The 132746-nt window shown below is 43.2% G+C and overlaps 1 protein-coding gene across 1 annotated transcript; it reads left to right on the forward strand.

Annotated features, from left to right (window-relative positions):
* The first annotated feature begins 2610 nt into the window (after positions 1-2610).
* Positions 2611-82182, forward strand: LOC126267367 (odorant receptor Or2-like). The gene is made up of 8 exons (XM_049972540.1): positions 2611-2698; positions 21484-21824; positions 38092-38325; positions 55922-56172; positions 56831-56933; positions 72798-72899; positions 75715-75870; positions 82023-82182. Exons 2-8 carry the CDS (start codon positions 21675-21677, stop codon positions 82077-82079), a joined length of 1053 nt encoding a protein of 350 aa, XP_049828497.1. The 5' UTR covers positions 2611-2698; positions 21484-21674; the 3' UTR covers positions 82080-82182.
* The last annotated feature ends 50564 nt before the right edge of the window (positions 82183-132746 follow it).

The raw sequence follows: 132746 nt of genomic DNA on the forward strand, positions 1-132746 counted from the left end.
CAGTCTCTTTAACAGACCTGCTGCGTCTTCCAGTAATCTGCCAGCAAAACGTATTCTTCGGCTTCCCTTGTCGACAATATTATCTATGTCATTGTTCCTAATTAGGTTGAACGTCATTTCACTGACAGCATTTAAATTTGAGCGATTTATTGTTTACTCGAAATTTAACGGATTCGTTTTAGTAATCATGTTGATTACCTCACACTTTTTATTATTGTTCAAGTGTTACTTTTCGCACCAGATAGCTTGTCTAAATCATTTTGCAATTGATTTTGATCCTCTGATGACTTTACTAGACGTTAAAAGACAGAATCATCTACAATAAAATCATAGAGGGCTGCAGAGAAAGAGATTTCTTCACTGGAGAACGGTTGTCGCCATGTTTGTTAGGCGCACCTATGCGACACGTTACAAAGTAAATCATTTAGGTTTCTACATAGACTAGGAACAACAGCGGGCCCATAACAATTCATTGGTGAACGCCAGATACCACATCCGCTTTACTCTATGACTCTCTATCACTAAAATAAACTAAATAGTGATTTACTCTACATACTCGATGAGCCGCACATAAAAGTATGGGCGCCACATAAAAGTATTTGGTGTACTGGCATCATGAATGGGTGCAGGAGCAAAGAGGAAGAGATTTCTTCACTGGAGAATGGTTCCCGCCATATGCTTGTTAGGCGCACCCATGGGACACGTTACAACCTTGTCACTGGTGTGCAGAGCGTCTTTTCAATCTTTTCAACGCACACACAAAGGTTGACTGCATACATTACAGACAATTTACAAATAAAAATTCCGTTTTTAAAATGTTTTCTTTGATCTAAAGTTCAGAAGTTAATTAACGTCAAAGTTTTTTATAGAATCGAATTTCAAACAGTGCACGTGGTCTTAACAGAGAGCAACACGGATATATCGCAGCAAGGAGTCATGGGAGAAACTTGTTGACAGATGGCGGTTACGTACAACGAGAAGTTTTGCCACGTTGTGTCGAAGACACTCGTAGAGGGAGACCAAGAGATGAATACACTGAGCAGATTCAGAAGGATGTACGTTGCAGTAGGTACTGGGAGATGAAAAAGCTTGCACGAGGTAGAGTAGCATGGAGAGCTGCATCAAACCAGTCTCTGGACTGAAGACAACAACAACGACAACAACAATGTTAGTTTTACGTTATTTTAATCGTTTGAGATATACATAAAAGTAACGAAAGATTTGTAAACATTGATTTGAGTAAAAAATTGCTGAAAATTTTTGGATTCCTTCCCGTGTTGTATATAGATCTGATAATTCAACCAAACCAACGGGTCACCTTGTTCAGAGTAATACGGCGGCACCATTGTTCTCTTCTCGGGTGGCGTGTATGCCGTTGTGTACATTTCGTAACTGTACAATGGCTTCTACAGAACTGTCCGTAACTGGCAGTTCACCACAGCCATTGGAGCTTTGCTGATGACTTCTTTTCTTTTTGTCTTTCTTAGGCTATTTCCTGTTACGTCCCCATGTTCGGTGACTGTGTTGTCTGTAGAAGTTGTGTAACCAACAATGTTTTCCAGTTGGTCGATAATTCGTTACCATTTTGGGCGTTACAGTTTCATTCATTCATATGTGATGATCTTTCGTAAGTCTTTACTCACGTTTTTATTTAGCGTTACACATATGGTCCCATTAGTATAATTCAGTCTTCCAATTCTTTTTCGTTTGTGAAGTGGATGGTACAATGAAGAAAAGTTCATTCGATCTTTCTATTTCTCTCTCGATTTCTACCATTTTGATCTTCAAACGACATTTTCCCGATCGAGACTGTGAAATTAATACCGCAATATTTAATTTATAAATTGCATTTTGGAGGGTGTTCTCGCTCTCAGCTATAAGAAGTTGGTTGTCAGAAACGGGTGTTGTCATCAGTTTCGCTGGTTAAAGTTACGGATGTAAAACAAATCATTTCAACAATTGCTTAGCACTTTGTCTCTTATAATTCTCTCTCTCTCTCTCTCTCTCTCTCTCTCTCTCTCTCTCTATATATATATATATATATATATATATATATATAATTCTCTCTCTCTCTCTCTCTCTCTCTCTCTCTATATATATATATATATATATATATATATATATATATATATATATATATAAGAGAAAGTGCAAACTTGTTGTTAGGATCAACTTTTAGTTATTTTATTGTCTTATCCGACAATGGAAGTTTTGGAGTTTTGGTTCGTTTGTTGCATTACTTTTACTAAGAGGTGTGGTATGCCATTTCTCTCTAATACTTCCCACAATGTTCTTCAACAAACTGAGATGTTGCTACCCACTCCCTGAGCGAAAGTCATGAGTCTTTCTCAAAAGTAATAAGAAGTAGTGAGAGGCCGCCATAGCCGTAAAGTATTGCATTACCAGCCACAGGCAGGCAGTCACAGAGTGGCGACATATGAATCAGAATAACATACACGTAAGGCTATTGCGAGAGGAGGCTAGCCACGCTCAACCGAAAACCGCAGTGCACAGCGGTAAAGAACGTAGGTGGATGTCATCAGACCGAGGCAAGTCTGTTGTTATAGGTGCCGTGTCTAGGTGATGTGTTTTTGTGAAACAAAAGCGGCCCAGATGCACGTGTATAAGCCTGTATCTTGAGGCAGCTGGAGTCCAGCAGCATTACCACAACACCAGGGCTACGCTGGACAGCGAGACGGTAGGGCACTGCCAGCAGAACCATAGCTTCGCGACTGGTCTGTGCAACCGCCGTCAGCACTAATTTCTTCATCTGACTCGGTGTCACAACACTGCTGAACTGCCGTCCATGCCTGTTGCCACCAACACTGACTTCTTAGTCGTAGTCCAACCCCTGCCAGGATGTAGCGAGTCAAACCCTGCACAGCCGTTTCCATGCATCGCCACGGAAGTTGCTCGAGCTGTTGAGGGGCCGCCGAGGAAGTAGGATACCACTAAAGTCAACAATGCTGGTCCCAGAAGCTGCCGGACTATCACCGGCCTGCTGCCGACAGTGTTCCTCCAGCCCGTCACCACCATCATCCATTGGGTGACCCCATCCCCACCTCCCACCGCCCTGGACACGAGACTATAGCTGTACTCTTCATTTGACAATGTATTAAAATGTGTCCACGTGTCCGGCAGAGCCGATCACTTGGACACCATCTGAAGAGTGCAGGCTTTCATGTAGTCAGTAAATAACGTGTTACTCAATTAGATACTGCATGCTATTCAGTTACACTGACGGAACAAAAGAAGGCAACGACAAAAGGAATTGTGCAACATAAACTGAAGTTGGTAGGCGTGTTACCATATCTGAAGAATATGTCTATTCATGTTTCGCGCCAATCGCATAAGAAGGGCACTAGAAGCTCCACTATGAGGATACAAATCAACTTTGGTTTAAATATTAGCTGCAGCGTTCGTGAGTGTTAGTTACCTTTGAGACTGGACGTGGTGAGTCGATGTTAGTCAAGAATGGCTTTAACGTGAAAAAGACACCATCATCAACAAGATGTCGCGTAATAGTGCTACGAGAAACTGTAACTGCAGAAAACTTGTCAGGAATGCAGCCACTGTGCACGAATGCTGGCAACGTTGGTCACTAGAATGTATGGTCGCCAGAAGGTTGGGCTCCGGGACGCCATGTGGCCCTGCCTAGAGGAAAGACTGAAAGACGCAAGGGACCTACACCTAGAGCTATGGTCTGGGCTGAGAATTAGTATGACAGCAGGGACACTCTCGTGGTTACCCCATGCACCCTGAATGAAAATTTCTACGTCAGCCTGGACATTCGATCTATTGTGCTACCATTTATGAACAGCATTTCAGGAAAGTGTTTTCCAACAGATTGACACTCTCCCACAAACCGCTGTTGTAACCCAGCACTGTGTGCAGAGTGTCGACTCTTGCTCCGGCCTGTTCGATCACCAGATTTGTCTCCAGTCGAGCACATGTGGGACGTCACCCACAAAAAGCCATAACCGGCCCTGCATTGAGCGACCAAATGCAACAGGCATGGAACTCCACAAACTGAAACCCGACACCTGGGCAACACAATGCACGCACATTTGCATGCTTGCATTCAACATTCTGGCCGTTACTCCGGTTATTAATATACCAGTATTTCCCAGTTGCAATGGCTTATCTGGCGCTTGCATTAACCTGTGATCAAAAGATGTTAATCATTTCAACATGTTACCTAGGCAAATGTATTCCCGAAATTTCATTACTCTACATTAATTTTTTCCCATCACTGTATCTGTCTGTTGACAATGCGCCTTCTGAACAGGACCCACCCTTTCTGAATCCTGTTTGCTCCTCCAAAAATAGTTTTTCTAAAATTACTTCCAGTATTTGCGTTATTATCTTCGAAAGTTTTCTATGTCCAGTGTTGACTAACGAAACACACCCCTAGCTGTCATAGTGTTTCCTATCTCTTTTCTTAAATATAGGTGATACTATTTGTAAAAAGAGCATCCCACGACAAGAGAAGTCTGCTAGTATAAAACAAAGATCATAATTTGGAGGAATAAATTTCTGAGAATTTAGCTGTGTAGTACAGAATTGTATGGTTATGAGACATGGATTATGAGAAAACCGGAGCAGAAGAGAATCGAAGCATTCCAGGTGTGGTTTTGTAGAAGAACGTTGAAAATTTTGTAGGCTGATATGGTAAGGGATGAGGAACTTCTCCAAAGCTTCGGTGTGGAAAGGAACATGTGGAAAACACTGACAAGAAGGAGGACAGAATGATATGACACCTGTTAACACATCAGGGAATAACTTCCATGGTACTAGTGGGAACTTTGGAGGGGAAAAACTGTAAAGGAACACATCGATTTGGATCCGGCCAGCAACCAATTAATAATGTACGTTAAAGTGCTTCTCTGAGATGAAAATGTTGGCTCAGGAAAGAAATTTGTTGCAGCCCCCATCAAACCAGTCAGAAGAATGATGATAAAAAAGACGAAGAGAATCACTCTGGATTTCACAAGACAAGACTATTGTATCAAGTATGGTTCTGTTTTTCAGTTTTCGTCTTGTTTCTTCTACATGGATTTTAATTCCTGCTCCAAATTTTTGTTTTGTTTCCTTTACTGCTTCCTCAATATAGATATTGAATAACTTTGGGGATAGGCTACAACACTGTCTCACAATCTTCCCAACCACTGCGTCCCTTTCATGCCCCTGGGCCCTTATAACTGCCGTCTGGTATCTGTACAAATTGCAAATAGCCTTTCGCTCCCTGTATTTGATCTCTGCTACATTCAGAATTTGAAAGAGAGTATTCCAGTTAAAACCTTTGTCTAAGTCTACAAATGCTAGAAACCTAGGTTTGCGTTTCCTTAATCTACCTTCTAAGATAAGTCGTAGGGTCAATATTTCTACGGAATCCAAATTGATCTTCCCCAAGGTCGGCTTCTACCAGTTTTTCCATTCGTTTGTAAGGAATTCGTGTTAGTACTTTGCAGTCATTATTTATTAAACTAATATTTCGGTTATTTTCACGCCTGTCAACGCCTGCTTTGTTTGGGGTTGGAATTATTATATTCTTCTTGAAGTCTGAGGGTATTTCGCCTGTCTCATACACGTTGCTCACCAGATGGAAGAGTTTTGTCATGGCTGGCTCTCCCAAAGCTATCAGTAGGTCTAATGGAATGTTGTCTACTCCCGGGGCTTTGTTTCGGCTTAGGTCTTTCAGTGCTCTGTCAAACTCTTCAGCAGTATCGTATCTCCCATTTCATTTTCGTTTACGTCCTCTTCCATTTCCATAATACTGCCCTCAAGTGCACCGCTTTTGTATAGACCCTTTATGTACTCCTCTATGTACATCCTCAAATTTTGCCAGTTATATTTTGTCCACTCCTACTTCTTTCTTTTCATCAGGTGTTACAGCATGTTCATCTGAGTTTGCATCATAGTCTTTTGTCCAAAGCTTCTTATAGTAATGTAACCATTCATACTTACTTATCACTTCGATGTACATATCATCTTTGCTCTGTTATTCAAATACTACATTATTTTACATGCGAATTCTTGCCTTCCATGAATATCGCTTTCTGCTTATGAAATGAACCTGTCACGGATCTCCTGTTTAAGCGACCCACGGAGTGGCTTCGTGCATTTGCTTAGTCTCCTGTATTCATTTTTCTCTCTGTTGTTTTTTGCCATTTAATGTATGCAACTTTTCTGTCTGTGCCCCTTGCTCTCTCTATATCATTATTGCAGTATTTTAATTTGCTTGATTTCTTTCTTTGACTTCTATATCAAGTAGCTTCTGAGGTGGAATTTTCTGTTATGGTTATGATGTTTTCCGCTTCTTGTTGGAAATATTTTCCCTACTCTATTTCGTCATTATACTGACTCAGTGGCTCCTGGTATAGCTTTCTGATAGGATTTTCTTGAGTTGGTGTCTATTTCAGTGCTGTTTTTGACTACTTTTATCAGGCCTATTTTAACGAATTTGGCTTTAATGTTCACAGTTTCCATTAGCACAACTGATCTGTGTTTATTTCTGCGTCTCTGTATACTCTTACATTTGTAAATGTCAAGGCTGTTTTCAAATTAGAAAGTAATCTATTGCTGAATGTCGTCCTGTTTATGCCCAGGTTACTTTGTGTGCCTCTTTAAACCTGAAATATGTAATTATAATTCGGAAGTTATTAAGGTATGCAAAATCACTCAGAAGTATACCATTGCTACTTATTTCTCCATTATTTTCCATAATGTTATCTGTTGGGAAATTTCCTACTCATCCATTCTTGTCATCACAGATGATGATATCATCGTTTTAGTTTATAGCGTTTTGTGTTTCTTGCAGCATATCATAAAAAAATTCTTTATCTTTTCCCTTCTTTATTACTTGTGTCAGGTGCATATCACCCTTCGATATCCTCTTCCCATTTTAAATCTTGTGGATAATTCATTCACCCATGTGTTAAACTGCATCATACTTTTCAAATTTATCAAGAATACGTACTCTTCTGAGAATGTAACTTCTCGTGGGACACCACTGTATAAGACCGAATATTCTTTTCCGTCGTTAGATTACTTCAGTTTCTTTTTTGTCTCTGTCATTAATATAAAATCGTCCTCTTATTTAGTATTCTCAGTGAATTTCAGTCTTGTTTGTCATAGTTCTTAGATTCCACGTCACAATGTTAAGTCGATATTTTATATTAATACTCTTGTCTTTCTTCTGTTTCCGGTAGTCATCGTTTTCACGGTCCTGTATTCCGAGGTTTCAGTGCGAGGACTGCCAGTGGGTGAAACATTCCGTGGCAGCGTTACGGTCTCTGCGCGATTAAGCTCCGTGGTGCGGCCGCCGTCTCTATGGCATCAGGCTGGCCTGATTTTTCTGTCACGATTTATTCCGGTAGCCTTTGAAGATCCCTGTTCTCGGCAAGGCAGGGCTTAGGACGACCCTCTGTCAAGTCTACTGTTCCACGGTTGATCGTTGTTGCTGTCGTCGAGGTCTTCACCAGAAGCCCTTAACCGCAGTCCTTTGTTTTCGTGTTATTGTATCACGTGTCTCGATGCGGAAAGGGCACGTTTTAATGTGCATGATGCTGTCGTGCCTCATGTTGTTTGGTGGTACTCGGAACGTTTCTTAACTGACGGACGAGACTGTATCTCATTGATGTAGCCAGCGAGGTTGTACAGCTATAAAATGACTGTGTTGTTATTTGAAAAGGCGGCACAACTAATCCCAACTATCTTTCTTAAAATTAGTCAAATCTAAAATAAGTCTGGGTCTCCAGAGGAGCCAAGGTGGAAATCTGCTCCAACCGCGACGGAAAACATGAAGACCAGCCACATCCATCGCAGAGAGGCAATCCTGTGCTCGAATCCCATAGGGCCGCGTCGCTCGTTGCCGATTATGATAGTGTACCAGATTTTACATTCCAATCTCTGTTTTTTAACATTTTAGATGTGCATCGCGGTTTTACCGTCGTTTACATTGACGGCTTCCTACAAGAGAATTTCCTTGGCTGTACTGTAGTGTACCCTGATCATGTTACCCGGATTCGCCTCCATCATGAATATAGAATATACCGTTTTCGCAGCGGAGCTCCACGCGATCCTGAAGGCACTGGAGAGGATGAATCGTGTTCGGGGCAATCGATTTCTCCTCTGCTCCGATTCTCTTAGAGCCTTACAATCATACCAGAATCTGTACCCATCTTGGCCCAGCTGATATATGACCAACTGTACTTGCTCCAACGGCGGGTAAGGAGGTGTCCTTCTGCTGGGTGCCTGTTCGTGTAGGAAGATGGGCCAATGAACAGGCCGATGGGCTGCCAAGGAGGCCTGCAGAAAGCAGGATGTGGTCCAGTGTCCTATTCCCTTGCAGTCAGTCATCTCTGCACTCCATAAGAAGTGCGTGGAGTTATGGGAGGAAGAATGGCTGGCGGTGACGGCCAATAAACTGCGGCTGGTGTAGTCAACAACTCGGCCGTGGCGTTCCTCCTGCCGGTTGCTCAGGCGGGAAGAAGTGACCCACACTCGTCTTCGGATTGGGCACTGTCCTCTCACTCATAGCTTTCTACTAAGGCGGGAGGATCCCCCGTTTTGTGATGCTTGTGATGTGCACATTTTTGTCCGGCACATTTTAACAGACCGCATTTTATACCATGATGCAATGGCAGAAGCACAAGTTGATGGGGATCTGCCCTGTGTTTTAGCTAATGATGAGACGTGGGTGTCTAGGGTTTTAAAGTTTTGTGATGTGTCTGGACTCTGGCGTAAACTTTTAGGCTGGAGGTTTTAGTGCATTGCATAGTGGCTAGCTCCTCCCTCTTTTCCTTGCGGTCAGCCGACCACTTCAATCTGCTATATTGTTTTACGTCCCTATACCACTTTCTTCCTGTGTTGTCCGTGTATTACTTCTGACGGCATGCTTCGTCCCACACTTCGGTGTTGGTAGGCACATATTTTTCCTACCTTGTTACTTGTGTTTTACGTTCTGTTTTATCTTACTGTTCTTACTATTTTCTTGACACCCGTCTCAATCTGTTACTGAGCGGGAGCTGAAGACCTTGCCGTCGTGCGCCCATACAACCCTCTCCAGCACCACCACCACTAATACCAACAACTGCGTTGTCTGTTGCTTCCCCAAACTAACCTAAGTAAAATCTTGAGACGAAGATCGCCTGTTACAATTTTACAAACGCTCCTTGCTGGCACCATTACGAGGTGACGATACGATTGGTTTAAAATTTCTCACTTGTCATTGTTAAAACAAAGGTAGCTCTTCTATCACAATTCAGGGTATTGACTTACACGCTTTGCAGCCATGATTTTGGTCCTATATCCTTTTCTTTTTGTGAATGCGAGGAACATTCTGATCAACCGCATTCCAAGTTACAAAATGTGAACAGACTAAAATCGTATTAAAATTATGTACGAGATCTAATTTTCTTTCCAGTTGGCGTTGGTTTCAACAACGGCGTCAAGCTTTCAGCGGAATGGCATGTCAGACAAAACATTTCTGGAAAAGAGGCTATCTGCTAGGTGCAATGTAGTTTATTAAAAACAAGGAGAGATCATTCCTTACTCTCAAATCCTCACATTAAATGTGACCGAGCGAGTTGGCGCAGTGGTTAGCACACTGGACTCGTTTTCGGGACGACAACGGTTCAAACCTGTCTCGGGCCATCCTCATTTTGGTTTTCCAGGCATTTCCCTAAATCATTTCAGGCAAATGCCGGGATGGTTCCTTTGAAAGGGCACGGCCGATTTCCTTCCCAGTCCTTCCCTAATCCGAGTTTGTGCTCTGTCTGTAATGACCTCGTTGCCGACGGGAAGTTAAACACTAATCTCCTCCTCCATTAAGTGTGTTTCGATGAACATTTAAAGGTATAGCATCGTTTCTCATGCTTTAAATACGTACTTGAGCATCAGCGAAAGTAGTATAACGTCGTCTGCCACCAGCAGATTCAAAAAATGGTTCAAAGGGTCGGAGCACTATGGGACTTAACTGCTCAGGTCATAAGTTCCCGTAGAACTTAGTTAACTATTTAAACCTAACTAACCTAAGGACATCACATACATCCATGCCCGAGGGAGGATTCGACCTGCGATCGTAGCGGTCGCGCCGTTCCAGACAACCAGATGATGAAAGTAGTACGTTCTCTTATTATCGGTTAATTAAATAGTATCTTTCAACCAGTCTATGTTTATTTACTGACACAATATAAGCCAATGAATTCTTTGTGTCTGAAATGCGAGGAATTGTTCTATCATCACTTCCAATAAGAAAAAGCAGTGAGTAGAATTTCCTTTCCGGGGTAAACCAGCGGGAGCAGTTTCCTGAAAGTTACCAACCTACAAATCCTAATTAGTCTCCCGAGACTTAAAAAATTAAAAACATCTCTTCTTACTCTCGTATTTTCCGTCAAAGTGAATGCGAAGTAGGGAAAGGAAAGGCGATCTTCACGGCGAGGTACAGATTATTTACATGGTGGATTTCGTGCACACAGGTGTCAATTTCTTATCCGTGCCAGGACAAAACAATCTGGCTGAGGTTAACGGCGTCTCAATTTTTATGATTCTATTGACAGTTCGGCAGAATACAGAGAGGCAAAGAGACTCATATATTTCCGGAGTTGAGTGGATTTTTCTTAAATGTCCCGCAGTACATCCTCTGTCGTCTTTCTGCTCTGAGAGTTTCTGTCCAATATGGTCAAGTATTCAGTCAGAGGTGAGGTAGCAAGTATGTTGAGTGAGCATGTATTGCGTTCATACATTGAATTAGTGAGAATTACCTGTATACTATAATTTTACACTTGTGCCATGCATACACTGAAATGCATATATTCTGGAGGCATAGCTGTTATTCAGATGATAGAATTCTTGGTAACCCCGTAGCAAAATGAGATGTGATGATAAAAATGTAACAGATAAACGAAAAAGAAATGTGTTGATGACGAGTAAAGTTGAGAGTAAAGTAGACAGTTCTGCAAGAATATCATCTACGGTATATCCTCTTAGAGACTTGTCTATAAACTGTTTTTAAATTCCACGCACTCGTGATTATCCGAACGTATTTCCGTACATTGCCTACCCATCGTCATGTATATGGGGTTCCTCTTATTATGTGAAATCCCGCAAGGAAGTTATCTGCTTTATTTCATGTTGAATGAGACGACCGTATTGTCAGCCTACTTCAGTTCCAATTTCACAGCAGTCACTGTGACGTTTTCTTTTCCCTTTCTCATTAATTTGTTCTCTAGTCCACTCTCGATGTCCGTACCACGATTTTTCTTTTAGTGCCCATTTTACAGCTCTCATTTTATCAATGTATGCGAATGTAAGGTCCGTATATCGCTGTCGTAAGGTAGGACTGGAAGCATACAATGGTTATAGACTTCTCAGCTCTGATAATTAGCTTCTACTATGGCATTTATGTTCTCAAATTAATTTCAGTATTTATTAGAACTAAACCAGTGTGCATACATTTATTTTTTCCAGTTTTTCAGAGCATACAAATTTGTCTGTTAAGTCAATAGAGTTATTGCATGTCTTCACTGTTTGGTTCTTGCATCATTTTGGACATTTCGTGTTTGGTTTTCAGGGCAACTACCATACTTGCTACGCTGAATCTGCCCAGTGAAATATTCTTTTATAGTCGAAATAAAATTATCTTCAATCAGAAGCTGCTTCAGCTAATATTTGTACTCTGTCATCTCTTCTTCTCTAGAGACTGAAGAGGTGGACATACGGTAAATTCCAGCGCCGCAGAATGTTTTCGACGAAATGGAGTTGCGTTAGCTACATCCTTAGCCATTTATGGATATTACATTCTCTTGAAGTAACGTAACTCAGTTTAAAGCAGATAAAATAAACTATTCTTTCAGATGACCAATTATGACTACTCAGGACAAATCTTTGCGAGCGTAAGTCTTCGAGCATTTCATGGTAATCATCAGTCTCTCGAATCAACTTATTTACATTATCTCTGTCATATATTTTTTGCTGCGGGTAAGCATGTAACCTATAACTTGCAGCATAAGCTGTCTCTGATCCTAGCGTATCCTTCACAAATAATTTGTTTCTTTGCTGCGCCCTAAAGCACCTTGTTCTTTCTTTGTGTCCTAGTTTTAGCATTCTGCTTTAAAGGCATTTTTCAACTTATATCAACAGAAGAGAGGAAAATTCGGTTTAATGTTCTGTCGACAACGAAGTCAAGAGAGAAGCACTGCAAACTTAAATTTAACACGGAGAATAGTGGACAAGAAAATTGGCCGTTCCCCTCTTCTAAGGCCGATATCGTTATTCAACGTATACGATTTAGGAAAATAATGAAAAACTAAATTTAGGTTTTGTTGCTAGGATTTGAACCCCATTTTCCTGAACGCATATCAAGTTTCTTAATTTTGAGCCATCTTCCTCTGTTGTGTTATTCATGTTCTTCTCTTATTCTAAAGTTTATGATTCACGTTATGCATTCAGAATTGTGCATTGGCATTGTTTATGAGTTCCATATGTTTGACTTGAAAGGACTGTAGCACGATATGAATCGAAGCTTGTAATGAACATTAATACATTTATTTTAGTGCCTAGACGGAAAATACGTTTCGGTAGCCTAGAAACACGCTATATCTTTTTCGTACATCATTTGCTTAAAAATAATAATTTTGTAGAACTTTCTTATCCGTAACTAGACATATTTATCTAAATCTATATGATTATTTTGCAGTTCACATTAAGGGCCTGGCCGAAGCATTATCGAGCCACGTTCAAGCTATTTCTCTGCCGTTCCACTCTCGAACGACACGCGGGTAAAACGAGCATTTAAATCTTTCCAGGCGAGGACTGATTTCTCCTATTTTATAATGATGATAGTTTCTTCTTATGTATTTACGCTATCGGAGGAGAAATTTGGTGACCGAAATTTCATGACAAGATCCTGCCGCAACGAAAATCTCCTTTGTTTTAGTGATTGATACCCTAATCCATTTACCGTGGCCATGGTACTCTCTATCCTATTTCGGTTTAGTACAAAACTAGCTGCCCGTCTTTGAACTTTTTCGATGTTCTGCGTCAGTCCCATCCGATGCGGATCCCACACCGCACAGAAATACTCCGGAAGAGGGCGGTAACCAGTCTCTTTAGTAAAGACGTTGGACTTTCTGAAAGTTCTACCAATAAACCGCAGTCATTGGTTTGCTTTCCCCACAACATTATCTATGTGATAGTTGCAGTTTAAGTAATTGTAATCGCTAAGTATTCAGTTGAATATACAGCCTTTAGATTTGTGTGGTTAATCATGTAGCCGAAATTTAGTAGATTTCTTTTAGTACTCATGTGGATGATCTCACACTTTTCATTTTTTAGAAACAATTGCCGCTTTTCGCACCATGCACACATCTTGTCTAAATCATTTTGCTAATGGTTTTCATCATCTGATGACTTTAAGAGACGGTGAATGGCAGCTTTATATGCAAAAAATCTAATAGGACTTCTCATATCGTCTCCTTTGTCGTTTATGTAGGTCAGGAAGAGCAGAGGGCCTGTAACACTTTCTTGGGAAACGTGAGATATTACTTCTATTTTACTCGATGACTTAACGTCAGTTACTGCGAACTGTTGTCTTTCTGATATCAATTCCAAATCCAGTCACACAACTGAGGCAACACTCCAGGGAAACGCAATATGATTAGAAGTGATTCGTGAGAAACGGTGTCAAAAGTCTTCTGGAAATCTGAAAATATGGAGTTAATTTGAAATATGGAGTGAATTTGAGATACGGTGATGTTAGTACTCATTACTTCGTGTGAATAAAGAGCTAATTGTGTTCCAAAAGAACGAAATTTTTGAATATGTGGTGACTATTTGTCAATAAATCATTTTTTCAGGTAATTCATGATGTTCGGACACAGTATATGTTTCAAAATCTTGCTGCAAATCGACGTGGGTCTGTAACTCAGCGGATTACTCCCATTATCTTTCTTGGGTGTTGGAGTATCATGTGCTAATTTCTAGTCTTTACTTATGGATATTTCGACGAGCGAGCGCTTGTGTATGGTTACTACGTATGCAGCTATTATATCAGCACACTCTGAAAGAAGCCTGAGAGGTATAAAACCTGCGCCGGAGCCCTTGCCTTTATTCAGTGATTTAAGTTACTTCGCTACACCGAGGATTTCTACGTCCAAGTTCCTCATGTTGGCTGTTGTTCTTGATTCGAATTCTAGAATATGTATTTCGTCGTCTTAGGCGAATAGTTCCGGAACGTCACGTTTAGTAACTCTGCTTTGTGGCACTACCATCAGTGACATCTGCATTGTTATTGTGTAGAGAAGGGTATTGATTGAGTCATGCCGCTGATGTACTTTACGTATGGTTAGAATCTCTTTGTTTTTTTCTGTCAGATTTCGAGACGGAGTTTCGTGGTGTGGAACCTGCTAAAAGCATCTCGCATTGACGTTTGTACTCAGTTTCGAGCTTCTGTAAAATTTCTCCAATTTTGGGGGTTTTGATTCGTTAGAGGTACTTATGTCTCTGACCGTTTGTTCTCAATCTCAAGTCTTCCACACTTCGGCCATCATATATCGTATTGCTCTTTATATGAAATAATTAATTTGCATCTTCTGATATGTGTTCTCCACGTTGACGCTGAGTCCTCCAAATAAGTGGAAGGAAAGCTTGGCTGGCCACTTTGAAAGTCAAGTTTGATTCTTTCCACTTTTTCTTTTACTCCAGCAACTAATCTTCTCCTACGTTCGCCTGTGACAAAATGTTGAAATGAAATCTTCCTTTCCTGCCTCATTTACAAATTCTATGTTAAGCACCTAGTTAAGTTGTATGTATTCAACTATGATTGAAACCTTACGTATTGCACCTCTTCCCTCCCACATTTATTCTAATCCTGCAAAGGTTCATCTTCTTGTCGCAACTTAATTCACGTCTTCTACTTTCCCTCTTAATAAATTAAGATTATTCAGCCAATAATATTTTAATTTTTGATCCAAAAGTGCCTGAAAATCCTCGAGATGGTGTGTCACACGCATGAATTTATTGAAGCCGTATTGACACAATGTAACGAGACATGTACGTATCAATTGATTGTGGTATGTTCACTAACAATTGTACTAATAAGAATTGGCCTACAAAAACTTGTAAAGTAAGAGATTTATATTTTCAGAGATCAGCATGCCTTATGAAACGAGTTGTATTATTAGCTTTGAGAGTTAGCTTAAATAAGTTTTAAAACTAGTTTCAAATATGCTCTACGTACTTTCCTGCAAATTATCGCTAAGAAGCGACACGTTTCTCCTTAAATACAGTCCGATGTTTATGACAGGCAGAACATTAGTTGGAAAACATTGCTTTACATACCAGAGTAACTCTCATCGGTACTTGCGGACCATACTCTCCCCATGTCACCGACAATGAAGTCAACGTTCGACCACCGCACTAGATAACGACACTTCAGTACACATGATCTTCCTTTCATTGGCCCAGGTCTAATTCGGACCTTTAGTGGACAGTGGACACGCTTTTGTGATAAACTGCTTTGCTCCAGACGTAACAGGGATTTCTTTTTTTTTTTTTTTTTTTTTTTTTTAGTTTTCTTAAACACCTGGTGCAATGATGAGGGTGTGGTTGCAATTGCATATTGGATAAGACATGAAATGAAGCAAAAGAATACAAATTGATATCACAAATGTCTCGGAACCTGAATCGTTGGCGTATAAGCTCCTAAGTACCTCCTAAGCACCCAAGTGGTGATTGGTTGTACACCTGACGGCGCTAGATACCCACGTGACAGAAACTGCACACAAGGTAAGTAGTACTGTGCTGAGTAGTGTTCGAAACCGAAAGCCACGCCCACAACTTCCAAATTTCATTGGACACCGTAGTACGAGGGCAACATTCGCAGTGTCCACATTTGTAACGTAAAGATTTACAGCATATCATCTCCTCAGTGCTGCAGCTTAGCACCAACCGTAATCCATAGGCAGTCGCACTTCCTCAATTTGTTTAAAACGGTCAAAACATGTCCACTTAAACAGTATGGATAGCGTGACAAGAATGACACAGTTGTGAAGCTGAAATAGTTTTCAAGTTAATGTCCTCGCGGGAGATAGCAGGAAGGGAAGGAGTTATTTATTTCAAGTTTCTGCTACCAGTCACTTTTTATTTTATGCTTAATCTAACATAATGCAACGCGTTTCGAACATGTTCTGTTCATCTACAGGCGTTTATACATACATACATACTGGGTGATCAAAAAGTCAGTATAAATTATAAAACTGAATAAATCACGGAATAATGTAGATAGAGAGGTACAAATTGACACACATACTTGGAATGACAAAAGTTCAAAAAATGTCCTACAGATAGCGCTTAACAAAGTAAGACAAAGCAAAGATGATGTTCTTTACATATGCTCAATATGTCCACAATCATTCCTCAACAACAGCTGTAGTCGAGGAATAATGTTGTGAACAGCACTGTAAAGCATGTCCGGAGTTATGGTGAGGCACTGGCATCGGCTGTTGTCTTTCAGCATCTCTGGAGATGTCGGTCCATTAAGATATACTTGAGACTTCAGATAACCCCAAAGCCAATAATCGCACGGACTGAGGTCTCGGGACCTGGGAGGCCAAGCATGACGAAAGTGGTGGCTGAGCACACGATCATAACCAAACGACGCGCGCAGGAGATCTTTAACGCGTCTAGCAATATGGGGTGGTTCTAATAAAACCCCATGTCATTCCAAGCATGTGTATCAATTTTTACCTCTATATCTACATTTTTCCGTGCTTTATTAATTTTTCAAATTTATACTGACTTTTTGATCACCTGGTACATACATACATACATACATACATAGAGAAATGTTACTTAAAAAAACAGTCTTAAACTAGATTAATCTAGAACACTTTGTCCATTTTTTTTACTGTTGCTGCTGGTGTGGCATTTGGCGGGAAGGAGGGGGACCGTGTATGCCCCCCCCTCTTTCCCCAAAATGCCACACCAGGCCCCCCTCCTACCCCCTAAATGCCACACCAGCAGCTACAGTAAAAAACAATGGACAAAGTGTTCTAGATTAATCTATTTTAACACTGTTTATTTTTAAGTAACATTTTTCTATGTATGTATGTATGTATGTATAAACGGCTGAAGATGAACAGAACATGTTCGAAACGCGTTGCATTATGTTCGATTAAGCATAAAATAAGAAGTGACTGGTAGCTGAAACTTGAAATAAATAATTATCCCACACAGTCACGGTTCACAAACATAGCCATTATGGATGAAAATAATTAGGGAAGGAGTTCCCTGACATCAGAGTGACTAATATTTTCTGACGAAACATCAGTTCCATTAAATAGGATTTTTTGTTGGTAGAAAATAAAAGAAGTAATGTGCTCACTTTGATAAAAACGAAGAAAAATAATGGGCACATATTCCATAAGAGCTTTATGAGACCTGGTGGTCACGTTCTGCACTTATAATAGAACTCTCGACCTGGCCACAAAATACTTATTTGTTCCTTATGCGTTTTGGCATTTCGTCATTTTCAAAGCAAAAGACAGTTTGCACTTATTCTTAGAAAGAGTAAGTGAAATGTGACACTCTGCATCATTAGTGTTCTGTTTCTTTGACAATTGCGAAATTCCGAAGCGGGTAAGGATTAAATAAAATAAATGTTTTGTCTGCAAGGTGAATGTTTCGTTATAAAATGTAAAAAAGTGTTCACTGTTAACACCAGGAGTACAACTTTTGGGGATTTTGTAGTGCAGCACAGATATCTTGTTCGTTTTGTCGAAACTTTGCCTATGATTGTTCCGTCTCTACTTCGCCTTGTTTTTATCTTAGTTTAGGGTTTCTCTGGTAGATCAATTACTCAGGACAATCTATCACTCTCACTGAAAAATCATCCTGTATTCCTATTCACGAAAAGTCCAAGTGCGCTTCTGCTTCTCGGAAGCGTCTGTGCAAACATTCTGGGCTCTCTGAAGAAGCTCGGGATATTCTCTGGTGATATCCAACTTTGTTGCTCTGGCATAGCATTCGAGCTTCTCAACAAATTATGTCGAATTACCGCACCTTCTGAAGGGTATTTCACGTTTGTTAAATAATTATGAATATCTTTTTCTCTAATTCTCTAAATTTTGCGGCTCGATTCTCAGAAGTTCCCTCCAGGAAAGTTCAGCTAAACGCTCAAATCGTGCAGTGTGCGCCAATGTCTCTTTCAATCAGTCGCCTTCTTACGCACATACTCTTCATACTAGCGAAATTTCAATTAGTACAGTGCAGCTTCCTCTTCTTTATTTTATTTTCTTTATTTTACTGAAAGTGTCGTCTCCTTCAGACGAAACACAGAAAACGTCGACATTTTATGTGATATGTGTATTTCTCCAGAGTCCAGCCACCTTTTTCTGAGAATTAAGTCACTCTCGCCAGTCTTTCCTATTTTTATTTTATCAAGTACTTGAAGGTGAACCGACTGTAACTTCTGATTGTAAAGAAATTGTATTTTCTAAATTCAGCTTCCAAGATGGCGTTCTTCTTGTAAAAGGATTTATGTCGAAAGAGCACGTACTTTCCATTTCAGTGATCCGCAAGTATAAAATTTCACAATCTCCGTTTCAGGTTGATGTCTGCCTCTCCGTTTGCTTATTATGTTTTTTATTTTATTTATTTATTTATTTATTTATTTTTGCCGCTTGAGGCATAGTTAAAGTGGCGCTGGAGTAAGCACTACGGAGAAACTAGTATGTACAAGGGAGCTCACTCTGGGTGTTGGGTGTAGTGGGGGAGGAAGAAAGGGAAAGATATAGGGCAGCATAAAAACATGCGAAAGAATGCGGACCTAACCCAATGAATCGAATGTCTTGTAGATCGATGAGAAGATATGAAGTAAACACTTCACACACACACACACACACACACACACACACACACACACACAAGACTGGTGTAACAACGCATACGTCTCAGTTTTACAAGGCTTCGTATGTTGCAGCACTGGATAACTGTTGATTAAGTTTGAAGCCAGAATTGTAAGCACACAGATAAAAGTAATTACCCGCAGGAGACATCACACTAAATCGTAACACTCCCCCTCCAACCTTTATAATAGCCTCAATCAGTTATTAATAAAGTGTCTGTAGGCACGTCACACCTTACTGAGTTACCAGTTTGCATGGCAGTTTTGTGTTACGTTGCCCCCGCTATTTCACACATTCCCACATGTCTTCTGTGGGACTGAGATCGGATGGTTTAACGGGGAGGTAAAGGAGTGATACGTAGCGTGGGAATGTGTAGCTCTGTCAACACGGCTGTTCTTATCTTGCAAAACGGGAATATCACAGTAACTCATCACGAAGAAGTGAACGAGGAACACTTCGTTAACGGTCGTTTTGGATAAATTTCCTGATTTCATGTTTTACCTCCAGTCTGAACTTCAGCTTCCACAGACTGAGTGATGAACGCCGAATCTACAATAGGCCGTCGCTGCACCCGACATTTTGCATCGTTTGAAAAGAGGTAAACCTGCGACTCCATCAAGCTAACTGCAGGCATCTGTTCTCCAGTTTCCCCGCGGTTTGCCCCGTTAAAGACGTGGAGCTTCTTGTGGCACCGTGAGGATTGGCATTTTGTGCGATACCCGCTTCCAGTTGCCCATTGCATGCAGCCCTTTTTGCGATGTCCACTCGAAAACTGGTTGGCAGCGATTCCTGTCGACGTAGAAACCAATCGTCATTGACTATGTCTGAAACTGGTCTCGGTCCCCGTGGGTTAGTTGATGTTAACTATCACTGTTATTATACCGTTTCACATGACTGCCAGTAACATACCATTCTTTGTTGACTCATTCGACAGTCCGCGTTGCTACACCAGTAAAGCCGGTAGGTTCATTCATGGTGTGGTCATGGGAACGTCCTAACTACTTTCTACCAAGTCATTTGCGCTGATCCCATAACACCGGCGGGCACATACATACCACTTCACGTTCGTGACTCTCGTCACTGGTGGAGTGTCACAAGATCGCCTTGAACCAGTTCCGAAATTATCAGGTGTGCTCTTCTAAGGAGGTGATTCTACACTATGTGATCAAAAGTATCCGGACACCTGGCTGAAAATGACTTACAAGTTCGTGGCGCCCTCCATCGATAATGGTGAAAACCAGTATGGTGTTGGTCCGCCCTTAGCCTTGATGACAGCTTTCACTCTCGCAGGCATACATTCAATCAGGAGCTGGAAGGTTTCTTGGAGAATGGCAGCCCATTCTTCACGGAGTGCTGCACTGAGGAGAGGTATTGATGTCGGTCGGCGAGACGTCGCACGAAGTATATGTTCCAAAACATCCCAAAGGCGTTTCATAGGATCCAGATCAGGACTCCGTGCAGGCCAGTCCACTACAGGGATGTTATTCCCGTGTAACCACTCCGCCACAGGCAGTACATTATGAGCAGGTGCTCGATCGTGTTGAAAGATGCAAGCGCCATCCCCGAATTGCTCTTCAACAGTGGAAAGTAAGAAGGTGCTTAAAACATCAGTGTAGGCCTGTGCTGTGATAGTGCCGTGCAAAACAACAATGGGTGCAAATCCCCTCCATGAAAAACACGACCATCCCATAACACCAGCGCCTCCGAATTTTATTGTTGGTACTACACACTCTGGCAGATGATGTTCACCGAGCATTCGCCATGCCCACGCCCTGCCATCGGATCGCCACATTGTGTACCGTGATTCGTCACTCCATACGACGTTTTTCTACCATTCAGTCGTCAAATGTTTACGCTTCTTACACCAAGTGAGGCGTCGTTTGGCATTTACCGGGGTGATGTGTGGCTTATGAGCAGCCACGTTTTCTCACCTCCCGCCTAACTGTCATAGTACTTGCACTGGATCCTGATTCAGTTTGGAATTCCTGTGTTACGGTCTGGATAGATGTCTGCGTTTTACACATTACGACCCTCTTCAATTGTCGGCGGTCTCCGTCAGTCGACAGACGAAATCGGCCTGGACATTTTTGTGCTGTACGTGTCCCATCACGTTTCCACTTCACTATCACATTGGAAACCGTAGACCTAGGGATGTTAGGAGTGTGGAAATCGCGCGTACAGACGTATGACACAAGTGGCACCCAACCACCTGACCACATTCGAAGTACGTGAGTTCCGCGGAGCGCCCCATTCTGCTCCCTCACGATGTCTAATGACTACTCAGGTCGCTGATATGGAGTACCTGGCAATAGGTGGCAGAACAATGCAGCTGGTATGAAAAAAGTATGTTTTTTGGGATGTCCGAATACTTTTGATCACATAGTGTGATTTGTCCTGAGACTTATAAATTAACCACAGATAGCTGTCGATCTACGAGAAACATAAAATAAGAAAAATAAATTGGTACGTTGATTAAAGTATACACGGAAAAAGACAATTATACGATATTTCACATTAGGATATGCTTCACACCTTCAGCGTCTGAAGCTACCAGTGAGTGACGTAACCTGCCTAGGTGCGGACAACTCCGGCCGTGGCGGTGCTCCACGCACGGACCTGCGTCTTCAGCTGGGCCTGCTGCGCGCAGCTGGCGCCTGGGCGCCGCATCGCGGGCCGTCCACGTCTGCGTCGTCGCTGCTGTACGACGCCTACTCGGCCGGCGTCATCCTGCTGCTGCTGGCGTTCGTGGGCAGCCAGGTGTCCGCCATGCTGCACTTCTGGGGGGACATCCTCAGTGTCACCACCAACGCCTGCGTCACCTTCACCTACGCCATGGCCACCTTCAAGCTCCTTGTCGTCCTCACGATGCGACGATCTTTGGAACACCTCATTAACGAGCTGAACAGATGCATGCAGGTAGGGGCAAAATCCATACTTTGTTCTCCTGTATCCACCTCCCGAAAATAAGTTCCAGTCTTAGGGAAAAATGCTTAACCAAATTCATGCTGTTACGCAGGGTCCAAATCTGGATCCGCTGTTGATCTATAAAGAAAGCTTTTAAAAGTTAAAAGTATTCCCAATATATCATTTTTGTTTGTGGATTATCCCTAACAGCCAAAATACTACAGGAACAGGCGAATCTAACTGAAAGGAGGATCCCCTAGTACATACATTATGTAGTTCCAAGCAAATAAATATGAGCTACTCTAACATAATGATATTAATACAATACCTGAACACTTAACGAAGGCGGCTTGGCGGCAAAAATGACTGAAAGCTAAGTCATGTTATCACATTGTTAAGCTTGTGATGGAAGGTTTCATTTCAACATGCAGCTTGTTGGCCAAAGTTTTTGATTATTACCTTTCCTTTTGCCATCGATATGGGTTAACACGTACAACATTCACCCAGCGCTGCAATTGGAGGCATTAAAAAAACCACCATCGGTCGAAATACCCAAGAAGAAAGCCATCATACAAGAGATGAAAAAGCGGCCACGAAAGCATCGACCATTTCAACATTTACCGTGTGGCGTAGCTAATAATTTAAGCAAATGGGTATCAAAATTTTACTTCTGCTTCAACACATTAAGCTAAATTTCTCATCGCCAGATGTTTTGAAAACGGTAACGTAAAAAAAAAAGAAAAAGCAGCTATAAATCTTACCAGACTCCTCTTTCAGTTTGGAAATTCTTACCTTCTTGATGGTCCAGCCGAAGCTTTATCAGCGTTGAATTTATTCGTCAATATACTAAGCCCAACCAAAGGGCCGTTTGTGATAGGCTGTTCGATTATTTTGAACGCAATCGCAAACTTTCTCGTAATCTGCGAATCTGAGACGAAGCGGTAACTGTATGCTCTTAGTACAGGGTAGAGCACGAATAGCCGTCAATTGTCATCTGTTGTTTCGAAGTTTTGTATTGTCTGTGCTTTTTATTATATAATTACTAAATGTTTATCTATTTATTTTTGTATATGCTCGTGATGAGCAACAAATCATGCGTAACTGGCGAATTCTCTGTAGCCAAGGCCGTTTTTTCGTTCACCACCCTGTATTATTGATTCAGAAAATTTTGTGGAGTATCTACTCCGGATTTTGTGAGAAGCAAGAGACTGGTGCCATTCGCAAAATTAGTTTGTTTCATGTACAGATAGAAAGCATTTTTTAATTCTAGTATATTATCCTTCAATACTGCAAAAGATATGTTGTAAATTTTACGCTTAATAAAAGAAAAGCTCTGATTCAGTGATGACGTTCCAGATCCTAAGTGTGTCGTCTATCTCTTACATCTGTTCCACTTCTTCGTGTCGCCATGTCTTTCTGTGCTTTCGTTAAAGATCGCTTTCACTCAGACGTTCAGGCAGTGAAAGCTGAAAATCACAAAATCACAAAATATCATGTTTTCAGGTTTCACTTTCTTTTTTTTCTTTTATTGACGAAATCGACCCAAACATCGTTTTACGTAGAATCATAGACTGCAAAGCATAGAAAATAGCATTCTTCTTTTTACCATCTTCTGACTTGGAATTTTCTGTTTTGTTGTTTAAAAATTACATAATCGGGCTGATGACATAATTGGGCTGACTTCTGTCTTATATTTTCCCACAGATCGGTTGTTCTAGAACACGATAACGAGTTTACACGTTTTAGAAAATAGGACATAATTCACGAACGTTCGGGTCTACAAGATATCGCATTCCTGAATCCACAATATTAAGAAATGTTTCTATAATTTCTAGAATACTCGGAAGCATCCCTGAAAGTTACAGAAGACTTCTAAGTGTAGTCAGATTTCAGTAGAGTCTAAATCGAAAATCATGTTCTGAGCATTTAATCCTTCAGGAGGGAAAGAGAGAGCTGCTTCAGGCAACAATTTTCATTCCAAAAACAACCACAACAGGCATACGCGACACAGTCCACTTGTCAGTAGAGACCGTTTACAATGAACGTCTCTGAACGGAATGTCATAACACCGCACAATGCATATCAAATGGAGCCATTCAAGCAGACCCCGTCAGCAGAACAGCACGGAACGTGGGGTGGCTGAACAGAATGCAAATGTCAAGGTTTCTCCGGAGGAAAATGTTGACGTTGACATTGGCTGCATCTCTGCAAAGTTACTTCACTTATGTTATGGTATTGGATTTTGAGCTTTCGTGTCTTCTTAATTTGTATTTTATTTACAGAGTTAATCTTTCAATCTGAAGAGAAGTGTACGCCTATCTGAAATTTTCTGGAAGATTGAAGTTGTGTGCTGGAGCTCGAGTCCTGTTCCGGCGGACATTTTTAATATGCAGGAAGTTAACTGCTTGCGTTGTTTTCGTGGCACATTGAGAAGATTACATGAGCACTTGGATATTTTTCCTACGAGTATTCTTCCACAAAACAGACCAGATATCTTGAATCGAAAAGTAAGATCACCACAAATAAAAAAGAGAAAGCCTACAGTGTACGAGTTTCTAGATAAATAAATGAAACCATTTTTTTTAAAGAACCTATTTTAACAGTGAAAAAGATTTATTAAAGGAGAAAAAATTATTATCTGAGGTATATCAGAGAAAGCAATCAAAACACAAAGGATGCAGGGCACAAGCACTATGTGTTGCCCTCTAAATATTCTTTCCTGCGTTTGTACGAATATACTTTCCCGAAAAAAGAAATGTAGGTGTTTTGAAATGTTTGAACGATGCTTTTTCCTATTCATCTCACCGGTGTGGAAAATTTATCAGACTTTGTTGAGACTATCCATTATCAATTTTGATTTCGCTTTTTATAAAGTGAGGCATAATTGCTAGTTCCTTTACTAACCTCCGCGATGCTTTATTTACATCTCTGTGGTTCCGAATATTCTCACTTTTTATGATGGACGGTATTTCGTAACCTCATTGTCACTGTATAGTACTGGGCTAAATGTCGTGCAGTTTTGTCAGGTCCCATCTTGTATGACCACGCTGGCGTTTGACCGTGACTGTTCTTTCTTCTAGCTCTTATGTGTTTGTCTTTGGTTTATTGAAGCACACTACCAATACCTTCGAATTAATGAAAAATATCTATACAATGATTTAACATTATTTTACAGTATCCACGTATGTACAATACTTATAGGTAAAGGCTCTTGACATGATACCAACTGTAGATAAAATCCATACCTCGTACAAATATGTATGTATGTATGTATATGTGAATGTTCCACATCTTCTCCTAACCTAATGAGCTGATTTCAATCTAACTTGGTACAGATATCCCTTACTGTCAGGAAACAATCGCTATGAGTGCCTGAAGCACTTGCCTCTCATAGTTCAGGCGATACAACGTCATAACCTAAGAGATGCGTGAAAAACGTCGCGTTATGCATGACTTTTAAATTTATTAGTTCTGTGGTTCTAACTCTATTCACAGTAAATGTTGCGGACGTTATTCATATAAGCCACTAAATGCATTTACAAATTTATATCATTGTATGACACATAGTTAAAGAGATATGACTTAATAAAAACTGAGATGCGTGAAAAAAATCAGCATCATGCATAAAGTTTCAATACATTTATTCGTTACTGCTAAAACACTCGTACTGTCGAGTCAAGGAAATCCCTGTCACCTGAAAGCTCATTTGACTCCTTTCAACTGCGAAGTACAAACGGCTGAAGGCGGAAACAATAGCCGCCTGTATAGCTATAAAGAGACGTTTCAAAGATACGTCTAGAAAATCACGTTCTGGCTCCTGTACATATAACTAGAAATATTGTTTATAATCAAGTTCTGAGTCAAATAAATATTACAGAAAATTTGTATGTTGCATACTACATCTCTTAATTTGAGTACTATACATTTGTACAAGATGATTACTTCTTTGTACGACTGTTTCGTAATTTCAAAGCTGGAAATAAAAAATTTTCGATGTTACACTACAAACACAGTTGATTTTTTTGTCTTCACTCTAACAGAAAATTGCTAAATGAATATCCGGGCAGTGCCGGGTTTGTCTACTAGTAGAACATGAAAAAGTACTTGGTAGAGAGTAGAGAGCATAGGCCTGAAAATAAAAGTTTTAGGGGACCACTGACAGTACGCAAAATTTCATTAAAAAAACATTACTGTCTCGTGTTACGTCAAACTGTAACACGTGTTGGAAGGAGTAGACTGGTTTTGACAAGGTATTGTAGCCAGCGGTTTTGTAACGATTAAACTTCAGTAAAACAGGAAGAGCTTCTGTGAAGTTTGGAAGGTAGGAGACGAGATACTGGCAGAATTGAAGCCAGGAGGGGAGGTCATGGGTCGCGCTTGGGTAGCTCAGTTGGTAGAGCACTTGCCCGCGAGAAGCAAAGGTCCCGAGTTCGAGTCACGGACCGGGACACAGTTTTAATCTATCAGGAAGTTTCAAATTAGTGCACACTCCGCTGCAGAGTGAAAACCTCATTCTGAAAATGGGAAGTGTTTACATCTGCTTCTTGTTTCATCTGACAGTTGCATATAGGGTCATCAACTGAAGACAAATTTGGCATTTAAATAATTGTCTACCCTGCTCACATTTTGTTACGTAATTCAAAATATTAATAGTTTCGGCGTTCTGCCATCATAGAGAAGTAGAAGCAGTATGATACGAGTGCAGAGGTCAATTGCTTAGCCCCGCGGTTTCGAGGGTCTTTCAGATTCTTAGATTTATAGCTCCATTGACGTCTGTTTCTGCGGTCTTGCCATTCCTTAGGTTTATAACTCTAGTGAGAGTGGTTCTAAAAGAAATTAACGCCAATGAATTCGGTGATGCATAGTTTGTGTATTAGTGGGATGATCACCTGAAATTTAACATTTTCTATTATGTGTGCCTGAGCCGGATTCATCATCGTAAAGTTTTCGATGAAACTTGACAGGACGTATAAAAATTAAAATGGGTAGTCGAACCCTCTCGTTTTAAACGACAAAACAGAAAGAAAAGGTGAACAAAAGAAACAAAAAAACAAGTAGAGAGGGATCAGTTTCCACGGAAGAGAGCTGAAATAGGCCGTACAATGAATAAATTGGTTTTAATAAGAAGTGTTTACAATAACTATTACATATTGGTGCTTAAAAATACTACAAAAAAGTAATACTACAGCAAAGAAACGGAAAGAAGAAAAATACTTTCTACTGCTACAAAACTGCTATTGGCCATCTAATCAGTCACTAAACTTTTAGTACTACTGGCGATACTACTGCTCCTACAACTAAAATCGTTTTTCTTCCCCGTCTGTTCAGACCTTGGAGTCGTCGTTTCCTTGCGGAACTAACACTTCTACACTATTGAAGGTTGTTCCCGTTACTCCTCAAATAACCCGAGTCAACAGACTTTGTCTGCTGGATTCCTTGGGCAATGGTGGCCTATTGGCAGCATTTGCATTGTGGCAGTCTAACCCACAATTAAGTTTAATTCCTTAGAATCCACGTTTCTGCAGTCACTTCCTTTAATATGGTAGGCAGTTTGAAAAGCATTTCTCTCAGTGTTCGGATACCTCAGTCATCTTCCCTCCATCTGTATAGAGTATAGACTTCCGTTAATGGAAACATGCTGATGTGCAGTTGAACGCTAGTTGAAGTCCTCTTGGACTTCTCTGCATGGTGCGACTGTAGCACTATTCAAGATGAGCCACGTGGACTCGTTGGTCACGCTGCTTCGGGAAGCAGTATCTTTAACGTCATTACCCGCTGCGTCTTCGTAGAGAGCAAACCCCACAACGTGTGCGGAGCGCCCACATTGCCTCAAGCGCAGCTATCGTTTAGTACAGGTAAGTAGCATACGGATCATAACGTGTCAGGTAATGTGCCAACCCAGTCGACGGGTGAAGAAATCTCTTTTCTTCGTGTTTACCCTGACTTGGGTGTCAGGGCGAAATTCAAATTTTCTCATGCCTGTGCCTGAAGTGTCCCATTCATTTTGCAGTAGTTGTAAATTCTAAACTTATAATTATGTTTTAATATTTTCGTATTAGCCTCAGCTTCAAATGTCATACTTCCATTTGATACGTTGTCCTTAAGCAATAGAGAGCCCTTGTTTTTCTGATTTCCAACTCGCGTATTTCTAGAATTATGAACTACGCATCATTTGGGGTCTTACAGTAGCCCGTTAGTCTCAGTAGCACTGCTCACAGCACTTTCTAATGATGCTACCTTTACGAGCTGTAAGCTATGGGACAAATGCTCGCACCAAACCTTCAACTGATGCTGATATGAAGTTTTTGTATGCTCAGATGATTTTCATCCGAAAGTAAAACTGCCTATATGCTTTGTGAATAGTTTTGTGCATGCAGGTTTCCGGCCTGCTTCCGCTGTATGATGTATGCAATTATTTATTTCTTAGGGGGTGTCTCTAGATATCTCGTTACTACTCTTGTAATTGTTACATTGTTCAATTTTATTTTACTTTCTAGGTTCCATTGCAGCACCAGATATGCAGTTTTTTTTGGTGCTAGTGAAAATATATTATTTCGACAGCAAAGTTAATGAGGCGAAGTATTGCACTTGTCCTGTACAATGCTTCTCGAATCACCAGTTACGACGAACAACACATTACCTACACGCTACCAGTTCGCTTCCGTTAGTTAAGCCATGGGCTCCAGCACTACATCCAAAATCTCTTGACCACACACTGGTCCTTGCAGAAAGTTTGTAATGTAGCCATCGGGATTTACTACTTAAATACCGTGCCCCACTAGGAATTACGACAGTAGGCTTGCTGGACTTCCAGTGTCGTGTTACAAACAAAATTTTATAAGCTCAGATAGTTAGACTGCTTTACTTTTGTGTACACACTTCTGAAATCGAAATCTGTGGGAAAAAAATTTTCTTCGTACGATAACTGAAAGTTTGACGTAGGTATGGACAATAGTTAAGTACCGTCTAACACTATATTTACCTACGAACAGTTTTAATATCTAGAGGAAAGTATTAACACACACACACACACACACACACACACACATATATATATATATATATATATATATACTCCTGGAAATTGAAACAAGAACACCGTGAATTCATTGTCCCAGGAAGGGGAAACTTTATTGACACATTCCTGGGGTCAGATACATCACATGTTCACACTGACAGAACCACAGGCACATAGACACAGGCAACAGAGCATGCACAATGTCGGCACTAGTACAGTGTATATCCACCTTTCGCAGCAATGCACGCTGCTATTCTCCCATGGAGACGATCGTAGAGATGCTGGATGTAGTCCTGTGGAACGGCTTGCCATGCCATTTCCACCTGGCGCCTCAGTTGGACCAGCGTTCGTGCTGGACGTGCAGACCGCGTGAGACGACGCTTCATCCAGTCCCAAACATACTCAATGGGGGACAGATCCGGAGATCTTGCTGGCCAGGGTAGTTGACTTACACCTTCTAGAGCACGTTGGGTGGCACGGGATACATGCGGACGTGCATTGTCCTGTTGGAACAGCAAGTTCCCTTGCCGGTCTAGGAATGGTAGAACGATGGGTTCGATGACGGTTTGGATGTACCGTGCACTATTCAGTGTCCCCTCGACGATCACCAGAGGTGTACGGCCAGTGTAGGAGATCGCTCCCCACACCATGATGCCGGGTGTTGGCCCTGTGTGCCTCGGTCGTATGCAGTCCTGACTGTGGCGCTCACCTGCACGGCGCCAAACACGCATACGACCATCATTGGCACCAAGGCAGAAGCGACTCTCATCGCTGAAGACGACACGTCTCCATTCGTCCCTCCATTCACGACTGTCGCGACCCCGCTGGAGGCGTGCTGCACGATGTTGGGGCGTGAGCGGAAGACGGCCTAACGGTGTGCGGGACCGTAGCCCAGCTTCATGGAGACGGTTGCGAATGGTCCTCGCCGATACCCCAGGAGCAACAGTGTCCCTAATTTGCTGGGAAGTGGCGGTGCGGTCCCCTACGGCACTGCGTAGGATCCTACGGTCTTGGCGTGCATCCGTGCGTCGCTGCGGTCCGGTCCCAGGTCGACGAGCACGTGCACTTTCCGCCGACCACTGGCGACAACATCGATGTACTGTGGAGACCTCATGCCCCACGTGTTGAGCAATTCGGCGGTACGTCCACCCGGCCTCCCGCATGCCCACTATACGCCCTCGCTCAAAGTCCGTCAACTGCACATACGGTTCACGTCCACGCTGTCGCGGCATGCTACCAGTGTTAAAGACTGCGATGGAGCTCCGTATGCCACGGCAAACTGGCTGACACTGACGGCGGCGGTGCACAAATGCTGCGCAGCTAGCGCCATTCGACGGCCAACACCGCGGTTCCTGGTGTGTCCGCTGTGCCGTGCGTGTGATCATTGCTTGTACAGCCCTCTCGCAGTGTCCGGAGCAAGTATGGTGGGTCTGACACACCGGTGTCAATGTGTTTTTTTTTCCATTTCCAGGAGTGTATATATTTCATCCATAGGATTATTCAGCACTTAACTTAAATGCGTGGCTGAGGTTTCATGTAACGACCTTCAAGCTATTTCTCTACCGTTCCACTCTCGCACAGACCGCGTGAAAAATGAACTCTTACGTATTTCCGAGCAACCTCTAATTTTTCTTATTTTGTTATGAAGTTCATTTCTCCCTACGTAAGTGGGCACCAGCACAGTATTTTCTTATTCTGAGAAGAAAGTTGGTGACTGAAGCTTCATAAAAAGATGTTGCCGTAACTGTGGTGGCTCTCTCTCCCCTATTTTGCGGTGATACATAACGAGCGAGCTGCCCTTCTCTGAATTTATTCGATGTACTCCGTCAATCCCGCCTGATACGTGTCCCACACCACATAATAATACTGCAGAAAAGGGCGGACAAGCGTAATGTAAACAATCTCTTTAATAGGACCGTTGGATTGTCTTTCTCCCAATAAATCGCAACGTTATCTACGTGATCGTTCCAATTTCAGTTATTTGTAAATGTAGACCCTAAGTATTTAGTTTTAGTATTTACAGCCTTTATATTTGTATTATTTATCGTGTAACCGAGATTTAGCGGGTTCCATATAGATCTCACGAGGATGGCTTCACACTTTTAGTTATTCAGTTTATTAAATACACAGAAAACTGACTCAATAAGCAATCTCATATTGTAAAGATAGTAAAATTCTCTAATTTGGCTGAAATGGCTTGAAAATAAACTTTAGAGCCACATAATATGATTGAAGTAAGAAAAATGATTAAGGCAACTGACAGTCAAAAAAGTTCCAAGAGAATGTCTTGAGAGCTACACTTTGCAAAATCAGTTGATCAACTTATCTTTGTAGACGCATTGTTGACTTGGGTGTCGTAGCTGTGGTGGCCGACTGGCATCTTTCTCTCAGTATCTCCGTGACGATTTTATGTTAAAAATCCATGGCGTACATCTCCCTCCGTCATCTCACTACATCGCCACCTTACATATAACAAGCCACAGCTTTTCCTCAGGGCATCACAACACAGAGCATAGAAGGAAATGCTATGTGCACTACAAGCTGTGTTCAGTGCAGGATCACACTGACATTCACCACCTCCTACCAGCAGTAGACGGTCAACGCTCGACTCTTTCACATGGAGGTACAAGAATGAGAGCTGACTCTACAAACGTCCACTGTCGGTTGCTTTGAAGGCGTCACTGCCAGGTTAGATGTCACAAAAAAGTTGTAGACTCCTGTTTACAAGTGGTTCTTTCTCTTAATTTGTGGTGTGCGAGTAATGTTGTAAACAGAAAATGATAGGGTGATTTACTGAATAACTGAATAACACAAGTCAGGAAGTCACTATCAGACGTTTTTATGGCCTTAAATGTATGTTTGTTTCAGTAATGTGACACATTTTGATTCGCTAAAGTAACAAATTTTTATTGTACATTTCAAACAACCAAAGAGAAAAATAAGTGATATGGAAAGGCTGTTATCGAAATCCAGGGTTTTCCCGCATATGGACTGACGAAACTGATATTCGGTCTGTGTCGTCTTCTGGAAAATGGTGAGGACATATATTGCTATGTTTAATCGAGTGCAATGTTTCTTAATCACAGCATTCATCCAGAGAGCTTTTCGAGTCACAAAACAAAGCTCAGCGGTCTGGCCCTGGTGGACCAACCGAGACCGATCGATCACCATGTCATCCTCAGCAATTGTTGTCAACGGATGCGGTATGGGGTCAGCATTTCTTGAATATAAACCACCAACAGTTACACTAGTAACTGCACGCAAGTAATTTCCGCGACCCAAGGTACGATACTCAGTTCTGAGGGGAAGAGAATTTTATGTCGGCAATGTCCGTCCCATGTATGCCGACACCTTTTACCACGGGGCATCTACCGAACACAATGAGACGCCCGCCGCCACTGCATAGGCTGTCACAAAACCCGCCCTTGTTCCTGCTTTTAATGATGACCCTTCGGAAAGCCTTACTACAAGAACATGGAGGGAGACGCCAGATAAAACGTCTGGAGATAAAACGTCCTGAGAAACCCAACTCAAAACTTAGGTGACTCATTGTAGCCACCTGCGTTAAAAACTAGCATGAAAGAAAAAGCTGATTGTCTTAGTAATACGTAGCAAAAGAAACGACGCCTATGATAGGCTATAAAACTCTAGTGCGTGGAGTTTTAACAAAGTACGAACGCTCTGATTGGCCAGAAAGAAAACACATGGCCACCGGCTTTGATATAGGCAAATTTCATACAGAGTAATTGTCTCTTATCTTTCACGTTTTTTTAATGAAATTTGGCGTACTGTCAGTGGTCCCCTAAAACTTTTATTTTCAGGCCTATGCTCTCTACTCTCTACCAAGTAATTTTTCATGTTCTGCTATTAGACAAACCCGGCACTGCCCGAGTATTCATTTAGCAATTTTCTGACAGAGTGAAGACAAAAAATCAACTGTGTTTGTAGTGTAACATCGAGTGTTTGAGCAAGGCAACCAGCGCCTCGCTGAGACGATTGCGGGAGTCATTATGTGAACACTACTTCACAGGCTTGTGTTAACTCGTAAGGAGTTAAACTGCGAAGTCTCCTAATACAGATAATCGCACCGAGCACTGACTGTTAACAATTGTGAGTGACTTGACGGCAACAACGTACGCGCTATTCCAGTTAAATAGCATGTGCTATGTCATTTAACTTACCTAGGCAATAACTAGGAGTCAGCCGGCCTCTGTGGCCGAGCAGTTCTAGGCGCTTCAGTCCGGAACCGCACTGCTGCTACGGTCGCAGGTTCGAATCCTGCCTCAGGTATCGATGTGATGTCCTTAGGTTAGTTAGGTTTAAGTAGTTCTAAGTCTAGTGGACTGATTACCTCAGATGTTAAGTGCCACAGTGCTCGGAGCCATTTGAATTAACTAGGAGTCTCAGATTCACTGACGACGTAGGAAAAGTGTCTGACGTGTTTAACAGTCGAGAGAGATTTACAATAGATTGTCACGTTCACAGCTCGCACAGACGGCCGCCACTGCTGCCGATACGCACGCCTGCGCCAAGTCACAACTGATATTCAATTGACACTCAGAACTGCTGTCATCTCCATCTTTCCTAATTTTTTCTACATTCAGCCATGACCCGTAGTTAAGCAAATTCACGATTCCGACAGCCGATCAGTCATTTCGCCAGAAAGCAGATACATGGCTCGTGTTGTCTGTAGTTCAACCATGTCTAAACGGTCAATACCGGGGTTCGATCGCGTCCGCATTGTTACTTTGTGCGAGGAACGGCTCCCAAAATGGGAAGTGTCAAGGGGCAAGGACCCTGCAGCCAACTCGCAGTTTAAACGATCTAATACGCCAGCTAGACAGAGTTTGCCACGATATCTCTGAGGAGGATGTCCAGCAGCTCTGTAAACACCAAGCCGAATAAATGCTTGCATAAGGGCCAGAGGTGGACGAAAGCGTTATTGATTTGCTGAATTTGTGGAAGTCTTTTTCTTGAATAAATTATCCAATTTTTCTGAAATTGTAATCATTTGTATGAGTGTAGATGTACATGACATCTTTCAATTTCCGTCCAGTGCAGACAATTCCTTCGCGGTGCGTCGTTTTCTTTTTGTCTGAGAGAGTATTTAAGCTTATAATGAAATGTATGCTAAAATAATAAGAAATGAAATTACAACTTTTCATAGGCGAATAACACCATTTACACAAATAGTCCCCCACGGCACTAACAGGTGGCACTGTTTGCCATTTATTCTGGTGTATATATTGAGATGCTTCGAAACGAGTTGCTTAAAAATTTAAAAATGAAAGAAAGAAAATCATGTTGTTTAAAAATGTTTGATATTTTTTATCTTGAGTGTGTGTAAATGTCTTGAATTTACAGTTATCAGAAGTTCTTCAATGTGTTTCTGTTCTCTTGCCTGGACACATTAAATACACTACTGCCCATTAAAATTGCTACACCACGAAGATGATGTGCTACAGACGTGAAATTTAACCGCCAGGAAGAAGATGCTGTGATATGCAAATGATTAGCTTTTCAGAGCATTCACACAACGTGCTGACATGAGGAAAGTCTCCAACCGTTTTCTGATACACAAACAGCAGTTGACCGGCGTTGGGTCGTGAAACGTAGTTGATGACTAGTGTAAGGAGGAGAAATGCGTTTCCGACTTTGATGAAGGTCGGATTGTATCCCGTCGCGATTGCGATTTATCGTATCGCGACATTACTGCTCACGTTGGTCGAGATCCAGTGGGGTTAGCAGAATATGGAATCGGTCGGTTCAGGAGGGTAATACGGGACGCCGTGCTAGATCTCAACGGCCTCGTATCACTAGCAGTCGAGATGACAGGCATCTTATCCGCATGGCTGTAATGGATCGTGCAGCTACGTCTCGATCCCTGAGTCAACACATAGGGACGTTTGCAAGACAACAACCATCTGCACGAACAGTTCGGCGACGTTTGCAGCAACATGGACTATCAGCTCGGAGACCGTGGCTGCGGTTACCCTTGACGCTTCATCACAGACAGGAGTGGATACGATGGTGTACTCAACGACGAACCTGGGTGCACGAATGGCAAAACGTCATTTTTTCGGATGAATCCAGGTTCTGTTTACAGCATCATTATGGTCGCATCCGTGTTAGGCGACATCGCGGTGAACGCAGATTGGAATCGTCGCATTCGTCATCGCCATACTGGCGCATCAACCGGCGTGATGGTATGGGGTGCCATTGGTTACACGTCTCGTCACACTGACGGTACTTTGAACAGTGGACGTTACATTTCAGATGTGTTACGCCCCGTGGCTCTACCCTTCATTCGATCCCTCCGAAACCCAACATTTCAGCAGGATAATGCATGACCGGAAGTTACAAGTCCTGTACGGGCCTTTCTGGATACAGAAAATGTTCTACAGCTGCCCTGGCCAGCACATTGTCTAGATCTCTCACCAATTGAAAACGTCTTGTCAATGGTGGTCGAGCAACAGTCTCGTCACAATACTCCTGATGAACTGCGGTATTGTGTTGAACCTGCATGGGCCGCTGTACCTGTACACGCCATCCAAGCTCTGTTTGACTCAATGCCCAGGCGTATCAAAGCAGTTATTATGGCCAGAGGTGGTTGTTCTGGGTACTGATTTCTCAGGATGTATGCACCAAAATTGCGTGAAAATGTAATCATATGTCATTGCTAGTATAATATATTTGTCCAATGAATGCCCGTTTATCATCTGCCTTTACATCTACATTCTACGAGGGTCAGTCAAAAAGTAATGCCTCCTATTTTTTTTTCTACGTTTAATTGTCAGGAAATTTAAATGCAATTACATAGGTTGAAAACCACAACATTGAGGATCATTTTGTCATTTTTCAATGTAAGCTCCGCCCATCTCTACAGTTTTGGTCCATCTTTGAACAAGGGCATGTATCCCAGCACGGTAAAAATCACAGCTCTGCTTCCTAAGCCATTGACGCACGGATGTTTTGACGGCCTCCTCATCTTCAAAATGAATCCCACGATGAGCTTCTTTTAGTGGCCTGAACAGATGGAAGTCTGATGGTGCCAGGTCAGGGCTGTGTGGGGGATGAGGCAAAACTTCCCATCCAATTTTGACAATCTCGTCAGAGGTGTGACGACTGGTGTGTGGTCTTGCATTGTCATGCAAAAGAAGAACATCTGCCATTGATTTTGTTGGGCGAACTCGCTGAAGACGTGCTTTAAGTTTTTTGAGGGTTGTGACGTATTGAACAGAATTTATTGTGCATCCCTGCTCCAAAAAATCAACCAGAATCACACCCTCTGTATCCCAGAAAACTGTTGCCATAACTTTCCCTGCCAATCGCACAGTTTTGAATTTTTTCTTCCTCGGCGAGCTTGTGTGACGCCACTCCATTGACTGCCTCTTTGATTCGGGTTCAAAAAAATGCACCCATGTTTCGTCCCTGGTCACAATTTTTTTCAGAAACTCATCTCCCTCCAAACGGAAGCGCTGCAAGTGTTGGGAGGCTATTGTTTTCCTTGCCTCTTTATTCTGATCGGTTAACATTCTTGGAACCCACCGTGCACAAACTTTTGTGTACCCCAATTGTTTAATAATCGTGATCACACTGCCTTTACTAAGAGAAATAATGCGACACACTTCATCTGCAGTCACCCGACGGTCACCACGAATGATGTCATCAACTTGCTGAATGTTGTGTGGAGTCACTGCACTCACCGGCCTGCCGCTCCGCTTTTCGTCAGTCAACGGTGTTTGCCCTTCAGCTTCCTTACAACGACGAACCCATCGTCTAACAGTGCTGACATCCACTGTCACAACACCATACACCTTCTTCAGTCTTTCATGAATGCGTATGGGCGTTTCACCTTCTGCATTCAAGAATTCAATCACACAACGCTGTCTCAAACGAACATCGATGTCGGCCATCTTACAAACTTCTGCTGTGCTGCCACCTGTTGACACAGAAAGTTACTACTGCAGTGGATTGCAGAAGAAGGTTTGAGGAATGGCGCAAAATTCAAATTTTTCACTTAACTTAATTTTTTTAAGTAGAAAAAAAATGGGAGGCATTACTTTTTGACCGACCCTCGTACATTTATACTCGGCAAGCCACCCAACGGCGCGTGGCGGAGGGCACTATACGTGCCACTGTCATCACCTCCCTTTTCTGTTCCAGTCGCGTATGGTTCGCGGGAAGAACGACTGTCTGAAAGCCTCCGTGCGCGCTCGAATCTCTCTAATTTTGCATTCGTGATCTCCACGGGAGGTATAAGTAGGGGGAAGCAGTATATTCGATACCTCATCCAGAAACGCACCCTCTCGAAACCTGGCGAGCAAGCTACACCGCGATGCAGAGCGTCTGTCTTGCAGAGTCTGCCACTTGAGTTTGCTAAACATCTCCGTTAGGCTATCACGGTTACCAAATAACCCTGTGACGAAACGCGCCGCTCTTCTTTGGATCTTCTCTATCTCCTCCGTCAACCCAATATGGTACGGATGCCACACTGATGAGCAATACTCAAGTATAGGTCGAATGAGTGTTTTGTAAACCACCTCCTTTGTTGATGGACTACATTTTCTAAGAACTCTCCCAATGAATCTCAACCTGGTACCCGCCTTACCAACAATTAATTTTATATGATCATTCCACTTCAAATAGTTCCGTACGCATACTCCCAGATATTTTACAGAAGTAACTGCTACCAGAGTTTGTTCCGCTATCATATAATCATTCAATAAAATATCCTTCTTTCTATGTATTCACAATATATTACATTTGTCTATCTTAAGGGTCAGTTGCCACTCCCTGCACCAAGTGCCTATCCGCTGCAGATCTTCCTGCATTTCGCTGCAATTTTCTAATGCTGCAACTTCTCTGCATCATCCGCGAAAAGCCGCATGGAACTTCCGACTCTATCTACTAGGTCTTTTATATATAATGTTACTTAAAAACCGTCTTGATTGCAAATATTTTTATTCATATGACCGGTTTCGGTTCATTCAGAACCATCTTCAGATCTTATATTTCAGTTACAGGAGTAACCCGTCCAAATCCAGCAGTTTTCACATGCTACGTCACATATTATATATATTGTGAAAAGCAGTGGTACCATAACACTCCCCTGTGGCACGCCAGACGTGGTGTATCCCGCGTATGTTTGTATCCCGCGGTAACCGACTATTGGAGGTATGCGGTCCACCCTTCCGTGACGTCCAGATGACGTGCAGAGTGAGGCTACGGTAACGGAGAGCGGCGGCGCTGTCCCCGCAGGAGTACGGCCGGGAGCTGGCCGGCGAGAAGGCGTCGGTGCTGGCGGGCTGCTGCCGGCGGGCGCGCCGCGTCGTGGTGGGCCACGTGGCCGTCGGCGCCGTGGCGTACGTGTGCGGCGTGGCGCTGCCCGCCGTGCGCGGTCGCGTGTGCCCCGCCGCTGGCTGCAGGGCCAGGGACGGCTTCCCCGTGCTCGTCTGGTACCCCTTCCCCTTCACCGTGTCGCCCGCGTACGAGGTAATCGCCGCACCGACGTTTCTCAGCTGCAGCACCTTTCATTTTCCCGCTACTTGTACGAGGTTTGTCCGGAAAATACGTATAAAAGTGGAATAATAACTTTATTCTACAATTAATCAGGTATAACAATATGGTCTCCTTCAAAGAACTGAGACGCGATACACTTCTGCCAACGCCGTTTTCACTGTTGATAACATTACTGAAAGTCTCCGGTTGTGATGTTGTTCAGTTGCCGCCTTGATGGCTCCACATCTCCCAAGTGCCGCACCCGAAGCACCATTTTGCATTTTCGGGACGTGAAGAAATCACACGGGGCTAAATCGGGTGGTTGAGCTTCGGGCCAAAAACTCCGGCACAACGAGCGACGTGTGAGCGGGCGCATTGTCGTGATGAAGGATCCACCTGCCCCCTTTTGCCAACTCCGGTCGAACTCGGGCCACACGAGCTCTGAGACGTGTCAGGACTTCAACGTAAAAATTTCCTTTCACTCTCTGGCCGGGAGGGACAAATTCCTTGTGAACAAAGCCCCTAGAATCAAAGAAAACCATCAACATTGTCTTCACATTGGACCTTCATTTTCTCGACGTTTTTGTTCTCGGTTCTCCTACTAGTTTCCATTCCTTGCTTTGAAATTTGACCTCCACATCGATTCGTAAACCCAGGGCTCGTCTCCAGTGATGACTCGGTTGAGAAAGTCTCCTCGTTCCTCTACCTCCAACCATTCCTCACAGCACACGACCCTCTTTGCTTTCTGTTCTGGCCTCAAGAGCTTCGGTACGATTTTCGCACACAATTTCTTTATTGTGTCAGGATTTCGTGAACGATTGTTTTGGGGATTGACAGCTCGTCAGAAGTCATTCTGACTGCCAATCTACGGTCTTTAAGAACACAAGCCCGAATTCGTTCAACATTTACATCGGAACTCGATGTCGACGGGCGTCCTGGGCGAGGGTCATCGTTCACTTCTTCTCGACCATCCCGGAACCTTTTTAACCACTTGTTCACGGTCGGTTCCTTCAGAGAATTGTCTCCGTAAACCTGTTTCAAACACTCAAAAATCTTGCTGCCATTCTTGCCTAGCTTTGCAAGAAACTTGATGTTGACGCGCTGTTCCTCAATCAGATAGAGCTCCATGCCGAGGGCAGGTGATAAAGGGTAACTGTCAACAAGCTGCTGCACGCTCCCTGCTTCACGCAGAGTGCTCTGACTCGAACTGAGCGTTGATGGGATTGATTACAGCAGTATTCCCACCTGGCGGTGACTGCAACCCGTAACATAAAGACGTTATTCAACTTTTATACGTATTTTCCAGACAAACCTCTTATGGTCGTAAATAAAAAGAACTGAGATGAACACTCCTGTCGTTCAGTTGCCACTTTTGAGTCTTTTTTTCAGTTTCATCACTTTTTGCACCTTTTTTAACCAGCGCCCTTTGTAAAATGGTTCAAATGGCTGTGAGTACTATGGGACTTAATATATGAGGTCATCAGTGCCCTAGAACTTAAACCTAACTAACCTAAGGACACCACTCAGCCGCGCGGGATTAGCCGAGCGGTTTATGACGCTTCAGTCATGGACTGTGTGGCTCGTCCCGGCTGAGGTTCGAGTCCTCCCTCGGGTATGGGTGTGTGTGTTCGTCCTTAGCATAATTTAGTTTAAGTAGTGTGTAAGCTTACCGACTGATGACCTTAGAAGTTAAGTCCCATAAGGTTTCACACACATTTGAACATTTGACACCACACACATCCATGTCCGAGGCAGGATTCGAACCTGCGTCCGTAGCGGTCGCGCGGTTCCAGACTGAAGCGCCTAGCATTGCTCCGCCACAGCGGCCGGCCAGCACCATTTGTAACACTAGTTCATCCTCTAAGTCTTTCACGACAAATACTGTTTACCGTATTTTTGAGACCCACTGTTGAAATTTAGTTTTTGACCAAAGAGTTTCCCACGGAAGACATGTGTGGACGAGTTTGCACAGCAACTTGGTTGAACCGTGCGTGGCTCAGGTGCCCGCCATCTTGTATTTTACACACTGTTTTCTGCGTACTTCCACCTCAGTACGTTAATTTAAATTACTACTGTCATTGAGTTGCTGCTTTGCTTGATCGTGACCGGCGTTCGCAGCGCGTATCGATATATCCCCTCTTGTAATATCTTTGCTACCCGAGCGGTCTAAGGCGCTGCAGTCATCGACTGTGCGACTGGTACCGCCGGAGGTTCCAGTCCTCCCTCGGGCATGGGTGTGTGTGTCTGTCCTTAGGATAATTTAGGTTACGTAGTGTGTAATCTTAGGAACTGATGACCTTAGCAATTAAGTCCAATAAGGTCTTCACACACATTCGAACATTTGAGTATCTTTGCTGGACTGCTATGACTTCTGGTTCGTCGTCTGTCGTAAGCAGTTCGGATTGGAAGTTCGCGTCGCGAGTTTGTGCGAGTTCGGGTCTACCAATAAGTTGGAGCGCGTCTGGAGTGCAGTCCGAATCTGCCAATCGGAGTGGCGATGTGATACTAGGACAGTCGGGTTGGAGCTGCAGTGAGGTCTGCATCGACATGGCTCGCCCGACCATTGCAGCCACGCATTACTCGAGCCGGGCGACGGTCTTGGTGGATCATCGGTTGGTCGTCCTACCTGACGATGCGTTTTGGCTCTCCGATCGTTCATGAGTCGGCTGTGTGTGTGTGTGTGTGTGTGCATCGACTCCCGATTTGTTTTGGTGTGTGTTTAGTCACTGTCTGGTATCGTTCAGGTCTTCGTACAAGTGTCTGACAGGTTGTGTCTGTAATTGTCCTTATTTCTACTGACGACTATTTTAGATGTTGTCGGCATTCTGCGGCTAGTCGGTCGGTTGCTGGGAAGTTTTCCTGTGACGCTCGGAACTTTTGGTCTGAATTCTCATGTGCTCTTTAATGGCAAGCAAGCGCTTTGTCGGTCGGTCCGTGGCTGTCCCTTGATTGGGTTCAGACGCATCAAGTATAGTTGGGCTCACCACCTGTCTCACCTAAGTGAACGAGGGCAGACCTCCCTGGAGGCCTTCTGAGTGCCACCGGTGCTTTATTATCTGTTATCAGCTATTTTAAATTTTAGGCTTATGGTTATTGTTTGTTTCCTAAAATTTTGGAAAATTAATTTTAAATTTACCTTTCATACTTAAACACTGCTGGCCTTCTGCTTTTAAACTTCTAAGGTAATATATTCGGAATTTTTGAATTTTAATTGTGGCCTTCAGCCATTTGTGTTGAATCTTGCATATGTTGCCTTTTGGGTTTTTAATTATTTTATTGCTACCTTCATTGAATTTGGATTTTTTTAAGTTTTCTTGTTGGCCTTCTGCCTTTAAAGGTCTATGGTAATATATTCAAAAATTTTGGAAATTAATTGTGGCCCTCAGCCTTTTGTATCGCACTTTGCGTATGTTGTTTTTGAATTATTTTATTGCTATCTTAATTGGATTTTTATCTTCTTAAGATTTCTTGTTGGAGGCCTTCACCCCCCTTAAAAGAGTTGCTAAATTACAATAAATGACAATTAGAAACAGAAACTGTCCTCAACCCTTGGCCCTTTCCACAATCCTATTACCTGTATTGCCCAGCGGGTTTAGTGGTGTGGAATAGGGTACTTTACACTGATATGACTAAAATAATGGGATAGCGATATGCAAATACACAGATGGCGATAGTATCGCTTACTCAGTGTATAAAAGGGTACTACATTGGGGCTGTCATTCGTACTCTGGTGATTCACGTGAGAAGGTGACACGACTATGGCCGCAGACGGGAATTAACTATTTGAACTTGCAATGGTAATTCCAGCTGGAGTCATAGACATATGATTTCGGAAATTGCTAGAGAATTCAAAATTCTGAAATCACAGTACCGAGAATACCAAAATTCAGGCATTACCTCTCACCATGGGCAACACAGTTCCCGACGGCCTTCACTTAACGACCGACAGCAGAAGTTTTTGCGTAGATTTGTCAGCGCTAACAGCCAAGAAACACTGAGTGAAACAATAGCAAAAAATCGGTGTGGGACTCGCGACGAATGTATCCTTTAGCACTGTGGGACGAAATTTGCTGTTAAATGGCTATGGCAGCAGAAGACCGATGTGAGTGCCTTTGCTATCCTGGACTCGTGACCATATCGGTTGGACGCTAAGGGCTGATGGTAGCGTTGGAGTAGCGCAGACACACGCAGCAATGGACCCACGTTATCAACAAGGCACTGCGCAAGCTTATGATGGCTTCATAATGGTGTGGGCTGTGTTTGCAAGGACCGAACTGGATCCTCTGCTACAACTGATCGTTCGCAGCTCGTGGTCGTGCGGTAGCGTTCTCACTTCCCACGCCCGGGTTCGATTCCCGGTGGGGTTAGGGATTTTCTCTGCCTCGTGATGACTGGGTGTTGTGTGATGTCCTTAGGTTAGTTAGGTTTAAGTAGTTGTAAGTTCTAGGGGACTGATGACCATAGATGTTCAGTCCCATAGTGGTCAGAGCCATTTAAACCATTTTTTTTCCCCAACTGATCATTAACTGGAACTGTTTATGTTCGACTACGTGGAGGCTATTTTCAGTCATTCATGGCCTCCACGTTCCCAGACAACGATGAAATTTTTGTGGCTGGCAATACGCCATGTTACTGGGCCATAGTTGTTCGTGACTGGTTTCACGAACGTTCTAGACAGTTCGAGAGAATGATTAGGTCATGCAGACAGCCCAACACGAATCCCGTCGAACGTTGAGGGACATAACGGAGAGGTCCTTTGACGCACGAAATTGTGCACCATCAACATTCTTGCAATTGCGAGCGACTGTAGATGCAGCTGGCCTCAGTATTTCTGCGAGAAACTTCCAGTGCCTTCTTGAGTCCGTGCCACGTCGAGTTGCCGCCATATGCCTGGCAAAAGGAAGTCTGACACCGTATGAGGAGGTCACCTCAGTGTTTGTACCACTGTTCCTAGCCCTTTTCCTGCACCTGTCAGAAATGGTTCGCAGGAAGAAAGATTGTTACCAAGTCTCCCTGCGAGCTTGACTCTCTCTGATTTTACTCCCGCCGGAGACTCGAGTCCTCCCTCGGGCATGGGTGTGTGTATTGTTCTTAGCATAAGTTCGTTTAAGTAGTGTGTAAGTCTAGGGCCGATCACCTCAGCAGCTTGGTCCCTTAGGAATTCACACACATTTGAACATATTTTCTAATTTTCACGGACTTTTCTGGAGATATTGGTAGGAAGATGCAATGTATTGGTTGACTCTTCTAGGAACGTACGCTGGCGGAATTTTAACAGTAAACCACATCTTGATGCAGAAGTTCCCCTTGCGTCGTCTGCCACTGTAGTTGGGTGAGGATCGCGCTAACTAAATGAAACTGCAACAGAACGCGCTGCTCTACTTTGGATATTATCAATACCTTCTTTCAATCCAATATTCTTATGGATTTCAGACTGATGTATAATATTCAAGTACTGATCAAACGAGGTGTTTGTAAGCGACCTCCTTTTTGGGACGACTACACTTCCTGAAGATTCGTCCAACGTATCGCACTCGAGCGCCAACCTTGCCTGCAATTTGTTTTAAGTCGTCATTCCAGTAGACATACTCCTAAAGACAGTCACATAAAAAAGTAACATTCTCAGGGACTGCCATCAGGGCACCAAGACATAATAATTGCATACTGTGCGGTTGTAAGCATAGTGATTCATTTGCTACGGTTATCAGCGATCAGATGGCACTTATGAAGCTTGTTTCTGTGCACTCTGATTTTTCTCCTGCAGACAGGAACTGTATTGAGTTTAGAGATGAACTGTGATTCTAACATTCATCCTGGGGCCCACACCCAACCGACGAGTGGGTACTCATGTTGAATGACTGTAGCGGTTTCAACGGGGTCCACTACGGGGGTGTAGGAAGTTGAGCTGACGCATCGACGATCGCTGCACGTGCTGGAGACAGTGTATCGGTGATGAGTCACAACCTTAGTTACTAGTCTGTGGAACATTCGCACACTTGTAGGCCACGCTCTGCATGAGTGTGCAGTGCAGGCGCACTTCAAGATCGACTCACTGTGCGAGCAACGGCGGCCGTCCGAACATCATCCAGGTAGGAAACTGAGGGACATGCTGCACCTCCTGTGTCATTGAGGGCCACTGGTAATTACCTCCTTGTAGCAGCACTAAGATCACATATGTCTACGGCAAGACAGCTACTGACACCACGATGCTACCAAGCAAGGCTCCACTGGTGTTGTGAAGGAGCTAAGTCGAGAATTTAATGGCGCTCGTCTTCAGTGATGATAAGTTCTTTCTGTACACAACTGATGGACAGTGAGTGGCCTACTCCGGAATGCATGCAGCAATAGCTACAGGGCCCGCCCCAGTCCTCATGATGTGGACAGCCATCAGTTACAATTGGAGGTGACACATGGCTTCACTACAAGGTTAACTAACCAGTGCTCGCTCATTACTCAATTTGCCATCCCCAAGCTACTGCCATTTCTGTGACAGGAAGCTGAAGTGCATTTTCAGCAGGACACTGCACCTTTACAAAAGGTTGCTAACACGCAATGTGCTCTTCCACCACTGTTTGATCATCCTTTACTGTGACAAGTGTGTTTCAATTGGTCTGAATATGTTATCATTCTCCAACAATGATGAACTACCTGTCACATCACTTGTTAATGACATACGTTTGCCATTGTGCGTGTAGCATTTGTTTCCGGCAGGGTATTTCGTGGCTGTGACTGCTTCCCGTGAACGTTTATCAATCATATAATCATACATTAAGGGGCCTTTCTGCGTATTTATGCGCAGTACGTTACATTTGTTTATGTTGATCAATTGCCAATCTCTGCATCAAGCAGCGATCTTCTTCAAGCCTTCATGTAGGCTATTTCAGTGCAGGTTTTTAGTTTTGCGGCTTCTCTCTAGCCAAGAACATAAACTAAAAGCCTCACGGGACTTCCGACATTAGGCACGATGTCTTTCGTGTATACTGTAGAGAGTAATAATCCTGTAACTCTTCCAGGGGGTCAAACCATCAGCAGGCAAACAGGAAATCAAGTGGAGCAACTGGAGGGTTTGGGATTCACGTCATTCACCATTGTTTACTAAAACATATTTATTTAAGAAACATGACTGGAGTCAGGTAGATTAACAGGAATACAAACAATAGTCTGAAATTTGCAAATGTAAGAAATTACACACTTTAGTTTAGTGACAATTTAAATAGAGCAAAATTTAAAAATAAAAGCCGTGTCTGACAGAAGTTGTTACATTTCAGACTCAAAAGTTTCCCTTTTACAAACCATAACTCAGAAAACGCTTCAACAAATGAACAAACAATTAATATTTAGAAACGGATGGCTCCTTAAGACAACATAGAAGAATAACTCATCTCAGAGGTTAAAAACTTAATAGCTACACCGGAAGAAAGAGAAACTTACAGCTGCCTCGAGACAACTAGGATATAGAAATTCTTAAAAGACGCCTCGAAGTGAATATAGACGATCTAATAATGCACAAAGGTGCACAAATTTATATAACTGCCTTTAGAAAGACAGAGGAAGTTACTTAAATCTCGTCCCAATGAACAGTTAAGTAATTAGTAACAGAACGAGTGCGCACAGATTGATATAACTGCCTTTAGACAGACAGTGAAAATTATCTTCAGGTATAACCTAGAAAACACTTAAGTCATTCAGTAAGTGAACTTGAATGCGTAGCGGCTTAAGAACGCCATTTAAAAAGGAGGGGAACCAATAATTGCTACTCAGAACCAACTTGTGGCAAAAAGTAAATACACTCCTGGAAATGGAAAAAAGAACACATTGACACCGGTGTGTCAGACCCACCATACTTGCTCCGGACACTGCGAGAGGGCTGTACAAGCAATGATCACACGCACGGCACAGCGGACACGCCAGGAACCGCGGTGTTGGCCGTCGAATGGCGCTAGCTGCGCAGCATTTTTGCACCGCCGCCGTCAGTGTCAGCCAGTTTGCCGTGGCATACGGAGCTCCATCGCAGTCTTTAACACTGGTAGCATGCCGCGACAGCGTGGACGTGAACCGTATGTGCAGTTGATGGACTTTGAGCGAGGGCGTATAGTGGGCATGAGGGAGGCCGGGTGGAAGTACCGCCGAATTGCTCAACACGTGGGGCGTGAGGTCTCCACAGTACATCGATGTTGTCGCCAGTGGTCGGCGGAAGGTGCACGTGCCCGTCGACCTGGGACCGGACTGCAGCGACGCACGGATGCACCCCAAGACCGTAGGAATCTACGCAGTGCCGTAGGGGACCGCACCGCCACTTCTCATCAAATTAGGGACACTGTTGCTCCTGGGGTATCGGCGAGGACCATTCGCAACCGTCTCCATGAAGCTGGGCTACGGTCCCGCACACCGTTAGGCCGTCTTCCGCTCACGCCCCAACATCGTGTAGCCCGCCTCCAGTGGTGTCGCGACAGGCGTGAATGGAGGGACGAATGGAGACGTGTCGTCTTCAGCGATGAGAGTCGCTTCTGCCTTGGTGCCAATGATGGTCGTATGCGTGTTTGGCGCCGTGCAGGTGAGCGCCACAATCAGGACTGCATACGACCGAGGCACACAGGGCCAACACCCGGCATCATGGTGTGGGGAGCGATCTCCTACACTGGCCGTACACCGCTGGTGATCGTCGAGGGCACACTGACTAGTGCACGGTACATCCAAACCGTCATCGAACCCATCGTTCTACCATTTCTAGACCGGCAAGGGAACTTGCTGTTCCAACAGGACAATGCACGTCCGCATGTATCCCGTGCCACCCAACGTGCTCTAGAAGGTGTAAGTCAACTACCCTGGCCAGCAAGATCTCCGGATCTGTCCCCCATTGAGCATGTTTGGGACTGGATGAAGCGTCGTCTCACGCGGTCTGCACGTCCAGCACGAACGCTGGTCCAACTGAGGCGCCAGGTGGAAATGGCATGGCAAGCCGTTCCACAGGACTACATCCAGCATCTCTACGATCGTCTCCATGGGAGAATAGCAGCGTGCATTGCTGCGAAATGTGGATATACACTGTACTAGTGCCGACGTTGTGCATGCTCTGGTGCCTGTGTGTATGTGCCTGTGGTTCTGTCAGTGTGATCATGTGATGTATCTGACCCCAGAAATGTGTCAATAAAGTTTCCCCTTCCTGGGACAATGAATTCACGGTGTTCTTATTTCAGTTTCCAGGAGTGTATATAAATAAATAAATCATCACAAAAGATCACCCCATGAAAACAATAACAAATAGTTGAACACTTAAATCTAGTAAGGTATAAGTAGCCTTGAGACAGGCAATAAATTTCTTTTACTCTTCATTTCACAAATGGCTAGTAAACGAACGCATGTGAAACCTTCAGAGCTTAGTAACAATAATAGTTTTACACCCTTTGCCTTTTATACCCCGTGAACCTCAAATGCGCCCGTTACTATCAACGGGCTATATTATCACAAATTCGACATCTCAATATGATACGTGCGATTCATCTACAACAGACCAAGATGTGGCCTAGAAGAGCACTTGACTCAACAAAGTCACGAACATCAAAATGAACACAATTTTAACACAAATTTCAAACAGTAATTTACATAACGTGAGTGAAGGCAGTTCAAGGGTAGCTGGCAGCTGTGGACTCGATGAAGCAGACATACAGAAGCGACTTTAACAGTCGCAATAAGATGAGTACATACTAAGTCCAGATCCAAGACAGTCACAGCGTGCCACAAAAGTAGAAAACTGCAACAGACTAAGGAAGCGGCTAAATTCCACTGTACTTCTCACTTCAAAAAGTGGTTCTAATGGCTCTAAGCACTATGAGACTTAGCATCTGAGGCCATCAGTTCCCTAGACTTAGAACTACCTAAACCTAACTAATCTTAAGGACATCACACACATCCATGCCGGAGGTAGGATTCGTACCTATGGCCGTAGTAGCCGCGTAGCTCCGGACTGAACCGCCGGGAATTCTCACATAATACAGCTCCGCGACCACAGTGCTAGTGCAGATTGACGGATGCTTCAGATGATGCTCTTCAAAAAGTTGGTCTAAGGCTAAACATGGTCGCACTTGAAGCAATGTCCAGAATTACCAACTCATCGACACCACTGCTAAAAGTGAGAAATTGAATTGGGAGAACAGTTATCTCCGATTCTTCACGCCTTCCAGGGCAACGCCACAAGGTATTAAGTCTCGCAACACGTATCATAAAGCTCCTTGCATAAATGACTTCCACCGAGCCGAACAAATAGGAAATTCAAATAGCCAAAACGATATTAACATTCCAGCTTTTGATAACACGCGTGCCCACAACTACACTACTGGCCATTAAAATTGCTACGCCACTAAGATGACGTGCTACAAACGCGAAATTTAACCAACAGGAAGAAGATGCTATGATATGCAAATGTTTCGCATTTCAGAGCATTCACACAAGGTTGGCGCCGGTGGCGACACCTACAACGTGCTGATATGAGGAAAGTTTCCAACCGATTTCTCATACACAAACAGCAGTGGACCGGCGTTGCCTGGTGAAACGTTGTTGTGATGCCTCGTGTAAGGAGAAGAAATGCCTACCATCAAGTTTCCGAGGTTGATAAAGGTCGGATTGTAGCGTATCGCGATTACGGTTTATCATATCGCGACATTTCTGCATCGCGTTGGTCGAGATACAATGACTGTTAGCAGAATATGGAATCGCAGGGTTCAGGAGGGTACACGGAACGTCGTACTGGATCGCAACGGCCTCGTATCACTGCAGTCGAGTTGACAGCCATCTTATCCTCATGGCTGTAACGGATCGTGGAGCCACGTCTCGACCCCTGAGTCAACAGATGGGGACGTCTGAAAGACAACAACCATCTGCACGAACAGTTGGACGACGTTTGCAGCAGCATGGACTATCAGCTCGGAGACCATGGCTGCGGTTACACTTGACGCTGAATCACAGGCAGGAGCGCCTGCGATGGTGTACTCAACGAGGAACCTGGGTGCACGAATGGAAAAACGTCATTTTTCTTCGGATGAATCCAGGTTCTGTATACAGCATCATGATGGTCGAACCCGTGTTTGGCGACCTGGCGGTGAACGCACATTGCAAGCGTGTATTCGTCATCGCCAGACTGACGTATCACCCGGCCCACGGTATGAGGTGCCATTGGTTACACGTCTCGGTCACCTCTTTTCCGCATTGAGTGCACTTTAAACAGTGGACGTTACATTTCAGATGTGTTACGAACCGTGGCACTACCCTTCATTCGATCCCTGCCGAACCCTACATTTCAGCAGGATAATGCACGACCGCATGTTGCAGGTCCTTTACGAGCCATTCTGGATACAGAAAATGATACGCCAGTCACTACCCCTGATACACTGTGGTACCGTGTTGAAGCTGCATGGGCAGCTGTGCCTGTACACGCCATCCAAGCTCTGTTTGACTCAATGTCCAGGCGGGTCAAGACCATTATTACGGCCAGAGGTGATTGTTCTGGGTTCTGATTTCTCAGGACTGCGCGTCCGATCCGCTGCCTTTTCGCCCAGGAGCGGCTGCACCACGTCACCAGTTGCCACAAGCTCCGTGCTGCGGGAAGCGACCAACGCCAGGCGGTGGATGGATATTCAAAGAGGTGGCCCGCCATGGCTCATGGGGTATTCCCGAAGTTACATTACCATTGCTAGATTTCTCTTTGTTGAGAATTACACTACTGGCCATTAAAAGTGCTACACCAAGAAGAAATACAGATTATAAATGGGTATTATTTGGACAAATATAGTATACTAGAACGGACATGTGATTACATTTTCATAGTTCCTGAGAAATCAATAGACAAAACAACCACCTCTGGCCGTAATAACGGCCTTGATACGCCTGGGCGTTGAGTCAAACAGAGCTTGGATGGCGTGTGCAGCTACAGCTGCGAATGCAGCTTCAACACGATACCACAGTTCATCAAGAGCAGTGCCTGGCATATTGTGACGAGCCAGTTGGCGGGCCACCATTGACCAGACGTTTTCAATTGGTGAGAGATCTGGAGAATGTGCTGGCCAGAGAAGCAGTCGACCGTTTTCTGTACCCAGAATTGCCCATAGAGGGCCTGCAACATGCGGTCGTGCATTATCCTGCTGAAAATTAGGGTTTCGCAGGGATGGAATGAAGGGTAGAGCCACGGGGCGTAACACATCTGAAATGTAACGTCCACTGTTCAAAGTACCGTCAGTGTCACGAGACGTGTAACCAACGGCACCCCATACCATCACGCCGGGTGATGCGCCAGTATGGTGATGACGAATGCGACGATTCCAATTTGCGTTCACCGCGATGTCGCCTAACAAGGATGCGACCATCACGATGCTGTAAACAGAACCTGGATTCATCCGAAAAAATGACGTTTTGCCATTCGTGCACCCAGGTTCGTCGTTGAGTACACCATCCCAAGCACTCCTGTCCGTGATGCAGCGTCAAGGGTAAACGCAGCCATTGTCTCCGAGCTGATAGTCCATGTTGCTGCAAACGTCGTCGAACTGTTCTTGCAGATGGTTGTTGTCTTGCAAACGTCCCCATCTGTTGACTCAGGGATCGTGACGTCGCTTCACGATCCGTTAGAGCCATGCGGATAAGATTCCTGTCATCTCGACTACAGTGATACGAGGCCGTTGGGATCCAGCATGGCGTTCCGTATTACCCTTCTGAACCAACCGATTCCATATTCTGCTAACAGTCATTGGATATCGACCAACGCGGGCTGCAATGTCGCGATTCGATACAGCGTATTCTCTATAGGCTACAATCCGACGTTTATCAAAGTCGGAAACGTGATGGTACGCATTTCTTCTCCTTGCACGAGGCATAACAACAACGTTTCACCAGGCAACGCTGTCAACTGTTGTTTCTGTATGAGAAATCGTTTGGAAACTTTCCTCATGTGAGCAAGTTGTAGATGTCGCCACCGGCGCTAACATTGTGTGAATGCTATGAATAGCTAATCATTTGCTTATCACAGCATCGTCTTCCTGTCGGTTAAAGTTCGCGTCTGTAGCACGTCATCTTCTTGGTGTAGCAAATTTAATGGCCAGTAGTGTACATGCTGTGTTGTGTTTTTTAGAAACTCTTGAGTCCAGTCGCACAGCTCTTTTGATGTTCCGTACGTTCGTATTTTGCTCATTGGGTGACAGTGTGGAATTGTAAGTAACGCCTTCTGGAAGCCAAGGAACACGGAATCAACCCTGGCGCCGGTATCTACTCCTTTCTGGGTCTCGTGGACGAACAGAGCGTGCTGGGTTTCACACGATCATTGTGCCTACAGGTACATCCCGCTGGATCTCAATCTCTTCTGGAAATTTGCGTTTGGTACTGGAAAATGAAATACTTTTGGTCTTGATTATATCCTCGAGGTGACACCATGTCTCCATGTTGCGTTGGTTTCTTGTATTATTGAGGTTAGAACTAGCTTTTACCTTTTTCCTCTGAAATGCTCACATACCTATAGTGGATATTTTGACGTATTGTATGCCCTAATTGGTACTGGTGAATGCAGAATCACGTCTGCTGCTCTCCTCGTCACCCTCACCTTCCTACTCACTCATTCCCAGAAAGGGCAGAAATATATTCTGGAATAGTCGTTTTCTAGCGATTTATTTCTGTTGGTTAACTATTTACACGTCAGCTGTTGATTCAACGGAGATAGAAAAGGTGCAATATCACGTTCTGCAGAAATGTTTTAACATGTGACGTAAATTGAAGAAAGAAACGTCATGTCACATCGTCACAAAAAGTAAAATCGAAATGAGATATGGGAGAGAAAATGGACGAAGCACTAGAAAAAAGTGTGAAATCAATCAATCGATCAACCACACACACACACACACACACACACACACACACACACACACACACGTGCGCGCGCGCGCAGCAATCAAGAGAGACACCTAAGAGTGACCAGCTCTGATATTCACAGGAATCAGTATCCAAAACTACGAAAAGTTGTGCCAAGGTAGACTGTTTAAGTACGTGAGTCCTGGAAACGGCTACCACGCTATTTTTTGGTTGCCTGTCTTAGGAGCATTCCAGGAACAAACCAGTTTGGCCTCAGGACGTCACACATATTAGCGAGTATAGCTCGTGCCATTTGTCGTGTTACTCTGCCTTTATTTTATCTGCATCCCGAATCTTAAAATCTATAGTGAGGTCATGGAGAATATTTCAAATCGTTAAACATTTGAGTGGTGCCGTATTCAGGGTAACGATTTTGCGGTAAGGTGCAGCATTTTAAAGTCTCAATCACAACTGATGAAAATCGTTAACCAAGTAGTCTTCAGCAGCATGGTGAAAGCACAAAGAACTGCGAGAATAAGAAATATATTTTTTTATACTCGTAAATATATTACGTTTTTTATTACTCAGCCGGCCGTGCGACTGCTACGGTCGCAGGTTCGAATCCTGCCTCGGGCATGGATGTGTGTGATGTCCTTAGGTTAGTTAGGTTTAAGTAGTTCTAAGTTATAGGGGACTAATGACCACACCAGTTGAGTCCCATAGTGCTCAGAGCCATTTGAACCATTTTTTATTACTCAGTGGCAATGTTATTAGCATTTGACATTCCCTTTTCCAAGCTCGATAAAGCCCTTATGTAATCATATCAAGAGAACCGTACTAGAAAGTCGGTTCCTGATGAGAATGCTTACAAGAAGTTTTCGTTTCATGCCCTATATGAAAAAAAATCAGACGTAGTGTAATTTATTTTAGATGGAGGCAGACGATGCAACCGTGACGCAAAGTTTCAACAATGTTAGTTTGCTATTGTGACCTTAAAGGACTAAGTGTGATAATTTAAAAGGAACAATCACAAACAAATTTGTGTCTTGCATTAAAAAATATAGAAAAATGCTACTGCCAATAGAAAAAAATAAAATACAAAGTACAGGGCTTTCTTTACTGCGTTCCTCTGTCATCACTATATATGGTACTTGATTGAAGATGCAATGTTTACATGGTATGGTTTTCATTCTCTATGCAGATTTATGGACTTTTACCAGATGATTCTTCAGTTGAATGAAAGACTGAAGAACTGTCAGATATCAGGAACAGCAAGATGTACTCGGTGTTGTACAAGGACACTCCATGCTGACAACGGCACGGCGGAGCTTCATTAAGAGGAAGAAGGACATCGGGCCATTCTGACAGAAGTGAATGTTGTAGTTGAAGTTATTGAAAAACAGACCGTTTGCAGCTTAGACAAAAACCCAGTTGTGAAGGATGTACAAAGAATAAGAATTCTGATCACCGTTTAAACGCCGGTCGGGATGGCCACGCGGTTCTAGGCACTACAATCTGGAACCGCGAGACCGCTACGGTCGCAGGTTCAAATCCTGCCTCGGGCATGGATGTGTGTGATGTCCTTAGGTTAGTTAGGTTTAAGCAGTTCTAAGTTCTAGGAGATTGATAACCTCAGAAGTTAAGTCCCATGGTGACAGAGCCGTTTGAACCATTTTGATCCATTTAAAACTAAAAGATGCACCTCTTGTTTATATTGATGTACATCGTTCCTTTTCTAATTACAAATATTTGCATAGTGTTGCAGATATAGTCTCAGTCAAAGGCACATGGATATGTGTGTGAGTGAAATAGATCAGTGCTGTGCTTCACTAGATTTCTCAGTGTTCGAGTGAAAAAACTATGTATACAGAACTTTAAGTCGTGAGAGGCGATAAAAAAAAGGTTTTTTCCATGTGACAAACATGTCACTGGTGCACAATTTCCCCGCTACGGGTCCATGAAGGTTTTGACGCCAGCCGCGTTTACAAACACTTTCAAACTGCCAAGTTGCTGAAAAGGTTGTCCGTTTACATTAATGCTCAACTGGCATCTGCATGGTAATGAATGTCTGTCAAGCTGAAAACAACCAAATGGCTCCAGATCCAGCCTTCAACCGGCCGAAGTGGCCGTGCGGTTCTAGGCGCTGCAGTCTGGAACCGCGAGGCCGCTATGGTCGCAGGTCCGAATCCTGCCTCGAGCATGGATGTGTGTGATGTCCTTAGGTTAGTTAGGTTTAACTAGTTCTAAGTTCTAGGGGACTAATGACCTCAGAAGTTGAGTCCCATAGTGCTCAGAGCCATTTGAACCATTTTTTTCCAGCCTTCAGCCGAACAGTCGACTAACTCTTGGGTATTTTCTGTCGGTATTACATACACGAAACGCTTGATGTGGCCCCCCCCCCCCTCCCCTCCTCCATTCAGACACACAAAGATATCGATAGGAGCTCAGGAACGTACCTAAAACAATATTCATTACATGGCAGTCTAAACAGCGTCTCTCCACAGCAGCTTCTTCTTTTACTTAGCCTCAGTCTCGTCTCGCACAGGTCTGCTATAGTCAGGATTTGGCAGATTTATTTTCCTTAGCTTTGCAGCCGGTAACCCTTCCTGTCGCTGCTGTGGATAGCTACGTCGTGTACGTCACTTGTGTGTCATCTCTGCAAACTTTGCTCTTTTGTCCATGCTGGTTGTCATGAACTGGGTGGCCATTAATGACTGTTGCTGAGAAACGCTACAAGCCACAAATAATTTTGAACCGTCTTATTTCAGTGCTATAACCGGTTTCGTGCTGTCATGCCCACCTTCAAATGGGTAACTTTCCTTTTACGTTGATGTTTGCATCAGCAGCCTGTCATCCACTCCTACACTGGACAATAATATCTCGACATTTAGTGCCTCGGACATGGATGTGTGTCATCTTCTTAGGTTAGTTAGGTTTACATAGTTCTAAGTTCTTGGGGACTGATGACCTCAGCTGTTAAGTCCCATAGTGCTCAGAGCCATTTGAACCATTTGAACCGCTACACAAAGCTATTTCGTTCCTATTAAGCAAAGATACAAACTAAGCAAAGAAAACATCTGGGAGGCGCAACAAGTTAGTTAATAACAGAAAAACGCTCATAGTGTAAGAGTGAACTTAATATTTAAGGAGTGAAGGACAAATTGTTTTCAGGAGTATTTTTCTTTCTTTCGTCTAGCAGCATGGCACCGGACACTATCACGAGGCACTGTGAAACATTGGATTATGTATCATAAATTAGATTATTATGAAAACAGACAGCTACAGTCGCAGGTTCGAATCCTGCCTCGGGCATGGATGTGTGTGATGTCCTTAGGTTAGTTAGGTTTAAGTAGTTCTAAGTTTTTGGGGACTGATGACCTTAGATGTTAAGTCCCATAGTGCTCAGAGCCATTTGAACCATATGGAGACAGATACACATTCTCTCTCTCTCTCTCTCTCTCTCTCTCTCTCTCTCTCACACACACACACACACACACACTCACACACACACACACACACACACACACACACACACACACACACAAACAAATATTGAGCGCCACTGTCAGACGCTATCCCATCGAACCCCGAAGCCACAATGCTTCAATGCTTGGGATAGAGGAGCACCGTTGTGACACAACGGGAAGAATGGCTCCCCACGCATCCGAAGCGGTCCTTTTACCACGCGACGTTACAATCGCAAGCCTGTAAAAATTTCTCTCCTTAGTCTTTGCGTTTGTTCTCTCTACCACTTTGTGTGGTGCAGCTGATGTTCGCCGGGGTGTCCCTGGGCTTCTTCTACGGCTACATCCTGTCGACGACGCTGGACGGCTTCTTCGTGACGCTCATCATCTACCTGTCTGGCCAGCTGCGGCTGCTCAACCTGATGGCAGAGAGCATGTGCTCTGGTCAGCCAGCTCACAGCAGGAGGGACGTGGCGGCTCCGGCAGACACCTCAGAGGAGTGCGTGCGACGCAGGCTGGCGCAGTGCGTGCGCTACCACACCGACGTCGACAGGTGCGGCCGCTTCCATAAGAGTCTATAGGTAGCTTGTAGGCGGCAGGCCACTGGTCGGAGAGGTGGTATGGTACGCTGACTAGCGGCCGCAGCTTTCAAAGGCTTTTAATGCCTTGTTGGCAAGTACATACCCGTGAAATTGACACTTAATGCGGAGCTAAGCTTCCAAGATAGGGATGTACTGCGAACACTGCGCGTATTCGATACACTAGTGAAACTTCAGCAAACGGAAGGTACTGCTAACACTGATCACTACAAATAGCTTAAAAGGCATCAGATGTGTTTAGGGGTATTTATTTACAAAACTTACTTCAATGAATCACTCATTCTCAAATTATGCTTTGCGACGTGTTATAACTTGTAGGATTTCCTTCTCTTGCGGGGACGAGAAAACTAATTCCATGCTTGAGATATCAATGAATTCTCTAAGAGCTTAAGTTCATGGAGCATTCATTCTAAAATTATACTTTCCTAGATCATGATACTTGTTAGTTGATGTCTAGTTCTGTACAAGAGATTTCAGAGAGTCATAGAATATTCCAACGTGCGAATTACACTACACACAATTTCATGTTTGTTGTAAACATTGTAACACTAGTCTTTTAAATTTTGTAAGTGATTCCTGTCGGGGGACCGAACGCTTCGCGTGCTGTTCCAGATGCGTACAGCAGCTGAGCACGTTGCTGGGACCCATACTGCTGGGACAGGTGCTGGCTGACGTGGTCACCATCAGCGCCACCGCATTCGTCACCACCACTGGTGTAAGTGTCCAGTAAACCACAGTGACAATTCCAGTGCTAGAAATCTGCTGATACAGCATTGTAACTTGAAGAGTCTGTATGCACACCGAAACAGTTTAATATAATTGCTGGTGTTGCCTGGTAGAACGTTCGAGATCCACTACAAAGAACGCATGAGAGTCTCCATGTATTGGTCTAATAGGATACAATGGCAAGTCAATCTCTGGAGAAGAACACAAAGATAATCAGAATAAACAGTTAAAATATATAGCGACATTATAAGAAAATTATAACAAACACAAAAACAAATTAGGAAGTTAAGTCCTAAATTTCCAAGTAAACATAACAAAGAATTTACTGCTTACACTGATAGAGGAAATAGTGGGGCAAGAGTACAACAGAAGATCTTGAGAATAACGCCATACAGTCCCCTCCCCCCTTACTCTGTGCTCATCCCCTCCAATAATCCAATCTGAACACCTAGGCACCCACACTTTACACACTCCATGACAAGTGTACTAGCCACATTCAACATTTTTCCAATACCGCTCCTCCAAAAACCAAAACCTCGATTTCCGAATGTCTTAAATTAAAAATATCCATGCATCACACAACGCTCCATTACATTAAAAAAACAAACACACACTCACTGTACTACATGCACACGCAGGGAGAAGGGTAAAGAATAGACAACAAGTTGGGAACATTTTTGTACGCAAACAAGACAAGAGACCGCGAGATATAATGTAAGTAATTGATTACCGATTACCGAAGAAAACTCGATCGCGACACCTTGCAACGAACTCTTTGATCCTAATGTAAACTGATTTTCGAGAATTCTAGTTTTGTTATTCATAAGATTGCTCTTAGCAACAGTACGACATTATTGAGTGGGTGCTGCTTCCACAAATACAATACAGTCCTTCTGAAATTGTTTAGGAAGCCTGTAAGAAAATTCCTATTTCAAATGTTCAAACCAGATGAATTCATTACTCCAAATTCTGCAACAATTTATTGAGGATCTATGACACTTAGTCTATTGGTAAATTACAAAATTCCATCACGTATTGGCAAAGCAATATGTTATGAAATACCGAAATTCAATTAAATGATGTTTTGTAAAGTAAATTCTTGTCAGCTAACCTTGGAGGACAAAATATGTTTTACATATACAACTGAATGCCAAATGCGTCAAGTGAATTAATATTAATAAATATTAATCACAATATTAAATTCGCGCTAACTCTGGAAATATTTCTGGCTCGAAAAATCTAAGAACAGTTTTTGAATCAGCTCAAGAGTTCCTATAAGATGAGATATTTCGCTCGTAATTTCAAGTCACTTCAGAGGCTGCAAAAACTAAACCTATTTTATTTTCCTAAGATGGCAGACCCAGTTATGGAAGAAATAACTGACTCATATTGTTGCTACCACATTTGTATATATTCCGACTGATTTAACATATAAAGGACAATCTCTTTTGCGTCGAAAGTATTAAAAACAGTGCTTGTCCGAGGCAGCCTTATTGTACAACTAGCTGAGTACCCACGCTCTGCAGATGTGTAGTTGTACCGGTCTTCTATTAGTCTATCTCCTCCTTCTCCCTCTCTCTGTCCATTTGCTCCTCCTCTCTCTCTGTCCATCTCTCACTGCCCCTCTTTCAGTCAAACTCCTCCACACCCGCTATCTCCTGCCTATTTGTCCATCTGCTTCTTTCCCTCTCTCATTCCATCAGTTCTCCCCCCCCCCCCAATCCATCTTCTCCTTCCCCCTCTGTCCACCTCATTCTCCCCTTTTCCATCTCCTTCTCCATCCTCATGACCACATCAATCCCTCTTATCTCATCTGCTGCTCCTCCATCTCTCTGTCCATTTCTTCTTTCCCTCTCTGCCTGTACATCTCCTCCTTGCCCTCTCTCCCTATTCCTGTTCATTTTCTACTCCCCTCTCCCTATCTGTCATCCACTCCACTTCTCTCAGTCCATTTCTCCTCTACCATTTTCTCTCCATTTCTCTCTCGCCATTTATCTACCCCTTCCCTATCTGTATACATCTCCTTTTTCCACGCCTCTGTCTGTACATCTCTTCAATCCCCTTCTGTCTCCATATTATCCCCGGCAGCTGTGGCCGAGCGGTTCGAGGGGCTTCAGTCCGGAACCGCGCTGCTGCTACGGTTGCAGGTTCGAATCCTGCCTTGGGAATGGATGTGTGTGATATCCTTGGGTTAGTTAGGTTTAAGTAGTTCTAAGTTTAGGGGACTGATGTCCTCAGATGTTAAGTCCCATAATGCTTGGAGCCATTTTAATTTTTTCCATATTATCAACCACATCCCAATATGAGTTTGCTGGTTCTTATCACCACAGACAGTAAGAAACACGTGTACCAAGATTGGCTGAAACCGATCAAGTACATTCAGTGGCACATGTGAATACTGTCTACAAACTATCCTGCAAATAAGGTTAGTAGCAAAGAAATTAAAAACTGAAACGTCATGCCTGATGCGACAGTTCTACTGCAGGCACAGCGAAATTTAGCAAGGGATAAACATTTTTCCTTTCATCATTTTGTATGGAGTGTCAGAGAGAAAAAGTCTGGTATACGTTTGAAGTTATGTGTAAAGTTTGTAGCAGGTCGCTTCACTAAGTACTCTCATCAAATACTGGTAGACTGCAGTGTAGCTATTTGTGCATAATAAATTGCAATACTTTTTCACCCCCATTCCCACCACATGAGAGGGAAGTGGTTCAAATGCCTCTGAGCACTATGGAACTTAACTTCTGAGGTCATCAGTGCCGTAGAACTTAGAACTACTTAAACCTAACTAACCTAAGGACATCACACACACCCATGCCCGAGGCAGGATTCGAACCTGCGACCGTAGCGGTCTCGTGGAAGAGGGAAGTGATTCCTACACTACAGTAGTTTCCAGACAGTAAGCGATGTGCGTACCAAGTTTTTGCTGAAATCGACTTAGTGATTTAGGAGGAGGTGTGGAACATGCATACATACACAGATACATACATACTTTTATAATATTCCATGATGCTACTCAAGGCGGGTGTAAAATGCATGTACGCTACGGAAAATATTGAACGCTAAAATGATGATATGACTCTGTCTGACTACCCCCTTAAGCAGATCTTAGGATCTCTTAATGCTTTTTAACATACAAATTGCAACCTCAACATAAATGAATGTTTAAGGCAACTAATACTACCAACTGATAAACGTCGTTGTTCAATATTCAATTAAATATATTTATATTAAATATATTTATATTAATTATATTTATATTAAAATCAACCCTTGAAGTACAATTGTCTATATTTCCCAACTAAAATTATTAATCAATTGCCCAACTCTGCCCCTTATTATGACCGCGCGATCTAATATCAATAACGTGAAATGACTGACATCATCTATGTACCAAACACTAGAAGACACTACTTTGGGCAGCTACTTTCCTTGCACTCAATCGAAAAGGAAGCTTTCTTTTATAAGACTGATAGAAGAAATAGACAAAGGTGATAGATCGGGATACCCAGGATAGTTGGAGGACTTGAGGAGAGCACTGAATGATAAGAAGAGAAACAGTGGAGGTCGATGACACCAAATCAATGTAATATAACGGGAACTATCTGATGCCCAAATTATTCAGACAGGATATTGTTCACTAGTTTAAAAAAATGGCTCTGAGCACTATGGGACTTACCACCTGAGGTCATCAGTCCCCTAGACTTAGAACTACTTAAACCTAAGTAACCTAAGGATATCAAACACATCCATGCGCGAGGCAGGATTCGAACCTGCAACCGGAGCGGGTACACTGTTCCAGACTGAAGCGCCTAGAACCGTCAGCCACACCGGCCAGCTCATTAGTTTCACCGAAAATAATATTAACGTGGAACAGAGAATAAATGCATTGTGGGACTATTAGTCTGAAAACTTGTGGTCGTAACTGGTTGACTAAACTAAAACAAACAAGAAAAAAATCCAAGAACTACTACACATATACAAGTATGGATCCAAAAAACCTATTCCGACATGACGCTTATTAGTGGAAAAATAAAAGAGAAAGGCCAAAATACCTTCTTTTCATCCTTGGTCACGAATAAAATCTTTGGCACTGTAAGAAATACGATTGTATGAGATGTACGAAATTCATTAAGAAAAGGCGGTAAGACCCACAGATATGAGATATGACTATGAAAACAGAAAATCAAATAATATTTGTTCCTACTGATATATTATTATACTAAATAGCATACAGCATGTACCGTCGTTTTACTTTCCTCCTTAATAATCTCTGAAGGTAGAGAAAATTTCCAAAGGAAAGTTCAGGAGTAACAGATACCTTTGGCCGACGATAGATAATCGGTTTAATCTCTGTTAAACTGAATGTATTGCATACATAGCTCAAAATATGGATTAAGGAGAAATGTTCCTAAGATGGTGACGAAGAGTAGTAGAAGGTAGAATAACAAACACAGTAAATAATAACAGCAAAACGAGGGAGTCCCTATAGAATAATTGCAAGAATTTTGATACTGCCGAAGTAAAATTACACAGTGGAACTCAAGCAAGAAAGGTATTGGCATAGGCGGATAAAGCTTTGTACAGGAAAGATTTCCTTCACAAAGATCGACACCGTACTAGGGAAGATGTTTCTGAAGCAGTATTTCTCTAACATGAAATATCTTGGAAACGAAACGTGTAAATATGTCTCGTAAGAAATGTGGCGATGAGGAATCTGGAAGTATCGGAATTGTAGCTCTACGCGTGGGTGCTTCATATTAGATGAAAAAGAATAGCAGATGAAGAGGTGAGGGAAAGTGCTGTACGTGGCGGATAGTGCTCCTGCAAACATATGTCGTCTTCTGGTTGGCGTTTCAAGATAAAGGAGTGCACACTGTTAATAGGCATAATAAATTTTTACTTTGTTGTTTCTGTGAGACAAGAGGTTGCGTTTTGAGAGGCGTCTGCAAAAAATTACGAGTCCTACGTATTTTAGTGCTGTGTAATACAGTACATTAAAGTTATCAGAAAGATCTTGTAATTCTTTAGTTACAGAATTTTATTGTGACCAAAATTCTATACGTGTTTAAAACTACTTACATAACGTGTGATCGATTAAGGAATACACCTTGTACATTTTGTACCTTGAAACAGAAGGTCTTATATCTTAGTAACATGGCATATTTTCTAGAGAAAAGAATGTCTTGAATGTCTTAACTTTCTCCCTCTCTCCAAAATGGACATCTGCGTTACATGCCCAATAGCTTCTGCTGGGAAGTGCTTTTAACTATACTGTGAAATACAATCAGAAAGCCCTTAACTATAATTGCGACACATAAATTTGAAATTTGGCTTAAAGATGCCTTTCAAATGGTTCAAATGGCTCCGAGCACGACGGGACTTAACATCTGTAGTCATCAGACTAAAGATGCCTGGAACCTTCTTCTGTAGTGGTGGAAATTTATAGTGCCTTGCGAGGTCATCTTCGGGCTCACAAAAGCTCCGAACAGTGTCGACACATGCGAAAAATGTTCAAAGCTCAGAGGCTCACGTGAATTGTAGGGTGGGTAATGTTACATAGGCACTTCATTTCACCATAATTATGCCCAAAGCCACCGTGGACGTATCAAACGATGGAAAGGTCGTCGCACCTTCTCTTTCCCTCATTTCAACCAATTCTTTTGACTTCGCTGAGATGGATGTGAGAACTGCGACTTCAAGTGTTGAAATCATGCAGGTTTCTTATGGGTCACCGAAGAAAACATTTCAGACACACCTATGCTCAGAACCGTCACGCAAAGGCTGAAGAGGTGGCGTAAAGGGCGTCAATGAAGACACGTATTTCACTGGGACGTTGAGTCCCATACATTTTGCTGTCGAAGACGACAGTTCGCCTTTAGATTGGCAACAGGACGACGTTCCTGACAACGTTTGACATTTCCAACACACTATTGACGGTTAAAACCTCTGTAAGGACATCGTCGGGCTGCAGCCCATTAAACATGATCGCTTCAGTTTAATGTGCAGAGCACTGCAGTTTTTGCTCTGGTATAGAGAGATTAGGCGAAATTTGAACATGATACGAAGCAGCAAAAGGTGTTTATTTGTTTAGAGCCCTTGTGTTTCACACCCTCGTGGCACGATCATGGCGGTGTGCAAAATGCACAGATGGGTGTGTAATACGCAATGTGTTCGTCTAAGAGCACCCAGATCGGCAACACCCTCGGTACCACCTCCACACTTAGGCTATGTTGTGCGCTTTAAAAACTTTCTTGTGCAGAGACTTCGACATGCTCTTCACCTCAGTGGCGCTCCGCTGCTGCTCTCACGCCTGCTGACAGGCAGCCCCTCAACACCCTTTCGCTACCCCTTTCGAAAAACAGTCGAAGGGGTTGCCGCTAGAGCAGCAACGGAGTGCCACTCGGGTCAGTGAGTGTCGAGGTCTACATCTCTACATCTACATCCATACTCCGCAAGCCACGTGATGGTGTGTGGCGGAGGGTACCCTGAGTACCTCTATCGGTTCTCCCTTCTATTCCAGTCTCGTATTGTACGTGGAAAGAAGGATTGTCGGTATGCTTCTGTGTGGGCTCTAATCTCTCTGATTTTATCCTCATGGCCTCTTCGCGAGATATACGTAGGAGGGAGCAATATACTGCTTGACTCTTCGGTGAAGGTATGTTCTCGAAACTTTAACAAAAGCCCGTACCGAGCTACTGAGCGTCTCTCCTGCAGAGTCTTCCACTGGAGTTTATCTATCATCTCCGTAACGCTTTCGCGATTGCTAAATGATCCTGTAACGAAGCGCGCTGCTCTCCGTTGGATATTCTCTATCTCTTCTATCAACCCTATCTGGTGCGGATCCCACACTGCTGAGCAGTATTCAAGCAGTGGGCGAACAAGCGTACTGTAACATACTTCCTTTGTTGTCGGATTGCATTTCCTTAGGATTCTTCCAATGAATCTCAGTCTGGCATCTGCATTACCGACGATCAACTTTATATGATCATTCCATTTTAAATCACTCCTAATGCGTACACCCGGATAATTTATGGAATTAACTGCTTCCAGTTGCTGACCTGCTATTTTGTAGCTAAATGATAAGGGACCTATCTTTCTATGTATTCGCATCACATTACACTTGTCTACATTGAGATTCAATTGCCATTCCGTGCACCATGCGTCAATTCGCTGCAGATCCTCCTGCATTTCAGTAAAATTTTCATTGTTGCAACCACTCGATACGCCACAGCATCATCTGCAAAAAGCCTCAGTGAACTTCCGATGTCATCCACCAGGTCATTTATGTATACTGTGAATAGCAACGGTCCTATGACACTCCCCTGCGGCACACCTGAAATCACTCTTACTTCGGAAGACTTCTCTCCATTGAGAATGACATGCTGCGTCCTGTTATCTAGGAACTCCTCAATCCAATCACACAATTGGTCTGATAGTCCATATGCTTTTACTTTGTTCATTAAACGACTGTGGGGAACTGTGTCAAACGCCTTGCGGAAGTCAAGAAACACGACATCTACCTGTGAACCCGTGTCTAAGGCCCTCTGAGTCTCGTGGACGAATAGCGCGAGCTGGGTTTCACACGACCGTCTTTTTCGAAACCCATGCTGATTCCTACAGAGTAGATTTCTAGTCTCCAGAAAAGACATTATACTCGAACATAATACGTGTTCCAAAATTCTACAACTGATTGACGTTATAGATATAGGTCTATAGTTCTGCACATCTGTTCGACGTCCCTTCTTGAAAACGGGAATGACCTGTGCCCTTTTCCAATCCTTTGGAATGCTTCGCTCTTCTAGAGACCTACGGTACACCGCTGCAAGAAGGGAGGCAAGTTCCTTCGCGTACTCTGTGTAAAATCGAACTGTTATCCCATCAGGACCAGCGGACTTTCCTCTTTTGAGCGATTTTAATTGTTTCTCTATCCCTCTGTCGTCTATTTCGGTATCTACCATTTTGTCAACTCTGCGACAATCTAGTGAAGGAAGCACAGTGCAGCCTTCCTCTGTGAAACAGCTTTGGAAGAAGACATTTAGTATTTCGGCCTTTAGTCTGTCATCCTCTGTTTCAGTACAATTTGGTCACAGAGTGTCTGCACATTTTGGTTTGATCCACCTACCTCTTTGACATAGAACCAAAATTTCTTAGGATTTTCTGCCAAGTCAGTACATAGAACTTTACTTTCGAATTCATTGAAAGCCTCTCGCATAGCCCTCCTCACACTACATTTCGCTTCGCGTAATTTTTGTTTGTCTGCAAGGCTTTGGCTATGTTTATGTTTGCTGTGAAGTTCCCTTTGCTTCCGCAGCAGTTTTCTAACTCGGTTGTTGTACCACGGTGGCACTTTCCCATCTCTTACGATCTTGCTTGGCACATACTCATCTAACGCATATTGTACGATGGTTTTGAACTTTGTCGACTGATCCTCAACACTATCTGTACTTGAGACAAAACTTTTGTGTTGAGCCGTCAGGTACTCTATAATCTGCTTTTTGTCACTTTTGCTAAACAGAAAAATCTTCCTACCTTTTTTAATATTTCTATTTACGGCTGAAATCATCGATGCAGTAACCGTTTTATGTTCGCTGATTCCCTGTTCTGCATTAACTGACTCAAATAGTTCGGGTCTGTTTGTCACCAGAAGGTCTAATATGTTATCGCCACGAGTCGGTTCTCTGTTTAACGGCTCAAGGTAGTTTTCAGATAAAGCACTTAAAAATATTTCACTGGATTCTTTGTCCCTGCCACCCGTTATGAACGTTTGAGTCTCCCAGTCTATATCCGGCAAATTAAAATCTCCACCCAGAACTATAACATGGTGGGGAAATCTACTCGAAATATTTTCCAAATTATTCTTCAGGTGCTGAGCCACAACAGCTGCTAAGCCCGGGGGCCTATAGAGACATCCAATTACCATGTCTGAGCCTGCTTTAACCGTGACCTTCACCCAAATCGTTTCACAATTCGAATCTCCGTCATTTTCCTTCGATACTATTTCACTTCTTATCGCTATAAACACGCCTCCCCCTTCACTATCCAGCCTGTCTCTGCGTTATACATTCCAATCTGAGTTTAGGATTTCATTACTCTTTACATGTGGTTTCAGCCAACTTTCTGTCCCTAGTACTAAATGGGCGTTGTGACCGTTTATTAATGAGAGCAGTTCTGGGACCTTTCTATAGACGCTCCTGCAGTTTGCTATTAGCGCATTAAAACTGTTATTCCCTGTTGCATTTTGCCTACTCCTCCCTTGCCGTGTCTCAGGAGGCGTCTTGTCGGGCATAGGGAGGGAATTCTCTAACCTAAAAAAACCCCATGTCCACTCCACACGTACTCCACTACCCTCGTAGCCGCTTCCGGCGTGTAGTGCACGCCTGACCTATTCAGGGGGACCCTACATTTCTCCACCCGATAGCGGAGGTCGAGAAATTTGCACCCCAGCTCTCCGCAGAATCGTCAGAGCCTCTGGTTTAAGCCTTCCACTCGGCTTCAAACCAGAGGACCGCGATCGGTTCTGGGAACGATACTACAAATAGTTAGCTCTGATTCCACCCCGCGAGCGAGGCTTTCCGCCTTCACCAACTCCGCCAAATGCCTGTACGAACCTCTGAACCCAGACGGCAGGAGTCATTGGTGCCGACATGAGCAACAATTTGCAGTCGGGTGCACCCAGTGCTCGCTATCGCCGCCCGTAGGGCCTCCTCCACATCTCGGATGAGACCCCCCCCCCGTACGTTTCTAAAGTACTCAAAAATTGTGGGCAGGTGGCCACGAGGGAGTTGCCGAACTGGGTGGTCTTATAGGGACCCTTTTATTCCTACATGTGTAAATTTTGCTTCCCGTCATGATCAAACCACAGGTGGATGTGACACTGGAGGGCTCAGAAAACAGAAATACCTCTTGCTGTTCCGGATCCTGTCCAAATTTCGTCGAATGGATTTGAACGGTCCCTAGTGGTTCCACCCCACACACCATAGCAAAATATGCTGTCGCACTACACTCTAACGTGGTGCGATGAAGTTCTGTGATGTTGTTGACCCATAATATCCTCACAGAAGTGTTGAAGCGTCAAGTGGCTGTCAGCAGACTCAAAGGTTGTCAAGAAAGTCGTCCTCTTGCTCACTGCGGAATGTGTGGGAATCAATGCCACACGGGAAGGGGTGGTGTCACTAGCGCTTTATATGCAGCCCCCAAACCCTCCCAGACGCCTTTTCGTGACGATTTCGAGTGGTGGTGTGTCTGTAATATTCTTCTCGCCAACCCACAAGGGAACTATACGATATCAATGCTTGCCTGTTGTGACTTCCATCACAGAGACGTCCGTAGAATAGGTCAAATGTGGGTAAGAGGTGTGTGACGACATTCCCGTTGTGTAACACGTCCACGGTGGCGTTGGGCATAATTATGGAGCAATTTTGTTCCACTGTAACTTAATGAATGCATTCTGTAGACCTCGTATGAACGTCTGAGTTCTGGTCTTTTTGTCACATGTATCGACAACTTGCTCTTTGAAGCTTCACCGAGCAGTAGTGTGACATTGCACTATTGCAGAGGAAGGTCGTAGACACTTTTCAGTCAGATTTCAAATTTATGCGTCGCATTGGGAGACAATTGTGGGGCTTCGCAAAAGTGATCCTTTGACTGTGTAACGGGACCGCCGCAACTACGCCCCAGCACAACGGTTACGAGCAGCTGCGAGTGGGCTACCACAGCGGGCAGGACGTTCAGGGGTATGGGCTACGTCATCCTCTACATGGGGGAGACACAGCCGCGGTCCTCTCTGAGCCTGTCAGCGCAGCCAACGAGTGAGGAGTGGTGCCATTACGCAACCACTCATCTCCGAGCACTTGGCTTCGACGCTCGTCCACCAGACACCGATGAGCGACCTGGGCCTTCCCTCACGCCTAGCCACCACTGACGCAGCGCGACAGGGGGCTCTCACAGCCTAAACTGCAGCACGCCATGCTGTAGCACCGTCACGGGCCGATCTCTTAGGACGAACATATGGCTTGAAATGGCTCAAAATGGTTCAAATGGCTCTGAGCACTATGGGACTTAACATCTGAGGTCATCAGTTCCCTAGAACTTAGAACTACTTAAACCTAACTAACTAAGGATATCACACATATCCATGCCCAAGGCAGGATTCGAACCTGCGACCGTAGCGGTCACGCGGTTCCAAACTGAAGCGCTTAGAACCGCTCGGCCACACCAGCCTGCGCTTGAAATGTTATCCGCTTGCTTCGTACCCACGTCTAACTTCAGCTATGCTTCCGCGACCTGTCGCACTCAGCAAGATTCCGCTACTCCTCTTACCACTCGACCTAACTGGCGCAGGTTTTTTTTTCTCTTGGCGCTTGCCTTGCCACTTTTTTCCCTCTGCCCTTCAAAACGCTACCTTTCGTTCAACTTTCGACCAAATCTGTCTCCAGATGAGCGCGTATTAATGGTTAACCTTAATCAGACGTACGCAAACATGCTTCGAGACCTCACTTTAGTGAAAACTAACCCTTATGCAGAGATGGCAGTAGACCTTTTGTGGTGGACATCACGCCGGTGTGGGCGTGGAGGGTGTATAAAAAAAATTTTCGCGTTGCGCAGTGTAGTAATTAGTTTTTGATGATACTTCCTCTTAATTTGATATCGCCTACTCAATATGGGTGTACAGTACATCTACATTTACAACTTCATCTTCGTGGATACTCTTCAAATCACACTTCAGTGCCTGCCAGAGGGTACGTCGAACCACCTTTTCAACAATTCTCTATTATTCCAACCTTAAACAGCGCTCAGAAAAAGCGATCTTTCCGTGCGACCTCTGACTTCCCTTATTTTATTATGATGATCGTTTCTCCCTATGTATGTCGCGTCAGCAAAATATTTTCGCATTCGGAGGAGAAAGTTGGTGATTGATATTTCGTGGTAAGATGCCTCCGCAAGGAGAAACTCCTATCTTTTAATGATGTCCACCCCAAATCCTGTATCATTGTCTGTGACACTCTCTACCCTATTTGTCGATGATATAAAACGTGCCCCTCTCTTTTGAACTTTCTCGATGTACTCCTTTAATCATATATGGGAGGAATCTCACACCGTGCAGCAACACTCCAAAAGAGGACGGACAAAGATAGTGTAGGCAGTCTCTTCAGTAGATCTGTTGCATATTGTAAGTGTTCTCTCAATAAAACGCAGTATTTGATTCGCCTTCCCCACAACATTTTCTATGTGATCCTTCCAATTTAAGTTGTTCGAATTATAATTACTAGGTATTTATTTTACTGATTTATTGCACATGTGCATGAGCTGACACTTTTCATTATTTAGGGTCAATTGGCAAGTTTCGCACCATTCTGATATCTTTTCTAATCATTTTGCAATTTGAAACTTCCTGTCAGATTAAAATTGTGTGCCGGACCGAGACTCGAACTCGGGACCTTTGCCTTTCGCGAGCAAGTACTCTACCAACTGAGCTACCCAAGCACGACTCACGCCCCGTCCTCACAACTTTACTTCTGCCAGTACCACGCCTCCTACCTTCCAAACTTTACAGAAGCTCTCCTACAAACCCTGCAGAACTAGCAGTCCTGAAAGAAAGGATATTGCGGTGACATGGCTTAGCCACAGCCTAAATTACGAACTTCAGTGAAAGATCTCTAATCTTGGAGATTTTGCGTCCCTTTAAATGTGGCATGCTTTTTTCGTTATTTCTGCAACCTTGTTCCGACCCGTTTTGGGTACCAAGGGGTATCAGCTCCGTCGTTTGGTAATGTATTTGGTATAAATCTCTCAATTGCTATCGATACTATTTTCTTGAATTCAAGCCAAATCACTCCTACACTTACCGATATATTGTTAATTTGGAAGGGGCCTTACTCTCAGAAGGAATCAAGTTACTTTCTACCTGATTTTTAGAATCGGTATATTTTCCGTTAATTTTTGGGGCATTTGGGAGTTACGGTTTTCAGTCTCGCTACGATAGCCCTGTGTTCACTATCCTAGAATCCGTTTGATACTCGTTATAAGCTTAGAATTATTTGTGCCTAAGAGGTCAAGTGTGTTTCCACAATCGTTTACTATTGGAATGGGCTCATGAACTAACTGCTCGAAATAATTTTCAGAGAATACGTTTAGCACAATTTCGGACGATGTTTTATGCATACCTCCTAATTTAAACAAGTATTTTCGCCAACATATGGGTGCAGATTAAAGGCACCACCAGCTATACTTGTACAATTGTACTAGAGTAGTAGTGTAACACATAGACTATTGAATGCAGTATTGACTAGATTTCCTCGACTACAACACTTTTAAATTTGAAGTGAACATTTTATCCTAGGAAACGGGAAACCTTACTTTACCAGAGCATACTCTTTCTTAATTTCATAAAGTGGCTGCAGCACACATAAAAACGGAATAAAAAGATGTAATAAACTTCTGTTGTAGTGCTGGATAGAGGTGGCAGTCTGAAAAGCTTTCCAAGGAACATTACTTTCCCCTACAGAAAAAAACAAAAAACAAAAACTTGCTACTAAACAAGTCTATGTAAATTACGTTGCCAAAGAATGTTTATGTTTGTGGGATATGTTTTACGATACTGGGGAATGGGTTTTGCATTAGACTAATTTCATCGTCGACGGTGTCAATCGCCTCATTTCAATGAATTTAATCGAGTTATAAATCAATAACATTTACTTCATTGCATCATACTTGGCCTAGGAATTTAATGTCTTTAAATTACTTCCTATTTTATCAGGATTATTCAAGTGCTTCATTTTATAAAGGAAATGACAAAGAATGACGAGTCTGGAGTCAAGCTTTGCCTGCAGGTGGAACAGATTGAACGAAATAGTGAGGAACTGGTGAAGTGACGATCTTCGAATCTAAAGTATTATCACTGTTATTATCTGTTATCGTTTGCTCTTCTGGCTGAAACCACGTTTGTTATGAAATGATGAAGACCTCATGTAGTAATTAACGGACTGCGGACAAAGTTTAATAGTTGCTTTAGCAATGTAGCATCTATCAAGAAAGATGACTATTTCAAATAAAATGAGGTAGTTTGCTTTATTAATGCTCGAAACGTACTGTATTTGTGGCGTGTATCCCAAGAAATCTCAAGAAAATAGTGCCTAGGTATATACGTGTGGTGTGACAGTGAATGGAGAATTAGAGACATTTCGAAGTCTCCGCTAGTGTGAAGACAACATTACCACTCAAATGACGTCATTTTCCAGAATATAAGAACTGCTCAGCTCACCTGAAGGCTACCGTGAGAGCGCTCTCAGCTAGAACAAACAGTTGCACAAGCAAAATCTTAACAGCGACCGAGAGCAGTTCTTCGTCCCGCATTAAGTCGTGTGTCCATTACTGCCTCTCTCCACGGCAGTCGCGATCAGCACACGGCTCTAGTGACCTCGACGTGGACGATATGCCAACCTGGTTCCTGTTCCTTACTCAACAAGTAACAGCTGCTGCGTAAGTTTCACGTTAAACTTACCACCAATTTTGATGCAAGTTATATTACTGCAAGAACATGAAACAGTAGAAACTGTTGAGATGAGAGGAACCAGTGCGAATATTAAATTTTTACATACTTGGCAGGTAGTTCAACATTAATAACATAATTCATAGAAACCGAGCATTTGATCCGAATACCAGTCATGTCTACAATTAAACTTTCACACGATTTTATGGATGAGCTTCCCATTAACAAATGATTAAGGCAATTTTCACATTTCAGAAGAAGCAGACCTCAAAATGGTCAAAGGCATGCTAATTCGCAGGAATATAAAAAGACACTCTCAAAAATGATTAAGGAAACAATGAAATATAGACTTGTTTCATTTGCGCATAAGTAAACAATACCTGAACAAATATGAGCCATAAAATGTTCGGTCGATGTGAGTAACGTGAATGGATTCCAAACGGGAATTGAAACAAATTTTTGTGTTTTATGGATGGGAAGAATGGAAGAGTCTAATACAGCAAGTTCCATAGCTCTAATTTAATCTTTCATTTTAGTTTATGATTCTATTCATACAAATCAGTTCGTCCTTTTTACTCAGGCTACAAAAAATGTGTGTGAAATCAGTCCCTAAGCTTACACAGTACTTAACCTAAATTATCCCAAGGACAAACACACAAACACCCATGCCCGAAGGGGGACTCGAACCTCCGCCGGTACCAGCCGCACAGTCCATGACTGCAGCGCCTGAGACCGCTCGGCTAATCCCGCGCGGCACTCACGCTACATCTTTGAGTTTGTACTGTGGCAGAAGACTCAATAGTTGTCATTATAGAATGCTTTTTATCATCGAAAATCATTTTTGATAGTCTATCCGGGAAAATGTACGACAATAAATAGATATTAATTAAGATAATTTCATACCTATGCAGTCAGTTTGTTTCAACAAATTTGTGTTTAAACGTACCATCTCGATAAGAAAATTAAATTTAATTTCACGTAAATTATGCATACCTATTTTCTTCTGAACGGTTTCACTAGCACAGACTAATTTCTAGACTATAACGTCGCATAAACAATAAATTTATTGTAATAATCGTTACATGATTCTAGACAGCAGTATGAAGTCTCGAATTCAGCGTATGCCAGCGAAACTGTTTACAGCAAACTGACTACTAATGGAGTTTTATCATTATTCATACCATATACTTATATATTTGAAAATAAATTTCGATGGTCTTTACTTGTACATTTATAACACATTTGTATGTGTCTGTAAAACTATCATAGCCCCTTGAAGATCAATTTATAGTTATTGCATGTGCATATTGAGCCAGAATTATCCCAAGCATGTGTAACTTGTGTCGTTCCATGGACATACAGAAGACAGACTCTGGCTGGGTCTTCAAGTACGGCTCATACCTGGCTGCCATAGCAGAGCAGCTGCTGCTCTACTGCTGGTTTGGGAACGATGTCCTGACAGAGGTAAGTTCTCCAACGAATATCCAGTATCGAGGACATGTTACTGGCGTTACTTCCCTAACAGCCTGAGAAAACAGATATCTGTACAATTCAAGACGTTACGTCACTTAAGAAATGTTATTACACGTAGAATATCACTAATATCCGAGTCACTGCTTCTAGGTGTGTCATCTGCATCCTACGACTTATGGGTGTATCGGTATCATTTTCTACCCTACTTTTTGTCTGTGTACATGCTGGTCACTGACTCACACTGAACTGTAAACATGTTTGTTACTCATATATGCTGATATAGAGAGCGTGCAGAATATTCTTATGGAATTTACAAGTAGTATCAGGAACATAAGATGTTTTCCATCACGTGCCTCTAAATTTCACAGATAGTTAAAATAAATAGTTCTTCGGGCCGTTAAAGACTGTAGCGTCTGTCACGAGGTATCATAGACCAGTTACAAACTTTTGTTTTATAACATACTGTCACCGAGGTACAGTTTATATTAAATATAGTTTATGTTGATTGGAACTGTTTTCCCTTATTTTGTAGGCTAGAAGTTGCAACAGACGGACTAACTCCAAATGGGACATCTACTTACCGTGGGGACTGTTTTACCAATCATGCCACTTAAACACACGTATGTCAGAACAATATCGTTGCAAGGACTTGAAGTATAGGTGGAATGGAAGAGAATCTTTTGCATCAAAATCGGAGTTCAATTGGCAGTACATTGTCACAAACAATAGGCGTCTAGGTTAGAAATCCAGTCTCCATCACAGTTTGCATTATCATCTACAGTCGCACTTTCTGCAATGCAGACACTTTTTTAAACATTAATTACCACTGCAATGTTTTACAACATTTGCTTAATGATAACAACTATATAGCGTATGTAACACCATCACCCTCACCCAACCCCCTGCCCTTCCAAATACGTAAACCATATTCAGAAGGTGCGACTGCACGATAATTTGTAGTATCACTTGAATTCTGCGTACCCGTCGGCTGATTAACAACAGAAGCACTGTGAGTCAATTACACTACTGGCCACTACACCACGAAGATGACGTGCTACGGACGCGAAATTTAACCGACAGGAAGACGATGCTGTGATATGCAAATGATTAGCTTTTCAGAGCATTCACACAAGGTTGGCGCCGGTGGCGACACCTGCAACATGCTGACATGAGGAAAGATTCCAACCAATTTCTCATACACAAACAGCAGTTGACCGGCGTTGTCTGGCGAAACGTTGTTGTGATTTCTTGTGTAAGTAGGAGAAATGCGTACAATCACGTTTCCGACTTTGATAAAGGTCGGATTGTAGCCTATCGCGATTGGGGTTTATCGTTTCGCGACATTGCTGCTCGCGTTGGTCGAGATCCAATGACTGTTAGCACAATATGGAATCGGTGGGTTCAGGAGGGTATTACGGAACGCAGTGTTGGATCCCAACGGCCTCGTATCACTAGCAGTCGAGATGGCAGGCATCTTATCCGCATGGCTGTAACGGATTGTGCAGCCACGTCTCGATCCCTGAGTCAACAGATTGGGACGTTTGCAAGACAACAACCATCTGCACGAGCAGTTCGACAACGTTTGCAGCAGCATGGACTCTCAGCTCGGAGGCCATGGCTGCAGTTATCCTTGACGGTGCATCAGAGACAGGAGCGCCTGCGATGGTGTACTCAACGACGAACCTGGGTGCACGAATGGCAAAACGCATTTTTTCGGATGAATCCAGGTTCTGCTTACAACATTATGATGGTCGCATCAGTGTTTGGCGACATCTCGCTGAAAGCACATTGGAAGCGTGTATTCGTCATCGCCATACTGGAGTATCACCCGGCGTGATGGTATGGGGTGCCATTGGTTACACGTCTCGGTCACCTCTTGTTCGCATTGACGGCACTTTGAACAGTGGACGTTACACCTCAGATGTGTTACGACCGGTTGGTCTGCCCTTCATTCGATTCCTACGAAACCCTAATTTTCAGCAGGATAATGAACGACCGCATGTTGAAGGTCCTGTACGGGCCTTTCTGGATACAGAAAATGTTCGAGTGCTGCCCTGGCCAGCACCTTCTCCAGATCTCTCAGCAATTGAAAACGTCTGGTCAATGGTGGCCGAGCAACTGGCTCTTCTCAATACGCCAGTCACTACTCTTGATTAATTGTGGTATCGTGTTAAAGCTGCATGGCAGCTATGTACTTGTACACGCCATCCAAGCTCTGTTTGACTCACTGCACAGGCGTATCAAGGCCGTTATTACCACCAGAGGTGGTTGCTCTGGGTACTGATGTCTCAGGGTCTATGCACGCAAATGTAATCACATGTCAGTTCTAGTATAATATATCTGTGTAATGAATACCAGTTTATCATCTGCTTTTCTTCTTGGTGTAGCAATTGTAATGGCCAGTAGTGTAGTTTAATTACTATTCTTGATCCCATGATTTCATATTTAGTGTCACTAAACAAACTGCTTATGAGCAAAGCATCATTTTTAGGAATATTTACAAGGAGAACGTCAGAAAGACTACTCTAACGTTAAAGGAAGATCGTGCCAGGCGATCAGTCGGCGGAAGATCACCCGAAATAACTCAAATTGAAGTGACGATGTGCCCAGCATCTGTGGCCATGCGTTTACGCCTGCTTTGACACAGCAGCGGTTACCTCCGTCCTTATTGATGAAAATGAATATACTGTTCTATGCTACATTGCTATTATAGAGTTTAGGCTACATGTCTTACAAATATTTCAAGCTGTCACTCGCCTTTGTGGCTTCTCTCGCCGTTCACGTTGGCTGCTAACTCGTTGCGCAGAGCGAGCGCCTGCAGCTGTCGGCCTACAGCAGCCAGTGGGTGGCAGCCTCGCCTCGCTTCCGCAAGGAGCTGCTACTCTTCCTGTGCCGGGCCCACCGCCCGCTGCGACTGACGGCGAGCAAGTTCTACACCATCTCCAGGGAGACCTTCCTAATGGTAGGTCGGGATGCACTGCTTGGATTGTTGCACCTTCAGATCCTCACATCCCATCCCCTCCGTCACGCACGTTGCTGAACTGGCAAAACACCCTCGAAACATGCTGTCATTACCTTCACACTTTTATTAATTTTCTATTAATTCTGTCGACATTGCGCTTCGCACGTTAAACAGAACAGTTAGGTCCAAATTACTGAGGTCCTGATATATGGAATGTCCATAATTAAGGTTCCAGTTTCAAAATGCTGTAGAAAGAGAGTCGCTACTCAGAATGACGTCCAAATTTGAACAACGTTTTATTGACGTTGATCCGTAAAATTTCTACTGGTTCACCAAATGTTATTAATTTCTGTGGTGTCAGACACCACACTTGCTAGGAGGTAGCCTTTAAATCGGCCGCGGTCCGCTAGTATACGTGGGAACCGAGTGTTGCCGCTATCAGTGATTGCAGACCGAGCGCCGCCACACGGCAGGTCTAGTCTAGAGAGACTCCCTAGCACTCACCCCAGTTGTACAGCCGACTTTGCTAGCGATGGTTCACTGTCTACCTGCGCAGAGACGACACTTTATCATAGCCTTCAGCTACGTCATTTGCTACGACCTAGCAAGGCGCCATATTCAGTTACAATGTCTTCTGAACAGATAATATTGTGACTCATGTACCGTCAAGAGCTATGTTCATCATTAGTGGATTAAAGTTAAGTATCAAACTAATTACGTCCGCTTTCTGAATTCTAATTCTTTGTCATGTTCCAGACCTCACGTCAGTATAGTTCTTCCCTCCTCACGCCAGCCTGAGTGAGCTAAAACGCGTGCATTTCGGCCTCCAATCGCAACACGGTGTTGGCTCTTCTGCCAAGCCAACAATGTCAATCAGTACAAAAAATGTAAAGTGGAAGTAGTTGCCAAGAAATAACTGCTGAAATTACACACAAGTTTGAGTAACACACTTTATTCAAATTTGGTGCAAGACTTTACGACATTTTTTAAAAATAAAGACCAACAATCCTTTAACAAATAAGTCACAATTTACGATAGGAAAGGACTTTTAAATTATTAAATTATTATAAAAAATTACACGCCAGTAAAAGGCAAGCACAGGCAAGCAATTTAACGTATACAACGCGACGCTGTATAATATTTCAAGCTCAGCTAAATTACAGATGAATTTCACTCCATTCATTAAAGGGCGCAGAATCTAACTTGTCTGCAACACATAAAGACAATGCTGTTCACAAAAGTTCTCAAAATAGAAAAACCAAAACGCATGAATCATGCACACGGGGGACATTCACAGATAATAACAATAACATTTACAAAATAAATAAATAAACAAATTTTACAAATTTCTGCCACTTAACGTACGGCAAACACACACACTCGCCAGGTCGGATTTGTGAACTTTTACAAAGTTCTTCTTTCAAGGCAACAATTTCTACCCGTAATGAAATGGTAAACTTTTGCATGCCAAGAAAACACACTAATAACCAACTACCTGCATGAAACACATAATCGGATTAGGGAAGGACGTGGAAGGAAATCGGCCGTGCCCTTTGAAAGGAACCATCCCAGCATTTGCCTGGAGCAATTTATGGAAATCACGGAAAACCTAAATTAGGATGCCGGACGCGGGATTGAAACGTCGTCCTCCCGAATGCGAGTCCAGTGTGTAACCACTGCGCCACCTCGCTCGGTCTTGCAAACGTCCCCGTCTGTTGACTCGGTGATCGAGACGTTCCTGCACGATCCGTAACAGCCATGCGGATAAAGATGCCTGTCATCTTGACTGCTAGTAATACGAGGCCGTTGGGATCCAGCACGGCGTTCTGTATTACCCTCCTGAACCCACCGAATCCATATTCTGCTAACAGTCATTGGATCTCTACCAACGCGAGCAGCAATGTCGCGAAACGATAGACCCCAATCGCGATAAAGCTAATCATTTGCATATCACAGCATCTTCTTCCTGTCGATTAAATTTCGTGTCTGTAACACGTCATCTTCGTGCTGTGGTAATTTTAATGGCGAGTCTTGTATAACTCTAACCCACTGGTCTAGCTCTGGTCATTGAATCGAACTGAGCCTGGGCGGCAGGTGCGGATACGTCATCCCACGTTGCTTCGGTTGCATTCCAGAGACCACCAGTAAGAGTGGCGGGTGAGCGGTGTCATGCCAGTCTCTCACCAACACATTACGAGACGTTTCGATGAGATCGAGCTCTGGGGAACGGGCCGACGAGGACTAAGGTCGAGCACACACTATATTGAGTACATCAGGCCAGCACCAGCCAAAATGTGTTATCTCTTTGAAACATAACTTCAAGGAGGTTACAAATATAGGGGACAACCGCCGCCTTAACGTGATAGGAATCAAACATAACTGATTGACCGTTCACACAGTATAGTGCAGTTGTTTACATGTAGGCCGGCCGGCCGCGGTGGCCGAGCGGTTCTAGGCGCTTCAGTTCGGAACCACGCTGCTGCCACGGTCGCAGATTCTAATCTTGCCTCGGGCATGCATTTGTGTGATTTCCTTAGGCTAGTTAGGTTTAAGTAGTTTCTAAGTCTAGGGGACTGATGACCTCAGATGTTAAGTCCCATAGTGCTTAGAGCCCTTTGAACCACTTTGTTAACACTTTTTGAATAGAGAACTGAATGAAAAGTCCAACAGTCTACTATTTCTGTATTTATTTAAGTCGATTAGAGACTCACAGAACCGGCTTCGCAATTTTTAAGTTGCCTCTTCAGGTGTATATAATGCTTTGTCGTGTGCTATAGGGAAGTAGATCAGAATGTTGTACAGTAACAGTTGGCGTAGCTAGGCGAAGTCCGCAGCCTTCTTCAACTGGTGAAACCATCACCTATGATGAAAGTCCAGTGTGCGCTAGGATCACGATGAACTGTTCGTCACCTGACCGATTAAAATATTTTTACTGTGGACGCGTGTCAAGCACGCCCCTCTTAAATGGTATCCAGGAGTATGTTGGTTCCGGTAGCTGACACGCTTGAGTGCGTTTGTATCACCGTAATAGCAACCGTAGGGGCTGACAACAGAAGGAACAAGGTGTCCCACGTGTTGCCGGAGGACCTGCAGTGGCTGCCGTCCGGGTGTGGTTTAGGAAATGGAAATAAGTAACAGCTATTGCGGACAATTGCACTTTGCATTCAGTTTTATATTTTAACAGTTTTATGACCCGTATGCAAACACCCGTGTTGTACTGTATGAAATGCCAATCGATTATGTATAATTTGCTGTGGCTGCCGTAGTTTTGAAATGTAAAGAAATCAAACGGCTGTTCTCCAAATTACAGAATATGCGAACCAAAGGTGGTGATGTTGTGAACCCGATGGCAGCTCATACCTTCACGCCGAGTGCTGGTTCCATAGGGCGATGGCGAATGCAGTCTGGAAACGACTGTTCACCTCGTAGCCTCCACAGAAGGACACTCCCATGTGATGTTGCGACTCGTTCAGAAGGACGCTGTGGTAGCATTCAGGTGTCAGCTGTCGCTAGGCACACCACAGTCGGGCGCTCCTCTCTCTGTTTCCGAACCAAGGGAAGCCAAAAGAATGGTCACCGTCTTGACTGTCTGTGATGTTGATACTTGATGTTGATACTTGACATAAGAGTTTTCTGAGAATCGCACCGCGTCACAAGGTAAGAAACTATACTGGGAAAAATGAACACTTCGGTAACGTTTAACGTGACAGTCTTCTGGGTCTTTTTACATTATGACGCGGTACGACACACAGAAAACTGTTATGTCTACAGACTCTGGTCGCGGAAGCCTAAGCAGTGATAATTATGTTGTTATAAACGATACCACTTTATGACACGAGGTACGTGACGCGGCTGTACGGTCCTGCCTGCCGAGCTAGCAGTATGTCCGTCATCACGGTACAAGTCGTGCGTGGTTGCTGAGATGTTGTGTGGCCACCCTCGACCCACTGATTCTATATTCGCAACCAAAATGCGATCAGCAAATTCACGGTACAGTAAAAAAAAAAAAGTTTCGGAAGGCCTCGCTGGTGCGTGCTGACGAATTCCGAAACGAAGCAAGCAACACTAAAATGCCATTTTTGAATGATAAACATATTGCGTAAGTTTTCAAATGGTTCAAATGGCTCTGAGCACTATCGGACTTAACTTCTGAGGTCATCAGTCTTCTAGAACGTAGAATTACTTAAACCTAACTAACCTAAGGACATCACGTACATCCATGCCCGAGGCAGGATTCGAACCTGCGACCGTAGAGGCAGCGCGGTTCCAGACTGAAGCATCTTAAATCGCTCGGCCTCTCCGGACGGCTGCACTGAAATATCCGTTTGATGTTTGGTGCATGCTCCCAGCATAGTGTTGCGATGATCAGCAGTGTAGAAGTATGTAATACGTATAGATCCATAAATCAATTGCTTGAATAATGTTACATTTGTATATAACACTGATATTATTATATAACGAATCTGTGACTGAATTACTACTACAGCTACTACTACTACTAGTACTGCCGCTAATACTACTATTACACTGTCCATGTCCAGTCACATTAATGTAACCACCTGTCGAAAGCCTGGACGAGAAGTAAGACATTCAGTGAGGTGTGGGAAAGCACGGACAGGGATGTAGATCCATGCTGACACCAGTGCCGTGGTCATCTGCGCGAAGTTTCTCGGGTCAGGATCCATGGTCCGAGCAGCCCCATCGCGATAGTCCCACAGACTCTCGACTGATTTTAAAGCCGGGGGACTTGGCGGGCAGGCCGCGCGTGGTAGCCGCGCGGTCTATGGCGTTCTGCCGCGGTCCGCGCGGCTCCTCCCGTCGGCGGTTCGAGTCCTCCCTCGGGCATGGGTGTGTGTGCTGTGCTTAGCGTAAGTTAGTTTATGTTAGATTAAGTAGTGCGTAAGCTTAGGGACCGATGACCTCAGCAGTTTGGTCCCATTAGACCTTGGCACAAATTTCCAATTTTTACTTGATGGACAAGGAAGTGTGCTGCTTTTCGAACCAAGCACGCACACCGCGAGGTGGATGATACGTTGCAATGTCCCGCTGGTAGATGTCATAATACCGACGAAAACAAGCAGTATGTAAGGTTGGAAATGCTCCCCGACCATGGATACATACTTGTTTTGACCCACTGCGTTCTTCAAATGAAAAGATCACCCAGAAAATGGCAAGAAAACATTCCCCCGACCATAGAGCTCCCTCTTCCGGACACGGGTCTCCCGACGATTGTTGCAAGGTGTTTGCTTTGAAACGTTTCACGCCGTATAAAGCAACCACCGTGTGTCCCACAGAGTATAAAAAGTGATTCGTCTGGAAAGACCACCTGCCGCAGTGGACGTCCAGATGCGATGAACAGCAGTCAACGTGGGAACATGTACGAGGCGCCTGATGTGGAGACCCACACGCTGGAACATTCACTGATCGTTCTTTCAGGAAATACTGTTGGTTGGTCCTTGGTTCATCTGGGCGATTAGCTGCCCAATATTTGCACGTCTACTCGCCCGTACACGACCCCGCAAACGCTGTTCACCCCTGTCGTCTATGGCCTGTGGTACATTGCAGTTGTCTCGCCACCGGTTTTGAATAGCGCAGTTTTACCACACACATTATAGTTTAACTATGGCGGCAAACGAAATGCTTCCACCTTTGGCCTCAAAACCGGTGATAACGCCTTTTAGACTTCAGATAAATCGCTCACATCCCGCCTTACGACAACGAGTGCACTGTTTCCTGCTTGACACTCGACATGCTTTATACACACGCCATTGTTAGTGCTGCCTGCCGTCTGTACGTTAATGTGTAATGTAGGCGGTCCTTACGTTAATATGAATGGGCCGTGTATATTGTTTAGATCTTCCTTCTGCAGCTTCGTACGAATCCCTCTGTAGTTCTTCGTTAGAGGAAGATGCAAGACGACAGGTCCCGACGGTCAATCGACGAAATTTAGCTTTTTGTTGTTTCCTAATTTCATAATTTTTTTGTGTGTCTACACAATCATGTCATCATAATCTTAATTTCGTCATTTTTAGAGCCTAATTATTTAACGGAATTCCTGTAGTGTCGTAAACTTTTTGAGAAGTTAATGCTGCCTGTTGTGTATTACATTGTTTCCAGCGTATGTTGATTAACAGTATGGTTGTCTGTTTCAGCTGATGAACGCCTCTTTCTCCTATTATGCGGTGCTGAGGCAGCTCAACTCCGACTGACTGACCAGTCGCAGCTGACGCAGAATCTCCGGTGCCAGCCGTGCCTATAATGCAGTATAACCCACTCCAATGTTAGCTGTTGCAGTTATGCAATAAAAATAGGAATCAGAACAACTACAATGAACAACATCTGCCATTTCTAACCTGCCCTATTAATATGATAAGAGCTATCAAACGAAACCTGTAAATATGATAATCATAAATCCTGTCAGATATGATGGCATCAAGGTCTTTCCTGCATCTCCTGACAGCAAAAAGGTGCCCAGGGCAAAATATTAATCTCCGAAAAAATATGCTTTTTGAAACTGAAATACAACTCTGTCGTATCAGTTACAGTCATAAGGGGCAGAATAAAAATTACTTTTAAGCCCGATATATTGAGGAAAAGAATCAAGGGTTATGTAGGTGATCCGAAAAACGAAGGCACAGCACAGAGTTTATTAACACAATATGAGGGAGTTTTGAAACACGAGCTCTGTTACTTTCGAGCACATTCACCGCCGATGGGCATTCGTTTGGCGAGCTTTCTGACAGCTAACTTCACTACAGCACGTTCATGATCCCGCTTTATCAGCAGCTCTTGCGTCATCTTTTCTCACTGAAAAGCTTTTACAAATGGCGAAAACCAGAGAACTGCTCTTGATGCGGGATTTGAGCAGCCCACAGTATATGGATCCCATCCTGTCAGAAGACTGGAAGAAATAAGGTATGTTAATACGAAGTTGTGTCCAACGGAGCCGAGAATTATTCGGCCGTGAAAATTTGAAAGATCCTCCGGCTCTGTGGTAACAGTACTGAATCAGCCGCGGGGCGTTCTAGCTGGTGATTCAATATTATGTACCAACTTTCTACATTAAGTTGAACTCATTGTGGACTACGAATTTCGTGTTGTTGAATATATTTAGTTTGTTCCAAAGTGATTTGACTTCCCTCCGTTTCGGCTATCCCAAAATGTTGCGGTGGATAATGAAAGTGTGCTGCATGAATTAAAGTGGCATTATGGAGACCATACTCAAGCAATTGACGAGAAGTGTTTTTTTTTCTATTAATTACTTGAAAGAGATCCAGTCTGTCTATATTCTTTCTGTTTGCTCCAAAAGTAGGGACCTGATCCCTCAACTGGAATTGATTTCACTTTGCTCGCCAGTAGTCAGTTTATCGTAAAATGCATAGTATTATGCCGTCAGCTGAGACACGGTGTCAACACATGTCTTCGTTTTTTAAGCTCTCTGCTAGTAATTTATTATAAAAATTTACTTAATACTTGGCAGTCTGACTATTTAATTCGTAACAGACCTCGTATCCTTAGACAGTATTCGATTTGAAAAATTACCACGCATCCTGAACAATACAAGCACAGTTAAAAATCTGCATTATGATTACGTAGTGTGGAAATTGGGAAAAAGGTGAACAAACTTTCACTACACTCTCGGAATTTATTAACAAATCAGTCGCTGTGATTACAGCTCTTACAAGAAAACTGCGCAAAATTACAATTTTATCTTTCATACACCTAAGTCCATTACTAGCGATAATTCATCGTGTTGGTTATAACAATTAATGTAACATGCACTATGACTCAATAACTCGCCAAATCGTTTCGTATCTCTACTGTCAACTGACGTTGTTATATCGATTTTCATGGATTTAACGCGACCACGTGCCTCTTTTACATACTCTGGCACCCCACTCGACAGACTACACACTATTAAATGAGTGGCTGTCGCCCGCACTAGCCGTGCTGCGGTTGAAATGGAACCAGCGGCGGAGGGATGGAGGAAACCATGCTGGCTGAAACGAATCGTACGTTTAGACACCCATACTACTTGTTTTCGAAATCATTCAAAGAAGATTTCTAAAATACAAAGAAATACTCAGAACCAAAAATAACGCCCAAAAGCTAAAACCTCTGGCAATGGACAACCCATCGCACTAATTTAGCTGACAACTAATGTAATGAAAGAGACACTTTATTCCGTATCCATCCTTCCCTAGTCTTAAATTAACAGAGGCTCGTTTACAACACACCAACAGTCGTTTTCTTTAAGAAGGTATTAACATATTTTGATAAACAAGATAACATGGAACAGCAGAATAAGAAATATATAAGAGAAACATTTGTACGTGGCATGATAACTTAATCAATCTCACAAGAAAAGAGGACAAAAGTAATTACGCTTAAAATAAAATTACAGAAACAAATACTAGTAGTTAATACTTAAATAACAGAGAAATATAATTTAAGTTTCAGTCTAAATTAAGAAAAGAGAAAGTACGAAAAAAAGTTGAATATGTCAAGTGAACAATCCACTCAAAACGGAAAATCATGTAGTTTCAACACAAGCGTGCCTATCGTTAGTATGTGTTTGTAAAGAATGTTCTAAAATGGATTGTAATAACTTATATATGGCTGTCTGAAACATATTCGTCATATGAAGGCATGTGTGTTATATATCAGACTAGTCGTTTATTATGGAATCAAAATTATTCAGAGTTTGCTGTGAAGGAAACAGAATAATCTGGAAGAAACATCACACAATGTAAGAACAATTTACAGTCACCATCACGATGATAAAATTAAAGAGAAATCTTATTTTTACATCTCAGTGAGCTTTGCACAACAATTTTCTCCACACTTCCACTATTTGTCGGTGAATCTGTATGGTGCAGGAGAAAGTTTTACAAATTGTACCGCCATTTAAATTGTGCCAATGACATATTTAGAAAACCATTTGCTTGATGATACCACCTGTTGGAGGAATGTGTATTAGATAGCATCTAACTGTTGTACTTGACCGGTTCGACAGCGGTTGAGAATTCTCACGAGGAGTGATTTAAATTTATTTGTGTTTTGAGGAAGTCAATATTTGTGAAGCTAAGCATCAGTGCTAGTACAGGTATGGTAAGTCTATTTATAATTTGTACATCATATAACCATACTTATTAAGTGATAAAGTAACGTAGAAACTTTTAAAATCACTCTAGCCTGTGTGCAGTAAAATGTAAGTTCAAAAGTATTGCGTCTTCCTGTAAGTTGTACCTTCTGTTTTCTTGTTAATTATATCTGTTGATTTTAAAGTATTTTTAAGTCTACACGTTTTAACAGTGGATTTGATCTAACAAGTGGTCTAATAATTGAACTTCTGTATGTGTTGAGGGAATTTGTATATGTACAGAACTACCTGTGTAGCTTACGGACGAACTGGTGGGTCACACTCTGCCACTTGAATCCCACATGTTTTAATGACCTGACCTTTGATTTGGCAGATGTAAATGGGATAACAAATAAATATGATATGGGATGGCAAGTAAACAATGGTATTATAGCTTCATGTCTCACCATACTGAATTATCTCTGTGCCAACCAGAAGCTACAACGACAGCTTAAGTATTTGGGTTCAACGAACGTGATTTAATGGACAAACTTGGTTTTCAAGTTTGGAAAATTCTATATACGAATGAGACAAGCCTATTAACGGAACGGAAACCTCAAACGATCATTGCAGGAAGAGGAAGGCACCTAAAGGGGGCTGTAGCTAGTGCAGGAGGGGATGCAAATACCACAAGTACAGGTGGACGCAGATAAAAGTAGGCCGTGCAAGCGTAAAGGAAATGCAATGAAATTACAGAAACGAAGAGCTGAACTGGAATTATCATTTATTTACTATGAAAAATACAGTGAAAAATATATTTACATTACATGATGAAACTGGCCCCCTGCTACATCAGTCCACAACTCTGCACGTCTAAGCATATTTAGGTACACCCAGCGTAAAGTTCGGTTGTGTGGATTTGTTTCATAGACCTTAATCTTCAAGTATCTCCACAGGAAAAAAGTCACATGTTGTTAGATACGGCGAATGTGGTGGGCAAAAATGTTTGCTGACAATTCGTTCCTCAGTGAAAACATCATGGACTCGCTCCAGGGATACCTTAGACTGTGGCATGTTGCTCCATCTTGCTGGAAGAAGGAATATTGTCTTTCATATTCAGTGAGTTGACCAAAACATTTCATACAAGCAACCGTGTTGAGGGTAGTGTCAAAAAATATCGGTCCAATGAAGCGCGTTCCTGGTACACAGCACCAAACGCCGATTTTTTTCATCACGGAATGGTTGCTAACACCCTATTAGGGTTTTCCTTTGCCCATTACCTTGTGTTCTGTAAAGACACATGACTGGAAAGATGAAACCACGCTTCATCAATCACGATGTAATGGAAAAGGTCTAACAAACCATCGTTGATGTTATTCAAAAGCCACATGCAGTAATCTTCACGTTTCTGACCGTCATGCTACCGTAATTGCTGCATAACCGTCACACTATGTGGCTTCAAATGAAGACTTTTCAATATCCGCTGGCAACTCCTCCACCTTACAAGCGCCTGTTGAGCCATTTTACGTGTAGCCCTGTTTGTGCCCTGAATAATTCTTCGGCGAATGTCTGCAATAACTACTTGTTTGCGAACTGAAGGAGCCGGCCACGGTGGCCGAGCGGTTCTAGGCGCTTCAGTCCGGAGCCGCCCTGCTGCTAATGTCGCAGGTTCGAATCCTGACTCGGACATGAATGTGTGTGATGTTCGTAGTTCTACGTTCTAGGGGACTGATGACCTCAAATGTTAAGTCCCATAGTGCTCAGAGCCATTTGAACCATTTGAACTGTCGGACTTCTTTGTCGTTTTACATTTTGCACAGACCCGTAGATGCGACAATATTAATACAAACTCTACATTGCTCTCTTTTCTGGTTGTCATCTATCGGGATACCTGACCCCTAAATCGAACCTGTTTCACATATGCTTCCATAATTTCAGTTCTTTCTACTATCGAGAAAGTCATTTTGCAGACACCAAGGAGAAACGTCTAACTTCACAGGTGAAATAAATTGAAATGCTGACAGAAAAGTGCCAATAATCGATTACTGCACAAACCCGTTCCTTGTTGTAGTTGTTTGCTTTATTTCAGAAGTCTAAATATTGCATTCGCATTTAAAGGGGATGCGGGATACTTTTAACTGCACCACGCTGTGTGTTTTGCTTAAGTGCTCGTGATGTGTATGTACTTCTAATACTAGTATTTAAGAGAAAACAATTTTCTGCTCGACATCTATGTCTGCATCTATATTCATACTCTTCAAGATACCGTATGGTGCGAGGCGGAGGATACACTGTACCAATAATCGTCGTTCCTTTCCTGTTCCACTCGCAGATAAAGTGAGGGAAAAAAGACTTTTTACATGCCTCCGTGTGAGCGCTAATCTCTCGTGTTATCTTCGGGTTACTTACGTGAAATTTATGTTTCTGGGAGTACGGTCGTTCTACAATCAGCTTCAAATGCCGGTTCCCTAAATTTTCTCAATTTCGTTCCTCGGAAAGGAAGTCGCTTTCCCTCTGGGAATTCCCATTTGAGTTCCCGAAACATTTCGTAACACTTGCATGTTGTTCGATACCGACAAAAAATCCAGACGCCCGCCTCTGAATTGCTTCGATGTCTTCCTTCAGTCCGACCGGGTGCTAATCCGAAAAACTGGAGCGATACTCAAGAACATCTCGCACTAGCGTCGTATATGCGGTCTCTATTGCAGGTGAACCACGCTTTCCTAAAATTTTCACAATACACCGAAGCCAAACATCCACCTTCGCTTCCACATCACTCACATGTTCGTTCCATTTCATGTCACTTTGCAACGTTACGCCCAGATATTTAAACGACGTGACTGTGTCAAGCAGGGCACCACGGATGCTGTATCCGAACATTGCGGATTGGGGCTTCCTATTTATCCATATTAACTTACATTTTTCTACATTTAGAGCCAGCTGCCAATCACCACAATAACTACAACTTTTGTCTAAATTATCTTGTACCATTATACACTCATCTGCGACATCTTCCCCCATCGTCAGCAAACAACCGAAGACTGCTGCCCACCCCGACCCCCAGATCATTTATGTATACAGAAAATAATGGCGGCCCTCTCACATTTCCCTGGGGAGCTCCTGACTATACCCTTGTCTCTGATGAACTCTCGCAGTCGAGGACAACATTCAGGGCTCTATTACTTAAGACGTCCTCGAGCCACTCAGGTATCTGGAAACATATTTCGTGTGTTTGTACCTTCGTTAACAGTCTCCAGCTTTGAATACCATCCCCCATACAAATTTGCCGCCTGAGCATAGCTTTCGATAGTTTAGACGTTCTTTAAAAATTACATGAAGCACACATCTTGACACATGATGGGGTGGTTCGGAAACTGCTGAGAGCTTTTAAAAATAGCCCTACGAACGTGGATGATGAGAAACGTACTGCGAGATCTTCAGTCATTACTGACAATTTGTTGCAGAAAGTTGATGGAAAAGTGACAGAGAACGGAAACTTGGTGATTTCACGAAAAGGGGCGCTTTTTGACATGTCACCAAATCCATATACGTGGTTATCTCGTCCCAACCAGGTCGGTTTTTAACGTACAGATCTGTTAACGTTTCAGACGCACCTTTTAGAAAATTTCCTGAAGTATTGAGGAACACAAATTGGCAATCCGATTTTGGTTGAGGCTCTTTCGAGAAGAATTAATAACCAAGATTGTGGTAACCGCTAAAAATTGTCAAACATGAAAATGGTTCGTCACTCTTCGGCGTGGAAGCACAGGGATAAAGTGACCACCGTCTGCCAACGGTTGGAACTGAGGCAACATGTCAATTCTCTGTCACAAAAAGGTACAATCAGTTCCTTAAGTCACAAAGGATAGCCCTTGGCGACAGCACCTCCCCATAGTCATCAACGGTTCTATGTCCTGCAATCGGAAGCTCACTAGGGAGAGGTCAATCTGAAGCACAAGAAGTTCGGAGCTCAGTCTGTTCGCTTTATAAGAACAAACGACTCCCAACAGATGACGGCGCGAATGCACTTTGCTCTAGACACTTGCTGTCTGAATGCTAGCCACAGTTTGCTTATTCATTACATTCAGCAGAACTTCGTCATACTGTTCATGTACGTATGCCACCATTTTTGTTGTGTGTGCACGACTACGTCATGCTTCGGCCGAAAATTAATCGCCAGCAATCACCGCTACCACGCTGTTTGTTACCTCTATCGCTGTCATGGGTTCAGTACTCTCTCTGTATCTCTCTCTAAGATGATAAGATTTCCTCGTGCATTCTCTCCTAGCACATTAGTGGTCTTTTCAGCCATTTATGCCGCTGTATTAACTACTGGTTAACATATCTTTCAACCTTTAAGCTCTGCTTCATTGTATTGTGAGGTCACCAGTGTAGGATGTTGCTGACGTGCTCAGGATTGTGGCATTTTTATGAAAATATATCTCTTCTACGATCTTTAAGATTTTTAAATTAGAGTTGGAGCGTCCGTCCACCTTCCTATGTCTCGTAATTGATCAGGGACCATCTATAACTAACCATCTATAGCTAACAATGAAGTTACTCAATCCTACGACTAGCGCCTGCGCTCCAGCCACCATGCATACCGTGGTGTACCGCGGGTGGCCGTTTTCTTCGCCCCCTCGCTGTATGGACTCTTGGCAAACACAGGGAAACAATCCGCTGTACACACAAACATGCTGGATTGTTTTCCCTCTGAGTCTCAGGCAGTGGCCGCGGTTCCTGGTGTGCAAGCCTCGCCACAAGTGGTGCTGCCAATGCTGGTACTATGTCGCTGTCGCCACTCATGTACCTCCAAGTGCTGGTCTCTGCAACCATCTGCAACATGACTGTATAGGCTACCACTCGTCCGATCTACGGCCGTCCAGCAATCACTTCGTGGTTTAAAGCCAACTTCTCCTGTCGCTCAATATTGAACTCCGCTCACTAAGTGAACCAGTCTCGCGGGATCAACGCCGACGACAACTCGCTGTCCCAACAGTTGGAGTCATACGCTGAAAATCGAGGGTCATTTCGACTGCCTACTCTGCACCGCTTCGCGGGACGTCACCTCATCTTCTCCTTGCTGTCACCTAGTGAGACACCACCCGCTACTGACTTCACCTACAACGGAAGACTGATGAGCATGTCACAGGCCGTGACGTCAAATCATGGGCCACAGGGGGTGTTTCATTCGCGCTGCTTCATGGGACATCACCTAAATCAGAGTCTCCAAGCTGCCCACCCTATGACCACCTACAAGCATTACTAGGACTTTTAAGTGTATTGTCAAGGACTATGAATTAGCTCTATGTTACGTTCCTAAAGACTGTTGTTCTGTTCATTGACTTAAGTTCCATTGCTCCTCCTACCTGGGCTCATATCTAGTAATATGTTGTTCCCATTCGGTCATGAACCCGTAAGCAGTCAATACCTTCCATGGTCTGGACTGAGCAGAAAGTTAATTTAAATTTCAGTGATGTGTTAATTTTATCTTCCATGCAGGAAAAAGCTCTTTACAGACTGTCACCTGGAGTGTAGGCGCTATCAGGTAGCATCTGTGCACCATTTACACATTCGCATCGCTTCCAAGATCACTCCCTTTTGTTAATATGCTTTATATTTTACAAAGATTACAGTTTACAAGTTTCATTGATATTCGTTGTCCTTCTCACAGTAGCGTTTCATCAAGTTAGTCTTGGCCCTTAGCACTGAACCAGTTGGTCCTAGATTTGAGGATTCACAATGCTGCCGCCTACAGTGCGTAGCTCACTCTTTCGCAGTGTCACTGCCTGGCGGCCGCTTCCGCCACAAGATACTTGCAGCGGCCGGAGACATCGTCTTCTCTCTGCAGCAGAGCGAAACTCGTCAGATGTTTTCCTGCTTGAATCTCTGATGTGAAAAGTTTTTATTATTTCGTTTGGCATCAAGGATACATTACTTGAATTGAACAGCAATGATGTTACAGGTAACACAATATGCATATACTACAAATAAAATAGATTACATTCATTTATGGTAATAAAAGTCTTAGATTAGATCGATAAATCAATAATATTCATATGGATAAAAACACTAGGATGAGTTACATGTAAAAGAGAAAAAGTGGTTTTTATAAACAGTAATACTGACAAACAGAGTTTCAAGTTGTAATAAAAACTATAGGTTAATGTCTAAAGTATCCAGCCAGGAGTTTGCTTCCTCACAGACCTCATGTATGCTGGTCAGAGTTCCAGCATATTTCCATAAGGGACACTCGGTGACTATGTGGTGTATTGTTTGTCGTTGGTGTCCGCAGTCACACTTGGCGCTTTCCGCGATTCTCCACTTATGCTTCAAGTCCTGGCATCTTCCATGCTTGGTGCGTATGCGATTTAGGGTGGTCCACGACCTCCTAGGTAAGTGGAATCCAGGAGGGACTCGTGTAGGATCAGCAATGAGACCTGCAGAATCGGGATTGGCTGCGAACCATTCTTCCCGCCATGCTGTTTCTGGTTGGAATCCATCAGAAGTAAGCCTTTTCCAAGTCTCCAGGAGGGTTTCCTGGACTTAAGGCGTTGCCTTTGAGTGGAATCACAGTCCTGGTGTAGCGGTAACTCGGGATTCTGGAGCATTTCTCCCATTCCCTTTTCAACGCTGCTTGACGTCGTAACTTCGGTGGTGCAATATTAGACAGAACAGGTAGCCATTCTGTGGGTGTGGATTTTATTGTCCCGGATACGCTTCTCATGGCTACATTCAGCTGCGTGACTACCATGGCTGTGTGAGCGCTGTTCAGCCATACTGGGCTGCAATATTCCCCGACAGAGTATACAAGTGAGAGGGCAGTTGTTTTGAGTATTGATACCTTAGCTCCCCAGCTTGTTCCGGAGAGTTTGTGTAATATATTGTTTCTGGTTCTCATTTTTAAAGCTGTTTCAGTTAGGTGTTTTCTATATGTTAGCGAACGATCCAAGGTCACGCCGAGAAATTTTGGGAGTGGGTTATATAACAGCAACTGATTTCTAAAGGAAATTTGCGGTTTATAACGACCATGCCTATTACTCAGATGGAAGGTGGAGGATTCAGTTTTATTTCTGTTTAATTTGAGTCGCCATCGATTAAAAAATTCATCTAGAATTCGCAGATAGTGAGAGTCATTTCTGAAGTTGTAAAATCGTTAGCCTGCATCACCAAGACTATGTCATCAGCATAGATAAATGTTCTTGGTTACGTTTCTGGCAAGTCAGCGACATATAAATTGAAAAGTAGGGGGGCCAATACTGATCCTTGTGGTAGTCCGTCATTTAAATTGTATCCCTTGCTTACTTGACCTTTTAGGTGAACTTGGAATTTTCTGTTGGACAGCATGTTATTGAGTAGTTGTGCAATTCTTTTACATGGAATTATTCTTAAGAACTTAAGAAGCATGCCTTTCCGCCACACTGTATCATATGCTGATGTTAGGTCAATAAACACGGCCATTGTTTTCTTCAGGTCTTCGAAGCCCTTCTCTATGTATGTTGCCAACTGCGGTCTCGTCTGAAGCCAACCTGTTCTACAGGTATGTGTTTCAGGATAGTTGGTGTAATTCTATTATAGAGTACTCTCTCCAGCAGTTTATAGCAGACACTTAAAAGTACAATGGGTCTATAGTCTTCAGGATTGTTACCAGATTTTGACGGTTTCAGGATGGAAATTATTTTAGTTTTCTTAAAAAGATTTGGCAGTCTTCCTGTTGCGAGAATTTCATTAAACAGTGCAGTTAGCCACTGCACTGCACCTTGGCCAGCATGTTTAAGGAACTCCGGGTATATACCATCACAACCAGCCGCTTTACCAGATTTCAGAGTATCTAGGGCTGAAACAACTTCGGCTGAAGAGATTATCTGTGCAAATTCGGAAGGCTGTGCTTGAGACATTTTAGACTTTAGCTCATGTTTTATTTCTTTGGCTTTCTGTTTGTTGTTGTTGCTTGGTGTTCTTGTTATATTAACAATCCTGGCTGCTATTTTGTTAGGATTTATTTTGTCTGATAAGATATCAACTTTTGTGGCACTGCCAAGCTTTCGTAATAAATTCCAAGCTTTCTTGCTCGAGTGTTGGAAAGACATGTTTTCAGTTAGTTCCATCCATTTCTTTTGCCTTGCTGAATCTAGGGCCGAAATCAATTCATCTGCTACCTTGGTGTCTCGAGTCGTTTTAGATTCGTCATACAATTCATGGCATCTAGGGCTCCATCCAGGGATGTAGTTGTCTCTGTAGCCTCTTGGAATATGTTTTCTGGCAATGGAATGTATTAGTCTAACAAAGCGGTCATAGTGCCTAACTTAAGGTGGAATAAACTGAATAATATGATAAACCTCTTCAGAGAATTTTTCCCACTTGGCTTTTTGGAAGTTCCATCGTGGCTTTGGTATAGACTTTACAACTGGGATTTCGAGTCCAATTTTCACCAGTACAGGTCGGTTTTGGCTTCTAGGGAAATTACTGAGCACCTTCCTGCTGCTCTGCAAAGGTAATCCCTTGTTGTAAGTGGTAACGAAACAGAGATCAGGAGTGTAGTCTTGAGCACATCTAGCTGAGCGGAATGTCCCTTTGTCCTTCCCGTCAAATAGTAAGAAAAGGCGTTCCATTTCAGCCCATTCTGATACTTTCTCACCATCTTCATTCGTGGTTCTGTAGCCCCATTGTGTGTTATGGCTGTTGAAGTCTCCAATTACTATTCCTGGATGTGGAATATTTTGAGCAGCTTCATTTACCCATGGTTGTGCTGGGGGCTTATAGATGTTCACAATCTCTGTGTTGGCGACTTTCAGCCTGATGGTATGGATGTTATTTCCCGTTTTTGTTTGCACATCTGTTACCTCTTCAACATCATTATTGATATATGTTGCAGATCCGTAACTTGCATGGTATGTCGCAGCAGCTAACGTGTAGCCAGGGAGCTTACACCTGGAATGAAGTTGGGTTTCGTCTGAGCAGTGGGTTTCCTGTAGTAGAACAACGTCCACCTTGTTTTCAATCAATATTTGAGTGAGATACTCACTTTTTGCTCTGCTTGTTCCCTCTATGTTTAGCTGTAAGAGCCGGAGGGTATTCCCTAAGTCCTTTGTAGGTAGTTATTGGCAGAACTGTTTTACTTCATTGCTGTGTATCCTCTAACAGATGGGATATCCTAAGGTAATTTGCAACCACCAGAGGTCTAGCAGCCGATATCTGTAGACTATTTAGCCGTAACTTAGTTACGTTGCCCGGGGTACACCACTTGGCGGCTAGTCTACTTTGTACCCCATGTGAGAAGTGTTCAAATGGTTCAAATGGCTCTAAGCACTATTGGACTTAACATCTCAGGTCACCAGTCCCCTAGACTTAGAACTGCTTAAACCTAACTAACCTAAGAACATCACACACATCCATGTCCGAGGCAGGAGCGCTGTTCCAGACTGAAGCACCTAGAACCGCTCGGCCACAACGGCCGGCTTGAGAAGTGTCGTATGTAGATGTTGATCTGATAGATTCCCTTCGGGCCGTCATATGCAGGAGAGCGGTGTTCCAGACTGCTCAGTATTCTCCTCGAAGTGAAAGTGTTTTTCAGTCATTTCGCTCAGCTCATTTCGCTCAGCTCATTTCGCTCAGCTTTCCGACGATTTGGTAACTCACGTACGAACTACGAAAGCACCATCTAGCATTGGCCATACTCTACCAGCTGTAGTTTCATGTTTATTTCTTGCTGCAGGCACTGACAACGTCCTCTGAAGACGTTGAATAGTCAAAAATCCCATGAGCTTCCGTGCTTATGAAATTTGAAATTGAAGAACTAAATAAAAAACACTGTTTCATCACAGCCTACTCTGTCACAAAAACCCAGCACTCCACTCCCCAATTATAACATATATTGTATATATGGTTCACGGGCGAGACGTCAGATGTCATAGTGAAAATCCACAATATTTTATCAGCACAACTAGCCGACATCTTCAGGTGCGACGAACACGCTGCTAAGACATGATCAGAGCCCCCTACTTATACCAGTGTTAGGCAGGAAGTGCGCATGCGCGGAGGCGCCAAATTCGATGGCCGGTAGCGACGATATCAACCAATAACCGGAAGGTCAGCAACGCCACCTGCAGAACGAAGAACCAAAGACTTCGGCGCACGCGCGTAGGCCGCCGCTGCTGCTCTGCACTGCCATCGGCCGCCCCACCGACCTCTGTCGGAAGCCGCAAGCAAAATTGCGTGTCTGCATAGGCGCGTGACCATCCTCCTGTTGTCAACAGAATATTTATGTTGCTGGAGAATCGTCATCCGTCGCATGACCAATAGTACTCCTCTCTGCTCGATGCGACTTCAATATGGCCACTGCTGGATCCCAAGCTGTATTGAGCTGAAGGCCCGTGTCTCTGTTTACAAGATTCGTCGAGCTACCTAGTTCCAGTGCTTCCTTAATAACACTGTCCCAGTACGAACTCATCGATGCGAGAATTTTGGTGTGTAGATAATTCATACAATGGCCTGTACTGGGACAACGCTCGGCCACTGCAGACTTCTCTGGTTGCTCCAGACGAGTGTAGCGTCGGTGTTCAGTACATCTCTCTTATACAGTGCGACAAGTTTGTGTGATGTACGACATGCCGCAGCCACAATCTCGTAAACACGGAGTATTCTTAGGCCAAGGCTGTCCTTAGATGAGCCCAAGAGAGCTCTGAGTTTTGCCGGCGGACGAAAGACAAATTTAAGTTTATGCCTCTTCAATAATATTCCTATTTTTCAAGAGACACCGCCGATGTATGGCAAGATGAGCATTCCCCTTTGTTTTTCGCCTTCTTCCAGTTCCTCACGTTGGGTAACACGCTTCAGGTGTAAGGCACGGCGAATCTCCAGTTCGAAGTATCCATTTGCTTGGAAAGTGGTACGCAGACAGGGTAGCTCATTGGGTTATCTGTCTGAGTCTGATAAGGCTCGTGCTCTGTGAACCAACGTCCTAAGTACGCCTCTTCGTTGCGAAGGATGGTGACAGCTGGTGGCCTGTAAGTATAAATCCGTGTGTGTTTGTTTACGGTACACTGCGTGACATAATGTGCCATCTTCTTTTCTCCGTACCAACACGTCCAGGAATATAAGTGCGCCGTTTTTCTCCATCTCCGTAGTGAACTTGATGCTGGGATGAAGCGAGTTAAGATGCTCAAGAAAAACATTCAGCGATGCAATTCTGTGAGGCCAGATAACAAAGGTGTCGTCCACATATCGCCAAAAACACGTAGCTTTCAAATCCAACGACCGGAGTGGTTTCTCCTCATTGTCTTCCATGAAAAGAATTACCACAATGGGTGACAAGGGACTACCCATTGTGACGCCGTCAGTCTGTTCAAAGTATTGTTCATTAAATGAAAAGTACGTCGAGGTGAGCACACGTTGGAGTAAGTTTAGCCGAAGTCTTTGGTTCTTCATCCTGTAGGTGGCGTTGCTGTCCTTCCAGCTATCGGTTAATATCGTTGCTATTGGCCATCGAACTTGGCGCCTCCACGATGCACACTTCCTGCCTGAGACTGGCATAAATAGAGGGCTCTGGTCCTGCGTTAGCAGTGTGTGCGTCGTACCTGAAGATGTCGCCAGTTGCGCTGATGAAATATTATGGAATTTTCACTATGACATGCGACGTCTCGCCCGAGAACCATATATACAACATGCCCTTCGGGAAAGCCTCAAGCAACACATAACATATACTGTCTGGCACAGCACTTTCTATTTCATTTCACCCAGGCAACTTTTCTATTTGTTTATTTTTGCTAAACTAAATTAACATTGGAAACTCAGCGTCGTGATATTTCACACTCTCTACTTTAATTGTTCAACTGTGATGCTGGGTTTGTTAATTGGGCTTCCTTTTTCTTCCACAAACCATTTATTTTCAGACCGTAATGTACAATACGTGTTAGTTCTTTTATGGCAACGTTTCTGACGTCCCTGAAAAGGCACTGGTCTTCTCCTTCTGTCTTTATTAATCTACAGGATTTCATTCTTCGTTTCCCTGGGCTTGCTATTGCTTGCGGCGATCTCTATTTTCTTTATCTTATGACGTCCGCTTCACTTTTTTGCCTCACTTCATGGCATTTAAAACTTGTTGGTCTGAGGAAGCATTCGCTCTTGTAATTTTATTAAGTGGCAACACTCCTTCTCATACTTCTTTAGACCATACCCTTTACATCGCGAGAAAACAATTTCTAGACGACTGCAGGTACTATCTACAACTAGGAGAAGATATTTTCTTGCGGCATTTGGCATTCGTTATGTATGTGTCGCATTTTTACGATGGGTGATGTGTGGAACGAAGCACAACATATGTTATTAGTGGATGGACTATGAGAGGAACCTGTAACCTCCACCACATTAATGTCACTATCAATATTAGAGCCTTACAAAATTGTGATAATAGTAATGAAATTTTGAAAGTAATTTAGATTAATGACTGAACAGAATCGAATCCCTTAGGTTTTACCCATCAGAAAATTTCATTTGACCCGTCAGTGGGTAATTAGCCCGACGTTGGGCTAATAAACATGTTAATAATATGTACATGCAGTGACAAATAACAGTTCAAGTACAGTTTATCAACACTCTCGGAATATGTTAACAAATATCAGTTAGTATGATTTGTAGCTCTTACGCATTCACTGTTGTAATCACGGTTTTACCTTTCATACGCTGATGTCCATTATCAGCAATAATTTCTCCATTTATCTGTAATATTCGATTTAAATATTTTGTACATAAATTACTTCTATCATAATTTTCTCACTCCCTTGTTAACTAACTGTAGGATATCCGCTTGATTAGTTCAGACGTTCTTTGCACAACAGTATTTAGCATGGATAGGGACTGCGACTGCTGTGTTCGGATGCTGGCTGTGTTGGCATCCCTTCGCTCCCAGCTTCAGGCAGTGTTGGCTTCGGTCACACAGCTTGAGGCTGTTGCCAATGGGCATCACTGTGGGGTCAGGACGGGGGTTTGTTGGGGACGGCCAGCTCGTCCCACGCATCACCCGATCGGTGTACGACTGTGGCTGCCCGGGATACTGCCCACTTTGAGGCTGACCCCTCACCTGTGGTAGAGTAGGAGGTCGTCTCAAGGTGTGGCAGGGGGCGAAAGACATTCTGGAGGGCTGAACGGAAGGCGTTTGCCTGACGAACCGGTTTCAGGCTCTGTCTCTGGCTGATACTGATCTTCGGCCGGATGTGTCTGCTTGTCCTGTTCCGGAGGTTGCCCCTCAGTCTGCAAGATCCGGGCGGTCGCAGAGGGTGGGCTTACTGGTAGTTGTGAGCTCCAACGTCAGGCGCGTAATGGGGCCCCTTAGGGATATGGCTGCAAGGCAGGGGAAGAAAACCAATGTGCACTCCGTGAGCATACGGAGGGGAGTCATTCCAGATGTGGAAAGAGCCCTACCGGATGCCATGAAGGATACAGGGTGCACCCATACGCAGGTGGTAGCTCATGTCGGCACCAATGATGTGTTTCGCTACTGATCGGAGGAAGTTCTCTCTGGCTTCCAGTGGCTATCTGATTTGGTGAAGACTGCCAGTCTCGCTAGCGGGATGAAAGCAGAGCTCACCATCTGCAGCATCGTCGACAGGACTGACTGATGACCTTTGGTACAGAGCCAAGTGGAGGATCTGAATCAGAGGCTGAGACGGTTCAGCGACCGTGTGGGCTGCAGATTCCTCGACTTGCGCCATAGGGTGGTGGGGTTTCGGGTTCCACTGGATAGGTCAGGAGTCCACTACACCCATCAGTCGGCTACACGGGTAGCAGGGGCTGTGTGGAGTGGACTGGACGGTTTTTTTTAGGTTAGATGGCCTCGGGCAAGTACAGATAGGGCAACAGCCTCAAAGGGCGCGGGGCAAAGTCAAGACATGCGGGGACCAAGCAGCAATCGATATTGTAATTGTAAACTGTCGAAGCTGCGCTGGTAAAGCACCGAAACTTCAAGCGCTGTTAGAAAGCACCGAAGCTCAAATCGTTATAGGTACGGAAAGATGGCTGAAGCCAGAGATAAATTCTGCCGAAATTTTTACAAAGGCATAGACAGTGTTTAGAAAGGATAGATTGCATGCAACCGGTGATGGCGTGTTTGTCGCTGTTAGTAGTAGTTTATCCTGTAGTGAAATAGAAGTGGATAGTTCCTGTGAATTATTATGGGTGGAAGTTACACTCAACAACCGAGCTAGGTTAATAATTGGCTCCTTTTACCAACCTCCCGACTCAGCAGAATTAGTGTCAGAACAACTGAGAGAAAATCTGGAACACATTTCGCATAAATTTCCTCAGCATGTTATAGGCTAAGGTGGAGATTTCAATTTACCAGATATAGACTGGGACACGCAGATGTTTAGGCCGGGTGGTAGGGACAGAACATCGAGTGACATTATACTGAATGCACTATCCGAAAATTACCTCGAGCAATTAAAAAGACAACCTACTCGTGGAGATAACATTTAGGACCTACTGATAACAAACAGACCCGAACTCTGTAAGCGCAGAACAGGGAATCAGTTATCATAAGGCCGTTGCAGCGTCCCTGAATATGGAACTAAATAGGAATATAGAAAAAGGGAGGAAGGTTTATCTGTTTAGCAAGAGAAATAGGAGGCAGATTTCAGACTACCTAACACATCAAAACGAAAATTTCTGTTCCGACACTGACGATGTTGAGTGTTTATGGAAAAAGTTCAAGGCAATCGTAAAATGCGTTTTAGACAGGTACGTGCCGAGTAAAACTGTGAGGAACGGGAAAAACCCACCGTGGTTCAACAACAAAGTTAGGAAACTACTGCGAAAGCAAAGAGAGCTTCATTGCAAGTTTAAAAGCAGCCAAACATTCTCAGACGAACAGAAGCTAAACGATGTCAAAGTTAGCGTAAGGAGGGCTATGCGTGAAGGGTTCAGTGAATTCGAAAGTAAAATTCTATGTACCTACTTGACAGAAAATCCTAGGAAGTTCTGGTCTTACGTTAAATCAGTAAGTGGATCGAAACAGCATGTCCAGACACTCTGGGATGATGATGGCATTGAAACAGGGGACGACACGCGTAAAGCTGAAATACTAAACACCTTTTTCCAAAGCTGTTTCACAGACCGCACTGCAGTTCCTTCTCTAATTCCTCACACGAACGAAAAAATGGCTAACATCGTAATAAGTGTGCAAGGAATAGAAAAGCAACTGAAATCACTCAACAGAGGGAAGTGCACTGGACCTGACGGGATACCAATTCGATTCTACACAGAGTACGAGAAAGAACTTGCCCCCTTGTAACAGCCGTGCACCGCAAGTCTCTAGAGGAACGGAAGGTTCCAAATGATTGGAAAAGAGCACAGGTAGTCCCAGTCTTCAAGAAGGGTCGTTGAGCAGATGCGCAAAACTATAGACCTATACCTCTGATGTCGATATGTTGTAGAATTTTAGAACATGTTTTTTGCTCTCGTATCATGTCATTTTTAAAAACTCTGTAGGAATGAACATGGATTCCGGAAACAGCGATCGTGTGAGACCCAACTCGCTTTATTTGTTCGTGAGACCCAACTCGCTTTATTTGTTCGTGAGACCCAGAAAGTATTAGATACAGGCTCTCAGGTAGATACCATTGTCCTTGACCTCTGGAAAGCGTTGTATACAGTTCCGCACGGTCGCCTGATAAACATAGTAAGAGCCTACGGAATGTCAGACCAGCTGTGTGGCTGGATTGAAGAGTTTTTAGTAAACAGAACACAGCATGTTGTTCTCAATGAAGAGACGTCTACAGACGTTAAAGTAACCTCTGGCGTACTTCAGGAGTGTTAAGGGACTATTGCTTTTCACAATATGCCGTGTGATCAAATAGTCAGTATAAATTTGAGAACATAATAAACCACGAAATAATGTAGATAGAGTGGTAAAAATTGACACAAATGCTTTGAGTGACATGGGGTTTTATTAGAACAAAAAGAAAAGAAAACACAAAGTTCACAAAATGTCCGAAAGATCGTGCTGCTCAACAACACTGCTACCGTGACGGGTGAGAGGTACGCCCATATGTTAGAGAATCGCATCATCCCCAGCCTGGCTGATAAACACCTGCTGGAACGTACGATGTTTATACAGAATGGCGCTCCACCCCATATTGGTAGAAACTTGAAAGATCTCTTGCGCGCGTCGTTTGGTGATGATCGTATGCTCCGCCGCCACTTTCGTCATGCTTTGCTTGGCCTCCCAGGTCCCCTGACCTCATTCCGCGCGAATATTGGCTTTGAGGTTACCTGAAGTCACAACTGCATCGTGATCGACCGACATATCTGTTGTTGTTGTTGTTGTCTTCAGTCCTGAGACTGGTTTGATGCAGCTCTCCATGCTACTCTATCCTGTGCAAGCTGCTTCATCTCCCAGTACCTACTGCAACCTACATCCTTCTGAATCTGCTTAGTGTACTCATCTCTCGGTCTCCCTCTACGATTTTTACCCTCCACGCTGCCCTCCAATGCTAAATTTGTGATCCCTTGATGCCTCAAAACATGTCCTACCAACCGATCCCTTCTTCTAGTCAAGTTGTGCCACAAACTTCTCTTCTCCCCAATCCTATTCAATACCTCCTCATTAGTTATGTGATCTATCCACCTTATCTTCAGTATTCTTCTGTAGCACCACATTTCGAAAGCTTCTATTCTCTTCTTGTCCAAACTAGTAATCGTCCATGTTTCACTTCCATACATGGCTACACTCCAAACAAATACTTTCAGAAACGACTTCCTGATGCATAAATCTATATTCGATGTTAACAAATTTCTCTTCTTCAGAAACGCTTTCCTTGCCATTGCCAGTCTACATTTTATATCCTCTCTACTTCGACCATCATCAGTTATTTTACTTCCTAAATAGCAAAACTCCTTTACTACTTTAAGTGTCTCATTTCCTAATCTAATTCCCTCAGCATCACCCGATTTAATTTGACTACATTCCATTATCCTCGTTTTGCTTTTGTTAATGTTCATCTTATATCCTCCTTTCAAGACACTGTCCATTCTGTTCAACTGCTCTTCTAAGTCCTTTGCCGTCTCTGACAGAATTACAATGTCATCGGCGAACCTCAAAGTTTTTACTTCGGCTCCATGAATTTTAATACCTACTCCAAATTTTTCTTTTGTTTCCTTTACTGCTTGCTCAATATACAGATTGAATAACATCGGGGAGAGGCTACAACTCTGTCTCACTCCTTTCCCAACCACTGCTTCCCTTTCATGCCCCTCGACTCTTATTACTGCCATCTGGTTTCTGTACAAATTATAAATAGCCTTTCGCTCCCTGTATTTTACCCCTGCCACCTTTAGAATTTGAAAAAGAGTATTCCACTCAACATTGTCAAAAGCTTTCTCTAAGTCTACAAATGCTAGAAACGTAGGTTTGCCTTTTCTTAATCTTTCTTCTAAGATAAGTCGTAAGGTCAGTATTGCCTCACGTGTTCCAACATTTCGACAGAATCCAAACTGATCCTCCCCGAGGTCTGCATCTACCAGTTTTTCCATTCGTCTGTAAAGAATTCGCGTTAGTATTTTGCAGCCGTGGCTTATTAAACTGATAGTTCGGTAATTTTCACATCTGTCAGCACCTGCTTTCTTTGGGATTGGAATTATTATATTCTTCTTGAAGTCTGAGGGTATTTCGCCTGTCTCATACATCTTGCTCACCAGCTGGTAGAGTTTTGTCATGACTGGCTCTCCCAAGGCCGTCAGTAGTTCTAATGGAATGTTGTCTACTCCGGGGGCCTTGTTTCGACTCAGGTCTTTCAGTGCTCTGTCAAACTCTTCACGCAGTATCGTATCTCCCATTTCGTCTTCATCTACATCCTCTTCTATTTCCATAATATTGTCCTCAAGTACATCGCCCTTGTATAACCCTTCTATATACTCCTTCCACCTTTCTGCCTTCCCTTCTTTGCTTAGAACTGGGCTGCCATCTGAGCTCTTGATATTCATACACGTGGTTCTCTTCTCTCCAAAGGTCTCTTTAATTTTCCTGTAGGCAGTATCTATCTTACCCCTAGTGAGATAAGCTTCTACATCCTTACATTTGTCCTCTAGCCATCCCTGTTTAGCCATTTTGCACTTCCTGTCGATCTCATTTTTGAGACGTTTGTAGTCCTTTTTGCTTCATTTACTGCATTTTTATATTTTCTCCTTTCATCAATTAAATTCAATATTTCTTCTGTTACCCAAGGATTTCTAGCAGCCCTCGTCTTTGTACCTACTTTATCCTCTGCTGCCTTCACTACTACATCCCTCAGAGCTACCCATTCTTCTTCTACTGTATTTCTTTCCCCTATTCCTGTCAATTGTTCCCTTATGCTCTCTCTGAAACTCTGTACAACCTCTGGTTCTTTCAGTTTATCCAGGTCCCATCTCCTTAATTTCTCACATTTTTGCAGTTTCTTCAGTTTTAATCTACAGGTCAGAGTCCACATCTGCCCCTGGAAATGTCTTACAACTTAAAACCTGGTTCCTAAATCTCTGTCTTACCATTATATAATCTATCTGATACCTTTTAGTATCTCCAGGGTTCTTCCACGTATACAACCTTCTTTCATGATTCTTAAACCAAGTGTTAGCTATGATTAAGTTGTGCTCTGTGCAAAATTCTACTAGGCGGCTTCCTCTTTCATTTCTGAGCCACAATCCATATTCACCTACTATGTTTCCTTCTCTCCCTTTTCCTACACTCGAATTCCAGTCACCCATTACTATTAAATTTTCGTCTCCCTTCACTATCTGAATAATTTCTTTTATTTCATCGTACATTTCTTCAATTTCTTCATCATCTGCAAAGCTAGTTGGCATATAAACTTGTACTACTGTAGTAGGTGTGGGCTTCGTATCTATTTTGGCCACAATAATGCGTTCACTATGCTGTTTGTAGTAGCTTACCCACATTCCTATTTTCCTACTCATTATTAAAGCTACTCCTGCATTACCCCTATTTGATTTTGTGTTTATAACCCTGTAGTCACCTGACCAGAAGTCTTGTTCCTCCTGCCACCGAACTTCACTAATTCCCACTATATCTAACTTTAACCTATCCATTTCCCTTTTTAAATTTTCTAACCTACCTGCCCGATTAAGGGATCTGACATTCCACGCTCCGATCCGTAGAACGCCAGTTTTCTTTCTCCTGATAACGACATCCTCCTGAGTAGTCCCCGCCCGGAGATCCGAATGGGGGACTATTTTACCTCCGGAATATTTTACCCAAGAGGATGCCATCATCATTTAATCATACAGTAAAGCTGCATGTCCTCGGGAAAAATTACGGCTGTAGTTTCCCGTTGCTTTCAGCCGTTCCCAGTACCAGCACAGCAAGGCCGTTTTGGTTAATGTTGCAAGGCCAGATCAGTCAATCATCCAGACTGTTGCCCCTGCAACTACTGAAAAGGCTGCTGCCCCTCTTCAGGAACCACATGTTTGTCTGGCCTCTCAACAGATACCCCTCCGTTGTGGTTGCACCTACAGTACGGCCATCTGTATCGTTGAGGCACGCAAGCCTCCCCACCAACGGCAAGGTCCATGGTTCATGGGGGGAGGCGACATATCTAGGGATGTTGAAAGACAACATCCGACGCCAATGCCTCACCATAGCTCTGGACATGCTTTCAGTGCTGTTCACAACATTATTTCTCGAGTACAGCTATTCTTGAGGAATGATAGTGGACATATTGAGCATTTCTTGTAAAGAACATCATCTTTGCCTTGTCTTCCTTTGTTATACTAATTATTGCTATTCTGATCAGATGAAGCGTCACTGTCGGATATTTTTTGAACTTTTGTATTTTTTTGGTTCTAATAAAACCCCATGTAATTCCAAGCATGTATGTCAATTTGTACCTGTCTATCTACATTACTCTGTAATTTATTCCGTTTTTAATTTATACTGACTTTTTGACCACCCTGTATATAAATGACCTAGTAGACAGTGTCGGAAGTTCCATGCGGCTTTTCGCAGGTGATGCTTTAGTATACAGAGAAGTTGCAGCATTAGAAAATTGCAGCGAAATGCAGGAAGATCTGCAGATGATAAGCGCTTGTTGTAGGGACTGCCAACTGACCCTTAACATAGACAAATGTAATGTACTGCGAATACATAGAAAGAAGGATCCTTTATTGTATGATTATATGATAGCGGAACAAACACTGGTAGCAGCTACTTCTGTAAAATATCTGGGAGTATGCGTACGGAACGATTTGAAGTGGAATGATCATATAAAATTAATTGTTGGTAAGGCGGGTGCCAGGTTGAGATTCTTTGGGAGAGTCCTTAGAAAATGTAGTCCATCAACAAAGGAAGTGGCTTACAAAACACCCGTTCGGTCTATGCTCGAGTATTGCTCATCAGTGTGGGATCCGTACCAGGTCGGGTTGACAGAAGAGATAGAGAAGATCCAAAGAAGAGCAGCGCGTTATGTCACAGGGTTGTCTGATAAGCGTGATAGCGTTATGGAGATGTATAGCAAACTCAAGTGGCAAACTCTGCAAGAGAGGCGGTCTGCATGTCGTGTAGCTTGCTGTCCAGGTTTCGAGAGGGTGCGTTTCTGGATGAGGTATCGAATGTATTGCTTCCCTCTACTTATACCTCCGGAGGAGATCACGAATGTAAAATTAGAGATTCGAGCGCGCACGGAGGCTTTCCGGCAGTCGTTCTTCCCGCGGACAATACGCGACTGGAACAGGAAAGAGAGGTAATGACAGTGACACGTAAAGTGTCCTCCGCCACACATGGTTGGGTGGCTTGCGGAGTATAAATGTAGATGTAGACTACACTCACAGCGTACATATCCTGGCGCCAGGCTCTACACTCACAGAATCCACACTATTAATTCAGACCATGAATATCTTTCTGACTAGCTATGCTGCAGTTCAGAGAGTGGCAATTGTGGAAGATACACTGCCCCGGTTAAAGTGAGTGCAATGCTTACTGCTTCAGTACCAATTTGACATTGCTGAATCTTGCAGTTACTTTGGTAAACTGAACCGTTTCATTCACAGTGCATACACATCAGTCTTCTAACTGCCATCGAAAGTCAATATTTTACCTTCATGAGGTGCCATCCATACCTATCCAAGTGATTTCGGTTCATTCTGCGGCTCTTCTTGTCTTTCCACCCTGGGAAAATTTGTACAATAGACATTTCATCTTCGTGGATGATTATTGCGCCACTTCGAACATCCTGTTCTCTCGCGACTCCAGTCATAAATCACGTTGCTCTGCCGACTCGATTACGAAGCGCGTCTACATCGCCTGTAACTTCATCATGCATTCAATTACATCAAGAGAATGGAAAGTCTCAATAAACTCCACTTGTTATTTTACGACCGATGATTCTTTGCACTTGCAAAGGAAAATATGTCACAAAGTTGCAACATCTTAGTGTGTAGTTCATTTTTCCGTCCTGATATGAAGCCAAGACCGCCAAATTTTCGATATACATCACCATCGCTGGTACAGAAGTTTGTCGGATACTTGACGAAGTGTCCGCATTTTTTACTTCGCTACGATATCCCAGTGCATGACTGATAATTTAGTCTTGAATTCGGCATATCATACATATTTGACAAAAGATATTGGAAATCATTCTCTTTCTTTGCGAGGCAGGTTTTTTGATACTCCACAACTTATTTAATTTAGACACAAGCGCACAGCACAAAAAAGAGCAATTATGTACCCAAGATATCACACTAATACTCTGTAAAATCACCTCTAGCTATGATAACAGCTTCATTTCCACGGGCGAGAGAGTTCACAAGTTACTTTAGATGTACCATATTCAGCTGAAGCCACTGATTGTTGAATAGATCGAACAGAGCTTCGAAATAAAGAACACTTGATTACTACATTTCCCCCAACAGTTGATTATTACACTTCCCGCGGTATTTCAAATTGCCTTTCTTTGTGTGCAGCCATGTAAACGTGGCTGGTCTTACCATGAAAGACGTGAGTGACCACAGCATACTCACCAAAGGGTGTGGAAGTCCCTTAGTCTCTCAGAATGTTAAAGCTAACATCCCAGTTCATGTTCACGGAAACTTGATATAGTTAGCTAATGTTTGTGGCGCATTATAGGCCGTGGTTTATTATATCGTGTCTAACAGTATACGTTCCGGCAGGAAATATGGGTTACCCACTCCACAAGTGATAGATCGTCACGTCATGTGCATCGAGAACATGAGAAAGCAAAGGGCATAGGCTTAGTTGGCCTTGAGCGATGACAGATACCGGTACATATCGCATAAGATTTGGCGCTAAGATGAACAATTTCTAGTATTAACATTTGAATGATTACAATATCGGTCTGATAATGCTGAGGACTCTGCCACTCTGATGTCTATTTAATTATAATTTCAAGTATTAGAATCTGACATGGAGAGAGTAACAGAAGAACTACTCTGTCGTTACGAAAGATCGGCGGACTTAACCGACCAGTCACTAAAGTGCGCCCTGCGCGGGCTGCGAGAAACAATTAGGGGACGTCCATTCATTAGGTGAGGGGTTTTCATCAGAATTTGGATCCACCCTCCCCCCAACCTTGGTGAGATTTGGAGAGATGTGGTGAGACCTTCCACCCCCTCCCCACCCCCACTTCCACGTCCATCTAACATGAGGCTTAGCCCGTAGTCGGTTAAAAATGAATTCTTTTTTATTTGTTTTAAACATTGCTTTAATCACGTTTTATTTATAAAACATATTTAACAATAGTCTTAATACGTGATTAAAAACTCTTCAATCATGCCAAGATTTAATAGTTTGCGGACGAACAGACACACTGAGATAGGTGGTCCTAAAGGCTGTACGGAGAGAGTGTTAACCGTTTTGACGGGTCCCCAAAAAGTGAGCCTTACATTAGTACATTATATATTTTAAATTTCAGTGACTCTCTACATACTCTGCAGATGAAAGACTACAAAATTCCTACTCTCCTTTGAACCACATGATTATATTGCTTATCAGTCTCTCGCTTGATATGGTAACTAAGAGAATTCTTGTATGTGAACTTCACCTTAGTTTACTTTCACAAACGATTAACTTCTTGCTCGCACTTGAGTTTCAACTTATCGGCATGTCATTTATCATATGCATTATAAATGTTTTGGTACAAATTAATATTGAGCACAATAACGTCAGGTTTACACATATTACAGAATATCACCGACTGACTCACTGATCGACACACAGTGATTTCGACCGGAGTGACCGGCAACATATACATTACACAATTCTCTTGTTTGTATACCTGGTCGCGCAGCTAGGGGGAACGGTTTTTATGGAATTTATATTAGCAATTCCACGCAATATGTGATTTCTCCTCCCTCCCCCTCCCCCCATTTTTATCACATTTGATATGTTTTTAGAGTTTGGTGAGTTTTGGTGTCTGGTCATGAGGTCCGTTTCTTCGGATTTTTCTACTGGGCACGGAACCTTTGGTTCCATGACAACAATGGACTGAAGATGGTCTCAGGTGGCTAAGTGATTTTATTTATAAGTAAAGTCCCGTTCTCTCTTTTACTTTATTTAATCCATTATAGAAATTTTAGACGCGTAGTTTCTTATCTGACGTTTCAGACTTTAAGATCACCTCTCATTGTAGTTTACACAAGATGATGAAACCTTAAGTATTCCGAAACAGGTCGTGTACAGAATAAGAAATTGTAGATGAAGCAGCTGTTGTGCGATTTCTTCATTTTACAAAAAAAAAAGAAACCTGAGGTGGGGAAAATTTCGCAAATAATGCTCTCATCAATAGCCCTGCAGTATAACCAGCAATTTAGTGGCTTGGCGACGCCGGACGTATACATACTGTAGCGGTAGAAGTCTCTTTCCCTTGTATTACGTAATATAACTGAAGGGGTGGGCAGAAAAATTCGTAACCCTCAGTGTAGTGGGGATTTGTCTGTGGTTTCATTTGGACTAGATGCTGGCAAGATGGCTATATATCTTCGCCTTAACATACAATGAAGCGCCAAAGAGGCTGGTATAGTCATGCGTTTTCAAATACAGAGATTTGTAGACAGGCAGAATCAGGCGCTGCGATCGGCAATGCCTATCGAAGACAGCAGGACTCTGGGGAATTTGTTAGATCGGCTACTGCTGTTACAATGGCAGGTTATCAAGATTTAAGTGAGTTTGAATGTGGTGTTACAATCGGCACACGAGCGTTGGGACACAGCATCCCCGAGGTAGTGAAGAAGTGGGGATTTTCCCGTAGGTCCATTTCACGAGTGTACCGTGATTATCAGGAATTCTGTAAAACATCAAATCTGCGACATCGCTACGGCCCGAAAAAGATCCTGCAAGATCGGGACCAACGACGACTGGAAAGAATCCTTCAGCGTAACGAAAGTGTAGACCTTCCGAAAATTGCTCCAGATTTCAATGCTGGGCCATCAGCAAGTGTCAGAGCGCCAACCATTCAACGGAACGTAATAGATACGGGCTTTCGGAGCCGAAGGCCCACTCGTATACCCTTGATGACTGCACGACACAAAAATTTACGCCTCACCTGAGCCCGTCAACATTTGTCTGTTGATGACTGGAAACATGTTGCCTGCTCGGGCCAGTCTCGTTTCAAATTGTATTGAGTGGGTGGAAGTGTACGTGTATGGAGACAGCCTCATGAATCCAAGGACCCTGCATGTAAGCAGGGGACTGTTCAACCTGGTGGAAGCTCTGTAATGGTGCGGGGCGCGTGCAATTGGAATGATATGGGACCCATGATGAGACTAGATACAGCTCTGCAGGTGACACGTACGTAAGCACCCTGTCTGGATCACCTGCGTCCATTGATGCCCATTGTGAATTACGACAGGCTTAGACAATTCCAGAAGGACAACGCGACACCCCCACACGTCCAGAATTGCTACAGAAACACTTCCGCTGGCCACCAAACTCCCCAGACATGAACAATATTGAGCATATCTGGGACGCCTTGCAACGTGCTGTTCATAAGAGATCTCCACCCCCTTGTGGTCTTGCGGATTTGTGACAGCCCTGCAGGATTTATGGTGTCAGTTCCCTCCAGCACTGCTTCAGACATTAGTCTTGACACTTTAGACGTTAGTCTCGTAGCGGCACTTGAGCGCGCTCGCGGGAGTCCTACACGATATTAGGCAGGTGTAACAGTAAGTGTTTTTCTTTGGATGGAAACAGTACCATGCCTCAGTATCAACACGAAAGTGACGTAGAAATCTTTTAATCGAGTAAAGAGGTATATATTTTGCGAAGATGTTAATGCCAACAGTGATTCATTGGTTGCTGGCAGTTATGCAGCTCCTGATAATGCACCAAGAAATACAGGTGGGGGTTTAATATAATGTTGAAACAGTCTACCTTAAAATGTTTAGACATAGGATTTGTTTATATTTCGCGGAATTCCTTGATGTTGGCAGTATTCATATTTAATATAATGTAATCAATTATAGCCTGAGTTGTTGTTACAGTTATTCTTTCGTTTTACCTTGTAACAACAGAAAATTCTGTAGTGAACGTGTTTAAGAGTTCTGTTTGTTTTGAACCTAATGATAAACACTGCATGTTTGCACTAATTTGTATCCCGTTTTATTTATGTGTGGTCAAATGTGTGTGAAATCTTATGGGACTTAACTGCTAAGGCCATCAGCTTACACACTACTTAACCTAAACTATCCTAAGGACAAACACACACACCCATGCCCGAGGGAGGACTCGAACCTCCGCCGGGACTAGCCGCACAGCCCATTACTGCAGCGCCTAAGACCGCTCGGCTAATCCCGCGCGGCCCGTTTTATTTATCTGGAATCATTTGTATGTACTTAGCTTTAGAAAGAAGCAGAATGTACACACTCTGACATAAAAGCAGGATGCGCATAAGTATCTACTACACTAGTAAGACCACGAAACTTCTGAAAAAGGAAAATAAATATCTTTAAGAAGGCAGGAAACAAGCATAGTAGATATGGAGACATACCATATGAATGCTATAATGGAAATGTGGGTCTTAGAGACACAGTCAAGAAAAAGGGTAATGCATTGTTTCATATTTGTAGAACGATATTTTGATGGCCTCTGGAATCAGACAACTAAAATTCGTATTTATTTATTTGGTCTTACAGGAACACGTCTTAAGAAAAGGAGACAGGATCAGTCCTCAACACAGTCCTATCACTCTATAATCAATGTACACTCCTGGAAATGGAAAAAAGAACACATTGACACCGGTGTGTCAGACCCACCATACTTGCTCCGGACACTGCGAGAGGGCTGTACAAGCAATGATCACACGCACGGCACAGCGGACACACCAGGAACCGCGGTGTTGGCCGTCGAATGGCGCTAGCTGCGCAGCATTTGTGCACCGCCGCCGTCAGTGTCAGCCAGTTTGCCGTGGCATACGGAGCTCCATCGCAGTCTTTAACACTGGTAGCATGCCAGCGTGGACGTGAACCGTATGTGCAGTTGACGGACTTTGAGCGAGGGCGTATAGTAGGCATGCGGGAGGCCGTGTGGACGTACCGCCGAATTGCTCAATACGTGGGGCGTGAGGTCTCCACAGTACATCGATATTGTCGCCAGTGGTCGGCGGAAGGTGCACGTGCCCGTCGACCTGGGACCGGACCGCAGCGACGCACGGATGCACGCCAAGACCGTAGGATCCTACGCAGTGCCGTAGGGGACCGCACCGCCACTTCCCAGCAAATTAGGGACACTGTTGCTCCTGGGGTATCGGCGAGGACCATTCGCAACCGTCTCCATGAAGGTGGGCTACGGTCCCGCACACCGTTAGGCCGTCTTCCGCTCACGCCCCAACATCGTGCAGCCCGCCTCCAGTGGTGTCGCGATAGGCGTGAATGGAGGGACGAATGGAGACGTGTCGTCTTCAGTGATGAGAGTCGCTTCTGCCTTGGTGCCAATGATGGTCGTATGCGTGTTTGGCGCCGTGCAGGTGAGCGCCACAATCAGGACTGCATACGACCGAGGCACACAGGGCCAACACCCGGCATCATGGTGTGGGCAGCGATCTCCTACACTGGCCGTACACCTCTGGTGATCGTCGAGGCCACACTGAATAGTGCACGGTACATCCAAACCGTCATCGAACCCATCGTTCTACCATTCCTAGACCGGCAAGGGAACTTGCTGTTCCAACAGGACAATGTACGTTCGCATGTATCCCGTGGCACCCAACGTACTCTAGAAGGTGTAAGTCAACTACCCTGGCCAGCAAGATCTCCGGATCTGTCCCCCATTGAGCATGTTTGGGACTGGATGAAGCGTCGTCTCACGCGGTCTGCACGTCCAGCACGAACGCTGGTCCAACTGAGGCGCCAGGTGGAAATGGCATGGCAAGCCGTTCCACAGGACTACATCCAGCATCTCTACGATCGTCTCCATGGGAGAATAGCAGCCTGCATTGCTGCGGAAGGTGGATATACACTGTACTAGTGCCGACATTGTGCATGCTCTGTTGCCTGTGTCTATGTGCCTGTGGTTCTGTCAGTGTGATCATGTGACGTATCTGACCCCAGGAATGTGTCAATAAAGTTTCCCCTTCCTGGGACAATGAATTCACGGTGTTCTTATTTCAATTTCCAGGAGTGTAGATGGGCAGTTCCAGTGTGTGTGCAGAAAGTCCTTCATGGTAGCCGATGGTAACAGCGGACGTTTAAATCAGTGCACTCCCAGAATTGACCGAAGACACGAAAACCATCCAAATCGTATTCCTGAAGAAAGTCTCCATTAACGTATCGAAAGCATACTCATATATGAGACACGAGTACATTATGGCTGAACGCCAAACCCATTAGGATATTTAATCATAATTTGAGTATATCTGTTTCTACACCGCTGCAAAGTAAGTAACATTCAGGACAGTAGGGAAGGTAAATAAAGGTGGATATTTCAACTACCAGAATCAAATACTTACAGAACTTGTGATACTCTGTATATTATGTTCAGAAATTCAATAAGTATTGGTGATGAGAGTAACAAGGCCCTTGAAACAAAAGGCTGCACTTGAAAGGGCTCACACAGGGGACGGAATTTCAAGAACTGACTGCTACAGCTAAGGAAAATCCCAAAAGCATACACACAGTTTTATCGACCAGCATCAAACGTTTCTCACACCAAAACCTTCCTGTGGGCCTTCTTTTTATTTCTCTAATATTTCAACATTAATGCTCTGTGAATGCTACTATAACAGTTTCTTTCTTTCTAATGTTGAGCACCTCTGGTAAACTACTCTCCGATGTAAGACAGTAAAACTCATATAATTGCTCTCAAAACGTGCCCAGGTACTCTTTAATGAAGACTGTACTGACTCACAGTAGCAGGTGCGTTCTTACAAGTAAACAGTTTTCTAGGACTTACTAATAATGTTTTTAAACAATTTTGTAGGATTTACTAATAATAGAATAAATTTCTTTATTTTCGTCTAAGATTAAAAACTTGTTAGGTCCTCAGACTTCCGGTTCCGGTCAGCCATGACCATCTACAGTAGCAAAACATGGGAAAAACACATGTACAACTAATGGATTGTCTGCAACTTAAAACAATAAAATAGGTCACAAAGGAAAACACTACTGACATACATGTGAAAATTGCGAGGTTTAAATATGGTGAAGCGTATTTTAAAAGAGTGTCCAAAAATAATCGTCAAAGGATAAAAATGAAATCAGTTCAGATGATATAGAATAAAAAGAAAAATACAATCGATGAAGTCTCTAGTAAGCTTAGGAGGTGAATAAGTCACATCAGTAATAAAATGCAATAAATTAAAGCGCTACCGAAGTCAGTTGGTTAAAAAAATAGACTAATGAAAAAACTCTAATACGCACCTTTGGCGAATTTTATATAAAGTATAATTAAATACGTAAGAAGAATCATGAGTAGTTCACAGAATAATATGGAAATGATAAAAGAAGTAGGGAAAGAAGCCAAATAAATGAAAACAGACAGTGGCAGGTACTTAGTACCTTCTGTTGTCGTGACGACCAGAATGCCGCACAGACGAGAAGTGGTCAGAGGAACATAACAGACAGAGGACCCCTCGTACCCTGTAACTGTCGTTCCTAAAAAAGAAAGATAAAACACTGTACCAGTCAATTAAGAGGACTGTCTAGTTAATGTAATATATATATACACTACTAGACATTAAAATTTCTACACCACGAACATGACGTGCTACAGACGCGAAATTTAATCGACCGGAAGAAGATGCTGTGACATGCAAATCATTAGATTTTCAGAGCGTTCACACAATGTTGGAGCTGTGGCGACACCTACAACGTGCTCACATGAAGAAAGTTTCCCACCGATTTCTCATACACAAACAGCAGTTGACCGTCGTTGTCTGGTGAAACGTTGTTGTGGTGTCTCGTGTAAGGAGGAGAAATGCGTACCATCACGTTTCCGACTTTGATAAAGCTCGGATTGTAGCCTATCGCCACTGCGGTTTATCGTATCGCGACAATGCTACTCGCGTTGGTCGAGATCCAATCACTGTTAGCAGAATATGGAATCGGTGGGTTCAGGAGGGTAATGCGGAACGCCGTACTGGATCCCAACGTCCTCGCATCACTAGCAGTCGAGATGACAGGCATCTTATACGCATGGCTGTCACGGATCGTGCATCCACGTCTTGATCCCTGAGTCAACGTTTCGAAAACAACAACCATCTTCACGAACAGTTCGATTACGTTTGCGGCAGCATGGCCTATCAGCTCGGAGACCACGGCTGCGGTTATCCTTGACGCTGCATCACAAACAAGAGCGCCAGCGATGGTGCAATCAACGACGAACCTGGGTGCAGGAATGGCAAAACGTCCTTTTTTCGGATGAAACCAGGTTCTGTTTACAGCATCATGATGATCGCATCCGTGTTTGGCGACATCTCTGTGAACGCACATTGGAAGCGTGTATTCGTCATCGAGATAGTGGCGTATCACCCGGCATGATGATTTGGGGTACCATTGGTTACACCTCTTGGTCACTTCTTGTTCGCATTGACGGCACTTTGAACAGTGGACGTTACATTTCAGATGTGTTACGACCCGTGGCCCTACCCTTTATTCGATCCCTGCGGAACCCTACATTTCAGCAGCATAATGCACGCTCGCGTGTTGCTCGTTCTGTACGGGTCTTTCTGGATACAGAAAATGGTCGACTGCTGCTCTAGCCAGCACATTCTCCAGATCTTTCATCAATTGAAAACGTCTGGTCAATGGTGGCCGAGCAACTGGCTAGTCACAATACGCCAGTCACTACTCTTGATGAAATGTGGTATCGTGTTGAAGCCGCATGGGTAGCTGTACCTGTACACATCATCCAAGCTCTGTTTGACTCAATGCTCAGGCGTATCAAGGCGGTTATTACAACAGAAGTGGTTGTTCTGGGTACTGATTTCTCAGAATCTATGGACCCAAATTCCGTGAAAATGTAATCACATGTCAGTTCTCGTATAATATATTTGTCCAATGAATATCCGTTTATCATCTGCATTTCCTCTTGGTGTAGAAATTTTAAAGGTCAGTAGTGTATAAACAGAAATGGGACATCAAAACACGAGAGTAATACGCTCAACGTAACTAAACGAAAAATATATGTAAAGCGCTCTATGCCAGGTAAAGACAAAGACAAGATGTGCACATAACAGATGATTTTTTAAAGCAGGACCTTGTCAAACAATGCAAAGGAGGCTTGGGTGCAAAATCGCTCTTCCATTCGGCTCTTTTGCTGAATCTCATTTTTCCGCATCATAAATTTGAAATTCTTCAACCAAGATGAGCGCACGTCCTTTTTCCATACTGTGGAGAATATGGATGAATAATAGCAATGCTCCCTATAGAACGACCATTTTTTGATAAATACAGTCTCAGGGCAGACCATATAATATTTATCACAGTTATTGCAATCAATCTGTGTACTCCAGAGCCATCAATTTTGTCTTACACCCTTTTCAGTTTACGCTTTGTTCGCAATTTTGGTAACTTGAAAACCGCATATAACATTAGATTTTCTGCAACGTTTCTCCATTTTCTGAACCATTTTGTAGTGAAATTTCATTGGAATGGTTTTCATTCGTTCTTCATTGGTTCTGTTCTCTGGGCGTGGTTCGTCTGTCTGCTGTTTATTATACTTTCTTTGCCCTTTTGTAAGGGTGGGAGCTATTTCAGTTTGTTTGAAAATGCTGAATTGTTTACGTATGTCGTTTTCGGTCAAACGTTTATCTGTGAAAATTGGCATAGACGGGAATAAAGAAATTTATTCTACACTCTCCGCATCACTGTTCGATTCGCGGCTAATTTTTTACTAATAATAGTTTTACCAATATGACAGATTAAGTAACAAAAAAAAAAGAAAAAAGTAATGTGACAGTTCGTAGAAAAAGTTACTCATTACTCCTTTATAATTTACAATCTACAGGATAGCATGCATTAATTCAAAAGTATGATCTCATGAGTTAGCACTTCCATCCGCTGACGCCTTCGATTAAAATAAGGGGTACTTATGTAGCCTGTATTTTCTGTGGGTTGCGTGAGGCTCGAGGCATGAGCAGATCAGCCCAAGAGGGTACTTAACAGTCATCATCCACACGTGCTCCTATATAACTCACCACTTGGGAGGCCAGCGGTAAATTCCCGGCCAAAGACATCTAACGGTGCGGCAGAAGGCGACTTGCTGATACTGTTCGCTACATACATACTATCCCACAAACACAGAAAACGATGATGGTTACTTATACATAGATCATTAGCAGCTAAGGTCTAAACAAGACTGACTGATGTAACAGGAATTAAACGTGAGAAACAAGTGGAATGTAATATCAAATGTCAACGGATATTGCCGCACGGTGATGGGTCGGTGTTTCTCACCAAGTGCTTATCTACCATCTACGATCATCTCATTTTCTGTGGTCGTGTAGTAGTGTTTACATACCGCAGATACTTAGATGATCCATCTATCAAGGAGACCTAGTGGGTTTCAGTCCACTTGAAGCCTTGATGGACAACAGTTGAAAATGAAAGACAGATTAGTAAGCTGTCATGGTCACTGTAAACGGTGCTGAAAGTCGATTCTGCCGACAAAGATTAACCCCAATTTCTTTGCAATTTCAGTTGTAAATATTAGTGTGCATTCCGACAAAGAACACAATGTGATGTTATCACAAACATCTTAAACTCTATAAAATTAATAATACTTCTCTGATGTTAGAATAAGATGATACGTGCAGATGAGCAAGGAATCAACAAATGAACAAAGATTTGAGTAGTCGCATGTTTTTATTGGAGTATTTACAATTATTTCAACCCAGTTATTATTTATATGAATTCTGATGTGATCTTCGTTTTTTCAACAAGTTTAATCTGATTACATCTCGGCTGTTGCGTACAAAGGCCAACCAACATAGGCTCAGGCAGCAATCCTGATCGCCATGAGTTTGGTATAATGTATAACCTCACGATCAGGGTAAGAGCATTTATATTGTGTAGCCATCTTCCTGAAGTGCATTCGTGTCCTGAGTAACATTAGAGGGGATTTGAGAATACTACTCGTGGTTATCCTGTTCATGTAATTCATTCGTTATGTAACTTCTTGCACCTTTATTTGGAGTTACTTGCTCCACTTCAGCGATTTTCGTTCAGCAGCATCATGAAAGCAAGGTAAAACATTTCATCTTCCGGCAATGACGTACTCCTAATCATTACTTCCTTAAAAATTTCGTGTCATTCAAGAGATATCATGGTTGGTCTCCTACTAAATCATCATCATCATCATCATTTAAGACTGATTATGCCTTTCAGCGTTCAGTCTGGAGCATAGCCCCCTTATAAAATTCCTCTACGATCCCCTATTCAGTGCTAACGTTGGTGCCTCTTCTGATGTTAAACCTATTACTTGAAAATCATTCTTAACCGAATCCAGGTACCTTCTCCTTGGTCTGCCCCGACTCCTCCTACCCTCTACTGCTGAACCCATGAGTCTCTTGGGTAACCTTGCTTCTCCCATGCGTGTAACATGAGCCTACCATCTAAGCCTGTTCGCCCTGACTGCTACATCTATAGAGTTCATTCCCAGTTTTTCTTTGATTTCTCATTGTGGACACCCTCCTGCCATTGTTTCCGTCAACTAGTACCTGCAATCATCCTAGCTACTTTCATATCCGTAACCTCAACCATGTTGATAAGGTAACTTGAATCCACCCAGCTTTCGCTCCCATACAACAAAATTGGTCGAAAGATTGAACGGTGCACAGATAACTTAGTCTTGATACTGACTTCCTTCTTGCAGAAAAGAGTAGATCGTAGCTGAGCGCTCACTGCATTAGCATTGCTACACCTCGCTTCCAGTTCTTTCACTATGTTGCCATCCTGTGAGAATATGCATCCTAAGTACTTGAAACCGTCCACCTGTTCTAACTTTGTTCCTCCTATTTGGCACTCAATCCGTTTATATTTCTTTCCCACTGACATTACTTTCGTTTTGGAGATGCTAGTCTTCATACCATACTCCTTACATTTCTGATCTAGCTCTGAAATATTACTTTGCATATCCTAAAAAATTATTTAACTCTGCATCATTATGGAAACAAAACCGGTAAACGATTCTTAGTAATTTCTTGTTTTATTGCAGTTAACCATACTGAGTATACTGGTAGTTGGATAACGTGAAGACAAAGTAATATTTTGTATGCCAATAGTGTAGAGCAGTGCCGCATTCTGAATAATATTTTGGGCTGAAACTTAAACAGAAATACATCATTTGAAACTACCTGCTCCGAAAATCACTCTATGCAAACAAGGATATTTCAGGAGTACGTCATGGTAGAAGGTGTGCCGTGACAGGATCAAAAGGTAGTCGGCTGTCACCTTTACGTCAACATCGTTATAGTAAAAGTATCAGTATCATTTATCATTTAATTATAGTATAGGCTTAAACCAAAACTATAGCCGAAAGGAGCTAAATCGAACAGCAAAGGAGAAATTGGTGTAATCTCATTCGCTTGATGTAAAGCAAAGGGAAATATAAGTTTAAAGTTGGCAATCCAGTTACGCATCGCATCGTTTTCAGTTCCTTAGAACATCGAACATCTGTTAACGAAACCTGAGGACTGCTTATTTTGTCGACCCCTTGACAATCCCTGGCATCAGAAAACAGACTCTGAATATAAATGAAACATGTGTCACTAAATACACTCATGCTCATAAATTAAGGATAATTGCAGTATGTGGTGCTACACAACGTGGCACTACACAAAACTGGCGGTAATAGCATAGGCACGTAGGGAACACACGATACAGATCTGTATGTCCTGATAAATAGAGGAAACCGTCCCGAAACACATGTGCTACAAAACACCACTTTTTCCTGCGCATGTACCCCGACACCACTATGGGATATGATCACCATGCCGCACAACGGGTTAGCATACTCTGGATCAAGTGATCGAACAGCTACTGGGGTATAGCCTCCCATTCTTGCACCAGTACCTGTCGGAGCTCCTGAAGTGTCGTAGGGGTTTGAAGACTTGCAACGATACATCGACCGAGAGCATTCCAGACGTGCACGATGGGGTTTAGGTCTGGAGAACAGGCAGGACATTCGCCTGATATCTTCTGTTTCAACGTACTCCTCCATGATGGCAGCTCGGTGGGCCCGTGCGTTATGATCCATCAGGAGGAAGGTGGGACCCACTGCACTCCTGAAAAGGCAGACATACTGGTGCAAAATGACGTCCCGTTACACCTGACCTGCTACAGTTCCTCTGTCGAAGACATGCAGGGGTGTACGTGGACCAATCATCGTCCCACCCTACACCATCAAACCACGACCTCCATGCAGGTCCCTTTCAATGACATTAAGGGGATGGTATCTGGTTCCTGGTTCACGCCAGATGAAACCCGGCGGGCGAGAATCACTGTTCAGACTATATCTGGACTCGTCCGTGAACATAACTGTTCCAATGACCATGTACTGTGTTCTTGACACCAGGCTTTACGGGCTCTCCTGTGACCGACCAGGGGTCAGTGCAATGCACCTTGCAGGTCTCCGGGAGAATAAACCATGTCTGTTCAGTCGTCTGTAGACTGTGTGTCTGGAGACAACTGTTGCAGTGGCTGCGGTAAGGTCCCGAGCAAGGCTACCTGCAGTACTCCGTGGCCGTCTGCGAGGACTGATGGTGAGATATCGCTCTTCTTGTGGTGTTGTACACTGTGGACGTCCCGTACGCCTGGACTCGTTTCCTGTCTGCTGGAATCGTTGCCATATCGTGAGATCACACTTTGTGACACACAGAGGGCACGTGCTACGACCTGCTGTGTGTGACCAACCTCCAGTCACCATAGTATAACGTCATCAATATGTGTTCTTTGAGCCATTTTCAACACACAGTCACTATTAGCACGTCTGGAAACGTCTGCACACTTTCTCGCTGCACTCTACTCTGACATGCACCAACACACCAGTGCGTATGTGGACTGCTGCCAGCGTCACCGTGCGACGACCGTAGGTTAAATGCACCGCATGGTCATACCCCAAGGTGATTTAAACCCGCAAACCGCCCACCAGAGCGTTGTTTTACCATGTACCAGCATCATCCTTGATTTATGAGCATGAATGTATTATGAAGAGTATCTCGTACACAGCTGACAACACTGGTAAACAATTTCAATGTTAAATAATTTCAGAGGGTTCCCATGCCTTTGCATCGGCCGAATCCAAAAATGAAGTCATAAATGTTCCAATATCCAAATTTTTTGTAATATTAAGAATAATTTACTTCCATATTTCTTAGCGTAATTAAAAGAATGTAAAATTATTTGATTGAGTCAACAGTTGATATATTTGCTTCAAACGTTTGTTGTTTATGACTTCAGGAACCACAACACTGTTGAACAATGAACTTTTCGTCACGGTAATGGCTTTCTCCCCATTACAAAGGTTTTGCTCCAGTAACAAATAAAGTGGAAGATCTGTTGCAGATAGTGTCCTGCGTAGATGCCAGAGGAGTAGAAGCTTTGTTTAATGAAAAAAGCTACTCCTATGTATTCTTCAGCTGTGAACTGACAAGTATAGTGTCGGCTAATAGTATATTTTCTTAAGCATTTTTTTTTTTTTTTTACGACGAGGAACATGACTTGCAAACGTTTAAACGATGAAATAATTTTAGTTACGTTTGTGGCGCATTCACTTTAAAAGACAAAATGCAAAATATGACTACTCGAATAACGAGATGATGGAATTATGAGAGCTTACTAGTGTGGAATAGAATATGTTTTGGGATCCAGAAATCTGCTGTACCACAAGTATAGCATATGTTCTTTACCACTAAATGGAACACATGGTCTCTTTGTCAAGCTATGTTATTCTGATATGCGCAATAATTGTGACTTTAATTATGATTGTATTTCCACATTGAGTAATGTATGACATGTGAAGGCTTTATTGTTTCCTTTCTACCTAGATGGTGGTCGAGGACCGAAACCGATCAGAATAAATACGAGTTTACAAAACAGCGCTATGTCATGCATGGCGTACGGTATATTTCTGCTATTGATTGTCGTCTAAAAATATATTGGAAATGTGTGACATCATTAACTGTCTGCTTAAAAGGAGCTTGTCATGTGTCTTTTACGGTTCCTATGAAATGGCGGAGGCCTGAGGAAAATTTGAATGCTGCTTCTGCTTGACAAATATATCTGGAATTCGTTCTAAGTTCATTTATTCTGTTAAATATCCGTATTAAGAATTATCCATTCGACCGTTTCCTTATAGATGAGGTCTTCCCCTACCATCTCCACCAGATGGCAAAAATATGATAACAGATTTTGGAACCGCTGATGACATTCGTGAATTAACGCAGCAGAGTGGCCCCAGTTTTTTTGGAATGAGTTACCACAAACAAAACCTCAATTTGCAACATAGAAGGATCCAAATTACTTGGTTTGTGACCTTGGTTTACCTAAAAGTAAAACAGGATTACTTGCTTCAACGTTGACACGCATGCACATTCACAGAATGGGACTAAACTAAGTACTTCCCATGAAAGCCAAAATGAATTTAAGCATTTATTTTCTAAATAATACCTATTTTCTGGTGTAATGTTGAATCTTTGATGTCATTGGGTGTTGAATATAAACCTGAAGTTCGGCGTTTGTTCATTGACTCCTTGAAAACCAGCTTGAAAGGTGTGTTGCTCCATGATAGCTCACGATGTAGACACGAAGGAGAGCTACACGAACAAGCACCTCTTGCTATCCACTATTCAATATATAGGCTATTCATGGTAGATATGTGCAGATTTTAAAGTGACAGCTTTTCTGCTTGGATTACAGCATGACTATACAAAATTTTGCTGCCTCTTGTGCATGTGGGATAGCAGAGATAGAAGCAAGTGTGAAAAGCTCGCCAAAGAGGGACTCGTTCAATCCAGAAAAGACGACTATCGTTCATCGACCAAGTCCTGAAAAAGTCTTATTGCCTGCACTGTATATCTCTCTATGTTTGACTAAAATTGTTGTGAAATCAATGGATCATAACATGTGTGCATTTCTCTTCCTAAAAACCACATTCCCAAAATTCAGCCAAGCGAAACTAAAAGAGGGAGTATTTGTTGTAACACAAATTATGAAATTTATAAAAGATTCACATCTGATAGCCTGTTAAATATGTTAAAATATGTTAAATATGGTTCCCTTTCAAAAAAAGTTGTCATAAACTTTCTAGGCAACTACAGATCTGAGCGTTAAAGAGAACTACTCAGCGAATGGACTGAGAACTACAAGGTCAGGGGCTGTAAAATATCGTTCAAAATACGCATGTAGATCTCCAACATTCGTTTCTTCCGTGAGGCGGCGGCGCTGTCAGCGACGAACATGGCGAACTCTTCCACAACGACATCGCTGAAATGAAGAAACGCTACCAAGGAAAATGGACTCCAAATAAGTTGGCAGACTGCTGCTGGATACTCAAGAGAGCTGTTCCTTAACCAAACGATAGTCGAAACTACGTTTCATATATTGTACATTTTAGGTAGGTAAAAATTATAAGGTTGTATACATGGAAGAATCCTGGAGATACTAAAAGGTATCAGATTATATAATGGTAAGACAGAGATTTAGGAATCAGGTTTTAAATTCTAGGATTTTTCTAGGGTCAGATGTGAACTCTGACCACAATCTATTGGTTATGACCTGTAGGTTAAAACTGAAGAAACTGCAAAAAGGTGGGAATATAAGGACATGGGATCTGGATAAGCTGAAAGAACCAGAGGTTGTACAGAGTTTCAAGGAGAGCATAAGGGAACAATTGGCAGCAATGGGGGAAAGAAACACAGTTGAAGAAGAATGGGTAGCTCTGAGGGATGAAGTAGTGAAGGCAGCAGAAGATAAAGTAGGTAAAAAGACGAGGGCTGCTAGAAACCCTTGGGTAACAGAAGAAATATTGAATTTAATTGATGAAAGGAGAAAATATAAAAATGCAGTAAATGAAGCAGGCAAAAAGGAATACAAACGTCTCAAAAATGAGATCGACAGGAAGTGCAAAATGGCTAAGCAGGGATGGCTACAGGACAAATGTAAGGATGTAGAAGATTATCTCACTAGGGGTAAGATAGATACTGCCTACAGGAAAATTAAAGAGACCTTTGGAGAGAAGAGAACCACGTGTATGAATATCAAGAGCCCAGATGGCAACCCAGTTCTAAGCAAAGAAGGGAAGGCAGAAAGGTGGAAGGAGTATACAGAAGGTTTATACAAGGGCGATGTACTTGAGGACAATATTATGGAAATGGAAGAGGATGTAGATGAAGACGAAATGGGAGGTAAGATACTGCGTGAAGAGTTTGACAGAGCACTGAAAGACCTGAGTCGAAACAAGGCCCCTGGAATAGACAACATTCCATTAGAACTACTGACGGCCTTGGGAGAGCCAGTCATGACAAAACTCTACCAGCTGGTGAGCAAGATGTATAAGACAGGTGAAATACCCTCAGACTTCAATAAGAATATAATAATTCCAATCCCAGAGAAAGCAGGTGCTGACAGATGTGAAAATTACCGATAAGTTTAATAAGTCATAGCTGCAAAATACTAACGCGAATTCTTTACAGACGAATGGAAAAACTGGTATGCGGACCTCGGGAAGGATCAGTTTGGATTCGGTAGGAATGTTGGAACACGTGAGGCAATACTGACCTTACGACTTATCTTAGAAGAAAGATTAAGGAAAGGCAAACCTACGTTTCTAGCATTTGTAGACGTAGATAAAGCTTTTGACAATGTTGACTGGAATACTCTCCTTCAAATTCTGAAGGTGGCAGGGGTAAAATACAGGGAGCGAAAGGCTATTTATAATTTGTACAGAAACCAGATGGCAGTCATAAGAGTCGAGGGACATGAAAGGGAAGCAGTGGTTGGGAAAGGAGTTAGACAGGGTTGTAGCCTCTCCCCGATGCTATTCAATCTGTATCTTGAGCAAGCAGTAAAGAAACAAAATAAAAATTTGGAGTAGGTATTAAAATTCATGGAGAAGAAATAAAAACTTTGAGGTTCGCTGATGACATTGTAATTCTGTCAGAGACGGCAAAGGACTTGGAAGGGCAGTTGAACGGAATGGACAGTGTCTTGAAAAGAGGATATAAGATGAACATCAACAAAAGCAAAACGAGGATAATGGAATGTAGCCAAATTAAATCGGGTGATGGTGAGGGAATTAGATTAGGAAATGAGACACTTAATGTAGTAAAGGAGTTTTGCTATTTAGGAAGTAAAATAACTGATGATGGTCGAATTAGAGAGGATATAAAATGTAGACTGGCAATGGCAAGGAAAGCGTTTCTCAAGAAGAGAAATTTGTTAACATCGAATATAGATTTATGTATCAGGAAGTCGTTTATGAAAGTATTTGTTTGGAGTGTAGCTATGTATGGAAGTGAAACATGGACGATAACTAGTTTGGACAAGAAGAGAATAGAAGCTTTCGAAATGTGGTGCTACAGAAGAATGCTGAAGATTAGATGGGTAGATCACGTAACTAATAAGGAGGTATTGAATAGGATTGGGGAGAAGTGAAGTTTGTGGCACAACTTGACTAGAAGAAGGGATCGGTTGGTAGAACATGTTTTGAGGCATCAAGGGATCACAAATTTAGCATTGGAGTGCAGCGTGGAGGGGGAAAATCGTAGAGGGAGACCAAGAGATGAATACACTAAGCAGATTCAGAAGGATGTAGGTTGCAGTAGGTACTGGGAGATGAAGCAGCTTGCACAGGATAGAGTAGCATGGAGAGCTGCACCAAACAACAACAACAACAACAACAAAAATTAATCTAAGAGTTTACATCTACTGAAAGTGTGTGTGATGCAAAAGTTCTGTAAAACTTTCAGAACAAAATACTCAGTAAAAATCACAAGTACACTTCTTTTAGTATTAAAAACCTAAAATTTTATTTGTCAGTACAATCAAGGACTTCTAAAATCGGAACAGTTTTTGTGTTAAATCTATGTACATTCGTTGCAAGTCTTACTGTAGTTAGTAAAGGGACCATCTTACTATTAATAAACACTCTCGGGCTCTGCCTTCCGTAAAACCACGATCACCATTATCAGGGACTTGCCGTACACTTCCAAACGAAGGTCTCTCCAAGACCTTTCCCCACCTTGCGGTTTTCAAAATAAATCCATATTGCTCCTGCTTGTCGGCCGCAGTGGTCTTTCTCTTATCTCGTTCCTTCTACTAAGTGCACATTCTCGTAACCTTTTCCTCTACACTCTACCTTACAGCACCGGCCGCTGTGGCCGAGCGGTTCTAGGCGCTTCGGTCCGGAACTGTGCGACTGCTACGGTCGCAGGTTCGAATCCTGCCTCGGGCATGGATGTGTGTGATGTCCTTCAGTTAGTTCGGTTTAAGTAGTTCTAAGTCTAGGGGACTGATGACCTCAGGTGTTAAGTCCCATAGTGCTTAGAGCCATTTGAACCATTTGATTGCTCCTGCCTGTTTTCTTATTTCATCAACGCGCCTCCCAGTAGTCGTGTTTTGGTGTCCCATTAGCTATTACAATCTTCGATGCATTTGTCATAGATTCGCCTCGTTATACGTCCTGCAAATCTTCATTACAGCCACACTCAGTATGTTCCGCGGTTCATTTGTTTATTTTCCTCTCTCCCGTAGACGTAATCAGCATACATCTCTCCACTGGTCTTTGATCAAAACTGTTTTCGAATAGTTTCCATTTTAAGTGTCCATGTTTCGCTGCCATAAGGCGTACTTGGCAATACAAACTGATTGTATACTTGTAAAATCGTGTCAGACATACTGATTACTTAGTACTGATAACACTACTTAGTTTGCCAAACTCCTGTTACTTTTGTCACATTATAGACTGTGGCGTTAACTGTGCTTGGGTTCGATGAAAATAAAACCTGTGCCTCCGTTCAACCACGCTACAAATTTAACTTGTGGAAGTCTGCAATGCCATGTTAAGAACGTTGGGTTCAAGAATAAGTAATTGTAAGCCGGAAAATTACATCATCTCAAAATATTTTTTTAAAAAATCTTGGAACAGATACAGACAGTAACAACGAACATCGGACGTTTGTGTATAGACAGCTGCCAATATTCTCTTGGATAGTATTCAGAGAAATTAAAAGTGTGGCAGGTCTACACAACCTACCACAAACCAATTCACTGTGAAGTGGCGTTGGCGACTCTCTGCAGTATTTAAGGACGTACGTCTCCCAACATGTGAGGTCACGAAACAATATATAAAGATATATTTAACACCAGATTTAGGCTGCCTGAAGGCTAGTTCACTTTTAATTTACATTAATATTAACTAAAAGATAATTTATGTGGAGCCATCATACAACTTTTATTCAAGAAATATTGAGGAAATTCAGCCCAATTTTAAATCATGTAATTATTGGCGCAGCATGTTTCGGGCCAACGTCATCCTATTTTCAAGCGCCAAAAACAAGGAAACCAGATAAAACAATCCTCCTTATACCAACAGAAATAGAAGGATTACGGATGTCCTTAGTTATCAACTACCTTAAAAAATGTTATACCATTAGGCCTAGTCACAAAAATAAATAAACTTCACACGTGCATTGTCAACTAAAACCATAAAACATCACAAGAATGTGCTACTATCTGTCATAAAATGTTTGAGAAATGACTTTTGTCTAGTCCACCTTCGTTCTAACTTAAAACTATCTCCAAGCAGCAATCTAAACGGAATTAGTATGCATAAATCAAACGTCACTAGGTAAAATATGTTGATGGCTGCTCCTTAAAGAGGATATCGCTAAATTGTGCCCGGAAATACCCTTTAGGTAATTTCGTCCTCTCATTTAAAACGACGACGCACTCCTCTTTCAAGGCACAATAAATCTCTACCTCTTCTAAATTTGATAGCAACCGACCTTTTTCTTCAACGTGCAACACCCTCATGCTTTCCTTTATATCCCCCCACGAATGCTGCTTCTTTTTAAGATGCTTTGCTACAGGTGACGAGTCGTTCTTTCTATTATGCTCTCTATAGCAAATATTAAAACTCAGTCCCGTCTGACTCCTCCTGAAAATTGGATAACGTTGTCCCGAAACATGTTGTGGCAATAATCATTCGATTGTCCAATGGGTTGGAGAACCTCAACACAACTTAAAAGAGTTTTTAGTGTATGTCAATGTCGTAGCAAAATTACTAGAGTCTACTATTATTCCCAAAACTCTGTCTCCCATCTTAGCAAAACAAAACAAACGTGGTATTTACGAAATTTAAAACGACTGATAATCGGTATGTAGGGTGCCTCTCCTGAGGCCGTCGGGCGTATTTCCTCCAGCTTCAGCAGGTATTTGCAGTTTCGTTTTCGCAAATGTAGCTAGAGTCAGCTCAAGCAAATCCTGCTTATCACGTCTTTTATGCAATGCCCAGCATCGAATGAAAGCGTCGGTTTGTTTCCCGTTGCAAACTACACTCCTGGAAATGGAAAAAAGAACACATTGACACCGGTATGTCAGACCCACCATACTTGCTCCGGACACTGCGAGAGGGCTCTACAAGCAATGATCACACGCACGGCACAGCGGACACACCAGGAACCGCGGTGTTGGCCGTCGAATGGCGCTAGCTGCGCAGCATTTGTGCACCGCCGCCGTCAGTGTCAGCCAGTTTGCCGTGGCATACGGAGCTCCATCGCAGTCTTTAACACTGGTAGCATGCCGCGACAGCATGGACGTGAACCGTATGTGCAGTTGACGGACTTTGAGCGAGAGCGTATAGTGGGCATGCGGGAGGCCGGGTGGACGTACCGCCGAATTGTTCAACACGTGGGGCGTGAGGTCTCCACAGTACATGGATGTTGTCGCCAGTGGTCGGCGGTAGGTGCACGTGCCCGTCGACCTGGGACCGGACCGCAGCGACGCACGGATGCACCCCAAGACCGTAGGATCCTACGCAGTGCCGTAGGGGACCGCACCGCCACTTCCCAGCAAATTAGGGACACTGCTGCTCCTGGGGTATCAGCGAGGACCATTCGCAACCGTCTCCATGAAGGTGGGCTTCGGTCCCGCACACCGTTAGGCCGTCTTCCGCTGACGCCCCAATATCGTGCAGCCCGCCTCCAGTGGTGTCGCGACAGGCGTGAATGGAGGGACGAATGGAGACGTGTCGTCTTCAGCGATGAGAGTTGCTTCTGACTTGGTGCCAATGATGGTCGTCTGCGTGTTTGGCGCCGTGCAGGTGAGCGCCACAATCAGGACTGCATATGACCGAGGCACACAGTGCCAACACCCAGCAGCATGGTGTGGGGAGCGATCTCCTACACTGGCCGTACACCTCTGGTGATCGTCGAGGGGACACTGAATAGTGCACGGTACATCCAAACCGTCATCGAACCCATCGTTCTACCATTCCTAGACCGGCAAGGGAACTTGCTGTTCCAACAGGACAATGCACGTCCGCATATATCCCGTGCCACCCAACGTGTTCTAGAAGGTGTAAGTCAACTACCCTGGCCAGCAAGATCTCCGGATCTGTCCCTCATTGAGCGTGTTTGGGACTGGATGAAGCGTCGTCTCACGCGGTCTGCACGTCCAGCACGAACGCTGGTCCAACTGAGGCGCCAGGTGGAAATGGCATGGCAAGCCGTTGCACAGGACTACATCCAGCATCTCTACGATCGTCTCCATGGGAGAATAGCAGCCTGCATTGGTGCGAAAGGTGGATATACACTGTACTAGTGCCGACATTGTGCATGCTCTGTTGCCTGTGTCTATGTGCCTGTGGTTCTGTCAGTGTGATCATGTGATGTATCTGACCCCAGGAATGTCTCAATAAAGTTTCCCCTTCCTGGGAAAATGAATTCACGGTGTTCTTATTTCAATTTCCAGGAGTGTACATGACCCTTCAAGCAGAATTTTACATGCTCATTCGACAGAGCTGTCCCAAATTAGTCTAGTTCGATATTTGCTTTATCGGCTGTATTAACTATTAACAACGAGAGTCGAGTGACTAGGGCCTCCCGTGGAGTAGACCGTTCGGCGGGTTCAAGTCGTTACATTTGACGCCACAACACAACACCCAGTGCCTGAGAGGAGAAAATCTCCGACCGAGCTGGGAATCGAACCCGGGCCATTAGGATTGACATTCTGTCGCGCTGACTGTTTTTTTTTCCTTTTTTCATTTTTGTTCGGTACCGTTCTTTGCGTTTGATCTGGGCAGACGTCACAGGACATCCGTTCAAGTTGCTAGTTGTTTCCTTTACTCAGTTTTCTTATTACAGAGGGATAGCGCCACCGTGCCGGCAGCCGCACAGCTACCGTGGACAGACAACAGGGACAGTGGAACAGGAGGAATAACCGATATTCCGGCAGCGACAGAACGCCCTGGCCCGTGCTGACTGCTACCACCATGCAGAACCCCTGCTCAAGCGCTTCTTGCGTACTGATTATTCTTGTTATTGTACTGTTGCCGTTAGTACGTATCGATAAAGCAAATAACGCACTAGACTAATTTTTTACCGCTCTGTCGAATGGCCACGTAAAATTCAGCTTTAGAAGTCATTTCGTTTGAAGCGGGAAACAAACTGACGCTTTCCGTCGACGTTGGGCGTCTTACGCAAGGCTTAATCAGCAGAAGTTGTTTGAGTTTACTCCAGCTACACGTTAGCAGAAATGGAATTGCAAATATCCGCCGAAACACCAGAGAAAATGCGCTTGAGAACCCATAACAGAGACGCCCTGTATAAAGTTTAAAATAAATTATGTGTAGATTCCAAAATTCGTCTTAGATTTTTCAAATCTGAATATTTTTGAAGTAACGGAAAATGTAATATATTTTCGTTTAGCAGGATTAATTAAGCTGATGTGTTTCGGTTTCAGTTGCATGTGTAAAACATGATCTTTCGTACTCTACGATCTGCTAAACAAATGTTACTTTTCCAAACAGTCGTTTCAGTGAATTTCAGTATTGCACAACAGCTTCCTTTATTTATACATGTCATTTTGGCATAGCAAAATTAGTAGGTATCCGAAACTTCCTGGCAGATTAAAACTGTGTGCCGGACCGAGCGCTGAACTCGGGACCTTTGTCTTTCACGGGCAAGTGCTCTACAAACTGATTTACCTAAGGACCACTCACGCCCCGTCCTCACAGCTATACTTCCGCCAGTACCTCGTCTTCTACGTTGCGAACCATGCAGGATATTGCGGTGACATGGCTTAGCCACAGCGTAAGGGATGTTTCCAGAATGAGATTTTCACTCTGCAGCGGATTGTGCGCTGATATGAAACTGTAAGGCTGTGAGGACGGGGCGTGAGTCGTGCTTGGGTAACTCAGTTTGTAGAGCACTTGCCCGCGAAAGGCAAACGTCCCGAGTTCGACTCTCGGTCCGGCACACAGTTTTAATCTGCCAGGAGGTTTCATATCAGCGCACACTCCACTGCAGAATGAAAATCTCATTTTAGTAGGTACCAATCAAACCTATTGTAGTCGTTAGTTATGATCCTCAATCCATGGTAGAAAAATACGCTGTGAAGGATTAAAGACGACCGGTGTGACCGAGCGGTTCTAGGCGCTTCAGTCTGGAACCGCGCGACCGCTACAGTCGCAGGTGCGAATCCTGCCTCGGGTATGGATGTGTGTGATGTCCTTAGGTTAGTTAGGTTTAAGTAGTTCCAACTTCTAGGGGACTGATGACCTCAACTGTTAAGTCCCAAAGTGCTCAGAGCCATTTGAACCATTTAAAGGATTAAACAGACTTCAACACTCGAAATTTAGATTTCTTGCAGGAATCCTGTAATACAGCTTCAGAAGAACCGTATGGTACAATATCCATTGAATCGGCAGGTAATCAGCAATGTTTTGCTGTTGTTTTAAATTGTGTGATGTATGACGAACAAAATTAAGTCACTTGATACAAATTTGGGGTATGGTTGAAGAAAGCGTTACTAGGTGTCGCGATCGACTTTATTTCGATATCAGTCGTGAAATTATGTGCATCACAAGATATCAGCGAAACGTAAATGCCTCAAATGAATCCCATTAACACGTATCGTCTTGCATATAGACCGAGAAAATCTATGAAACAGACTAATATGACTCGGCGAATACTTAGATTTTATTGTTTTCAGTTATTTTTGAACGCCATTGTTATGCTATTCCACGACGTGGATGAAAGGTTTCTATTTGTTTATATAAAACCAGAGCCTTCTAGGTTTTGCTGAAACAACTTCTGCCAGTGCTATACGTGGTACAGTTTTTACGTGGTGGTAGGTCTTTGCACGGCACGAATTCGCATAAGGGAGATCAGACCTGAGTTTTGCATGGGATGGAAGAAACCGTCGGGGAATTGTTTAGATAAATGAAATAACACTTAGATTGAGGAAACATTAGTTTTATCGCGGGAATATATTGTTGTCATTGTTGTCATCAGCAATAATGTTGGTGTCATGTAGCTCTACATAACAGTATATGTTCTGAAAATTACTACTGGTCCCGACATTCATTTGAACCTGATTACTGTATTCAAACCCTATACGCTCTATACGACCCCCTCCTGAAACTTCTACCTATTACCAAATGAGCTACTCTTTGATATCTCGATTATGTCATAAATCCTATGCCTTCCTTTTAGTCAGGTTGTGCCATAAAGCTGTTTTATCCTGAGATTTGTTGAGTATCTCTTTATTAGTTACTCGATCCTACTGCTGCATCTTTCTATAAAACAAAATTCTCGTCTTGTGTGCAATGTTTCTCGCTCACTTTTAAATTCCATAAAAGGCTGTGCTCTAAATAAATACTTTCAGAAATGTGGCACTAGTTTATAACCGATGTTAACATATTCAGCTTCATTTTTGTTGCCACTGGAATGTAGTCTTCTGAATCTTATAACGTACTATCACTCAGCAGTCTAGTGAACTCTGTTTTACCGGGAGTCTTACATTTTGACCACCAACACGTACACAGAAATTTACATTAATAGTCCATCATATACCACATATTGCTGAAATCTAAAATTAGAAGATTTATTACAGTATTGGAGATCCCATAATAAAATTAAAGAACGTATTCCGTCGAGAGTATCGCTTTCTGTGGGAACATAACGGCATTCACTAGAGGCGACATAAATTGTCAGAAATCGAAATGTGTATGGCAAGGCATTTTCTCTGCAAAACAAGTCCTGCGCTTTAAATACTGTGGCATCCTATATGATAGAGCTGTACTTCTTAACAACGCTTATTTAACTATGTGTCTCACTTAATGGTTGAATCCTTGATAGCTGAC

The sequence above is a fragment of the Schistocerca gregaria genome, chromosome 4 (assembly GCF_023897955.1).
Source record: "Schistocerca gregaria isolate iqSchGreg1 chromosome 4, iqSchGreg1.2, whole genome shotgun sequence".
Taxonomy (NCBI): Eukaryota; Metazoa; Arthropoda; class Insecta; order Orthoptera; family Acrididae; genus Schistocerca; species Schistocerca gregaria.

Coding starts and splice junctions, on each gene's coding strand:
- LOC126267367 (XM_049972540.1), top strand. CDS start 21,675: ATGCTGCACTTCTGGGGGGACATCCTCAGTGTCACCACCAACGCCTGC. Junction 38,326..55,921: donor CCGTGTCGCCCGCGTACGAG/GTAATCGCCGCA, acceptor TGTGTGGTGCAG/CTGATGTTCGCCGGGGTGTC. Junction 75,871..82,022: donor CCAGGGAGACCTTCCTAATG/GTAGGTCGGGAT, acceptor TGTCTGTTTCAG/CTGATGAACGCCTCTTTCTC.